This window comes from Cibotium barometz, chromosome 31 (genome assembly GCF_041138505.1).
Source record: "Cibotium barometz isolate CiBa-2024 chromosome 31, ASM4113850v1, whole genome shotgun sequence".
NCBI classification, from domain to species: domain Eukaryota; kingdom Viridiplantae; phylum Streptophyta; class Polypodiopsida; order Cyatheales; family Cibotiaceae; genus Cibotium; species Cibotium barometz.
Genome location: NC_141076.1, coordinates 10,711,666 through 10,855,844, shown reverse-complemented (window position 1 = coordinate 10,855,844; position 144,179 = coordinate 10,711,666). Strand labels below are relative to the sequence as shown.

Here is a 144,179-nt window from a genome sequence, read left to right as displayed (position 1 = left end):
CATGGTTTTTGTGGACATGCCCAGCACAAGGCTAATGCTATAGAAATTTGCAAAAGTATTGGAGATAATATAGTCAAGAATGAGATATGGGATGCCAATGTTTAATTATTATGGAATGCAACTTTGCAAGTACTCAACTACGCAATGGTGTTCAGCTGGCAAGTACCTTAAGGTGGAAGAGCATTCACTAGATTTTAAGGAGAGCATGAGCCGGATTTACACGAAGGCAGAAACAATTCCACACCTTTCCTAAATACCTTTCCTGTGTCAATATGCCTGGCCATTTTACACTAGCTAATCAATATGCCCATGCCCCAAATCTATGTTCAAGGGACCCAAGGTCCATGTGACTAGGCCTATACCCATACATGTGCATGTGCATATATAATTGCTTCATTACACATATATAATTGCACTCGACTACTACATGGTGTGCAGCTTGCAAGTACTTAAGGTGGAGCATTCACTAGAGTTGAAGGAGAGCATGTCCCACATTTACAAGGCAAACAATTCCACACCTTTTCTACATGCCTTTCCTTCATGAAGCTTAACATTTTTCTTCATGGAGCATTCACTAGAGTTGAAGGAGAGCATGTCCCACATTTACAAGGCAAACAATTCCACACCTTTTCTACATGCCTTTCCTTCATGAAGCTTAACATTTTTTCTTGGGTAGAAGAATGATAATCATAGTCCTTTCTCAAACTTGAGAGCAAAGACTTTGCATTGGCTCACCTTTGATGTCTCAAGCCTTAGAACATGATATAGCCCACAGCTTTGGGTTCGTGGTTGCATTCATTATTTTGCCACTTAAACTCACATTGCACATCACCATATAATATAACATGCAAGATGATGTTTAATCATCCCATTCTGAGCTGTAAGCATGGCCACCACATGCATTTCTTGAACATCCAAGAAAGTAGAGAATGCCCAAGCCCTTAAACGATAAGGCATTTTGCAAAAGCAGGTGTTGCTATTTATTTTCAGCAAATTAGCAAAGATGTGTAGGAGGCACAACTCAATCACAGTTGCAAGTCATCGACTGCTTCTCCTGCAAACACAATGACACATTATTTACACAAGCCCGCTGAAAAGACAAAAAAGGGGCACTAAAAAGACCAGAGAGAGGGAGAGCTTCTCACCATGTAGGCGCTTGACAAAACGTGTAAACTCTTTGAAATTTTTTTCCTCCATCAATGTAGGATTAAGCCTCAAGTAGGTGAAAGCAGCCAAATGATGGCCATCAGGGTCATGCCTGGGCTTTGAATTCTCTAAAATCTTATTGTAACCATCTCTGTCATAACAAGGCAATGCATTTTCGCTGGCCACATGTATACCAGCATCCCAAGCTGCATTCAGCACCTGAAATTCGAAAGACATCAATCATCGTGTATCGTTATAACGGCAGGGTCCATAATATTTCCGTATACAATAAGCTACAGATCTGTTTACCTGCCAAACCAGACCCTCAGGATCTGCCATTGCTTCAGGGAACGTTTTAGCTTGAACCATTGTCCTTAATTCTACACACGTGAAGTTAAACGTTGTATTATGTTTCTTGAACATGCGTGCAATTGGTGCATATCCATCTCTGTGGGTTGAATTATTGAAACCAGCTGCGAGCTCGGCAGCATGGCTAGCAGTCTTGTACCACCAGTGTATCCCAGATATCTGCAGAAACCAAAAATGGCAATAAGATAAACCTGTGGACTTAATGATTCTGATGAACATCAGACACCAAAGAGGTAAGGTTTCCAGCTGTACCTTAGCTGATATGGATGTGCCCTCAAATGCCAAATTAGCTAACGACAAGACTCTGTCACCATGATCTATAAGCTGTTGGGCATACCATCTGAGGAAAAATCTGCCATAGTAACTGTCCCAATCACCCCCGTCTCTAAAGAAATCCGTCTCTTGAGGCTTTGAATTGTACTGCCCAGCGTTATCGGGACCTCTGCCCCACTCCAAATGCCCTCGGGCCTCAGCAGCTTTCACCAAGTTCTTTTGGAAATATTTGTCATAGCACTGCACCAAGGGTGGATGTGGATAAGATGAAGCAACTTAAAGAATACATGCCTTATGCATGCATGTGGCGTGGGCACAAATAAACATGTCTTCATACATCCATGGTCTGCACGCATATCTATGCACATGTGTAAGTACGCTAAAAGTTTCTCCAAATAGATCAAATTTAGCCACGGGAGAAACTCAGATCTCTATTTTAGCAACATACTACGGGTGCTTTGTTACCTGAAACTCTCCAATACCAGGGTATTTCCACCCATGCCTTTCAGGATAGGAAGGATAGCGAAGCTCTCCACATGCACCAAGGCCAACCTCGATTTCTACAATCGTGCCATCTTCGAAGAAACTGTCGAACTCTTGCCGAAAGCTTCTCATATAATCAAAGTACAGCTGCAGATAACAACATAAGACAGAACACTCAAATCTCATCAAGAGGAGATCACCAAGAGCTAAAACTATATGTAGTACAAAAAGCATGCACAAAATGAAATCATCTTGCTGCCACAAATATTCCCTTCTGTGGTTTTCTTTCTTTCTTTAGAACATGCAGAGTCTGAAACGTCAGACATCAATAATATTTTTGGCCAAAGAATTGAGGCTCTAGTTGCATGTGCAGAATAATGGTGAGTCCCCCCTAGTAATCTCATGAGGATAGCAAATTACAGGCAAAGAATCCTGTACAGAGCATTAACAATCATCTACTCTTTTTGAGGAGAAAGAGAGAGTCTGGTTACTGGAATGATGCCATATGAGAAGGCACACAAGGAGATAACCATTTCACAGTGAAGGTATCACGCTACCAAGGGTTAGCCTTGTAGATGTATCATTAATGACCACTATAGCCAGCCAAAACAACTTTCTTTTTCTTTTTCCCCTCCCCAAAGATCCTTCCATTGGTAAAAAAGAGATCATCTGCCCAGAGCAGATTTTCAGGTGACCATGCCCTCTATAGTTTCACTCTAGTGCACCCTAATGTCACAATTGTGACTAACTCTCTTAATCTCTCCTTAATTACTCCTTAATCCCTTATTAACTGAAAGGACACCTATGAAGGGTCACACCCTTACACATGGGTAACTATCAAAGGACATGTCTATTCATTAAAAAAGACACCCCTAAGTCCAAATGACATAACCGTTGATTCAAGAGCCACACCCCTTCCCAAGGATGTGTCTCTCCACTTGTACCCTTTCGGCCTCTATTTAAGAAAGGCCCCTGTCTCAATGCAAACAACTCAGTCTTTCCAGCAGTATTTGTCTTATGTTTATTAATTAAGTCTTACTCATGTTAATAAAGCTATAAAAGCTTTACAGTGGTATCAGAGCAAACTTTTTTCCGCCCTGTGTTATGCCCAAACCCCCCTAACCCTAACCCTAAAATCAGCCCGCCCAAACCCTAAAATTGGGTGTAGCAAGTGTTGAATGGAAGAGCAAAAGAGAATGCCCCATCAAGCGGCACCCCTTCATGAACCGGCACCCCTCCCAAGCACAGTCGTACCCCTTCGTAGAAGCATTCCCAATTGGCTGCCGGCGGAGCGCATGACGATTCGTTGCTTTTTTATTAAAAAAACCCAACACACTCAACCAAAGGTCAAGACTATAAGGCTTTAATGCCACATGTACAAACACATTAAAAAAAAAAACCATAAACTTACCTTACTGGTCCCTACGAAACGGCGCCACCTTGCGTGCAGTTTCGGCCTACACCTGCCGCCTTCCTGCATACGGGTTCCCTCGCGCCAGCGTGCAGCCGTCCTTCTCCTCCACGAATTCAACACCCGTACCTTCTTCATTGTTGGCCTCCTGTGGTCTACGCTTGTGTTTGGATCAGCCACGTGTAGTTGGTGTTTTCCATGGATTGACTCTACTACCCTTGGTGTTTCTTCTCCAGCAACACTCTACTACCCTTGGTGCTTCTTCTCCAGCAACACTATTTATTATGGCAACCTCCTTCAAGTGTGGTTTTTCCATATTTCTTGGCTCAAGAAGTTTGTGGACGGTGATTTTTCAGTTTTAGATATTTTGGATTATGTTCCAGAAATCGAAGATGAACACATACTCTTAATTCTAGAGACAATTCTTGATGTTAGATAGAAAGAAACACGACATAAACTCACTACAGAATTTTTGTTTAAATGGAGAGATCTTGATGATTCCGACTCTACTTGGCAAAGTGATGAAGACTTACAGGTAAATCCAGAACTTCTTCGAGAATTCTTTCAAAGATAACCATCTCTTCTTAGCCGAAGTCTCATTTTAAGTAGGAGGGAACGTCACGATTGTGACTAACTCTCTTAATCTCTCCTTAATTACTTCTTAATCCCTTATTAACTGAAAGGACACCTGTGAAGGGTCACACCCTTACACATGGGTCACTATCAAAGGACATGTCTATTCATTAAAAGACACACCCCTAAGTCCAAAGGACATAACCGTTGATTCAAGAGCCACACCCCTTCCCAGGGATGTCTCTCTTCACTTGTACCCTTTCGACCTCTATTTAAGAAAGACCCCTGTCTCAATGCAAACAACTCAGTCTTTTCTGCAGTATTTGTCTTATGTTCATTAATTAAGTCTTAATCATGTTAATAAAGCTATAAAAGCTTTACACCTAATGTGCCATGCTACTACTATGCTCTACTATGCTGCTCATCCCACCATAAATCTGTGGGGTCAATTGGGCGACGGGTTCGTGGAATCACTAGAACCTTGGTGGAAGCAATGGTAGTGATCCAGAAAGGTGAAAGTCTAAGCACATTGACATGCAATGGTGCCCCAAGCAAGGTAAAAAATAAGATGCATCCATGTATATATAAGTGTAGGTGGGTTGGCGATTATTCCTCCTATACAAATCTAAGATTATAGAAAATGGGATGAAAGTTTTTAAAAATGCCCTAAAATGTCAAAAATTGGACGAATATTTTCTAAAACCCTTCAAAACATCCAAAATTTGGGCAAATGTTTTAAGATACCAGAAAATGTTTTTTGCGGAAAAATCCAAAAAATAGCCAATTGACGAAGATTAGCCCCTATTTTTTCCTTGGTCCCAAATGACAAAATGAATTGCCACTTCCTTAGCCCATTGTAAATGGACAAATAATCCGTCACCAAACCTCCAGCACCCTTCAAGCAATCCCAGAGGTAAGTGTCTTGAAAACCTGCATCTACTACAAGTTGGGGTCGACCGGCTATCATAAGCAAGTTCCCACCACAAAACTCCTTTGGTCAACCAGTATCTCTCATATGTACGTTATGCATGATGGAGTTGATGGTTTGATACTCTGAGTTGAATCTCCAAGGGGTATGGATTAGTTTCCTTTGTGGAAGGGCTTCCTACATAAACCATTGTACTAAGTTTCTCACACTTATTTGAAGGTGAAGACTAGCGCTAAAGAGCACAACCAATCATATACTCACATGATCATAGCCTGTTGGCAAAAGAACCCCAAGAATCAGCATAAACCAGCTGGTTGCAACTTGGCCAAAAACCTCAAAAAAGATTACATGTCTAGTAATATGGCACAGAGACATACAATGCTTTTTTTCCGAAGAAATGAAATGTGATTTCAACTTCACGAGAGTCTACTCACACAGTGTCAAACCATATCAACTCCATCATGTTAGCATAGACTTCGTGCTATAAGATCCCCACTCACATCATCAGCACCCAAGAGTCAAGAAGGAAGTCAAACCCCTAGTCACTATGGAGCAGGACACAAGTGGAGGGAATCAATGGCCTTGCTGATTTGAATTTGGCAACTACCCAATGGGTGGTAGGAAGAGGATGTAGTTACTACTTTTTGCCAACTATTGAGTGGAACATATCAACTGCAACATGCATTACACAAGAAGGCCAGAATCTTGCAGTTATCACCTACAAAACTAGAAAAGATAGGCTTGCAAATGAGGCACCCGAAAACCCTTAAGGGTTGCAGATGGCAGAAGAGCTCACACCAGGTTTTGTCAGTTTATTCTTGATCAACTTCACGGTCCATTGATAAATTCTACATAACAAAACTACAACACTGTTGCAAAAAAGAAAAAGAGCTGTTTACTTCAAGTCCGGTGCGCCCTCTGAATACGCGTTCCTTATCCACACCCCAAGATAGGCACTCGGGATTTCGTGTACCCTCTTGGTCAGTGAAGAAAATATCTGGATTTTTTTCGCCGATGTCAAGAATCCACTTAGGCAATGGGATGTTCACATCATCTCCAACATTCCCACCACATTGATGGAATGACATCACCACCTGAAAGAGAGAGTATAGAAAGAGTTGTAAAAATATTGCCATACCTTAAATCCTCTCTTTACAGTACATCTGACAGCAGACAATCCCACCATCATGAGGGGACTCCACATCAGTGCTGACTACATCTCTCACATATGCATGCATTAAACAATATATTGAACACAACATGTTAAAAATATATAGATGGCCTATCGAGACCTTAGTCTTGAGAAGGGCTACCTGTAGTTTGAGATTTGCCTCTTTTACCATGGAGAACAGCTGCTTATAGCCAGACCAATTATAGATCTGTGGTTTCTTTGACTCAACAAGACCCCACCAGCAGTCCACCATAACTCCATCCACTTTAGCTGACTTTAGAGTTTTCAAATCTTGCAGTAGATTCTTAGGATCACCCACCTTATTCTGCTCGAGTATAACACCTAACTGCACTTCTTTTGTTATTTAGCAGTTGCTAGGACATTGACCACACCAAAAAAAAAAAAAAAAAACAGTTTAATTTGGCAAAGATGAAAAAGAGTGACCCACCGGTAGCATAACATATATCGGAATATAAGTCGTCCCTGCAAAGTCTCGTTCCGGCTCCTTTGGAGGTTCAGGTTCCTTTAGAGGTAAAGGCTCGGATAAATCCGTTTCCACTTCCTCTCCTATTTCCTGAAAGGAAGAAGCATTGTATCTGTTCATATGCTCGAAGAAACTAAGGCTGCATACCCACTCAGGGATGGGTGGGGTGATGGATAGAAAATCCATCGCTCACGGGCAGCCTGGATGGGCCCCCGCAGAGGGCAGGCATTGTTATCTATGCAGACTCACCTACAAGAAGTAAGGGTGTTGTATAATGACAGCACAGATGGAGGATATAGAGACAGTACTTGAATGCCGATTCATACCTTTTCTTCCACTGTGGTATCCGTGACGGTGCCAGTATTTGCAAAAGACAAGGCCTTCACTTCTCGCACTTCTTGCAGAGCCATAATGTTTGAGCCCGGCATAGCTCTAAGATCACCAATGCGTAATGAGCTATGGCTTCCCATGAATGTGGTGGTAGCTTTGCAGATGCTCAGAAAAGGAGCGGTGGACACTGGTGTAGCAGAATTTTTTGTGAACCCTGAGAGTTCTCCTGCTCCTATACATGTGAGCATCGAAGACACAGAAGCCATTTGGGAGCGGGGTTAATGAAACTGCAGAAAAAAGATGGGTTGTTAGCTCATCATCCCAAGCAATTGATTATTGTTAATCCAAGCTTTATTCAAGGGAAGATCTTCTCGTGACATGTCTTCCAATAAACACAAGTTCAAATCTCAATAGCTTCCAGATAACACAGCTTGATTAGCAGATGGGGCTATGGCAAAAGCTAAAATCATATATGGAAACCGAAGAAACGGCAACGATGGACAGGTTGCATCTCTCTGTCTGTCTGTCTGTCTGTCTGTCGCTCTCTCTCTCTCTCTCTCTCTCTCTCACACACACACACACACACTCTCACACACACACACACAGCCCAAAACTTTTTACCTTTTTGTCCAAAATGGCGCACGCCGAAGAGAGGTGCTGGCGATGAAGACAGTGATCGATAAAGATCGTGAAGCTCCCATAGAGAACTCTGAGCAGGTACTGAGCTGTTTATTACTGGTGGCAGTGCTAGGGTTAGCAGGTGAGCTCGTAGCGAGACGTGGCATCGAAGCACGGGCATCCTGAGGAGGAGATGAAGGAGAAGACCACGCAATGCCATGTGGCACTGTTGACAGCCAGTGCCATATGTATCACGTCACATGCACCTTTTTTTATTACCATGCTGGTTACACAATCCAAGGCAATTTCGACCGTTCGATTAGACGAGGTTATATGCCTACGGGATGCTGACTCATGCCCATCATCTTCTTTTTCAGTTCCAAAGTAACCATTCCTTTTTTTTTTATCAATAATTATATATACATATATATATATAGATAGATACACACACACACACACATATATATACACACACACACACACACACACATATATATATATACACACACACACACACACATATATATATATACACACACATATATGTATATATATATACATATATATATATAAACCAACATAAAACCTTTACATTAAAGTATCTTACATCTGTTTATACAAAACATTTCATATCCTATTCAAGAAGATCATCTCTCATCCTCAAAAACAAAGGAAGATTCCTCTCATGAGATCTGATATCCAAGCTGAATGCAAGCTTCCATTAGGCTTTCAGTTGTGTACCCTTTGGGTGATTGCTACTCCAAAACCTCATCCTTCTTGGACCACACTTTAACCAGTGGTCTAGTGCCAATTGGATTCGCATTGAATGCCACAAAGTATGGTGAGCCTGCTTTACTTTCTTATACCACCTTTTAGTTCTTGGCCCATATTTTACTAGTCTTTTCCTTGTCTTTAGCTTAGTTAACACTTGAATGCACAGACAGTTAAAACAATTACGCTCAATCTAGTATGCCTGAATGTTCCCCCTTTCATTAATGAGATCAAGATATGGCTGCATGAAGGGTCTGTATCATTTGTACCGTCACATCCTTGTTCAACTTATTCACCAAATGTATAGACCAACACATCTAAACACATTTATACATCAATCCTCTTGTATCTAGCCCTATATCAACAGCCTTTTGAAAAACAATGCAATTCCTAGTGTTCAATATTTCCCAAAGACAACAAAATCTGATTATGTTGAAGATAAGGTTAGCATATTCCTCATTAGAAGTCCATTTCCCTAACAACCACTGCTCCCATAATCCATGCATCCCAGTGCAGTTATAAACCCATTTGTAGATTTTGGACCAAGTACCTCTAATTGTTGGGCAATCCCAAAAGGCATGTTTCCCATCCTCAATAGCAGTTTTACATCTAGGACAACACCCATTAGTGAAGTTCTTCTGCATAAGTTTGACTCCTAAAAGGGAAGGGCTCCCATACAAAGTAACCATTCCTAATCAATCTCCCTTCTTAGACTTTTGTGAGAATCTCCTTTTTTGTGTGTTACCCCCATTATTTTTGGATTTTTCTAAGCTCGAGTAGGCGTTCAAGTGTGTAAAGCCTTGCTAACTTGGCTCTTGTCGCCTCGTGACTTTAAAATGCATGCGCACACATTGGGACCCTCACGATGGGCTTCTGCCTAGTCTGTAACCATACTTACTATGCTTGGAAATCTACCATGATGATTGCACTCACGGTTCATAAGGTTAGGGGGATCCCAACATGAACTAGTTCCATAGAAGGCATAACATATTATGCTCTATAAATGAATGATGATGACATGGATCATTGTGGTGCAACTATTGTCAAAATGCCTCTATGTTGCCTTCCATAAACATGTAAAACGTTGCCACTGCCATATGACATCAATAAATAGGAAATAGTGTAGTGTGATGGTGTCAATCTTCTTAGCAAGTGGAGTTGGTTTGGTTCTAAAACCGTCATTTCCTCTCAATGTTGCCTGGTCTTCCAAGATCTGGCGGGCCTTCCAAGCCAAAAGCATTTCCCCTATCTGACAACAGCCCAATAGAAATCACCATGCCAACACAAGTTTTTGCTTGAAAGCTTGTGGCATTGTCCATGTAGCACTGCATGGCCTTTTTTTGTCTCCATCCTATTGTGCCATGTGTATTGGTGACATGGATGCGAGCAATGTGGTTGTGAAATATAAGTGATGTGGAAATGAACATTTGGAGTGAATGCTGAATAAATTTTTTAATGAAAAGAGCATGTTTTCAACCTTCCATTGACTACACAATTTAATTGTGTGTCAAAAGTATTGACCAACAAATCAATTGGTTCTTCATCTCTTTCCTTCCGCATTTTTTTAGAGATGTCTTGTAGCTTGCTATCCTTCACATGGCTTGAGCATGTAGTCCCAACAACATTGCCCAGTGTTTCTATCCTCAAGGGAAATGCTTCCATGTGCATAATACTTTCCCATGCTACCACATTGCAAAGCTCATTAGGAAGTGCTCAAAAGTTGTACTTGAAGACTCACAATCCCACTCTTTAATCCCTACACCTACTTAAGTTGGTTTCTCAATCTACACGATACTAGTCTCAATGGCACTACTAGCTCCCCATAACAATCTCCCTTACATTCATTGTAAGGAATTCAAGCAAGCAGGTTACCGCTTAGTTCAACGAGAGGGTCTCTCAATGGCACTACTAGCTCCCCATAACAACGTTCCTTCCATTTATTTGCAAGGAATTCAAGCAAGTAGGTTACCTCTCAGCTCAACGAGAAGCTCTATATGTTTTCAAAACTCCATAATCTTGAATTCCACATCCTCTATCACATTGACCTTTAAAGAGAGCTTGAGGAGTCATAGCACTTACAAATCAATGAGAGCATAGTACAATAAAGTGCAACAAGATTAATAACAAGGGAAAGAGAAAAATATGAGTTCTTAAAGGAAGCTTAAGTATGTAAAAATCCATTAGAAAGATAAATTGACTTATATAAAAAGTAAGACGATATGTAAAGGGCCCTTCACACATGGCCTTAACCTATAATTCTCTTGTACCACCTTAATATAGAAAGTAAGAATAAAGGGCCCTTCACACATGGCCTTAACCTATAATTCTCTTGTACCACCTTAATATATCATTTAATTCTTTTATTAACTAACACTATTTAGCAAAAAATATTAGCCGTGCACATCAACGAGAGTATATTAGCTGTGCACATCAACGAGAGTATATTGTTGTGCCATCTTGGGCTCTATTTCATGATTATATAAAAAATTGATTACCAAGTAATGAAAACATTCTCAAGGAGACCTTGAAGTTGTTGTCCCATAAATCATAACCACTCCACTATCCTTGGGGGTGCCTTTTATTCAAAACCTACAGTATTTATCAAGCAAAAGCTATTAGATGCATAAATAAAGAGATTTATGGTGTAATCTATACAATAAGGAAGTGAAAACACTATCTTTTTGGGGAAACCTTTATCTCTATATTTAGTAGGATGTTATACCTTCATAATATGAAGGCATGTTGGTCAAAGTTGATGTAGGACTTTAAATTTGAAATATGGCACACAAAGGAAGCTACCAATGTGGTGGTGGTTGATGATGGTATACAATGATGGTTGATGCGTGGAGTCACATTGGCTTTGTGAACATGATGCGTTTCATAGAGATGCAAGCTAAGCTGTATCATTCTCTACAAGGCCATGATTGGTATATCAACCAAGTTTGGAAAAAACTTCATCAATGCGATGGTTTATGCCTTGAGTCACATTGGCTTTGTGAACATGATGTCTCTACAAATGTATATCAACCAATTTCGAAAAAAAAGCCAATGTTAATGATTGGTATATCAACCAAGTTTGGAATAAAGTCCATGATTGGTATATCAACCGGTTTGGAAAAAAGTCCGCGTTAATGATTGGTATATTAACTGAGTTTGGGAAAAAGTCCATGTTAAGGTAACCCTTAATAAATATAGGGATACACATTTTACCAAGGAAAAAATGGTCAATATGCCATTAAAAACGGTTATTGTTCTAGAGAGATAAGATCTACATGTTGAGTGTTCAGAACTTGAGGAAGAAAGGTTCTTTTGGCTATCATGCTAGTCCTTGTGCGACACATCTTGGAATCCAATGGACATTAGAGTTTGTCAAAAGAAACTTTTGTTTGGTATAAGATGTCTAAGATGTGAACTTGCAAATGTTTGGAACATGAGGAAGAAAGGTTTGTTTCAATGTCATACTAGTTCTTGTGCTCCACATCTTAGACATCATTTGATTTAGTTAAAATATTTTTTTGCTAGCCTAAGATGTGGATTAGACTCTGTAGTTGTTAGCAAAGCTAGGTCAACAAGGTGAACACATGAGACAAAGTGTACTATTGCATATATTGGAAATTCTTAAGAAGACCCTAGCACCAAGAGGTCCTTGATTCACACTTAGCTTCTACTTTTCCATAATGATTCAAGAAACAATTTTACCTAGATCTTTTTATGAAACTAAATAAAAAATTATAACTCCATTTCTAGCTATTATCAAATAGTTATCTTGTTAGTACTAGTAGTGAGTGAAGAGTGGCTAATTTGGTAAGGTGACCCTACCTCTGATTTATCTATCTTATTTAAAATAAAATTTGAAAAGTTATTTCAAGGCCAATCTTGAACCAAGATGGTGGTATTGATTTATCTAGCTTATTTCAGAGTGGTCTTGAAATAATTTATTTAAAATAAATTATTTCAAGACCACTCTGAACCAAGATGGTGGTATTGATTGACCATGGTGTTGTGCAATAAGATCTCCTAGAAGGGATAGAGACCTTGATGTAGGTATTTAGTAGACCTTTGAGCATGTGTGTTATGGCTTATTCCCAGTTTCACTAGAACTCCACCATTCTAGCAATCGGTGAAATAAGCAATAACTATCGTGGGACACTCAACTTGGGATTCTTACCCTCTCTAAGCACTACCAAGAAGATGCTTCACCTCCCTACAAGGACTCACCTCTCTCACCCTCCCACTCACTCTCGCACAATGAATAAGAGGCATATTCACCAAGATTCATGCACTCTTCTTTCAACTCTCTCTCTCTCTCTCTCTCTCTCTCTCTCTCTCTCTCTCTCTCTCTCTCTCTCTCCACACAAGATAAGAGCAAGTAGATAAGCGAGACTCAATTGGCACAAAGGGGGATTGTCCTTTTTTTCATTTTTATCAAAAAATTGCTTATATACAACTAGCCCATATTCATACTTGGGCACCCAAACTTAAACCTAATCTATCAAGCTTGGTCATTTGTAGAGCGAGCTTTTCTCATCATATATATAACTTTTAGCATTTACATAATGCTTATTTGGCTACTCTTGTGTGTAATGAGAAGTGCCTTTGTTAAGCCCAAAATGGGGTTAACATCATTCCCAACCTCACAAGAACTCTACCATTCTCGTAGTCTATGAAATAAGCAACAATTGTCGTGGGGCACTTACCTTACTTCTAGGTCGGGATTCTTATAAGGCCTTCAAGCACTAACAATGGTTGCTAGCTCCAAGCTCCTATGTTCTCCTCCGTGTTGTCACCACCAAGAAGATGCTTCAACTCCCTGCAAGGACTCACCTCTCTCACTCTCACTTACTCCCTGCAAGGAATCACCTCTCTCACTCTCACTTACTCTCTCACTCTCACTTACTCTCTCATAATGAAAAAGAGGCACATGTACCAAGATTCATGCACTCTACTCTCAACCCACTTACTCTCACACAATGAATACGAGGCACATGTACCAAGGTTCATGCACTCTCGACTCTCTCTCTCTCTCTCTCTCCCCTTAAGATAATACAAGTAGATAAGCAAGAATTAATTGGCACAAAGTGGGATTATTATTTTTCATTATAAAAAAATTGCTTATATACAAATAGCCCTTATTCACACTTAGGTACCCAAACTTAAACCTAATATACAACTAGTCCTTATTCACACTTAGGTACCCAAACTTAAACCTAATATACAACTAGTCCTTATTCACACTTAGGCACCCAAACTTAAACATAACCTATTAAGCTTAGTCATTTGCCAGCTTTCCTTAAGTTTTAGAGTGCCATTTTCATAACACTTATTTAGCTACTCTTGTATGTAATGAGAAGTGGCTTTGTTAAGCCCAAAATGGAGTTAACATCCCCCCTACCCGATGCATGCTCCCTTCGACCTTAACATGTTCTATTCTTGGAACACGTTAAGGCCAAAGTTCCCTATCGCCATGCTTGAATCTGTTATGATTTCTTTGTGGTTATAGCTTGCATTGAGTGATGAAATAGGGAAGAGGTGTCCAAAAAGATGTGCCTATCATGTCCATTTCCTCAAAGGTTACATGCATGTAACTTGGCAAACATTAGAAGAGCCAACGATAATAATATAAAATGGCATGTTCCTAAGGACCCCTATTTATATCAAAGCATATCACCTCTTTATTCTCTATCGCTTCTTATTTCTACTCCCCAATAAGATGACAACGAGTTTCATAAAGCGATAAGTAGCGACTATTGTTGTATTAGGTATCCTCCTCCATGCTGGAGTCAAAAATAAGAGCCCTTTCTCTCTATGCTATCAAACCTTACTGGCTCAAAGATGGGAAAGTTAAAACATGTGTGGGAATCCTTCCTTTGTTCTACTGCAAATGTAGCTTGGGTGAACCACCTCTTGATTAGCATGCAAAGTGGGTCCAATATGTAGATGTTGCCATACTCGGGGATGGTGAGGAACTCCTTTCACCATTCTGGCTAGATCCCAAAATCCTCAATCCTTGACTTTGCTTCATCTATCTCTATCTTGGAATATCCACCTCTTGTCTTGACAAGATGCTCCCTCTTTCATCTTCGATCTCTATATGTGATCATGTATGTGACGAGGTAGACTGTCTTGACAAGATGCTCTCTCTTCCATCTTTGATCTCTATATGTGATCATGTATGTGACGAGGTAGATTCCCAACATATATGTTGGATGAGGGAGAAGATGCTATGCACACTCACATAGACACACACGCACACTAACAGACAAGCTTAGAGAGCGAGAGAGACAAAGCTTGATGCTAGAAAGTACTCGATGATAATGATAAGAAATGAGTGGAATATAAGAGTACTAATATAAGCCCTAGCCCTAGGACTGATGTGGCTAACATACGAGTGTGTTCACATGAGAAAAAACCTCTCCAAGCATAGGGTAAAAAGTGACCGTATGTAGGGATGTTCACACCAGGGACTTCCAAGCTAACAAACCCCCTTGAAGTGAATGGTGTGAACGTGTACAGGGTGTAGCAGACTACCTTGGAAAGAGTTTTAGTAATACATTGGCCTGTGTAGGCACTGTGTAGGCACATAGGTCAAGGCAATCTCTCCTGCATGAAGCCTTTCCTGCCATAACGATAATGCACTTGAATGTGTTGTGTGTGCATTTGACTGCATATGCGCTCTGATTGTCAGTGAAAAAGTGGCGGTAGAAGATAGCTATTCAATACCAAGATCTGTCTCGATAGACAGTAGAGCCATACACATTCCACAATAGTTGTGAATGTTGTTGCGCTGTATTGATCTTCACAACTTGAAGTGGCTACTATCATAAATAGTTACCACACTGTTGGACACTTTAGTGTCAGAACATGCCCAATAGAGCTGTCAGTGGGTGGGGATGGCAAGCATAAAGAAAATGCATTTCTACCTCACTGTGTGCCAATGCCAAAGCTGGGGCAATGCTGAAGTGTCCTCAACGCATGGTGAGTTTCAAGATAGGTACTACATATGTAATAAGGTATCCAACAGTTCGCTGATAAGGGGTAGCATCAAAAGCTTCATTGGAGGTAGTAGGATGTCTCTCTTAATTGCTATGAATTGGATACTTTAAATAGTGTAAAAGCATAATGTATGAACATCAAATGCATGATGTGATGTCAGAGCAAATCGTCAAGGCCAATTTCTACTAAATCTGTTGTGATGCATGATGTGATGTCAGAGCAAATCGTCAAGGCCAATTTCTATTAAATCTGTTGAATGTCATCAGGAGTAGAAGGATGAATGCATGACTGTAACGGTCCTTTGAGTCTTTCACCCAAGACCATTCTTGTTAATTTGTTCAGCCATGCTTGTTAATCCGTTAAGCCATGCTTGTTGAGCCTCTATGCTTATTGAGCCTCTATGAGTAGGATTGGTCCAATATTTGCCCAAGACCATGCTTGTTGAGCCTCTAAGACTTTTGGGCTATGCTCACTGGCATCTGAACTATGCTTACTAGCCTCTGAGTTTGAACTGATGAGTCTGAAGTGGGGGAACATGCCTTGTTTTTTTTGCTAGTGTTGGATTATAGGGAGTATTGAAGGCCATTCAAAAGCATCTCCACCTTCACTTTGAAGGGAGGTTTGTTGGGTTTTGGAGTCTCATGTGTTTGAACAACCCCAAAAAGGAGGCTGTGTGCTAAGTATGCTTTGTGCATGTGAACCCACTCTTATGAGGATAGTATAAGTGTGCCACATGGCATTTTGTGTGTGTGTGTGTGTGTGTGTGTATGATTTCTTTGGGTCATAAGGTAAGGCTCATAAGAGTGTGTGTGAACCCACTCTTATGAGTTGATAGGATAAGTGTACCACATGGCATTTGGTGTGTGTGTGTGATTTCTTTGGGTCATAAGATAAGGCTTCAAGCCTACAAAAGCATATACTTTGTGAGCTTCTACTTATCAATCAATCTAATTTCATTGAGTCATGCAATCTGTCTCTCTCCTTAGACCATGTTTAAACATTGCCTTCATAGCATCGATATGGCTATTAATCTCCTTTAAAGGTGATTGATATACATGCTTTCATACTTGTAGATCATGTTCTACTGCCCTTCTCATTCTGACTTTCTCAAAGCAATTCTTCTTTAGCTTTATGGATCTCCTCTTCACATTCTACTAACCATTATCTTTGCAGTGTCTGGTTACTTGTCCTTGTATGTAACTAGTTAACATGTGAAATTCCAATGCCAGTTTGCTATATCTTCATCATCTTACATCTTACCTTTATATGAATCTACATCCTTGTACCAGTCCCCCAAATAGTGCTCTAAGGCAGACATATAGCTTAGCAAAGCTCGGTTCTACTTGATGTGGAGATAATATTTACAGACTTTTGAAGCTCTCTAAGGTATGCATTTGCAAGGTGAGATCCTTTAGCTCGAAACTTCTTTGCATCTTAGCCCGTCTTGTTTCCTCTTTGTCCTCGGTTCTGTCATGTTTCTTGGAGGGGCCAGTTTCTTTTGCTACTATTGGGGCTAAGTTTGTGACCTTTTTTGATAAAGTGAGTAGGTATTATTATTGTGGTGTCTATTTACTGGTGGGCTTATCTCTTGTGGTCCTTCCTCTTTAGCTTCCTTCTCATCTTCCTCTACTACTTGTACCTCCTTAAATGTTTCTTATGGTGGGGATTCACGTACTTGCACCTCTCTTTGGGCTTTGTTGTCTCCCTTCCTGTACCTTCTCTGGCACATCTACTACCTTGGACACATGTTTGGCATGAAACAAGAGTGATTCATGTTCTAGCACTATTTGTGATGGCTTGACAAATGGTGTGGCCTCTAGGGCTAAGTGAAGGTAACAAATTCAATTTATGTACCATGCTTTAGAAGCCTCTAGTCCAAGGACCATGATTGGGGGGGAGAGGTAAGTCTATCTATTCTTCCTCTATATCTTCTTGGCTAGACCTGATCTCTCAAGGACTTGGCATATAGGGGTCTGCTTCATCCTAGTTTCTTTCTGTGAGTCCATACCTACCAAGATCTCTTTTGTGGGGTCTTCTCTTCATCCTAGTTCCTTTGTCCTTCTCTAAGTCCATACCTACCAAGATCTCTTTTATGGGGTCTTCTTCATCCTAGTTCCTTTGTCCTTCTCTGAGTCCATACCTACCAAGATCTCTTTTGTGGTGCAATAAGTATATCTGTTTATAGGACCTTTTCTCCAAGTACAAGCTTTTAACAAATTTTACAATTGCTTTAAATAAGTTAACACACCAACCTCAGAAGAAGAATTGAACGAAAAACCCAAACAGAAAAACACTTATCAACACAAGACAAAAACATTGGGTCCAATCTGCCCCCCCATATGTGAGACTCGTAGTCTCACATGTGAGTATTTTGATGATTTATTAAGGTATGAAGTAATTTGATACAATCAATACATCTTCTCATCATAAGAGAAGATGGAAAGAAAAGAGAGCTTCATCCAAGGAACATGTAATTCTTACAAAACCATGTTTAATATCTCTTTTTCACACACACACACACACACACTCATGAAATAATTAAACTATATAATGAAAACAATAAGAGAAACTGATATTCCTTGTAGACATTTGCCTGTCTTAACCTGTCTTGGCTCCTTGTATGTAGGTACATGCCTACAACTTGTACTGCTGTAACTCTCTAGTTTTTTGCCACAATATAGTTGAGTTGGTACTTAAAATTACGGGAGTACGCCTGGTCTACAACTAAGCGTGGGCTGTTTTGTTAATTCGGCCCGTATGCAAAGGTTGACCTACTTTTTAAGGGTCTCTATCATAAAGATGCTATTTTTATCACAAATTTATTTTCTTTATATTTTTCTAATTGTTTAGAGATATTCATATACTCTAATCTCTAACTCTAATTTTATCAAGAAACTTCACTCACATCCTAGTTTGAGAAAGGAATTATCCTCAGTTGCATAGCTTGCAAACCTGGTCTTGAAATTTGGCAAAAGAAAAGTCAAACAAACTAGCATGGTTGTGCACATGGTACATTGGAAAATGACAAGATCATACATTACCAATAAAATGTGGTTAGTAAGTCCTACCGAAACCATCAACAAGGTTTGTATGTTGTTAAATATTTTTTTTTAAAAATAACAGTGGTAAGAAACATACTTATCATATCAAAATCCCGATATTGTTGTTGAAATATCAATCATCTCGATCCATTGTCTTACATTCATGTTATATTCATCTTGGCTAATAAGAAACATATGCTCACATTATCTCCAACTATACCAGTTGTCCACCATCACATAATTAGCAGCTCACAACTACTAACACTTGACAGTAATCATGAGTACTAACCCATACTCAAGTCTAGTTTTCTCTAAGCCATGGGTGTCCCCAATGACCCTAGATGGTGATCAAACACACCAAATCAGTGTCTCTTTCCCAAGAAAACAACTATCATCCAGTGTTAAAAGAGTAGATAAAAGGAGGGGAATTTATAAATTGTAACCACTTCAATATGTCGTTATAGTACAAATATTAATAGGTTAGTCCATAACCCACACATTTGATTTTCTTTCCCCAAGCATGTGAAAAGATCTTATACTTGGCCTGTAGCTCTGATACCAATGTTACAAGATCTTTTCTCCAAGTACAAGCTTTCAACAAATTTTACAATTGCCTTAAATAAGTTAACTACAAGTTAACACATCAACCTTATAAGAAGAATTGAACGAAAAACTTAAACGGAAAAATATTTATCAACACAAGACAAAAGCATTGGGTCCAATCTGCCCCCTCCATATGTGAGACTTGCGGTCTCACATATGAGTATTTTGATGATTTATTAAGGTATGAAGTAATTTGATACAATCAATACATCTTCTTATCATCAGCAGAGGTATGAAGTAATTTGATACAATCAATACATCTTCTTATCATCAGCAGAGGAAAGGTGGAAAGAAAAGAGAGCTTCATCCAAGGAACCTGTAATTCTTACAAAACCATGTTTAATATCTCTCTCTCTCTCACACACACTCATGAAATAATTAAACCATAGAAGGAAAACAATAAGAGAAACTGATATTCCCTATAGACGTTTCCCTATCTCAGCCTGCCCTAGCTCCCTGTATGTAGGTATAGGCCTGCAACGTGAAGCTGCTACTGTAACTCTCTAGTTTTTTTGCCAAAATATAGTTGAGTTGGTACTTAAAATTATGGGAGTAGGCCTGGTATACAACTTAGTGGGCCCTTTCGCTAAATTTGGTCGTATGCAAAAGCTGGCCTACTTTTTGGGGGTCTATATCATAAAGATGCTATTTTTACCACAAATTTATTTTCTTTTTATTTTTTCTAATTGTTTAGAGATATTCATATACTCTCATCTCTAACTCTAAATTTATCATGAAAGTTCACTCACATAACAATATCTACCTCGAGGATCTTTGAATTCTCCAAAACTTATCTTTTGTGGGGTGTTCGCTCTATTATGACTTCCTCTTACACTGACTTCCTTTTTGTGGTGTTCGCTCTATTATGACTTCCTCTTACATTGACTTCCTTTTTGTGGTGTTCACTCTGCTATGACTTCGTCTTACACTGAGCGTGGTGTAACTGTGATGTGGCTTAGTACCTTGGTGAGAAGGTATATGTTGACCACCTTGGTGAGAAGGTATATGTTGACCACCTTGGTGAGAAGGTATATGTTGACCACCTTGTTTTGATGTTGGTGTAGGTATGTATAAAGTTCCTTATGTAGGTAATATGCCCAATCATCTTTTAAGTTCATATGAATCGTCTGGAGTTTGTGGAGGTCAATTTGGGTATGTACCCATCCCCTAGCTTGATTTCCATGATCATAGATACTACCCGTCTAGTAAGTTCATATGCTTTTTCCTTAACATTTATACACTCTACCCCATTGTTATTGAAGACTTTCTTCTTTATCATGGTGTCAAATGGTGGCAGATCCTTCTTTTCTACTCAGTGTACTTAGTGGGGGTGTGGGTAGCTGTGGTTAGTTGCATGGCCTCGTGGATGTTGTCTTCACATATCATCACCCTCTTGGTGATTCCATCTGGCATAGTTACCTCCCTAGTTTTCGTCCTCTTGTCATATGACGATGAATTTAGCACACAGAGTGGGGTGCTAATGATTTTGGGTAGCTACTATCTGTATTGGTCCAAGCTAATAGCTTGAAGCTTCTCTTTTACCTTCCACTCTAGGAAGAGCAAGCATTCTAGATATTGGTATTGGAAAGAGATCTTCCCCTTTATCTCGTAGGCATCTCCCTATTGATGATGGTCTTGGCCACATCCCATAAGTATGGCCCGAGGTGGGTTAGCTTCTAGACCCAAGATACCTGGTACCCTGCCTAAAGTCTTATGGATTTGAGGATGCATAATCAAAATCCTCGTACTCCTTTTTGTAGGGTGTGAGCCATCTGTAACATTAGAAGTTTATGTCAGCCTCCACTATAGTTGGTAGGAAATCCTCCTTACTTGGATTCCATGTTTTTCTTTTTCTATTCTTTTTCTCCTTTTTATGAAAATTAGTAAGTTATGTGATCTGTAGATGTTAGTGCAGCTTTTTGGACTCTCTAAGCTGCTCTGGATTGGGTTTTGTTCACGCATGAAAAACCAGTCTGGTTTTTCATGACCATGAATATCTAGAGATATTCATGTCGATAAAATGGTAGTCCTTAATAGTAGAAGTTTGTTAGAATTATTTAGAGATACATGCTATAACTTGAGACTAAGTGTACTTGAACCATTTGGGAAAACTTTTGGTGGTGGGAAAAACGAGTCTAGTTTTTTATATGCATGCCTAAAAAATATGAGTGTCAGTCCTTAAAAATGTGCTTTTAGGTTGAACCATTTAGCTTAGAAAACATGGTATTTGAAGAAAACATGTTAATTATGCAAAAAATTTGTGGCATGAAAAACCAGCCTGGTTTTTCATGACCGTGAATATCGAGAGATAATCACACCAAAAAATTGATTCAAAATTGAAAGATTTGATGTATATTAACTGCAATGGTCATGCCTATGGAAGGATGAGGTTAAGAATAAATGCAATGTTGGGCGCCAAACTAGTTTTTCACGTGTGAATTATGTGGAGAAATTATTGACTAAGAGAAGTTAGTTTTATGGTGAGAGATGAAATTAGTAAGGTTGTTAAAGAAGTGTTAGTTCTGAAATGGGTCAGTTAGCATAAAAAAATAGGCAAGGGTTTTTCACGAGCGTTAATAACTTTGACATTCATGCCAAAAATTTACAGATGAAATCATCATATTTATCCTCTAGGGAGTGCTAAAACGACGACCCATTCAGGACCTTTGCTCTCTCATCTGAGATGGTTGATATGGTGTGAAAAATAAGAATGGCTTTTCACGTCCAAGACTTTTTGTACTAAGATGGTTTTGGTTAAGGAGGGCTGCACAAAGTAGCCCTTAGGTATGTCTAAAATGAGAAAACTAAGCCTTTTTTTAACTATGAGAGGTGTGTACGAGGTGTGAGTCTATTGGGGTTTTCCTTTTATTTGTTAGAAGAGCATGCCACGATGGCCTACCCTTTTGGATCATGTAAAAGTAGAGTTCTCTTGTAAGAGAGGAGAAATTGTAAAGTAGATAACATAGATTTTGTTAAAGGTGGGGAGCTCAAAGAGGCAAAGATATTAAACCATATCCATAGTTTTTAAAGAGAAGGTCGATTTGGCGAAGATTAGTAGAATCGCTACTGATAGAGAAGTAACAAAGATCAAGGAAGTAATTTTAAAAAATATGGTCTTAGAAAAAAAAAGGGGAACATGCAGTTTTATATACAAGCAATGAGTGACAAGCATGGGCGATTGGCTCATAAATAAGGGTGGGTGATACATGTCATTAGTGGGCTTGTTTTCTTCGTGCGTGAAAAAAATGTTTTCATGACGACCATGAAAATCTAGGTTTTTCATATGGTTTTGACAAAGTGAGATTTTCGCACCCAAATAATATGAGCCACCAAATTGAGAAGATAGAGAAGGGCTTGATGATCCACATAAAAATCAAAAGGGTTAGCAAAGAGATAGTGGTAGAACTTCTTTACTCCATTGTAAGGACTTTTATTTCATTGTACTTTTGTTCTACTTCATTCAATAGCCAGCTTGTGAACTCAATGGGAAAATCCAAGTCCCTTTCTCCTAGTAATTATGTTATGATGGTGAGGTTGGATGAGTCTGGGATGCATCAATGTGGTTATGATGGTGAGGTTGGAGTCTTGGATGCATCAATGTGGTTATTATCCCTTTGCTTAAATCAAGAGTTTTGAATATTGCTAAACTAATTAGCAATTGCTTTAGCTTTTTGAAAGATTCTACATATTGAGCGTTCATTGAAACTCCACCAATAACTTTTAAATGGGCCAAACTATCTTTGCACATTGGAGAATCTTTTGTAGGAGATGTCATCAATGGCGGATCTTGGATAAGTGAATCGTTGTATTAACTAGATAAATCCATGCAAACAGTCACCTTGAACACTCATGTATGCAATGTATAATTACTATTACGGGAGGAAGAAACCTTGCAGGAGCTGGAACTTCCAACATATCTTACTGAAAAGATCCCTAGGATTTTGGTTGGATTGAAAATTGCAAATAAAATCACCACAGCTCAAGCACAACTTTATCCAACTACACGAGCACACAATCTCATGACCCTCGAGCTATGGGATTTATTAGGTCAACCAACACTCACGGCACATCCTGAAAGGATTACCTTTGCACAAGACTTGAACATGCCATGTGGTATCATTTTATTTTAATTTTGACCTAATGTAGAGCTTCCCCAGATCCTCTGAAATCATCTCCCCACCTCGGATCATCATTCTAAGATCAGCTTCTGAATTCCAATGTCAATTTGAAATAGTATGCATGATTTCCTTTATCTTTAGACAAATTTTTTGGGGCATACAAAACTTGAGAAACTCATGGTTGTGAGGATCTACTGATTTTTCACATCTAAATATCTTTTTAAGTTTCCACCTTTTGATGTGATTTTCTGTGTCCTAGGATGCTACTGACTTGTTGGGTATGTATTTCTTACTCAAGGTCCATATAATTTCCCAATAATCAAACTCATCTCATTGTAATGCTCCTCAAATGAGAGCCAAGTAATGCTCCTCAAACTCATTGTAATGCTCCTCAAATGAGAGCCAAGTACATGCCCATATTTATAGCCATGGGGTAGGCTTAGGACTAATCTTGATTAGTTACCATGCTTTGGCAAACCTCCAGTTAGTTTTTCAATTTGTCTCCTCATTTAATGCTCCACCATGCAAAGTCAAATGTGTAAGAGCCTTCAATGCTATGACATCCTCAACTTCCTTGTCCACTCTATGACACCTCTATGACACCTTATGATAAAGTTAACCACCTTGCACTTTTAGAGATTACCTGGTAACCCTCAAATGATATTTTAATACTCCACGATTTGATAAAGGCAGATGTTAGGTGCAAAAATTCATCACTGCGCCAGATGGACCACATCGCAGGACATGGATACCGCCCACACCAGCGGTACACTGATTGATCGTGCGATTGAGCTTGGGTGGTCCAGACGCCCACGACTACGGAGGAGGGCATCCCAGCATAGACAGAGGTTGCAGTGGCAGATTCGGATTATTCTTGCGAGACATGCGGGACACCAAGTCAGGGTGCTGACCACAGAGGATATTGAGGAGATCCGCCAGCGTCCGATGCGGCACATATTATGCGATGGAGGCACCTCCATAGTGTACCCCCCGTCCCACATGATATTGTATCCCCTCACTATACTCCACTCACCTCCATAGCGTAGCCCCTCCCTCACTATATTCACACCCTATAAGGGTTTCTGTTTGCCTTCCAGTTCCAGTTTCAGTTTCTAGGTGCCAGTAGTATCATCTTTATTTTTTTTTATTTTCTGGTTTTTTATCCAGAACATTGTTGTAGATGATATAGATTATATAACAAGAAAAGCCTAAAAAGAATGAGTTGGTATGTCCTTAACAAGTTAATTGGTTGGTACAATATTAGGTATACCTATCTCTAGACTCACGCATGTTGACTCACATCTCTAAACCCACGCCTCTCGTGTCCAGACTCCTGGCTCCACGGTTCACATCTTTAGGCTCATGTCTTTAGACTCATGGCTCACGTCGTGTGTTGACTCATGTCTTTTTTTGAGGGGATCGTGGGCTCGTCTCCCAACTCGAGAGCTTATTTAGCGTGGTTTTTGGAGTTTTTAAAAGTTTTTTGGACTTGATGGGAGGTGAATAGGGGTCCTAATCCTAGTTAATGATAGTTATGCAAGTGAGTGTTTTTTGGTTGGTTTTACATGCTAGTAAGCTATCAATTTCAATGATGTATTAAAAATTATGAAATTCATAAACAAAAATTAACTATCCCACTTTAATCCATGCCTAATAGAGCTTAATGCTTATGTATTTGGAGTGGATTCCACTTTTAATCACAATCGCTAAACTATTCCTTAGCTTAATACAATAAGATCAAAGCCTTATGTACTTCAAAATCATGTATATCACCAAGAAACTAGGGTTTTCCTTTTGAAATAGAATGTTCTAATGTTGCTTTAAAAAATAAATAAAAAACAACAAACTAAACACATCTAAGGCTATAAAACCAATGGGGTGAAGGGAGAGCTATCTTTGCCTAGATGGAGGCAAATAGAGACAGTGGTCCTTCATGATGGTTGTCTCTCACAAAAGGTAGGGGAAGAAGAGAAATGCAAGCAGAAAATCTACAAACAATCATATCGAGCAAGCATCTATCAAGCATGCAAGATTCAATAGAGCACAAACAAGCAAGAGCAGAGAAGGAGAGGAGCTCACAAGTATTCCATTGCAAGGGAATGGTTGTGTATTACTTACTCTAAGAAATGACCTATATACAAGTGACTAGTTTTCACACTAGGTTGGCCAAACTTAAAAAATGGTCATGCTACTATTACTAGTCTTAAGCAAGTATGTACACAGAGTCCTTAGACTAACCCTATTTGACATTAAGCACAAGGAAAGGCCAGTTTATATATTTCATTAGTACTTTCTTACAAAAGATAAGTGGTTGTTTGAGTGGGTAAGATGGCACCTTATGGTAGGTCATGTAGGTGTAATACGTAGTGGTTAACACATTTGAATTACAAATTAATAGCATTTACCCATTTGTGTGCTTCGACAAGGAGCTTTAATGGCAATCTAAGTAGATTCTTAGATGGAGAATGTTAGAATGCACCTAGCAAGGATACACAATGCCATGAAGACAACTGATAATCTCAATATGATAGAGGAGGCTATCAAATTTTTATCCATATACTAGGGTTGGTCGTATATCGTAGGTCAGCCTATGACTAGTGACTAGGATCTATATGGGCCAAAACTGACCATATCACCCAATTAGACTAAACAATAGACCATGGCTCTTGGCACAACTTCCAAGCCCATCCAAGGTTGTCGTTGCTCGTTTGGAGTTGACAACCCAGGCACTAGCCAAGAAGATATACGTCTACCCTTGAGTGCAGTCCATCAGCCTACACGGTTATGCATCCTATTTGGCATGGTGCCAATTTTACATCAGCTGTATGTTACCATCTGCCCACCTAGACACCCAACCCTAGTGTCGGTTGGGTGTCTGGGCATGCAAAAACACAAAGTGGCTGCTCCTCACTCATAAAGGGGCACTTATAAAATAGAGCAACCTATTACGCACACAATAACAATGAGACGAGAGTGGAGCATTGATTTCAAAGAGTGACATGGTGGTCTTGTCCAACTGAAAATTTGACAGAGGCTGTCCTATACTGCCCACCTGTTCTAAAAGCTTGGGCAGCAATGACGAGAGTGGAGCATTGATTTCAAAGAGTGACATGGTGGTCTTGTCCAACTGAAAATTTGACAGAGGCTGTCCTATACTGCCCACCTGTTCTAAAAGCTTGGGCAGCAATCCCGGGTCTAGAGAGTAACACGATGATAACCAAATATTGACTCAAGCACAGCAACTTCATCGGGTAGTAGTTGTTTTTTGTGATGAGCCTTTTTACTGTGTCTTTTTTAGCATACCAGCCTCCTCACATGGAACAACTAAGCTGAGCACACTTATAGTGTCTTCGTTTTTTCCTTTGATAACATGCACTAGGTCGTGTTGCAAAATAATGATGTTGACTTCCCCCATCTCGACTACACAAAATTAGCTAGTAGCTTGCTATTGACTTCGCTAGCAAAGAGACCCTCTATTTGCTCTACTATATAGAGCAAGTGTGGCTCCTTTGTGATTCTTGCCATTTTGACGACAAGATCTACGTTCATGTGCCCTTGTACTAGTTGGCCAATGTCATCAGTATCTTCGGCACACAACTACAACATTCAACAACATTTTGATAGACCTGATGTCATCTATATGGCGATCCGAGCTAGTACAACGTATCAATGGTCCCAAATACTATAGAAAGGACATACCCTTAGGACTGTAGGGTGTATTACATGTTGGGTTGCAACAAAAACAAAAATTATAATTATCTCAAAGCTTGAGAAGTTACCCTCCAACCTTCAAAAGGTAATTCAAGGTAGGGTGGTTGAACACATGGCTAAACATGGTTACAAAATATGAAACAAGGTTATAAATTCATTAATCTGCGGAAACTTGCCACCAACATTCAATGAAGAATACTATTAATACAAAAAAAGACAAATGATTTTTAGCCCATCAACAAAGCACATACATGATTAAATGTGACATTAAGAAAATATAAAAAAAAACAAAATCATCCAATCATAACTTTCATGGCAGACATATTTGACAAAACCACATTTGATTGTTCCAATCCCTCCACTCAACACAATGTTTTGCATAAGGACCAGAACGATGTCATGCAGACCAACACAAGTGATGGAGAGAGCCTCCATTTGACTGTCCCGATCCCTTCACAGAACACAATGTTTTGCATAAGGCAGGATGTCATGTTGACCAACACAGGGGTTGGAGAGAGCCTCCATTAAAAAAAAGGCACGTTTCCGAGACTGATGACTTGGCCCTAACCAAAACGATGTTATGCTGATCAACCAAGTGACGGAGAAGGGCCTCCATGAAAGCAAAGACACGTTTCCATTCACAACTGGACCTATTTCTTACTCTGCCTATTATATGGCCAAGTTGAAAAAAGGTGGGCCACCACCCTTTTAGCTCAATGCTGGTGTGGCCAAGTTTCCAATCCAACTTGGAGGCTGACGTGGTGTTAGTTTTCATAAAACTCCCAAGGTTTTGCATTTGCTGCAGCTCGTGATATGGGCTTGCTTCTGCAGTCGGACGCGCTCAGGGTACCCCTATTGGACCTCTCACTCCCCTGCGTCGCTTGATTACCTCCATAACCTTCTAGATGTTGCTTTGTCTTCAATTTTCACAGGGCCTCCCTCTCCACGAACGCTTGGCCTGCAGCTATTCGGATGCAAAGCCCCTGCAGAGAAATCTTTGGCTGTGCTGGTCAACCAAGGCAGCACGCAAATGCACACTCTTGCGCCGGGTAAAATGCACCTTGGATGATGCCGTGGACCCTCCAATCCAGCACCCTCAGTACTACACATATGATGACCCCATCTCAGGGGAGCCAGGCCCAGCCTTCTCCTCCAGCAGGACAAACCTTCCAGACAAGCCCTTCTGGTCAGAGGATGTGCCCCGCATCATGAGAAGGTCCCGAGCCAACGTCCCCAAGCAGTCCACATCTAAGCCCAAAGGAAAGCCCGGTAGCCGCCGCCGAAAGCCTGCCGGTTCTCCTGCCGAACCTGCCGTCAAAGCATCTCAGCAGAGTAACTCCCCCCGTCTGTTTTATTGATCATTTTTTCTTCAATGTATCATTTTCTAAAACCAACCTATGTCTTTTACTTCCCTCATGACCACTTGATTCCAGAGTTTTTTGGTCCTGCATAGGTGCACTAACAATAAGGGTCTGCCAATCGGTACCCCAGAGTCCTACAAGGATCTCACAAGAAACTCTGCCTGTAAAATAAAATCAATTCAGTAGTTCATCAGACTTATAGGAGGAGCTTGCAAGCTCACCTCCAGCCATAGCTCCCCTCAGGAGCACCAACAACTAGCGTAGCTCCTCTATCAAACCCAGGCAACCCTTACCTCCGTAGCCCCCTCCCTCCTAGTGTAAAGCTTTCATGAATCAGCAAAGCACCAAAATTGCTCAGTGTGTTTCATCATATAAAGTTGCCCAACAACACATCAAAGAATTGTCAGGAGAGTATATATACATGGCGTGTATAGTATGCCCTGGTATGTGCACTATGTTGTGGAAGTGTTAGTGATGATTAAGGTGTGTGTTTAAACTAAATTGGAAGAAAGTAGTCGAAGAGAAGGATGGACGAGAGAGGAAATGGCTGATAGGGTCCTAATCACCCACTTAAGGGCCCCCACCCACAAGCGGCGTATTTGCTCATATTGCTGAATTATGCAGAGTACAAGATGTTATCACTGTTTTGCTGATTTGCTAGAATGTTTGGATCTTGTGTTGTTCTGGGCTGATGGCTAGGGAGTTTGAACATTGAGCTATTGATCTTGATGAAAATGCTCGTCCTTTGCAGATCTGGTGCAGCTTTGGCTTGTGCTTGATCTCTTGCTTGAAGGCTTGCTCGAAGGCTGATGATGTCTGCCTTCAAGAAATTTAGATGGGGTAAATAATCTCCAAGCGTCCAGGGAGGAGGAGCTTGAGGTTGACCGATGGTTTGCCAAGTGTGCCAACGATGCCAACTTTGCAAACTATGGCTAGTTGTGCCAACCACCAACTAGGGCAACTGTGCCAGCTGCCAATTGTTTTCACACTTGAGCACTTGGTCTTTGGAATGTTCTGGCATTGGGTACTCCAACAAACATTTGTTTTGGCTGTCCCCAGACACAAACTTGCTGTGTTTGTGAAAGAACGTGAAACCGCAGAACCACGCACAGTGTGGAGGCGCAGCACGCAGACGGAGGCCAACAGCTAGCCGGGTCCTCCCCACCCGAAGATCCCATGAAACCACCATAAAGGTGGGGGATGAGGGGAGACCAATTGCTATTTAGCCCTATATAGAGGAGTTGATTAGACCCCAACCCACTATGTGGGATAATACACTGCCACATGGCAGCGTGAGGAGCAGAAGGGCAAGAATTCATCCCCCCCCCCCCCCCCCCCCCCCCCCCCCCGCGGCACCCGGCGGGATGTGAAGCCCAATGCCAAGTAGGAGCCAATGAGGCTCTGATACCATGAAAGAACGCGGAACCGCAGAGTACCATGCACATCACGCGAACGGAGGCCAACAATTGGCCGGGTCCCCCCCCCACCCGAAGGAGTTTTTGTGAATAATAGAGGCTCCCCGCGAGAAATAGCCCACTCGTGTGCTTTTTAGGTCTAGAAGGGGGCGCCTACTTGAAGTTGGCCCAAAAGTTGTCTAGATCCCGTCTTTTGGCCACCATGTGTATTAAATAAGTCCAGCCCAGTGTGTACAACTTATAAGTTGTCCGATCACTTAGAAGTGTGTGTGAACTTGCACCCATAATTATTAGTATGTGAAACCATAAAGCTGTAAATTGACTTTTGGGGATACTTATCACTTGCAAAACACATGTTGACCACCTGTCAGTCCCAAACAGGTGTGCACATACACGTGCACATGGTACCTAGGCATCCCCGGCCCCATGGACAACGTAGGCAGAAATCTCAAGCATTGTCCAGGCAAACAATACAAGTCATCCAAAGATAAAATCAAGGTCATGCATACACATGAGTGCAGCTAAACCGGAAGAAACTCCCATCTGCTCAGTTGTATCCGATAAAATGTCCAGGGCTCATGATCCTTCTGGAACCTTCCCAGAACATAAATACAGAAGATCTCCAGGATAGCTAGTCCGAGGGAATTACATCATGTCAGGCTCCATGAGTCATGCATGTACATCATGTCAGGCCCCACAAGCCACACATGTACTATCATGTCAGGCTACACCAGCCATACATGTACTGTCATGTGAGGCTCCATATGCCACACACACACCATGTCAGGCTACACGAGCCATACATGTATGTCATGTGAGGCTCCACATGCCACACATGAAGAATAGAAAAATAGAAGTTGGAAGGAATTTTGTGACATTCCTCCCCGGCTTTTAAGCAGTTGACCGCAACCGAAAAGCTTCCAAGTAGGCCTTCATTAGCTCCGGATAATCCGCAAAAAAATCCTCGTCCATCCATTTGGCATCCATAGCCGAGTAGTTTTTAAAATTCACAAGACACCTGCACACTAGCTTGCCACCTGCATGCTTGTGCTCTTTATGAAAAACTATCTGCGTAGGTTGCAATACCTCCTTAAGTTTATCCACTTCTGGTGGATCTTCCAAAACTGGCTCCATAGAAGGTGGTCCCACATATGGCCTCAACAAACTGACATGAAAGGCATTATGTATTTTCCAGTCATCGGGCAATACCAATCTATAAGGCACTTCATTTATCTTCTGCAAGATCTGGGATGGCCCATAATACCTCTTTGAAAGCTTAGGAAACCGGCCTTCTTTGCTTGGTCGCTTCTGAAGACGTGCTTTCTCAAACTTAAGTAATACCCAATCACAACAACCTCTCGCGTGTGTTTGTTAGCTGCCTTTTTCTACTTAGCTTGAGATCTTTCTATGGCTGTCCGAACCTGTGTAAACGCAGTATCCAAATCGCGGACATACTCATCTGTTGCAAAGATTTCGTCTTTTGTTCGTAAGATAGGTGGAAGCACCGCCTTATTAGTTGAAGAATGCACTGTGTTATTGTATGCAAACTCAAACAATGGCAAATACTTTTCCCAATCTGACTTCTGCTCAAATACATAACACTTGAGCAAATCAAGCACAGTTAAATTTTGCAATTTCACTCTAACCATCCGTTTGAGGATGATAAGTTGATGAAAAACTCAGCTTTGTGTCCATATTATCAAACAATGCCCACCAAAATAAATTGGTTGTCCGAGGATCTCTATCCCCCACAATAGACTTCGGCATGCCATGATGTTTGAAAATTTGAGCCAAGAACAACTTTGCCATGTGCTCTGGCTTGATTGTTTTCCTCACAGGAATAAAGTGTGCCTGTTTGCTAAAGCAAATCCATAATGAAATCCATAGCAATGCTGTCCCATGGTTCCTGTGGGATGGGTAAGGGCTGAAGCAAACTAGGTGTCTTGTGTCCGTCAAACTTGACTTTCTGACACACTAGGTACTCTTGCATATAAGCTTCAATATCCCTGCAGAGAGGTGGCCAGAAGAAATATCTTTCCAAAGGTTGTGTAGTAGCTAGAATACCACGATGACCAGCATACGGCGGAGCATGACACTCTTCCATAACCTTTTGGCGCAATTCACGCACTACACAAATACGGTTCTGCATCATCAGAAACCCATCTCTAATCGAATAAGATGGGACAGCAGTACCATCATTCAAATCAGCCCAAATAAGGTGAAAATCTGTGTCCAAAGCATACATATCTCGCATGCCTGACAAGTCCTGATGATAGGCGGTAGTTACGGCATGCACTTGAGGCCGCGTGACAAAGTATCTGTTTCGAAATTCTTCTTGCCCGGAGTATGCAAAATCTGAAAATGGAACATGGACAAGAAATTTGTCCACCTTATATGCTTGTCTGAGAGTTTACGCTGTTTAAGAAAGTGCCGTGAACTTTGATGATCCTGTTCAACCATAAATTCAGCCCCCAAAAGATAATGCTTCCATGTTTGAAGGGCATAAATAACGGCTAACAACTCTTTCTCATAGACTTGCAAATACAATTCTGCATGTTGCAAGCGGCGGCTTTCGAAAGCCACCGCATGTCCCTCTTGATTCAAAACAGCCTCCAAACAATCTCCACATGCATCACACTTAATCACAAAAGGTCTATGCAAATCTGGAATAATAAGAACAGACCCTGAAATGATGGCATCCTTTAACTTTTGAAAAGCTATCTTTTCGGTATCCGACCAATGGAATGCCACTTTCTTCTTTGTTAGATCATGTAATGGAGAAGCCAAGAAGGCAAAGTGTCGAATAAATCGACGATAATAAGAGCATAAACCAATAAAGCTCCTAACTTGATGTACATTCTGCAGTTCTGGCCAATCCTTGATAGCTTGAATCTTTGCGGGATCCATGCGTACTCCATCTTTGGACACAATATGCCCCAAATAGTGAATCTCTGACAAGAAGAATTCACTCTTCTTTCCATTGATGAAAAGCTTATGTTTCCTTAGCTCTTCAAAAACAATGGCGAGATGCTCTTTACGCTCAGCCTCACTATTTGAAAAGATAATAATATCATCAAAAAAAGTTCCTGTGAACTTCCGGTGAGGTCTAAAATTTTTGTCTATCATTCTATTGAAAGTGGTGGGAGCATTTGTAAGTCCAAATGGCACCACCAAATACTCATGATGTTATGAAAGCCGTTTTGTGCACATCTTGAGGTACCACTCTAATCTGATGGTAACCACTTTTAAGATCAATGCGACTGAAACTAGCAACTCCCTCAAGTTTATCAAGAATATCATCGATTCGAGGAATCGAAAACGTGTTTTTGATTGTAATCTTGTTAAGGGTCGTGTAATTAACACACATTTTGTATGTCCCATCGTTTTTCTACACCAGTAAAACTGGAGAACAGTAAGGCAAAGAACTTGGCCTTATCAACCCTTTCTCAAGCAAATCATTCACTTGAGTCATGATTTCCTCCTGTTGGGCAGTCCTCACCCTATAAGGAGGTCGATTAGGAGGAGAGCTACCAGGGATTGTCAATACAATGATCCACTGGCCTCTCTGGGGGTAACTGTCCTACTCTGGGGGTAACTGTCCTAGTAGGGAATCAGCAAAACAATCAGCGTATTCACTTAAGAAAGTAATCTTATCTTGATCTACGGGATTTACAGCATCATGCTCAACATCATCACGTACAAAGACCAAGTAAGAAGAAGCTGATTTCTTTATTGCCTTGGAAATAGATATGTGGCTTACAACGGGTATGGTACTCCCAATAGTACCCGCATCAATACAAACTTCTCTACCCCTATGAGTAAACATAACTTTCTTTTCCTTGTGCAAAATCTTGGGATCCAAGTGATAATGCCAAGGCATCCCATGTATCACATCACATCCCGTAAGTGGTGCCACGAGAAAGTCTTAATGATCCAAATATCCCTATATTTGTATGCGAAGCTTCCCAAGGATGGGAGTGACCTTGACTTCCTTGCCCTCAAAGGCAGCATCTGCATGAAAGTCCATTCCCAATTCTTCGGGCTTTAACCCAAGAGCAGCAGAGCCATCTGTATGGATATAAAGTCATCTGTTGAGGCATTATCAAAAAGGAATAAAGCTGTTTGGTCCTTTAGTTTGCCCCAAGCTTTGCATAAAATTCTGCTCTTTGGTTCATGTGCAGTGCTACCTTGAACATCAGGCATAACATTCACACTCGGTTTTGCATCCTGCACATCATTCTTTTTGAGATTCTGGGGGCATTGAAATTTCATGTGATCCTTGCTTCCACATGTGAAGGACTTCCCCTCTCTAATGCAATCAAACATATGCTGTCTGGACAGATTAGGATCATCCTTTTTACCCTCGGGCTTCTTTTCCGAGCCCCCTTTTGCATCCTTGGACTCATTAGGCATAAACTTCCCATTCCTTTTGTACATCCTTCTCGAAGTGAGGAGGAAGGAACTGATCATAAAATTGCTCTTTGAAAGCACTCCATGTACGGGCAGCTGTCCTATCGAAAAGCTTTGCCATCCACCAATCACTTGCAGTCTCCAGTCTCTTTAAGCTGCATACCCACATGCTTGAGCATAGATTTCTCGGTAAATTCATCTGTACAAAAGGCTATTTCAAATTGTCTTATGAAAGCAAGTGTCTTGGTGGTATCGAGTTTTCCATCATAACTCTCGAATTTGATGTCCTTGTTCCTTGACGTGAACTCTTTGGCCTTCTTGTTGTGACGAGCATTCCGACGCTCTAAAACATCATCCTCCTCGTCATGTCTACGATGGCGACAGTGCCCAGATCTAGGGCTGATTTCCTGTGTAACACCTTCCACTCTGGATGGAACTCTAGGAGCAAGAACATACCTAGAAGGTGGAGACACCACCGACAATGCATGAAGATCTTCTGCATCTCTCAAATGGGCTGAAAACCCCTCATCATCCCCTCGAGCTGCATGTCGATGTACATCATCTCCTTGGGCTGCATGCCCCCTCATATCTGTTGCATGGGCTGCAAGCCCCCTCAAAACACTTGCTCGGGTTGCATGCCCACTTACATCACTTGCTCGGGCTGCTCCATCTTACATCACTGGTGCGGGCTGCATGCCCCCTCACATCACTGGTGCGGGCTGCATGCCCTCTCACATCATCATCGGAATTTCCTTCACGGGCTAGCTTGCGAGGCTATCGTGTGAAGACCCACTTGCTCTCATCATCGGAAACAACATCGTCACGGCTTTTCAAATAAGCAACAACCAACTCTCGAGGTTTGTTAAATTCCCATCTGTTGGACAATTACATCAAAAGTGACCACATTAGCCTTGACATAAGACTTTGATTCAATGACCCTCTGTACATCAGGATCTCTCTGCAAAGCACGGAGCTCTTCAAGCTCATTCATCAAGGCATCGATATCTTGCTGATCCTCAACCTTGGTAGACAACGGTGGATTGTTATCTGCCAAAGCCCCAACATGATCTCTGTCTCTATCCTCTTCCTGCATGCGGCGAGCATGAGTGATAGAGTCCTCCACAGAATGATCTGACTGGCTGGTCATACTGTATCTTCCAGATTTTCAAAAAGAAAAGAATTTTCTGTGCCCTGGAATCGCTTACTACCAGCTCCCCAAGTATGATACTGAATAGACTGCAACGGTGCAATAGTGCCCCTACACAGACAGGAGGGCCACGAAGTCTTTCCACACACTCACTGCCGCTTAAACCAAAAGTAACCTCTTTCGAGGCGCGACGATAAGACGAGGGCTACCTTAGAATCCTAACCTTCTCTCATGGATAATGACTCCTTACAGCCATATCTAGCATCATATTAGGTACAAACTGTGTAGAAAACCTGGCTCTGATACCAATGTAAAGGGAAGGGCAACTGTACACGGAAATCTAATCAATCATGAAAACTGAAAATACACATAAGTATGCCAGACAAAGGAAGATGACAAATCTGCACAGTACACCACACTAGAAGATGGGCTGACCCCCCAACCCCCCCCCCCCCCCCCCCGCCCCCGTGCCCCCCCTCTATGGTTAGATTACCGAAAAGGAGTCTGCTTCCAGATACAACTTCACGGGTGCCTAGGGATTCTCCACTGGCTAGCACTTGTCTCTTCCAGAACAATATGAAAGCAGAACAAATACATATGCAGAATTTTGTTGACAATCCTCAGCACAAGAAGACACTTCCGGCATCAAGCACATGCAGGACAACTATGGACAGCCCATAGCACTCCCGCATCAGCCCGGAACAACCGTGTCTTCACCTTCCTCCTGTATGGCTCACAGGACAAGTCAACCATGTTGGAATTAGGGTTGCAGGAATGCACACACAACTTCAAGAAGATGAGGAAGCTTGAGCACAACACAGTAGTGTATTATGAGTGCCAAAAATGAAAGATAACAAGCCCTAGAAGATAATGGGCGTATATACAATGCACGGGGGAAAAAACCTCCTAGTGAGGGAAAAAGTGCCCCGGCGGTCCTAAGTGTGTTCACACACATCACTACTATAATATGGTAACAAATCCCCCCTGGAGTGATGCGGTGAACAAGAGCTAGCACTCATGTATAGGGAAGTGTCTAGCTATGTGGACGAATCCACAAAAGGGAGTAAGCCCAAAGCTTTGCGAAAAGCTTCGAACTTCTCACGAGGCAGAGCCTTTGTGAAAAGGTCTGCAAGGTTATCCTGTGTTGGCACATAAGCCAAACTGATCTCTCCTGCAGAGAGTCTCTCCCTGACATAATGGTAGTGCACCTCAATGTGCTTCGTACGAGCATGGAACACTGGGTTCCGCGCAACTGCCAATGCGCTCTGACTGTCAGTGAAGATGGTGGTGGCAGATGGCTGCCCAACACCCAAATCAGCCATAAGGCGTCTGAGCCACACACACTCAACCGTAGCTGTGAAAGCTGCCCTGTACTCAGCTTCACAACTAGAAGTGGCCACAGTAGGCTGCTTCTTGCTCAACCATGATATGCATGAGCTTCCAAGCATGAAGCAAAAACCACTCGTGGACACGCGTGTGTCATAACAACCAGCCCAGTCAGAATCTGAAAAAGCATGTAAATCTGGCGGCAATGATCCCTCCTTGGGATAAAACAACCCAAGATGCCGAGTACCACTCAAATAGCGAAAGATACGCTTCACTGCCTGCCAATGCTTAATGCCTGGGCTATGCATAAATCTGCTCACCTGTGAGACTGCAAACTGAATGTCTGGCCTCGTAATGCATACATAAATGAGGCAACCAACAGCTGTCTGATAGAGTGTGACATCAAAGTGATCTCCAGCATCATGAAGACTCAACTTCAAACCTGTCTCCATTGGAGTAGCAATAGGCTTGCAGTCTTCAAGGCCAAATCTCCGCAACAATGTTTCAATATACTTTGTCTGACACAAAGCAATACCTCCATCACACTGCTTAAATTGTATCCCCAAATAATGATGCAAATGCCCCAAATCTGACATCTCAAAAGAGGCATTCAAATCAGCCTTAAAATCAGCAATATGACTCTCATTTGGTCCTGTGAGCAGCATGTCATCGACATAGAGAGCAATGATTAGATGTACACCATCCACACGTTTAGCATACAAAGTGCTTTCTGTTGGACTATTCTGAAACCCATGTGCAGTCAAATATGCATGTATTTTTTCATACCAAGCTCGTGGAGCTTGCTTTAAACCATATAAAGCCTTTTTTAACTTGCACACTTTGTTTTCTTGCCCTCTTTGAACAAAACCACGAGGCTGCGATACATACACCTCCTCATGCAAATCTCCATTTAAGAACGCAGTCTTTATGTCCAGCTGATGTACATTCCAACCATTATGAGCTGCTAATGCACAGATGCTACGAACAGTGGTCATACGACATGTGGGAGCAAAAGTCTCATCAAAATCAATGCCCTTCTCTTGAGCATAACCTTTTGCAACAAGCCTAGCCTTATGGCGATCCACTGTGCCATCAGGCTTACGCTTCAATTTGTATACCCACTTAGTGCCAATGGCCTTCTTGCCAGGGGGCAAGTCACATAAGGACCATGTCCCATTCTTCATAATAGCATCGTATTCTGCTTGCATAGCAGCCATCCAATTTTCTGAACTTTGTGCCTCATCAAATGAAACAGGCTCACTTTCATCGCACAGACTAGAAACAGCCAATGCATAACAATCTGACGCATAAGAGGCACCATGAGAGCCAGAACGAGTGCGACTAGACAAAGGGGCATCCAACTTGCTGTCACGCAAAGTCTGCACCAGCCATCTAGGCATATTCCTAGAGCCCTCAATCTCTTGTCTCTCATCCTCAAGTGCATCATGCACATCTGCATCAGATATAGGCTGATCTGTGCCATCATTTAAAACCTGCATAGGCTGAAAAACTGCCTCATGAGGTATTGCACTTGACTGTGCACCACTGAAAAGAGGCAACAATGTATCATAGACATCACGTGAGCTGATATCTGTCTCCTTAGTACATGAAACCAAGGGCTGAACTGCATCTTCCACAAATACAACATCACGGCTAACCAAAATGCGCTTTGTCTGTGGATGATACAAACGATAGCCTTTGCTCTCAGCACTATATCCAACAAAAATACATTTGACAGCTTTGTCATCCAATTTTCTGCGATGTTGCACAGGCACTAATGCATATGCCAGGCAACCAAAAACACGTAAATGGCCAACAGATGGCTTGCGGCCATGCCAAGCCTCATATGGAGTGACAACCTGTAATGCTTTGGTGGGACACCTGTTTAGTACATAAGTGGCACACATGACAGCCTCAAGCCAAAAACCATGTGGTAGACTTTGACTCTTAACCATACATCTTGCCATTTCCATGAGAGACCTGTTTTTTCTCTCAGCCACACCATTTTGCTGTGGTGTATACGGCACTGTACATTGGTGTTTTATCCCACGCTCAGCCAGAAATGCATTAAATTCTGAAGACATATACTCCCCCCCTCGATCTGAACGGAGGGTGCCCATCTTACTTTCTGACACATTTTCAGCCATAACCAAAAACTGTTTGAAGCACAAAAACACTTCGGACTTTGCCTTCAAAGGATATACCCATGCATGCCTGGTAAAATCATCAATGAAAGTCACGAAGTAAAGGTAGTTTCCAAATGATGGAGTTTGCATGGGACCACAAACATCACTGTGAACAAGCTGCAATCTGCGTTCAGCTCTCACTGATCCATCTTTGGGAAAGGAAGCACGCTGCATTTTACCCAATATGCAGCCCTCACAAACATGCTTGACAGGTGCCTCAAGCTTAGGCAAAGAAGACACCATTTCAGATTTCTGCAGGCGCAGCAAACTTGCAAAATTCAGATGACCAAAACGTGCATGCCACAGTTTTGCATTTGAAATAGCCTGCGTATCCATAATAGCACATGCTGAATCCTCTACACATTTGCCATCCATATTGAGCTTATACAGCCCTCGACATAGTGAACCAGATGCTACAATGATGTCACCACAAGAGAGATCATGAACAGTACATCTGTCATCCACAAATTTTACAACCAAACCTTTTTTGGCAAATGCGGAGACTGACAGCAGATTCTTTTTGATCCCTGGCACATACAATGCATCAAAAAGTGTAAAGGTGTTGCCATTTGCAACATTCAGCACAATCTGTCCAACTCCTTTAACGGGATAAGAGGAGTTATTGGCACAAGTGACAGTATTCCCTGTGGGAGCAGACTCAAGGAAAGTGAATAAACTGCGCTGCGAGGTGATATGCTTAGTGGCACCACTGTCAAAGTACCATACATCTGAATCTACTGCAGACATACATGTGTCATGCAAAGATGGGTCATAACTGCACTGCGCATTGAATGCCCATTCTGTATCTAGCACAACATTAGCAGATTCATTGTTAGAAGGAGAGGCATCTGCAACAGCCATACCAGCCTCTTTCTTCTTAGCCTCTTTCGCAGCCAGCTTAGGACACGCTTTGATGACATGATCATTTCCCTTACAGTACTTGCAAAATGTCTTCTGTTTGTCACCCTTCTTCTCATCTTTGTCTTCCTTCTTTGGTTGCGCAGCATTTGCAGATTTCTGCTTACTAGAAGAAAAGCCAGCTTTACCTTTCCCGCTTCTCTGACTAGCAACGAAAGCTTGATCTGCGACACGCATAATATTCCTGTTTTGCCTTGACTGGTCTTCTTGCAGCAAAACAGAAACTAACTCTTCAAATGATAAGGCATTGGGATTGCCTTTCATCATCAAGCGAAGAGTGGAAGCAAAACCCTGATAAGAATCTGGTAGACCATTCAAAACAGTCTGCACAAGTGAACTGTCTGACAGGATTTCATCTGCAGAAATGAGCTGCTCTTTGAAATCCTTGATCTTTGTCAAAAAGCTATCCATAGAATCACCTTCGTTCATATGCTCATTCTCCAACTGTTTTCGGAGATAAGCAACACGAGCCTCATTTCTTGCCTGATACAATGTGGCAAGTACATCCCAAGCATCCTTAGAAGTCCTGCAGGAGCGAATATGTGGGATAATGGTACGTTTGACAGACAGCGCAATCAAGGCATGAGCCTGCGCATCTCTACCATCCCAACGAATCTGCTCTGCTGAAAGTGGTGGTTCTCGAACAGCTGCTACAGCACTTGTGCCTGCACCATCATCAACAGTACCTGTTTCTGATGTGTTTGCAGCATTCCCAGCCACAATAGGACGTGCATCAATACCCTGCACAATGTTCCATAACCCCTTTGCTACCAATACATGTCGCATCATATATGCCCACAATGGATAGTTGGTGCCATCCAACTTATCCTCAGCAGCCAACATGCGGAATACATCATTGTTGTCAGCCATGGCCAATGACTGTACTACTAGATGTAAATGCTGTCTGTAAGAGGTAAACCTGTATAAAATCGACCTGTGCTATGTAGCACAGCCCAAAACAGACGAATGGGCACCTGTCCTGCAGATTTTAATCTTGACAGAGAATCTGCACAGTTGGACGATTTTGCCTGCGCAGTACTTGGAATGCAAAAACGGAGGGCGAAATGACCTCAGATCAAAATTCTGAAATGACCAAGCCCTACGGGCTTTCCCACGGCATATACTAACCTGCAGACGCTCGTGAAACCTCGTCGCAATCGGAGGAGATGAAGCGGCAGGTGCCGGTGATGCTGCCCGGGAGGAGGAAGCCTGCTCTGATACCAATTGTTGGAATTAGGGTTGCAGGAATGCACACACAACTTCAAGAAGATGAGGAAGCTTGAGCACAACACAGTAGTGTATTATGAGTGCCAAAAATGAAAGATAACAAGCCCTAGAAGATAATGGGCGTATATACAATGCACGGGGGAAAAAACCTCCTAGTGAGGGAAAAAGTGCCCCGGCGGTCCTAAGTGTGTTCACACACATCACTACTATAATATGGTAACAAACCAGCCATGAAAGGCTGTTTACAACAGTTGATTAGCCCTCAGCAGCCACAGAAGGTTGCGACCACCAGCAATACACAAGCATGCAAGTCTCTGTTCGATGGAAAACCTGTCCAGCCCCTTCGACCAGCTCTTCTCCCTTGTTTTATGACCTGACCAGCCCCTTTTCAGGGCTGTAAACTAGTCGACCAGCAGTAGGAAACATCCAGAAGGAGTTCTCCCATACACTTGTTAGGTTTTTGTCGTGGTAGATGGCTGTGAACAGCTTGTAGAAGTAGTTGACCAGCCCTCATGCACCAGGAAAAGCAGGCACGTCTCACAAATCTGGAGTTTTCATCAATAATAGAGGCTCCCTGCCGGAAATAGCCCACTCGTGTGCTTTTTAGGTCTAGAAGGGGGCGCCTACTTGAAGTTGGCCCAAAAGTTGTCCAGATCCCGTCTTTTGGCTGCCACGTGTATTAAATAAGTCCAGCCCAGTGTGTACAACTTATAAGTTGTCCGGTCACTTATAAGTGTGTGTGCACCCATAATTATTAGTATGTGAAACCATAAAGCTATAAATTGGGTTTTTGGGGATAATTACCACTTGCAAAACACATGTAGGCCACCTGTCAGTCCTAAATAGGTGTGCACATATACGTCCACACGGTGCCCAGGCGTCCTCGGCCCCATGGACAACGCAGGCATAAATCTCAAGCATTGTCTAGGCAAACAATACAAGTCATCCAAAGATAAAATCAAGGTCATGCATACACGAGTGCAGCTAAACTGGAAGAAACTCCCATATGCTCAGTTGTATCCGATAAAATGTCTAGGGCTCATGATCCTTCCGGAACCTTCCCAGAACATAAATATAGAAGATCTCCAAGATAGCTAGTCCTAGGGAATTACATATGTCAGGCTCCTTGAGCCATACATGTACACCATGTCAAGCCCCACAAGCCACACATGTACTATCATGTCAGGCTACACCAGCCATACATGTACTGTCATGTGAGGCTCCATATGCCACACAGACACACCATGGTAGGCTACACCAGCCATACATGTATATCATGTCAGGCTCCACATGCCACACATGAATAGTAGAAAAATAGAAGCTGAAAGGAATTTTGTGACACTTGCAACTTTTGCGAGACAATGAGCTCTACATTAACGAGGAAAAGAGCACATTTGGCCTCTTAGAGGTCCATTATCTGGGGTACGTGATCAATGAGTGTAGTATTCACTTGGACGCTGACAAGGTACAAGCTATATTGGATTGGGATGTTCCCAAGACTGCCTAGGAAAGCAGATAGGCATCAGTTTAAATGTGAAAAGGAAACCCATATATGGTGGCCAGCCCAAGTGTGAAAGGGGACAAAAAGGGAAATATTATTGTTCATAAGGTTTTTAAACCTTTGATGCTTAAAAAAATAATATTATTTTATTTTGAAAAGCATGCGTTTTTAAAACCTTGGCTTTTGGCGTTTTTGAGAAAAAAAACGCATCGTATCTATATATAAGGAAGGTGGCGGAGATTCGTAACGGGCCGTATGGGAGGTCGGCGTGTGGGAGTCACCTGTGGGAATCAACTCCGCTACGCATGAGTTATAACCGGCGGGTGGCGTTGATGCACGTATGGCTACAGGGGGCGGGTGCTGCTGCTACGCAAGAGCCAGGCAACTGCTGCTGCCGTCGCCACCAGGAGTTACTGCCACCGCCAGAATCTGTTGCTGCCGCCAGGAGTACTGCTGACCGCCAGGGGTGTTGCTGCCGCTAGCAACTGCTGCTGCCGTTGCTGGTGCTACTGTTACTACCGCCGCTGGTGTTGCTGTTACTACCGCCACTGCCGGGTACTGTTGCCACCTCCGTCGAGTGCTGCTGCTGCCGCCGAGTGCTGCTGCAGGCGAGTACTACTACTGACGGGTGTTGCTGCACTTGCACGCATGGGTTGCTGCCGAGTACTGTTGCTGGGCGCTGTCAGGTGGGCTGTGAACAGCTCTAGGCACCAGATGGATTGTTGCCAGCACATGGATATCAGGAGTGCTACATGCAGGGGCTCCCAGCATCCAGCGACCAGATAGGTGGGCAGCCAGGCTAGCTATCAGTTAGGTGGACAGCCAGTTGGGCAGTCATATGGACGCCAAGTGTGGGAAAGCGGTGCAGAGGATGGGCACACAATAATGAATTTGATCAGGTACTGATGGTCGTGGAGCAGGTTACATGCATGTGTGGAAGCAGTCAGGCAGGCGAACTTTGGTATCGTGGATTGCAGGCCTTGTTTACGAGATTGGGATACAGAGGATCAAGCTGCATATGCATAGGATGATGTTCTTGGAAGAGATGTGTTGTTGCTCATCGACTTGGACTTATGTGTATTCAGGGATTGCTTGACACGTCCTCTCTCTCTCTCTCTCTAGGTCTTGGCAACCGTGATCTGATGGTTTATCTGTCATGGAAACAGGACATTGGTCTTTCGTGAAGAAATAGGACTTTGGTATCGAGGATACAGGACTATGGTTTATGGATACAGGTCTATGGTTTATTAGATACAGGTCTTTGGTTTCGTGTGGAAAGCATGTCTCTGGATTCATGTGAACAGGTTATAGTTTTCTCGAGGTTACATGCAGGTTGTGACTATAGGAAGGACATATAGTTTGGTAGAGCCCTATTGCTGTTTGGGGAAGGGTTGTGAGAATCCATGATAGAGATGGAGAAAACCTTTTCAAGCAGGGAGGTGTCGTATAGGTGTGCCTTCTCTATGGAATGCTTTGCTGTAATAGCGAGAGTTCTTATTGGGAAAAGTCCTGGGTGAAAAGCAAAAAGGGATCCTATTGGTAAAGGATTCGTCAAGTTGTACTTTGTACTCATATTTGATCAAGTAAAGAAATACCGCAAGGGACGCCACTGCGTTTTGGGGCCAATCGGTGTCCTTGTATTATTTGCAGGAGCACTCTAGCTCCCCCTGTTTGTTTTCTTTTTCCAGGTTCCCATGGGTGATGAAGTGTTTTGTGTGCGAGTGTTTGTTTCACCGCCCGTCAAGTTCTTGAAGGCCGGTTTCATCCTTGGATGGTTAGATTGCATTCCGGCACGACCACCGACTTCAGCATCATGTCTACAGAAGAGAGTACTCATTAGCCGGAAGATGTCTTTCCCGAAGGAGACCATAATCTTCCGCCTACAGCAGACACCATAGCTCTTCTTAGAGCTCAGAACCAGCTGCTGATGGAGCGTCTCCAAAAATGGAGGCAGCAGTAGCACGTCCTCCGCCTCCAGCAGCACCTGACTACATCTCCCTCTTCTTTCAGATGGAACAACAAAGGAGACTTTTGCTGCATATCACATTGGTATTAGATTCAGATTGTCCACACACGCCGTATCCTAGCGTGGAGATATCCTTGGATGGTTAGATTGCGTTAAGGCACGACCACCGACTTCAGCATCGTGTCTACAGAAGAGAGTACTCATCAGCCGGGTCTGCTACCACCAATGCGGTTCAGATCTTACCTTCTATGCATTCCATGCCATCCGTGGTACTTGATGCTAAGCACGAGGGTGAGGCAACAACCACACAGAAAAGCCTGGTCCGCGCTTATGGCTCTGCCAAGGGCCGACAATTCATAATCCTTTTTGACATGGGCAGTTCTGAGGACGCCATCTCTCCCCAGTTGGCTACCAACATGAGCTGTACCTTAGTGCCCTATCATTTGGAGGTAGACGGGTTTACACCTGGTCTCCGCATCCACATTTCCCAGAAGGCACAACAATTTGCCTTTGAAGTTTAAAAGGCCTCATTTCATCGAGATTTCATTGTCGCTCCTCTTTTGGGATGTGACATGATCTTAGGAATCTAGTGGTTTCGTCAGTATGAACCTATTCCCAATTGGGGGCAGGACACCTTTATCATCTCTAAAGGTTTTCCTGAGCCTGTCATGATTCGGGGGGGATAGAAGCATTCTTGGCATCCCTACGATTTCTCATCTCCAGGCCAATCAAGCTATCCGCAAGGGAGCAACAAAAGGAGCATTGATTTATGCTCCGACAACTTCTATCTCATCGATAACCGCTGTCTCATCTTCTTCAGTCCCTCAGTTAAGAGATCTCCTTTCTCATTCAAACACTTTTAAGGATGATCTCCCACCCAGTATCCCACAGTTAGTAGAACTCCTAGCAAGTTTCCCTCTTGTCTTTCCAAGACTTTCATGGGCAAGCTAGAACAGCAGTCAGTTTGCAAACATTTGAAACCTATTCCTTATGGACGCATTTTCACAGTCATCACAGACCACCAAGCACTTAAGTGGCTCCCGACAATGCCAAGTGCCTAGTGGAGTGCTCAGCACACTAGACAAGATCAGCTCTTCCACCAGGTTGGAGGAATGATCAAGTACATCCCTGGTTAGCATAATCCAGTAGTAGCAGATGTTTTTAGTAGAAAGACCAGCATCCAGACCAGTTAGGAGTCTGCCATTCTCAACATCTCTGGAAAAGACTTAAAAAGCATAGAAGATCAGTACGTCAATTCCGCAGAGTTTGGTACTCAACCTAGTTTGGCTCTCAATTTTGAGCCTGGCCATTGTTCAGTTCACAGATAGGCAAGTAAGTTTAGACGAGATATCCACTTCCAAGAAGGGGATTGGGTCTATGAGTGCATCATGAAACAAGTGGGCAAACATTGTCCCAAGCTTTCATTCCGTAGTTTTGGCCCTTTTCCAATAGTTAAGAAGTTAAGTGATATCTCCATGAAGTTAAAGGTTCCTACCAGTTGGACAATGCATGATGTTTTTCATGTTTCTTGGCTAAAACCATATGTTGGTCCAGAAGTGTTTGATGTTTCAGATGAACAGCAGCCAGACATGGTAGACGAAGCATAAATTATTGAGCCCGAGCAGATCCTTCTTCATCGATGGAAGCATGGTTCCGGTCGACAGATACGTCAGTTCTATACGAAATTCCGAGATCGAGGGACCCACGAAGCCGTATGGCTCGACGAGGAGTTCTTCGAGGAGTACTCCCAGTTGCTGGCGGACTACTTGGAAGCCATGAACCTGCCGCCAAGCTAAGCAGGAGGGAATGTCACATGCACTCTGCACTCAGTGCATGATGACAAACTGGCTCGTCATCAGTAGTGCAACATTTGTACATTATTAGAACCCAGTAGGATGATATTTGTCGTACGCCATGACCCCATTGTACATCCTCAGTCCAGGATAAGTCAGGCACGAGCTACGTAGGTCATTCCTCAGCCTTAGCGGGTTAGTCAGTCAGTCAAGTCCCTTAACCCACTTGGAAAGAATCATTCATGCATGTAGAGTCAGTAGAAGCCTTAGGGTTTGCATCAGACAGCACTCTGCATCCTGCATAATATACATTCATATGCTTGTGCATCATTTAGAACATCCTAGAAGCTTTAGGGAATTTACTAGGATTTATCTGGTAATTTTTCCATATTTTATGGTATTTATTTAGCATTTATTGTCATTTATAAACATAAACTTTATTACATAAATGACCAGCCAACTTGACCAACCCCTAGTTAGTATAAATAGGCTTGCATAGGGCTTAGACATTCATTCAGTCTTCAGTGAGCTAGGCACCTTCATCCTCAGCCTTAGGAGCATCCCTGTCTTCAGCCCTAGACTAATCCAACCCTATTGGAGCTTCTGCGTTTGCTTCTCCAGCTAGGAGGTCTTGCGTTTTGCTTCCAATCAGCATCTACAGTCCAACGCAACAGTCCAAGCTCTTCAGTCCCTTGCAGACCTAGGCGCAGCATACAGTCCATAGGCGCCTGCATTCAGCACTCTTTCAGGCCCCAGATCAGCATCAACACCTGGGTTTCTGCACATAACAGAGCCGGCTGCAGTTCAGTCCAGTCCAGCGTGCGTTTTCAATCTTGCATCAGTTCTACAAGAGTTTACCTTGCGTTTCAGTCCTACAGCAGTAACCCGTCTTCTGTGCATCATCCATACATGCAACAATCATATGGTGACGGTAACATATCATTCATAAGCATTTACAGCATAGTTACATAGCTTAGAACAGTCCACCGCGGTCCTTTCTCAGCCTCAGGTGCGCAGCCCTTCCTCATGCCCTTGGGAAGAGTGCATAGGCTCGAGATCAGTTCATTGAGGTGTTTCTACAGCCGTGTACAGTTCAGCCAGGCTTCCGATCCTCGGAGATCTTGCGTTTGGCTTATCTATAGTCCATAGTCATTCTCAAAAGAGTAATAAAGCAAATACTATCTCGTTATTGGGATAGGGGGCCCTTCAGTGGGTAATTTGGTGTACAATTCTCATATATCTCTCTGCACTCTAGACCCGCCTGCTACCACCAATGTGGCTCAGATCTTACCTTCTATGCATCCCATGCCATCTGTGGTACTTGATGCTAAGCAGGAGGGTGAGGCAACAACCACCCATCCGAGCTTATGGCTCTGCCAAGGGCTGACAGTTCATAATCCTTTTTGACATGGGCAGTTCTGAGGACGCCATCTCTCCCCAGTTGGCTACCAACATGAGCTGTACCTTAGTGCCCTATCATTTGGAGGTAGACGGGTTTACACCTGGTCTCCGCACCCACATATCTCAAAGGGCACAACGGTTTTCTTTTTAAGTTCAAAAGGCCTCATTCCAGCGAGATTTCATTGTCTCTCCTCTTTTGGGATGTGACATGATCTTAGGAATCCAGTGGTTTCGTCAGTATGAGCCTATTCCCAATTAGGGGCAGGACACCTTTATTATCTCTAAAGGTTTTCTTGAGCCTGTCATGATTCGGGGGGTTAGGAGCATTCTTGGCATCCCTATGATTTCTCATCTCCAGGCCAATCAAGCTATCCACAAGGGAGCAGAAGGAGCATTGATTTATGCTCAAACGGCTTCTATCTCATCGATAACCGCTGTCTCATCATCTTCAGTCTCTCAGTTGGCAGATCTCTTTTCTCATTCATACATTTTTAAGGATGATCTCCCACCTAGTATCCCACAGTTAGTAGAACCTCCTAGCAAGTTTCCCTCTTGTCTTTCCAAGACTTTCAAGGGCAAGCTAGAACAGCAGGCAGTTCGCAAACATTTGAAACCTATTCCTTATGGACGCATTTTCACAATCATCACAGACTACCAAGCACTTAAGTGGCTTCCGACGATGCCAAGTGCCTAGTGGAGTGCTCAGCACACTAGACAAGATCAGCTCTTCCACCAGGTTGGAGGAATGATCAAGTACATCCTTGGTCAGCATAATCCAGTAGCAGATGTTCTTAGTAGAAAGACCAGCATCCAGACCAGTTAGGAGTCTGCCATTCTCAACATCTCTGGAAAAGACTTAAAAACCATAGAAGATCAGTACGTCAATTCCGTAGAGTTTGGTACTCAACCCAGTTTGGCCCTCAATTTTAAGCCTGGCCATTATTCAGTTCACAGACAGGCAAGTAAGTTTAGACGAGATATCCACTTCCAAGAAGGGGATTGGGTCTATGAGTGCATCATGAAACAACGATTGAAACAAGTGGGCAAACATTGTCCCAAGCTTTCATTCTGTAGTTAAGAAGTTAAGTGATGTCTCTATGAAGTTAAAGGTTCCTACCAGTTGGACAATGCATGATGTTTTCCATGTTTCTTGGCTAAAACCATATGTTGGTCCAGAAGTGTTTGATGTTTCAGATGAACAGCAGCCAGACGTGGTAGACGAAGCAGAAGTTATTGAGCCAGAGCAGATCCTTCTTCATCGTTGGAAGCATGGTTCCGGTCGACGGATATGTCAGTTCTATATGAAATTCCGAGATCGAGGTACCCACGAAGCCGTATGGCTAGACGAGGAGTTCTTCCAGGAGTACCCCCAGTTGTTGGCGGACTACTTGGAAGCCATGAATCTGCCGCCAAGCTAAGTAGGAGGGAATGTCACGTGCACTCTGCGCTCAGTGCTGCATGGTGACAAACTGGCTCATCACCAGCAGTGCAACATTTGTACATTATTAGAACCCAGTAGGATGATATTTTTCGTACACCGCGACCCCATTGTACATCCTCAGTCCAGGATAAGTTAGGCACGAGCTATGTAGGTCATTTCTCAGCCTTAGCGGGTCAGTCAGTCAGTCAAGTCCCGTAACCCACTTGGAGAGAATCATTCATGCATGTAGAGTTAGTAGAAGCCTTAGGGTTTGCATCAGAAAGCACTCTGCATCCTGCATAATATGCATTCATATGCCTGTGCATCGTTTAGAACATCCCAGAAACCTTAGGGAATTTACTAGGATTTATCTGGTAATTTTTTCATATTTTATGGTATTTATTTAGCATTTAATGTCATTTATAAATATAAACTTTATTAAATAAATGACCAGCCAACTTGACGAACCCCTAGTTAGTATAAATAGGCTTGCATAGGGCTTAGACATTCATTCAGTCTTCAGTGTGTCAGAATATGCAGCGGAAATGATAACCAAACTTGGGTAGACAAGAGCAAGTAGACTGCAGAAAATAATCAGCACAAGAAACATAGAGAGATAGGTGTGTAAACTCTTCTCTATACACAAGATCCCGGAAATACTGAATGAGAAAGTGGTGGGGGCTGAGGGGCAATATATACAACTCCAAGAGGGCAGTCGGCCAGCTACAGAGAGTGCCCATGACTGGAGAAAAGACCCACGACTGCATAAATGTAGTCGGCCAGCAACCTGATGCCCACGCCTGATCAAAACAAGTTGGCCAGCAGCCCTGAAGCCCACGACTGATGTAGATCCAGTCGGCCAGCAATAGGGTGCTCCTGGCATCACCTGGCAGCCCTCCCACCACTAGGAAAAAATGGGAAAAATAGGGAAAAAATACGGGGAGTGTGGAAAAATGATATACGGGCGGGCACACCCACAACAGAGGCCTTGGTGTATACAAATAGACAGGAGATGACTTCTAACACCCCCTCTCAGCTCCTGGCTGTGAAACCAACCCCAGGGAGCTAGAGTGCCGCGTGAGCGTAGCCTGAGGTAGAGACTTTGTGAAGAGGTCCGCCGCATTGTCCTCCGTCGAACAATAAAGTAGCAAGATGTCACCCGCCAAGATCTTCTCACGTACAAAGTGATACTGTATCTCTATATGCTTGGTCCGGGCATGGAAAACCGGGTTCCGAGCAATAGCTATACAACTCTGGTTAGGCGTAGCTTCTCCTCCTGGCTTTGATATATGAGCACACACGTTTTGTACCTGGACCAGCCCGATACTCTGCCTCTGTCGAAGAAAGGGCAATAGTTGGCTGCTTCTTGCTGCTCCAAGAAACTGCTCCTGAGCCGAGGGTAAAAGTGTATCCTGAAGTAGATCTCCTCGTGTCTGGATCTCCTCCCCAATCTGAGTCACTCCAACCTTGGAGCTTGACTCCATTCCCTACTGTGTAAAAGAGTCCCAGATCCTTCGTACTCTGCAGATACCGCAAGATCCGCAATCCTGCGTCCCAATGAGTCTTCAATGGCGTCTGCATAAAAGAGCTCAACAGCCCCACGGAGAAGCTCAAGTCCAATCTGGTGTTTAGCAACCAGATCAATGAACCAACCAACTTCCGGTACTGCGAGGCATCAACTGGCTCACAAGGATCTGTAACGGTTAACTTTGTGTTCGGGTCCATCTCGGCGAAGTAATAGGCTTGCAGTTCTCCATCCCAAAGGCCTCAAGCAACTCATGAACATACCGCTGCTGAGAGACGAAAAACCCCCTCTGGGTGTGCCAGATCTCCAATCCCAAGAAGAAGTGGAGTAAGCCTAAATCTGTCATCTCAAACTCCTTTGACAAGGCAGCCTTCGTCACTCCAATGTGCTCCACATGACCGCCGGTGAGAATGAGATCATCCACATAAAAGATGATGAGTGTGACCATGCCGCGTTCCCGAAAGAGATACAGGTTCGGATCTGCAACCGATCTCTGAAATCCAATCCGAATAAAGAAGGAATCAATCTTTTGATTCCAAGCCCTGGGAGCCTGCTTAAGACCATACAAGGCCTTACGTAACCTGTAAACCATCCCTTCCGATCCTGGAACAATAAAGCCGGGAGGTTGCTCAACGTACACCTCCTCGTGCAGGTCACCATTAAGGAACGCAGATTTTACATCCATCTGATACACGGGCCACCTCTGAGAAGAAGCAAGGGCAAGAACGGTCCGAATCGTGGTCATCCGCGCTGTCGGTACAAAGGTATCCTCGTAGTCGATGCCTGGCCGCTGAGCATAACCTTTAGCCACGAGCCTGGCTTTGTGTTTGTCCACCGACCCATCAGCCGCGTACTTGGTCTTAAAGACCCATTTGACACCAATGACTGACCGCTTCGACGGCCTCGGTACCAACTCCCAAGTGTTGTTCTTCTCGATGGCATCAAATTCCACCTGCATGCAAATTCCACCTGCATGGCTTCCCTCCAAGTATCCTGTGAAAGGGCTTCCTTTATGGAAGTGGGCTCTTTATCCCGCATGATACGTGACATCAGAGCATAGTTCACCTGAAGAAGCTCTGCCGTGTTGCTTTTATCTCGGACTCGATGTGATCTTCGAGGGCCGTCCTTTGTGGTCCACTCGGAGGGTAGCTCCGTGACACCTGACTCCCGAAGGGTGTCTAACAACCACCTAGGTACTTGAATAGATCGTGGAGCCTCCTGTGGTCGCGGGGGCTCTACTCCAGTTGCGGGCTCAACCTCCTGTGATGACTAAGGTGGATCAACTGGAGTGGTAGACTGGGAATCATCATCAGACTCCTCTAGATCTCCAAGAAGTGGCGGCTCCTCGACAGTGGATGCTGGAACATGCTCGTCAAAGACCACATCCCGGCTGACAACAATCTCGTTCCTCTCTGGATCATACTGAATGGGAGAGTTAATTAGGGTTAGGTTTCATGTGGGAGACATACACACAGAGAGAAGAAGGGAGAGAGAGAGAGAGTTGTGGGGATAAGTCAACTCATGGGAATGAGTGTGTGATTCCCCTATCACACATGTATATTGCACTAGTACCCATAGTGCACTTAGTACATTAAAAGTACTAAGTGTACTATGTACTATAACTTATGGGCTTGTACACACTATAAGGGTGGGCATAATGCCTTTACCCCAACAACCTCCCTCTTAAAGGCAAAGTGCCCTTAAATGAAGGAAAGAAAAATCAGCATGTACATGATAATATACAAGGCTGAAACTGGCCTCATCCAATGCCCATCAAGTGTCTGCAATGAGCAAACCGCTCCGGAGGCAAACTCTTTGTCAACAGATCAGCCGGGTTGTCATCCGTATGAATCTTAACAAGCTGAATTTGCTTGTTCTCTATCACCTCTCTGATGAAGTGATACTTCACATCCACATGCTTCGTCTTTGCATGAAAGACAGGGTTCTTTGCCAACTGGATGGCACTCTGACTGTCACAATGCAACAATGGAATATCCCCTATATAACCCAAATCAACCACTAACCGAGATAGCCATAATGCCTCCTTGCAAGCCTCTGTGGCTGCAATATACTCGGCCTCTGTAGTAGATAAGGCTGTGCACTTCTGCATCCTGGATATCCATGACACAGCACCTCCTGTGAATGTAAACACATAACCGGTAGTAGACTTCCGGTTATCTGGATGACCGGCATAATCCGAATCCGTGTAACCATGCACTAATGCATCCTGTTTGCCAAAACAAATGCACATATCCTGTGTGCCCTTCAGGTATCTCATGACACCTTTCACTGCTTCCCAATGCTTCTTGCCAGGGTTGGCCATGTATCTAGAAACCACTCCCACTGCAAATGCAATGTCCGGCCTAGTAGCAACCATGGCATACATGAGACTGCCACAAGCTGAAGCATACGGAATCTTGGCCATATCAGCCCTGCCACTATCTGACTGTGGGCTGTCCATAGCACTGAGTTTCACATATGGAGGCAAAGGAGTACTAGTCTTCTTCCCCCCGTCCATATTGAACCTCTGCAAAACTTTGCCAATGTATTCCTTCTGAGACAAATACAACACATGCTGATTTCTGTCCCGAAGTATCCGCATACCCAAAATGTGATTTGCATCACCCAACTCCTTCATATCAAAGGTTTGATGCAGCCTCTTCTTCAAGGTATCCATCTCCTTATGAGATTTCCCGGCAATCAACATATCATCAACATACAAGATGAGGATCAATAGATTGCCATCCAAAGCTTTCTTGGTGTATAAGCAGTGATCTATGTCACTTCTCCTGAATTTCTGAGATTTCATGAATGTATCAAATTTATGATACCATTCCCTTGGTGCCTGTTTGAGCCCATAAAGACTCTTTTTCAGCTTGCATACAAGCTTCTCCTTTCCATTCACTGCATAACCCTCTGGCTGTTGCATATATATCTCCTCATGGAGGTCACCGTGAAGAAAAGCAGTCTTCACATCCATCTGAATCAAATCCAGATCATCATGTGCAACCAAAGCTAATACAGCTCTAAGTGTGGTCATTTTGACCACTGGAGAGAAGATCTCCTCAAAGTCCACACCATATTCCTGCTTGAAGCCCTTAGCCACTAACCTGGCTTTGTATCTTGGCTTTGCATCTGGTGCAACTTTGAGCCTGTAAACCCACTTGCAAGGCAAAACCTTCTTGCCTGCAGGCAGATGCACCAACTTCCATGTTCCATTTTTGTGTAGAGAATCCATCTCTGACTTCATGGCACGCTCCCAAAGAGCCTTGTCTGCCCTCTGTAAAGCCTCCTTATAACATGAGGGCGCCCCACAGTCAGTAAGCATCAAGTAGTCAACCCCTGGAACAAACCTGTCAGGGGCTCTGGAGGGTCTTGTGGACCTCTGTACCCAATGACCATCATTTGCAGGTTGCTGTCCAGCCTGCATATCACCTATTGGTGGCTCCTGTTCCATGCCATAAGGCTGAAAAATCATGCCCGGTATCTCCTCTAACTGTGGTATATCCATAGGGATATCTTCTGCCATCTCTGGCTGTGTTCCACCAAGCCTCGTGTTAGGTGACCTGTTTATAAGGTGAACGGTTGTCATAACAGCTTCAGCCCAAAAACCATGAGGTAATGCAGCATGTGACAACATAGAACGGACCTTCTCCTGTATGGTCCTATTCATCCTCTCTGCTGTCCCGTTTTGTGGAGGATCATAAGGAGTAGAGAGCTCCCTCTTGATGCCTTTAGCATCACAAAAGTCCTGAAACTGTTTGGACATATACTCTCCACCATTGTCGGAACGCAAAGCCTTCAGTGTTTTGCCAGTTTGATTCTCAACAAGAGCAACAAACTTCTCAAACACTGAGAATGTATCACTCTTTAGACGAAGAGGATAAACCCACACCTTGCGTGTGGCATCTTCAATAAAAGACACAAAGTATTTTGCCCCTCCCAAAGAAAGCTGAGGCATCTCACATACATCTGTATGCACAAGCTCTAACTGAGCATCTTTCTGTCCAAGAGCTTTCTTGTGGGGGCATTGTAGTTGCCTGCTATATATACAATGCTCACAAAACTGAAAACTTGAAAACTTTAGAGAAGGCAAGTAACCCAAACGAGACAATTGCTCCATTCCTTTGACACTCATGTGTCCCAACCGGCTATGCCACATAGAGATTTCCGGCAGCTCGGTTGCATTTACATTAGCATGGTGACAAACACCAGCATGCATGAAGTAAAGAGTGTCCACCTTAGAGCCTCTGGCAACAACCAGTGAGCACTTACTAATCTTCCACTTTCCACGACCAAATGTGGTAACATAATCAGCATCATCAAGCTGTCCAGTAGAAAGCAGGTTCTTCTTGATCTCAGGCACATGCCTGACATCATGGAGCATAAGCTGTGAGCCATCTGAAAACACAAGCCTCACATCACCTCTGCCAAGAATCTTGCATGCATGGTTGTCACCCAAATAAACTACTCCTTCATTGCCAGCAGTATACCTGACAAACAAGTCTCTGCAACCTGTGACATGAAAGGAGGCACCTGAATCAATGATCCATGAGTGCATACCATGACCATCTCCTGTAAGAAGTGAATGGGGATCAAGTGAAGACGTGAATAGGACCTTATCCTCACTGTCACCTGCATGTGACACATTGATTTCTTCAATCTTGACTCCACTTTTGCCCTTTGGCTTTATCTTTGTCTTTGTCTTTGCCTTTTCCCTTTTCTTTTTGATCATTTTTCCATTTGTAGCATTGCTTTTTGATGTGGCCCTTCTTGCCACAATAATGGCACTCCAAGTCCTTTTTGGAGCGAGACTTGCTCCTTCTCCGTTCTTGGCTTTTACCCCTTTGTTGGGATCTCCCACGTGCATTCATTGCATTGGACTTTCCAACAGAGTTGTTCTTCCTGTTCATCTCCTCTTGAAGGAGAGCACCCTCAACATCTGCATATGACAGCATAGCATTTGAATTGCTAGTGGCTGTCCTGAATGTGTCCCAACTCTCTGGCAAAGTGCATAAGAGAAAAGTGGCTTTGAACTCATCGTCCATTGCCAACTTTTGATTTATAACTTGGCTGACAATACCATTAAACTCATTTAGATGGGCTGCCATAGACGCCCCTTCCTTCATTTGAAGACCTATGAGTTTCTTCAACCAATACACTTTGCTTGAGGCACTTTGCTGGGCATACAAGTCCTGCAATCTCTGCCACATTCCCCAAGCTGTCTTCTCTTCACGAATGCTGAAAAGTAAAGAGTCTGACACAGACAACATGATAGTAGATCTTGCTAGCTCATCCATATCTTCCCACTCTTCAGCAGTAAGAGAAGCGGGCATTACACCCCTTTCTTTGATAGGCTTGTGCTGCTTTTTCTGGAGCAACACATTATAGCACTGGGTTTGCCAAATATCATAGTTATGTGAGCCTTCAAGCTTCTTGATGTGAAGCAATGAAGAGCTCTCACCTGTTAGCAATATGCAACCTGTCAATGCCTGACTCCCTGCAAAATGTGCAAACACTGCACCAAAAGCACACAAAGTGCTCACAGTTGTTTTCCCAAAGTTTATCTCCCACTGCGGAAGCACAAATGCAACTCCACTCCCACTGAATGTGATAAAATGACCAAAATCTGGTTGCTGCAGATTTAGGACAGCACCTTAAATGTGCTGTGTTGCCCTTCCAAAGTACTATACAGCAGTACTAAGTGCTCACCAATGATGTACCAAACCTGTACCGGCAAGTTCAGCAGCTGAAAATGAACCTTTTCCTCACTCAAATCAATGTGCAGCCATGCCAAAACTTGTACAATGCTGTACCAAATCTGTACCAGCAGGTACAATAGCAATAAATGCTCTCCTGGCTGTCCAAAAGAGTGAAAATCAGACTTTTACAGTCCCGAACAGTGCATACAACAGTCCCGAACAGAAATTGGGCAAAAGCCCCTTGACTGCAAGCTGATTTCTGAGGATTCAAGGCATAAAAGTCTTGCCTGTTGCTTTGCCAAGCTCAACAAGCATAAAATCTTGAAAAGCCCCTTGATTTAAGATCAATTGCTGATCATACATGGTACATTGACGCACATGAAGGCATCCAGAGTCTTCACGGTGCTTCCCCCTGGCCACATATACATCCAGTACATGAAAGCCCCTTGATTTACAGGCACATTGAGTGCTTGACAGGCATCAACACATTGCCCAAAGCATCAAATGCGATTGCCTGCATGCAAATCAATCCAATCGGCACAAAAGCCCCTTGATTTGCACTGCAATTTGCTGCAATTTTACCCGAATGTGCGATTTCTCACATCATACAGCATGTATGAGTGCCCAATTGCACAAATACATCAAAAGCCCCAAATTTCTACATCCAATTTCTTGCAAATTGATCCTGATTGTGACCTATGTCACCCAATTTTGCCAATTTTGCTCAAAATTGAGCAATTCGGCACCTGTACCTGCTCAATTGCAAATCAAAAAAAAAAAAATTGAAGCAGAATACCTTGTAATTTCTGATTTTTTGTTGCAGAAAAAGGGGTGATGAATTTGGTGCTGCTGCAGAAATTTGATGCTGAGGGCTATCAACGGTTTCGGTAGGATTGGCCGGAACTTCATTCGCTGCTGGCACGGGAGGAAGAACAGGACTCCCCTTCGGACGTCGTCGTCATCAACGACACTGGAGAACCTGACGGCGCTGCGGCAGGAGTACGGGCTGGCCAAGAGTGTGATGCTGGTCATCCAGGCGTACAAGACGCTGCGCGACAGGGGTCCTTTCCCAGCTGACAAGGTCGTGGGCACCCTCACCAGACAATTTGTCTTCGTCCTCTTCGACACCAGCAATCGCAACGTCTTCATCGCACTCTACGCCTCCTGCTTCACCCGTCCGCGATTCCAGCTGCCCAGCCACGGGCTGCTCCCGCTTCACCTCCTCGAGCTGCTCTCCTGCACCTTCCGCGCCATCGCTCCCAGCTGCCCAGTCCTCACGGGCTGCTCTCTTTGGCTGACTGAAGGTGAGCTCCCTCGCTCACGCCTCTCTGTACTTGCCGTTTTGCTTCATCACCATCGGCTGTCGCCCGTCAACGCCTTGTGTGGGCTGACCCGATTTCGCCCAGCCACTCGTCGTGTCCACACGTCTCCCTTGCACACTGAATTAATTACAGATGCTCTGATAGAAGAAGAAACCCCTACGAGCCAGTGATTCATGAGCGAGTGGGCTAATGGCAAAGCTCCACGAAGAAGCCAGCGATGCAGCACTTGAGAACAAAACCCTAAAACCAGGGCTTTGATACCAGTTGAATGGGAGAGTTAATTAGGGTTAGGTTTCATGTGGGAGACATACACATAGAGAGAAGAAGGGAGAGAGAGAGAGAGAGAGTTGTGGGGATAAGTCAACTCATGGGAATGAGTGTGTGACTCCCCTATCACGCATGTATATTGCACTAGTACACATAGTGCACTTAGTACATTAAAAGTACTAGGTGTACTATGTACTATAACTTATGGACTTGTACACACTATAAGGGTGGGCATAATGCCTTTACCCCAACACATACAACCTGTATCCCTTGGAAAGAGAGTTATACCCCACCAATACCAGCTTGCGGGACTTGGAGTCAAGCTTCCCCCTCTGCTTCTTCGGAATATGTACATACGCGTCACTCCCAAAGACACGGAAGTGCGAGACATCGGGTTTCCTGCCAAAATATGCCTCAAATGGAGTCATATGGGGTACAGAAGTCGTCGGAGAGCGGTTAATGGTATGGACAGCTGTTGCCATAGCCTCACCCCAAAGTGGACGAGGAAGATCACGATGCTCCAGCATGGTCCTCGCCATCTCCACCACAGTCCTGTTCTTACGTTCAACAACTCCATTCTCCGAAGGCGATCCGGTATTGGCCAATTCCCTCTTGATGCCATGATCTGCACAAAACCGGAAAAATACAGTCGAGGAGAATTCACCTCCTTTGTCAGCCGTGAGAGTCTTGACCTGAAATCCAGACTCTTTCTCCACCATCACGTGCCAATCCTTGAACCGAGCAAAAGCCTGGTCCTTCTGGGAAAGAAAGTAGACCCATGTGAATCTGGTACAATCATCAAGCAGCAGCATGAAGTAGAGAGATCCTCCCAAGGATGGTATCTGCTGTGGTCCACACAAGTTAGTGTGAATCAACTCCAATGGTTTCGAAGCCCGCCTGGAAGCCTGCTTCGGAAAGGATTCCTTGTGCTGCTTACCACGTATGCAAGAACTGCAGCGTCCTTGCCTATTACCAACATCTGGCAAGCCAACCACCATCTGGTCCCGGAAGGCACGCTGCAAAGCATCCACATTTAAGTGGCCAAAACGAAAGTGCCACAAATCTCCGACGTGAGAGCCTGTCAATGAGGAGAGTGCAGAGAGCTTGTAGATGCCATTCTCCACACCGCCTTCCCAAACAACTTTGCCTGTCTCATGGTCCCTTAGAGCAACTGAATGCTCCTCAAATTCCACCCGAAAGCCAGTCTTGCATACCTCATGCACTGACAGAAGATGAAAACCCAGAGCAGGGACATAAAGAACACGGGAAGCATGCTTGCCCCCCTTGCCGTCGGGAATAATCTCCATCCGGCCCTCACTATGTATCGGAATAGTGGAGTTATCGCCAATAAAGATACGACCCGACTGCCGTTTCAGATCCAGAAAGAAGTCATGGGATGGAGTCATGTGCCTGGAATCACCACTGTCGAGAATCCATTCCCGAGTATCCTTCGCAGTGAAGCCAACTGCCTCCTCGCTCGAAGATGATGAAGCATCGGAGTCCACCATCTCTAAGTGCACAAATGCCGGAGTCTTCGCAGCTGAGGCTGAGGAATCAGCACTCTTCCCTGTCCGCTTAGGGCACTTCCTCCAGTAGTGGCCTTTCTCGCCACAATCATTACAAGATCTTTCGGCCTTCAGCTTCTCTCGTTCTGGATCAGGCTTCTTCTCAGAAGACTTCTCCGGTGAAGCCTTCCCTTTGCCCTTGTTGGTATTACGGCCTTTCGACCGTTGGCCAGTTAAGGCCTCCGAACCTCCGTCGTGAGGACGGTTCGTGAAACGTTCCTCCTGGTCCAAGACCATTGGCACAAGCTCCTCCCAAGTAATGGTGCTGAGCCTGCCACTCGTGATCAACGAGGAATAGAAAGCAGAATACTGACCAGGCAAGTGGGAAAGTAACGTGATGGCCATATCTTCGGATGATATCTCTTTCCCAGCTTGAAGGACTTCCTGCTGAAGGGCCTGCAGCTTGTTAATGTGTTCCCGCATCGTCGAGGACTTTGCAGGGTTCATAACCCGCATCTGCACTTCCAAGGATATCCGCTTCATGGGTGACACCCTGTTATACAAAGAAGCCAAGTGCTCCCATATGCCTCTCGCCAGCGTCATGTGCTTCACATGGTTGATCACCTGTGGTGTGCAATTGAGGAAAATAAATGACCGGACCCTGGCGTTGACACGATCCCACATGTGTGCCTGTGCCTCTCGGTCCTTCCTCGTCGATAATAACTCCCCTTCCTCAGCTTCCGGCCGTGGCACCCCTATGATAATAAAATCGGCAAGGTCATATGACTCCAGAACCTTCCAGATGCCGTAATTGGACCCGTCCAACTGACGATCCACTGGGAACGTAGGGAGAGTCGGAATCTTCACGTGCTTCTTAGCCATCTCTAGTAAATCTGCCATCTCGGAGAGTAACCTGAAAGGGTGGGTGGGTGGGAAAAATCTGAAAATCTGCAAGTGGCTGTTCAGCACCTTTGCCCGCCTTCCTCTTGCACCTTCTCTTCCCGTTCAGCCCGAAACAGTCCACCAATCAGCAACCTGTTGCTCCCCCCTCTTGCTCAGAAAAACGCCCAAGATCTGCTAGAGCCTAGGGCTCTGATACCATGTCAGAATATGCAGCGGAAATGATAACCAAACTTGGGTAGACGAGCAAGTAGACTGCAGAAAATAATCAGCACAAGAAACACAGAGAGATAGGTGTGTAAACTCTTCTCTATACACAAGATCCCGGAAATACTGAATGAGAAAGTGGTGGGGGCTGAGGGGCAATATATACAACTCCAAGAGGGCAGTCGGCCAGCTACAGAGAGTGCCCACGACCGGAGAAAAGACCCACGACTGCATAAATGCAGTCGGCCAGCAACCTGATGCCCACGCCTGATCAAAACAAGTCGGCCAGCAGCCCTGAAGCCCACGACTGATGTAGATCCAGTCGGCCAGCAATAGGGTGCTCCTGGCATCACCTGGCAGCCCTCCCACCACTAGGAAAAAATGGGAAAAATAGGGAAAAAATACGGGGAGTGTGGAAAAATGATATACGGGCGCAGCCATACAGTACATCCACAGGCCCAAAACAGCAAGCTCTGCGTTTTTTGCATAGATCACAGCTGGCCTGTGTTCAGTTCACTGCAGCCCTACGTTTGCAGTTCTACAGCAGTTTACCTTGCGTATTCAGCCCTACAGCAGTGCCTCCGCCCTCTGTACATCATCCATACATGCTACAGTCATCTGGTGAAGGTAACATATCATTCATAAGCATTTTCAGCATATTTACATAGCTTAGAATAGTCCTTCGCAGTCCTTTCTTAGCCTCAGGTGTGCAGCCCTTCCTCATGCCCTTGGGAAGAGTGCATGGGCTGGAGATCAATTCATTGAGGTGTTTCTACAGCCGTGTACAGTTCAGCCAGGCTTCAGATCCTCCAAGATCTTGCGTTTGGCTTATCTACAGTCCACATTCATTCTCTCTAAAGTAATAAAGCAAATACTATCTCGTTATCGGAATAGGGGGCCCTTCAGTGGGTAATTCGGGACCCAATTTGGTGTACAGTTCTCATCTCTCTTTAAAGTTTGAAGTACTAAAGCGGATTGCTAAACTCACGAAACTCAGGATACAGAAGACGGTGTGAGCATTTGTGTGACAAGATCTGCCAATACAAAGACTTCCATTGCATATTACAATAGTCGTGTTTGGGAACCTTTTGTGCTACAAGGTCCTCTTGCATAGAACACAGTGCAGATATGTATGCTTGAAGACCTTGGTCTTTGCATGCTTCAATCAAGCGCCTAGTGCTTCACTCCATAGGTAGCCCCGAAGATTGCTTCAGTAGTCAGCCTTTACTAGTGCATCCCCCTCTGGAGATCTAGGTGTGCGTAAGGCAATTTGAAGTGACTTCAAAGCTAGCTTCATACCACTTGATGGTTGAGTAGATGTGCAATCTACAACATCCTTGCATTTTGCATTCTCTGTCAGTCAAGTCTTAGTAAGTTCTTTGCATTGTAACAATTCTCCAAAGTAATACAAGCAAATACTCTTGCTTGTATGGGGGGGCCCTTCAGTGAGTAAATTGGGACCCAATATGGTGCTGTCTTTGCTTTCTCTCTCTCTCTCTCTCTCTCTCTCTCTCTCTCTCTCTCTCTCTCTCCCGCCTGTAGCTCTACCACGTGTGTATAAAAGATTGCTTCATGCTCACTTCATAAAGGTATAAAGGTGGTCTTGCTGTGTGTTCAATGATCTAGCCAGTTGTATGTTAAAGGCAAATTAGTGGCTTATTACAGCCGCAAGTTGAATGACATCAAGAAGATTTTTTTTTTTCCGAGAAAAGATCCTTTCATTAGTTATATAAAAACGCCCGTAGGGCTACAAAAGATCTCTCCTGCTCATAAGAGAACCAGAGCAGTGAATACAGCAAGGCAGCCCGGGAGACTCTCCCTAGGTGCTGCAAAATACAAGCATCAGTACAAAGGACTGAGGGGCTAAATCATACAATAGAAGGGGGGAAGAGCCAAACAGGTGGCCTGTAATGCCAACGGGGGGATCCCGTGTGTAAGGTATAGAAGGGGCCGCTGCGCCAGGTGGTGTGAAAGGCCTCGCGCCGCAAAATCGCCTCATCTGAGTCGCCCCGGATGCGGTCATACTGTCCTTGCAGGGTGTGGATCAACTCCTGCCAAATCCCCCGTATAGTCTCTGCTGGTGGCTCCAGTCTCCCCTCAAAGGCCGTGAAACACCGGGCCCTCCAGGTGAACCAGATGGTGAGGCTGCTGAGGAGCTCCCATCGTAAATCCCTCTCCTGTGTCCAGCTGGCGGACGAGAAATCAGGTGACGGAACCAGGCGAGGCTGGCCCCTAATGAATTTGATGGCCTGACTGTCCTGCTCCATCTCATAGCCCATAGCAGGCCCTGACGAAGTCGACCAAGCAGTGGCACCCCACGTAAGCATACCCTCTGGAGAGGGGGGGGGCCAGAATACGCAGCATCCGCAGCCAAATCTGCTGCGCCTGAGGGCAATCCCATAGGCAATGTCTCTGTGTCTCCATAGAGTGGCCGCATCGGACGCAGGCCACCGGAAGACCGCTGTAAACAAGCCAGGTGCCAACTGCTGAGCCCCTGTGGGCGACCAGCCACCACTGGAAAGTCGAGATCCTGCGGGCCTATCGACTAGCCCAGTGCCGAGCCCAAAAATCCTCCCAGGAATTCCTGTGAGAGTCCCTGTAGTAGCCGCCAGTGCCCCGCTGCAGCCGGAGATACCATCCTCCTCGCTGTCAAAATATGCCACCCCAGCCGAACAGTATACTGGAAAAAGGTGATCTCTGTGGCCTCAAGGGATGCATAAGGATCATGCCACTCGTACTCCCCAGGGTCCCACTGTAGCCGGGCCAAGGGGCGCGGGCCAAGGGGCGTGCTGCATATGCCCATATGCGCCAATCCGGGAGCACATCTGTAGGGTCGGGTCAATATGCCACTTCCGAGAAGCAGCGACCACTACCCGTATCCTCTGAAAGGTGCACTCTGCAACCAAAGGCGACTCCACCTCCACTCTTTGAAGTCTGCCCTCATCCTGAATCTCATAGTAGAGGCATCTGCCATCCTCAGTGCAAGCTCTGACAGCAATCAGGATCTCCAACTGTGTAAAGGCTCCCATCCACCGTGGGGCCACTAGCTCGAAAGGCGTGCACCACTCCTCTGTGAGTGCCTCCTGAATATCATCCCTCATAATCAACCCCCTCTAAAGTGACTCAGCCTCTCCACCTGGATCTCCTCTGGGAGACTGCAGAAGGCCGGCCAATCTCCAATACTACGTGCTGGGCCTGCCGCTAAAGGTCTCCAGGCTAGATGAGGCCGAGAACCCAGCATATGACCCTGCTCTAAGCGAACCGCTGGGCTCCAGATGAGCGGCTGTCTGGCCCGCTCCTCAACACAAGAAGGAGGTTGCTGAGAGAGCCCGGTCTCAGCAGCTCCCAAGCTCTCAGGATGCTCAAAGCAAATCTGTCCTCCCATCCTCTACTGAGGCCCGTCCTCCTCATCTCTATGAAGATCCAGCGAATCTCTGGTGCCCAAGTGCCCCCTGCTGGGGGAGCCCGAGCCTGTAGCCGCTGCAAGAGAAGCTCTTTCCACGGCTCTGCGCCTAGAAGCAGCTCCCGCACAATAAGCTTCCCCAATAAGGCTCTACTCTGATCGACTGGATCTATAATACCCAAGCCTCCCTGAGCCAGCGCAAGTGTAATAACTGCCCATGCAACCTTTGCCCGGGCTGGCTGACCGTCCCGCCCAGACCAAAGAAAGTTCCTGATCAGCCTCTGTACCTGGCTGATACAAGAGCTCGAAAAGATCCAGCAAGACGTAATGTACCACATGGTGGCTAACAGCACCTGATTTGCCACCACCACTCTCCCAGCCAAGGATAGTTGAGCTGTACTCCAATACAAAAGCCTCTTCCGAATGCTCAGAAGAAGCGGGGCAATCTGCTGCTCAGGTGACAAATCTAGTCCAATTTGGCATCCCAAATACCGCACTGTTGTGCCAGGAGGAATCCATCTAAAACCGGGGTCCGGGCTCCATGCCGGAGTGGGAGCGTTGCTGATCCAAAAGGCCACTGTCTTGCGCCAATTGATCAATGCCCCCGAAGCTGCACTAAAAACCTGGAGCGACTGCTCTGCCCGAAGAAGATTGGCCTCTTGGCCATGCAAAAATAAGCCCGTGTCGTCAGCAAACTCAGCATCGAGCAGGTCCTCCCCCCGGACTGGGAGCTGGAGTCCTCTCAAACCAACCTCCTCTACCGTCAAATACATGCTCATAGCCTCTGCAAAGAAGAGAAAAAGAAAAGGGGCGAGGGGACACCCCTGATGGACTGATCTGGTCAGCTCAAAACTCGGCCCCCGTCCTCCTGCAATCAACACCTGGCTACGAGCTGTGAAATACAGAGCCGCCACCCCTCTAATCCAGCCTGGCTCAAAGCCCAGGCGAAGCATAGTGCCCTCTAAGAAACCCCAATCAACTCTATCGTATGCCTTCTCAAAATCGAGAAGCATCACGACCAAGTCCTCACCAAGAAATCTAGCTCAGGCCGTCGCCTCCCAGAAAGTAAAGATGTTGTCAAGGATACTGCGCTCCTTGACGAATCCTGTCTGGGTAGCATGAATCAACTCCCCCAAGAAGGGCTGGATCCTCAAACTCAAGGCCTTGGCTAACACCTTGTAGACAGTATTGAGGATCGTAGTAGGTCTCCAATGCCGAATACCATCTGATACTCCCTCCCCCTTGGGGATAAGAAAGATCAAGCCCTCTGAAAAGCTTTGTGGCATCACCCCAGTGTCCAAAACATACTGAAAGCCCCTGCGGAGGCCTGGCCCCAAAAGGTCCCAATAGCGCATAAAAAAGGCCGGCGTCAGTCCGTCCTCCCATGGGCAACTATGTCGCGGCAGGACCCTCAAGGCCTCGGCAAGCTCAATCTCTGAACGAGGCGCACCAAGAACTGTACGCATACGATCTGTGACCCTCCTCTGCACATGGGCCCACACAGTCTGTCTGCAAGCATCCCTGTCCTCAGTGGCTGGCTCCGCTGAAAGCAGGTCTCTATAGAATGCAGTGGCAATGGCTCTGATCTCCCCGGGCTCAGTAGCTACCGATCCATCCGGCCTACCAAGCTGACGGACTCCTGCTCGAGCATGGCGGGGTCCAGTGATCTCAAAAAACTCCCCAGTCACTCTATCACCAAGCTGCGTCCACTGAGAGGCGTGACGACGATAGTAAAACTCATGTCTCTGCTCCTCTGCCTCTCTAACCTCCTGGCGTGCCTGGCTCAGCTGGGACGCCACCCACTCACATGCAGGCTGCTGCTCCTGAAGGCGCTGAAGCGAGCAAGGGTGCGTCTCAGCCAATGCTCCCGCTCGCGAATCTCTCCCAGCCGTGTCAAAGCTGCAACGTGCAAAAAAGAGCTAAGCTTGATGAGTCCCTGGGCACACTGGCCTGCTGCATCCTGGTCAGAGCACTGACTATCATGCCAGATCCTCTCAATGTCCTCAGCGAGACTGGGATCTGTAAGTACCCTCTCTGGGATCCTCAACTGCAAGCTGGGCTCCCGTGTCCTCTCCTCCAATGTCAAGATAACTGGCGCATGATTTGAAAATGAGGTGCCAACGAGAATGCCGACGGAGCCCCCTCGCTCCCCTAACCAGTCGCCCACATAAAAGCGATCAATCCGTGATAGATTAGTCCCTTCCTGTCGGCGATCCGACCGAGAGAAACTAAGATTGTCCTGAGAGCGGGAGAAGGCCCCATGCTGCCATGCATCAGTGATCCTCAGTGACATGCAAAACCGGTCCCAAGCTGCAAGCTCCGTGTCGTGCACTGTAACATGACTGCCTCCCACCCTATCGCCGGTCCTCTAGCATGTTGAAGTCTCCCCCGACACACCAATGTGCGGCCTCTGGCAATGCATTCGTAACTTGGGTCCAGAACTCTGCTCTGGCACTAGCATGGTTGGGCGCATAGACGTTGAGCATGCCCAATAGCTCATCATACATCCTCAGAATGACATACTGTGCTCTACCAGGCACAATGATCCCTTGATCCACAATGGCTTGCCGCCATACATCTGCAATGACCATGCATACTCCTCCTTGTCCACCCAAAGGACCAAATCCTGCAGACCAAAAGGTGTCCCATCTACCAGGCAACACCGAACCATATCTCCGGATCCTGCTCTCACCCAAGTGGTGCTCCTGCATCATCAAAATATCAATGCTGCCACCAACCAGGCATCTCTGAAGCTCCTGCCTCAAGCAACCACGATAGCGTCTAAAATGTGCTCCGCCAAGGCCCTGTACATTCCATGAGATGATCCTCATGGATGACCTACTGAGGTGGATGCTGTCTCAGCCGTACGGCGGGCCTTCGCAAGCGGCTTGGATGGAGAGTAGTCCCCATCCGAGCGGCTGCGAATCTGCCCACCTGGTGTACTGCAAGAATCACGGATGAGGCGCCAGTGTGGCTGTGGCCCATGGCGACTGCCTCCCGCTCTGACAGAGCAACCTCGTGTATACATACATATCCAGGGTTGCGTGCTAAGTCTGCCACTATGCGAACGACCAAATGACGAATCCCTGAGGCATCCACACTCCCGGGATCCAAGAAAAAATGAGCCAACTCCCATAGTCGGCCTATCACATCTGTCACCTCCAGATCGCTCACATGATGAGAAAACTCAACTGCCTGAGTCTTCAAAGTGCTAAGAGCGAGCTCTAGAGTCCACTCCCGGTCGCATGGGCCACATAGAGGGAACGAGAAGGCCACCGCTGAATCAAGTGCCTCCTCCCCGCGGGCCGGAGGTATCACTGCATGAACTCAGATGGGTGTTGGCTCATGGTGACCCTCTGCTCCAAAAAACCGTGTGAAGGCGTAATCAAAAGCCTCCGAGCGCTGTCTAATGCCGAGGCGACTTAGTCGACTGCGGATAGATGATATCTGTGAAGTCCGAATCGGCATGGTAGGTCTCCTCTGTGGTGCTCGAGCGAGGTCGGTGCTCTGCGCCCTTCGGACTGCAGGTGACCGCCAGGGGACTGCCAGGGCCTCCCGGGAAGGTGAGGCGGGCGGGGGGGTGGAGAGGGAGCCGCTGCCGAAACCGGAGCGGGGACAGGAGGAGGCGAAGGTGGGAGCGAGGCGGTGGGAGGAGACGGGGGTGGGGGCGGTGAAGAAGGGGGTGCTGGCATCTCCTGGTCCTCAGTCGTCGCAAGGGTCTCCTCCTGGAGGGGAGCAAAGCTGTTCCTCAGGGGAACCCAGTGATGCTGAGACTGTGGCTACTGCTGCAGCGGTCTCTGGGCGTGCTGCTGTGGCTGTCTCCCTCGACGGCGCCCCTATCCAGGCTGCCACTCCGAGGTCTCTGTGGCGTGAGCAGGTGTCCCGGAGGCAGCCTGCCGAGCCGCATCTGTGGGCAGGCCATCAGGGGCCTGCTGCTGTGGTGAGGGTCGGGGTCTCCTGCGAGGGCAGGCCTTGGCCAGATGACCGACCTGCCTGCAAATGAAGCACTAGTTCGGGAGCCCCGAGAACTCCACTCTCTGATCAATCCATCCCCCCCCTATCCTAGGTAGCTGAATGACCTTAGGAAGGGAGGAGATGTCAGACACCAAAACTCTGACAGAAGGTAGCCCAGCTGCTCTGGCCACCACTGAAGCTGTTGTGGGGCCAGTCTCTAGTACCGAGCCCACCAATGCTCCTAGCCTAGAGAGGAGCGGAAGATACTCTCGGCGGAGTCTAGGGAAGCAAACTGTAACATGGAAAAGGCGCTCTCCCTGCTTAGCCGCTGCTGGGTCAAAGCCATGCTGCCAAGGTCTGAAGAAAGCCCTAGCACCCCTGATGTCAAGGGGACTCATGGCTAGGACCTTGGCCACGCTCTGGGCGGTCTCGAACTCGATCTGATAATGTCCACGGCCCAGTAGCTGTACGTCCAGGATCTTGCCCACATCTGCAAGAAGGCGGGCTTGGAGAAGATCCCGGATCTCCCCTCTGCTGGGGCGAGTGCGGACTATACGGCAGATGGTGGAATGAGCCTGGAGGCGTTCCACCTCTGCGGTGAGGCTCGCTTCCTCTTTTGGCGAAAGAGAAAGCCTGATGGGGGTGTCCTCAGGGGCGGGCGAGGGGGCTGTGGGGGAGTCCCTTTGAGGCGGGGCGGGAGGAGCCTCCATCAGAGTTCGAAGCTATGGCGAAGGCGAGGCGAAAGCGGAGATCCTGCAAGAAACCGAGCTGCACAAAGGAAGGGGGGGGGCACGAAGGCGAGGGGCGGCGGCGGGCAGTGCAGCGAGGGAGGGGGGTGCAGTAGCGAAGGCAGGCGGGGGGGCAAGGGGAGGCGCGAGGGATGAGGGGGGCGCGAGGGGGCGAGCAGGCAGGTAGGCAGGGGGGCGCAGGTGTGCAGGTAGCGCGAGCAGGGAGGGGCGGAGCTTCAGCGACATCAAGAAGAATTATTCGGTATATGACAAAGAGCTTTTAGGGGTAATCACAGATCTTAAGCATTTCCTTTATGGGAATTCACAGCGAAGACTGATCATCGGACACTTAACATGGTTGTAAACCATGCCTAGTGCAATGGAGTGATAGGCAAGCCAGGTGGAGTCAAATCTTCCAACAATTTGGAGGTATGATTGAATACGTCCTCGGCAAAAACAATCTTTTTGCTAATGCTCTTAGTCGTGAATCAGCCATGTAGGAGACCCTTCAATGGGTATATTGCGACCCAATCTAGTGTTATTCTTTGCTCTCTCTCTCTCTCTCTCTCTCTCTCTCTCTCTCTCTCTCTCTTCAGCTCTACTCCTGTGTATAAAGATTAAAGTGGGTTGCTTCATGCTCACTAGAATAAAAGTATAAAGAAGGTCTTGCTATGCGTTACACGATCAAACCAGTTGCATGTTATATCTGTGAAGGTCAAATAAACCATCCACGACACAGAAAAATTTCATGCACCGCCTTATTAAAGCCAAAGCGATGATTTTACATTCATTGGGTTGTGGAAGCATTAATGATGACCAATGTGTGTATTTAAACTTTCTTGGGAGACCTTGCCATCAGATTCGTATTGGCTGAGGCGGGCATTACCATTAGTTGATCATGGCTAGTTTACCTCATCCACATGGTCATATGCTGATATCATATGTATATACAGAAACGATAGTTGTTTTTCATTTTCTTTCAATTACTTTTTCCATGGCAGTATACCCATGGTATCATTGTATCACTCATGGTCTCATAAACCTTGGGGGTCTTTTGGAGACATTAATATTACTTTCTTTCTTTTTGTCTTTCTTCTCTCTCTCTCTCTCTCTCTCTCTCTCTCTCTCTCTCTGGCTTTCCAACCTTTTATTGACTTTTGGGATAGTTTTTTTACTCTCAAGTAAGTCTTTATTTAAGGTAATTGTGTTTCACAAGTATTGATTAGATTCTGGGTTTTTACGAAGGTGTACAAGTTTTTGAGCAAAAGGAGGAAGAAGATGAAGATGAGTACAGGGATGAGTATGTAGTATACAAGGACCCGGACGAAAAAGAGCCTGAAAAGGAGCCTGTGAAGGATTTGATACCTCTGCCCAATGAAAAGCTGTGGTACAATTGGCGCAAGATCCCTCCTGAGAAGGAGCCCTGGCATGATTTCAGCAGACCACCTTCTGATAATTTCGCTGTAAGTCAACACACATGGATATATCAACCTTGTTTTTTGGTGATGGGTATGCCCTTTGCCTTAGCATAGTGGTGTGGATATGATACGTTAACCTTTTCCCAATAGATGCCAATACCAAGGTGTGGATATGATACGTAAACCTTTTCCCACAGATTATATGAGTAGGGCTTATATAGCATGTAGTCTATGCTATTCATGTTGAAAGCTGATTGTTTGAAGCTTTTATGACTAGATTCCTGTGAATAGATTCCCTTTTTGAAGACAAGATTGCTTTTTATTGTTTTATGTTGATTAAAAGCTGCATATTTTTGACAGGTCATGGCAGCTGCAGCTGCAAAGACAGGCCAGATAAAATTATTTGGTGAGAAGCCTACTGTTACGGAAACAACCCTTGCTCGTGTTCGAAAGCATGCACTTAAAAAAGAAAGGCAAGATAACCTGGTTGAGACCTTCTTTCTTCCTCCCAGCAGCATGCAGAGAGGAGTCTTTAATATATGAGTGTTATGGAGTGTCAAACTGCATGTACACGTTTTTGCATGTGAACATGGCTGTAAAGCTTGTTGCCTTTGGATTGCAGGCTTGAGATGGAAAAGAAGAGGCGAGAAGAGATAGGTGGGCTTGCATACTACAGTGAGTGGGTGAAAGCTTGGAAGAAGGATACATCGAAAGAAGCCGTTAGAAAGCATTATGAAGAGACTGGAGAGGATGAGTCAGTTCAACTCATCAAGATGTTTCAACATCAGACGTTTGGAGAGTATCGTACGATGATGGGAACGGATCCTCGCATTGAGAGAGACCCATTAGCTATTCGCATGACTCTCGAGCAAAAGAAAGCAGGTGCTTTTTTCTCATCAAAATCAGTTCTTTGATGATGAATCAAAGAACCACACGAACAGATAATGAGCTTCTTGGTATTAAGTCTTGGAGTCTTCTTATGTAGCTCCCTAGTTGCCTCTTAGGAAGCTTATAGAGTGCCTGTGAGCTGTGTTTTTCAGAGGTTGTAGTTTTAGAGGGAAGATAAAAAAAATTCAGTATGCATCTCTCACCCCAGTCCCTCACACATATTGCATCATCAATGGTCTTATGGGCGATTTCCATCCTCTGATGACATTAATAACCCCCCGTGTGTGTGCGTGCGTGCGTGCATGAGATATATAGATAAAAAGACCAAGTCATGAATGGACAAATAAGGCAAGAACAAGCATTGCTAGACACTCTTGAATGCTGCCAAGCTTGAGATCCAGATGAGGAGGAGGAGACACAAGTGCACCAGATTAGTGCACACATAGAGAGATTGCAGTGTTTCCAGCCTGACAGTCCAGACTCCAAATGGCCATCTGCTGCTAGACACCCTTAGACAACACATGGAACACATCAAAGACTCAAAACTTAGCAGAAGAGGACAACTTCTATGCGACACCACACTCAAACAGACACTCCTTCGGGAAAGAGGACCATTTTCAATTTTATGGTGATCCATGAGTCCCTCATGTCCATCGTTGGACGAGGTCTTGAGAAAGCTCTACAACCCTATCTAGCTTTGAATTTTGTGCCTTCACTGTCTTCTTTGCAATACCTCAAATCATTTCCATTATGCTCCTTGTAGGCTATAGGGAATGCCGTATGCATCTCCCACTGTAGTACTTACACATATTGTATCATCATGGGTCTGAAGGCCCGTTTCTTGAAGGCATTAATAAACCTCTTTCTTTCTGGGAAGAAAATATAACGACGGAAGATCACAAGACAAAAGTACTTGATGCAAGGGAGATGGAGAATAATGCTGAATTACTGTTGCAAACCAAAGTTAAAAACTGATGGCGTCTACACACCTGTGCACTCTGGCAAGGAGCTTTGTTGGCGATCTGGGTAGGCTCTAGACGGAGGATATAATGCACAACAAGGGTGCACTATTACAGTAAAGATAGATCTCGATATCTCCAAGATATTATATGTAAGATATAAATGAAAGGATCCACCACTAGACTCTCTCTAGTCTCCTAGTGGTTGCAATGTAGTCGATTGACCATACCCTCAACTGGGTACATGGGTGCATGAACCATCCCTGCAACTCAAGGACAAGGTGCCCCAAGAAGATTTCCTTCTACCCAAGAGTGCGGCCAATCCTGTTACCCGCACTATGACAATGATGAGGGTGGAGCATTGATTTCTAACACCCCCCCTCAATGTCCTCTTGCCGGTGATACCTCCTTGGTCCAACATTGAGTCGATGAAGATGCCGCTCCATCAGATCTCTCCCAAGAGCCTTTGTGAAGATATCCACACAATCCTCTGTTGTCCGGGGGCAATAGACCAACTTGACCTCTCCATCCAAGATCAACTCTCGCACAAAGCGATAGTGTATCTCAATGTGCTTTGTGCAAGTGTGGAGTACCAGTTTCTTTGCTATTGCCATTCAACTTTGATTGTCACATGGGACTATTTATCTTGCAATTATCAGATATGTTTGTTGCAAGTTGTTGCCAAATAGACAAGTTGTAGTGGCACTCAAATTAAATGAGTTGGAGCTCTCCCCTAGCGCTAACCTCCTCATATTGTGGAGAGAGTGCTCCCCCAGCCCTCCTTGTTTGCCCTTCAGTCTCCTGCCCATCTTCGCTCAACCCACTTGCCCTTCAGCCTCTCTCCCACACATGCTATCATGTGCACAGAGTGTATCTACCGTGTGCAGCATACACACAAGACTAGCTTCGAGGCTTAGGATAGCTTGGAGCTAGGCAGGGTGATTGGCGAGATGGTCTAGGGATAGACTGACGGGCGGGTGCCCAAGTGGGGACGCCCTAATGGGCGGGCACCCGAGTGTGGACGCCTGGTGACTGGCCAAGAGCCTATAAAAGGGTGGCCAAGGTCAGTCAGTTGGTCAGAGTCTCGCAAGTCTTTGTGAAAGCTTTGCGGTTAGGAGCCTGGATCTAGTGCAGACGTGCACTTGCTTCATGCAGCTGAGGCCGGCAGTAGTCTCGAGGCCCGCGAGGGTAGCTCCATGGTGGTATAGGACGTAATGGAGTAGAGATTGGTTGGTGCATCTTGCTAGTTAGCTCAGCTCGTGGCTCGGTGGGGATAGCCAAGTCTTGTGAGTTTTGCCCACGGCTGTCATGGTTGGGTGGTGAGTCAGGCATGCACCCCCTTCACGTTCTATGGCTTTGTTTTGTAGGTTTCGAGTCGTGTTTAGGGATTGCTCTACGAGGAGACCCTTGGGGATTTGACACATGCTTCTCCAGAGGCGCTTCTTGCCCACGACTGTCATGGTTGGGTGGTGAGTCAGGCCTGCACCCCCTTCACGTTCTATGGCTTTGTTTTGCAGGTTTCGAGTCGTGTTTTAGGATTGCTCTACGAGGAGACCCTTGGGGATTTGACACATGCTTCTCCAGAGGCGCTTCTTGCCCACTTGCTCGCTTGTCTGCCTTTTGCCGCCGCCGCCTCCCATCCGTCTGCTCTCATTCGCCCTCCTCCTCCTGCTTCTGTCTTTCTCCTGCCCGCCCTTTACCTTTTCCTTGCACAAACCCCCCTCCCCCCGCCTCCCTCCCCCCCCCCACCCCCCCCACCCCCTGGCCCTATTTCTCCCACCTCCTTATGCCTCTTTTTCATCCGCTTGCCCTTTGTTCTTTGCCCTTTTTCCCACTCCCCCTTTTCGTTTCCTTCGTCTTTTTTGCCTCCTCGCCCTTCCCCCATCCCTTGGCCCCTTGTTCTCGCATGGTATCCCCCCCCCAACCGGGTGCCATTTTCAGGTTCTAGCCCTAGGGCTGCAGTTCTTTCGGCGGGTGTCTTCTTACTCTGGTCTTCAACCTTGCAAGAGGATTCCATGGAAGCTGCTCTATCATCTCCGACGGAGGCCACTGCCCCTTGCCTATTCTCCGAAGCGGACCTCTAGATCTTGGCATGGACAATTTCCTCCCTTCGTGACCTCTTCATTGGTTTGCAAGCTCGTGGGGAGCTGCCCAACATAGGGTCAAATTTGGGGTTTGGTCCAGGCAAACCTCATTGGCGAGCTTGGCAAAATCACCAATATTCATTTTCTTGGGCATGGCTAAAGCTAGGTGGGTTTTGACTCGACCGTTGGCGGCTACTCTAGTGGAGTCCCTTTGCGATATGCACAACTCAGGCGTTTTTCGCTCGATGGCATCACGGCTTCGATCCCACATCCGACCCCCTTGCAAGATTGACTGGCTTCTGTGTCAACTTTATGCTTCTCCTCCTACAGTAGATTGGTCGATCGTTCGCTCCGGGTTACTTACCGCCGTGAGGCAAGGCTTGAAGGGCGTCACTCAACTCCTCACTCGAGAAGGGCGAATTGAAGAAGCTTTGAAGACTGGGAGAGACTGCCTTCCGAGTGTGCTGCCACTCTCTCTCTTGTTGCATCGATTTGGGGTGTGAGTGTTGGAAGGTTGGCGATTTTGAGCTTGTGATCTATGGCTAGAAGGTGCCTTGGATTATCCCATAAGTGGAAGCATGGGAAGTTGAAGAGCCATATATAGGCAGTGCCCGTTGGGGGTGTTCGTGGAGCTCGATGGTGATGCGTCTCCTACGTGCATTAGTCTTCCGTTGCGCATTCTGACATGGTATCATAGCCCGGGTGTGTGTGGTCCTGGGCTGCTCAGGCGTGTGTGGTCGTGGGTGACCCCCTCGCGCCTCGGTGGCTTGCGGAGCTCGAATCGAGGGAGGGTGTTGGAAGGTTGTGGATTTCGAGCTTGTGATCTATGGCTAGAAGGTGCCTTGGATTATCCCATAAGTGGAAGCATGGGAAGTTGAAGAGCCATATATAGGCTAGAGTGGCACCTTGTCATAATCATCTCCTCCGGCCGGTGTTTTGGGAGGCAGCTCACCGCCCGGGAGATTGGAGCCTGGTGCAGGGATGTTGCAGTGCCCATTGGGGGTGTTCGCGGAGCTCGATGGTGATACGTCTCCTACGTGCGTTGTCTTCCGCTGCGCATTCTGACAGTGTGACCTCCATGAGACCTCCTAGAAGAGAATAGGGCAACTCTCCACCCAACCTCCGGATATAGACCCTAGCCAATTAACTATAGCCTTGGCCGTCCACACATGTCCGGCCTCCCCTGAACCGCTTGACTCCCCTAGTCCTACTCTTGTCCTAACATTACTCCCCCCTTTTGGAAGAGTTTTCGTCCTCGAAAACAAAGGTAAGATATCGGGTCTTGAGAGTCCTAACGTTCTCCCAAGTTGAACCTTCTTTTGGTCTATCTTTCCACTTAACTAGCCACTGTTGTCTAATTCTGTGTGAGGACGAGTTCGCTTCTCTTGAAAATCCAAGATGCGCTTTGGCTTGTGTGGTAAAACCGGAGGTTCAATTAAATCTACAAGAACATCTGTATCCACCACATTGGCATCTTCGCCTTATCGTTTTCGCAGTCGACTAACATGAAAAACTGGGTGAACCATGGGATGTTCTGGTAGAGCTAACTTGTAGGCAACTTCACCTACACACTTACGTACTGTGAAAGGTCCACAATACCTAGGCGACAACTTTGGCACTTTTCCCGTCCTCAAAGTTTCCGAACTCGGGGAACCCTTGAGAAATACTTGGTCACCTTTTTCAAATGTGACCACTCTGCGGTCTTCGTCCGCATAATGCTTGTAACGATCTCGGGCCCGTTTAACATTTTCCTTAGTGATCTTCAACATATCGGTATGATCTTGCTGAAAATCTATAACCTTTTGAATTTTTTCAGTAGCTAACTCCAGAGCTAGTGGAGATCGGGGTTGAAAGCCATACATAAGCATGAAAGGACTAAAGCCCGTAGCGACATGCTTCGCACTGTTATAGGTAAATTCTAAAATTGGTAAGTAATCTTTCCAATTCGTTTGCCGTTTACTCACATATGTCCTTAGTGTCACATGCACTCTGCACTGTAGTGCATGGTGACAAACTGGCTCATCATCACCATTGCAACATCTGTACATTATTAGAACCCATTAGGATGATATTTGTCGTACGCCGTGACCCCATTGTATATCCTCAGTCTAGGATAAGTCAGGCACGAGCTACGTAGGTCATTCTCAACCATAGTCAATCAGTCAGTCAGTCTAAGTCCCTTAACGCACTTAAAGAGACGCATTCATGCATATACAATCAGTAGAAACCTTAGGGTTTGCATCAGAAAGCATCCTGCATATTGCACAGCATTCATGCATAGCATCATTGCAGGAACCCTAGATATCATCCATGATTTATCTGGTATTTTTTCCATCATTTTCAGCATTTATACATCATTATTAAGCATTTAATATTTATGGAGCAGTCGGCCAGCATCTAGTGCCAACCGACTGGCTATATAGCTAGTATAAATAGGAGGGATTGATCTACTCTCTCATTCATCTCATAATTCAGCAAAGGATCAACCAAGCGCTTGTCATCCTCAGCTTCAGGAGCATAGGCGATTGTAGTTTCAGCCATCTCTCTTCAGCGTTTGTCTCCTACAGCCCTAGGCGCCTCAAACGCATGAGCATTCAGCCATCTGCAGTAAAACGCAGCAGTGCAGCATTCAGCCTTGAGTCCATCTTGCGTTTTCTGCATCCATACAGTTTTCAGCATTCATCCATTCATTGTTTTGCTCCAGCCACTTGGTGAAGGTAAAACGCAGCATTCTCATTCATTTACAGCATTCATTGTTGGAAATAAGTGCACACTAGGTGTACTATTTCTCTAGTCTAGTTTCAGTCTTTGTGTCTTGAGTCTAGTGCCATGTGGCACCTCTACATTTATCCCATAAGTGAGTCTACTCAATCTTGTACTTCTCACCTATAAATTGTAGGTGTCACATCAATGAAAATATCAATCTTGTGTCTTGTCTACACTCATCTCAAGGTATGTCTATGCTTTGTGTTTTCCTCTAGTCTTGCTCTCATTTCAGTTTCAGTTTATCTTTGTCTCTCCCCCATTTTTACAACATGGTATCAGAGCCTTCCTCTGCTGTGACGTCCATGACTCCAGCTTGTTCGTGCTGCATATTGAGTCTCGACCTCACCAACCGTTGCCACTCTCCTGTGCTGGCCTAGTGCAGTCGACTCAGCTTTGTGTGCGCTCAAAACCGGCCAATGAGCTCTTGTTCTATCTGCGCAGCACTCCTTGGGCACTGTGGCAGTTTTGGCTGAGATCCGCCCTACAAGCTCTTACCTGGGGAGTCCAATATTTCGGCCCTCTTTCTTGTCAATAACTTCTGGCCCAGCTTCAGCGTGCATCTGCTTGGCTTGGCTTTTGGCTTGGCCGGAGCGGATCTCACACTTTGTTGTGGTGGTTTCCTCCCTGGATCCCCTCACCTCTGGATTCAAGGATGTGGGCAGCACCTCTACCAACAGCAGCACTATGGTGCCTCTCCGCCTGACCTACCTCCTCAGCTTTTCTACGGTTTGGGGCACATCACTCTGGGCGACCTTCATCGAAGGCATCATCATGTTCAAATATCTTCCCCGCCTTGCAGTTGAAAATATTCAGCAGCCTTGTTTCAGCTATCCAGTTCAGTTACAGCCTTGATCATTTGCTGGAAGAATCCGGTCCTGTCTTGATGCTTCAGTCCTTGTTTATGGTTGCAACCACTAGCCTCTACCAGTTTGTGGATCTTGTTCCTTGCCACTCGTGTAGACTGGTCCTGTGCATCAACTGAAGATCACTATCACTCAGCATTCACTTTTGAGCTGTACCTTAAGCTACATTGTCAAAGTCTTGTTCTACACTTGTTCTCCTGCTGATCTGTTCCAAGCATAAAGGCTGCTCCTGGCTCTGCAAATTTCAAGGTATGGATGCTCTTCGTTTAACAATCCTCAGCCTGGCCCTAATGCCCACTCACTTTCACGACTCTAGCAAGTTCTTCATGCTTCATGATTACTTTCAGCATTCATGGTTTATCCCTCTGGATAGACTGTCAAAGATATGGTTTTGAAAGAGGGAAGACCTGCTCAAGCTAGAGTAATCAAATCAGGATATCTAGATGTAATTTTCAGTCTTCTACTTTCGAAAAATACTCAAAATATAAAAAATTTAATTTTCAGTTTTCATGGGATTAGACACTGCCCTTGCATTTCAGCAAGTGGTAAGACCTTCCCTTCATCTATCTGTCTCTCATGTACGGGATTAGACACTGCCAAATATGGTAAGATCTTCCCATCTCTCTCATATTTGTCTATGCTTTCATGCTATCTACCACCATTGATCACCAATGATGTAGATCATGGGGTAATGTCGTGTCTATTTGTCTACATGGACTTATCTTTGTCCCTATCCAAGAGGCACCCCTGCATTACCCACTCTAGCAGGAGGATTGCCCTTGAGGAGGGATTATCTATCTAGGTCCATCTCTCTATCTATCTACAATCAGTCAGTCTCTCAGTCTGTGTCTATCCTGTCACATGTCTATCCTGTCACATGTCTTTGACACTCTATCTATCAGTCTATATGCCTCTCTTTTGTGGATTAGCTACCCACATTCTCTTGGCATTTTGTCTATGTCCCCATTTATCTTCTATTTGTCAGTCTCTCTCATGTCTATCTGAAAGTCTCTCTCTCTGTGGGACCACTCTACTGGCTGTTTGTCTCTCTCTCTCTCTGTCTGTCTATGATCCACTCTTGTCCCTACCCTTGTGGACCCATATGAGGATATCACTTGAGGAGGGGTGTCTCAGGATCTTTTGTCTCTCATGTCTTGTCTCTCAGTCTATCAGTCTTTATGTCTGTCTTCTAGTCTTGTCCATCTTGTCTTCTAGCTTGTCTCTCAATCCTTGTCTAGTCTCTCTGTCTTGGTCTTATCTTTTGTCATGTTATAGTCTTGTCCTTTTGTCTTCCTCCTAGTGTCCACTTAAGGAGGGTATTGGAAATAAGTGCACACTAGGTGTACTATTTCTCTAGTCTAGTTTCAGTCTTTGTGTCTTGAGTCTAGTGCCATGTGGCACCTCTACATTTATCCCATAAGTGAGTCTACTCAATCTTGTACTTCTCACCTATAAATTGTAGGTGTCACATCAATGAAAATATCAATCTTGTGTCTTGTCTACACTCATCTCAAGGTATGTCTATGCTTTGTGTTTTCCTCTAGTCTTGCTCTCATTTCAGTTTCAGTTTATCTTTGTCTCTCCCCCATTTTTACAACATTCATATACAGTCTAGAACAGTCCCAAACAGCCCCTTTCTTAGCCCTAGCTTTGCATCCCTCCCTCATACCATTGGGAAGAGTGCATAGGCTCGAGATTGGACGTCTTTGGTGCTTCTACAGCAGTGCACAGTTCAGCCCAACACTTGATCTTCAGAGGTCTTGCGTTTGGCTTCTCATCAGTCACACCATCAATCTCTTTAAAGATAATAAAGCAAATACTATCTTGGTAACGGGATAGGGGCCCCTTCAGTAGGTATTTCGGGACCCCATACAGTGTACTGTTCTCATCTCTCTCTCTCATATCTCTCTAAAGTTTAAAGTATTAAAGTGGATTGCTAAACTCGCGAAACTTAGGATACAGAAGAGGGTGTGAGCATTTGTGTGACAGGATCCTCCAATACGAAGACTTTTGTTGCATGTTAGATTGGTATCAGATTCAGCTTTTCCACACACACTGTATCCTAGCGTGAGGGCATCCTTGGATGGTCAGATTGCGTTCCGGCACGACCCTTGACTTCAACATCATGTCTACACAAGAGAGTACTCATCAGCTGGACGACGTCTCCCCTGAAGGAGTTCTTCCGTCTACCGCACACACCATAGCTTTTCTTAGAGCTCAGAACCAGCTGCTCATGGAGCGTCTCCAACTATTGGAGGCAGCAAGAGCACATCCTCCGCCGCCTCCAGCAGCACCCGACTACATCTCCCTCTTCTTTCAGATGGAACAACAAAGGAGAGAGGATGGGGCCCGAAGGAGAGAAGAAAAAGCAGAAGCAGAAGCTAGAAAGCAACAAGAAAAAGCAGAAAGATGGGGCTATGAGGAAGGCCAACGCAGGATCGACGAAGACTAGTGTCAGGCTGAACTTGCTGCTCGGGAGCACCAACGAGAGTCCGATCGAGAACGTATGTTACTTGAGCACCAAAGGGAAAAGGAGGCCATCCATCTTAGATACCATCACCTCTCTTTAGCATCCCTAGCCTCAGATGCCACCAGCCAGCAGTCCGTAGCATCAACTACCGTCATTCGCAGTCAACCTAATTTCAGTAAGTATGATGATAAGTGTGAACATTTAGCAATAAATCAGTTTATTCATCAATTTATTGCTCATTTTCCATCAGCTAGGCTCACAGATCCTCAGGAGTCCACGTAGCGGCTTCCCATCTCACTGGTGAGGCAGTCACTTGGTGGCAGCATTGGTCTAATCTTTATACAGACCAGACCACAGGTGTCATAGCTATTAGCTAGGATACCTTTGTCCACGACTTGAAGACCAGACTCCTTCCGCCCCAGTACACGACCGGTCTGGCAGATGAGTTCTATGGATTCAGACATAACGGATCCCCAGTGCTTCAGTTTTTCAGAAAGGTTATCACTTTAGCACAACAGCTAGGGCTATCTGCGCAGGCCAAGATGGAGCAATTCATTCGTGGATTGGATCCTAACATTCGGTTCATAGTTTGTAACTTTGAACCCAGTACATATGACCGAGCTCTGACTCTCGCTCAGAATGAAGATGAACGGAGGCAAGCCCAAGCAGTCATCTCAGTCTAGTACCAAATCCCAGCATCAGTAATCCAGTGCATAGCCAGGGAAAGGTAATGCATCTTCTAAAGATGCTAAGAAGGACGAGAGTAATAGCTCCAGTTCAGGGGGTAAGAAAGATAAAGAATCTTAGCCTAAGAAAACCCCCGATGAAAAGGCTAAAGCAGGCATTACTGGAGGTTATCTTCCTCGAGAGGAGCAAAAGAAGTATTAGTTAGAAAATAGATGTTTTTTCTGTCACATCATAGGGCATGGTAAGAAGGATTGCCACAAATGGCAAGCGGAACAAGCTGCCAAAGCTCCTTCTGCCATAGTTGCCACAGCCTCCTCAGCTCCTCCAGCCCCGCCTACTACCACAAATGCGGTTCAACTTTTACCTTCTATGCATCCTATGCCATCAATGGTATTTGATGCTAAGCAGGAGGGTGAGAGCGATGCTGCACAGAAGAGCCTCATCCGAGCTTATGACTCTGCCAAGGGCCAACAGTTTGTAGTCCTTTTCGATATGGGTAGTTCTGAAGATTCCATCTCTCCCCAGTTCGCTAATAAATTGCACCGCACATTAGTCCCATATCATCTAGATGTGGACGGGTTTACACCTGGTCTTCACACCCACATTTCTCAGAAGGCACAACAGTTTGCCTTTGAAGTTCAAAAGGCCTCATTCCAACGAGATTTCATCATCTCGCCTCTATTGGGATGTGACATGATCTTAGGAATTCAGTGGTTCCGTCAGTATGAACCTATTCCCGATTGGGGGCAGGACACTTTTACTATCTGTAAAGGTTTTCTTGAGCTTGTCATGATTCGTGGGGATAGAAGCATTCTGGGCATCCCATTGATTTCGCATCTCCATGCTAGACGAGCTATCCGCAAGGGAGCAGAAGGAGCACTACTTTATGTTCATGCTCAAACAGCCTCTACCTCATTGGTAGCATCCATCTCATCCTCAGTCCCTCAGTTAGCAGACCTCCTGTCCAGACATCAGGACATTAAAGCTCAGGGACGATCTCCCACCCAGTCTCCCACCCTCTCGCCCTGAGGACCATCATGTTGATTTGGTCCCTGGATCAGATCCTCCTAGCAAGTTTACCTATCGTCTTTCCAAGACTCTAGAGGGCGAGTTAGAAAAGTAGTTATCTGAGCTTCTTCGAGCCGGATTTATTCGGCCTTCTTCCTCACCATTTGCTGCACCTATCCTATTTGTCCAAAAGAAGGACAAGTCTGCACGCCTTTGTGTAGATTACAGGGCATTAAACAAACTCACCATCAAGAATAAGTTTCCTATGCCAAGGATAGAGTACATTTTGCAGCGTTTAGACGGTGCTAAGTTTTTCACTAAGATCAACCTCAAGAGTGGTTACCATCAGGTCCGCATTTTTGAAGCTGACATTCCAAAAACAGCTTTTCGGACAGAGCGTGGTCACTACGAGCTCGTAGTCATGCCTTTTGGGCTTACAAATGCACCCGCAACCTTCAATAAGATGATGTCTAGGATTTTCGCAATCCACATTGGGAAGTGTGTTTTCATATTCCTTGATGACATACTAGTCTTCTCAGCCACTGCGGAGTAGCATGAGAAAGATGTGGAGAAAGTCTTGCAACTTTTGCGAGATAATCAGCTCTACATAAATGCCAAAAGTCTGTCTTTGGTGTTAAAGAAGTTCAGTATTTGGGCTATATCATCGGTTTCGATGGGATTAGACTGGATTTATCAAAGGTTCAGGAAATCTTAGATTGGGACATTCCTCAGACCGCCCAAGAAATCCGCTCATTCGTAGGTCTTTGTCAGGCCTATAGTACCCATGTTCATCAGTTTTCCAACCTTGCAGCACCTCTTACCGACTTGCTCAAGGGGGTGAAGACTCGCAAGCAGAAAGTCTTAGTTACAAGCAAGGCACTTGATGCATTCCGTACACTCCAAAAAGGTGCCTCAGAATCCCCTATATTAAAGTTAGTATCTTGGGATTAATCTTTCGAGGTCATCACCGATGCAAGCAATGTAGCCATAGGTGCAGTTCTCCGGCAGGACAATAAACCTGTGGCATATTACAGTAGAAAGTTGGATGTCGCTGAAAAGAATTATTCGGTATATGACAAAGAGCTTTTGGGTGTGATCACAACGCTCAATTGGCCAAAGATGAGGAGTGATATCTATGCACATGTACAAGCTTGTAAGATTTGTCAAAAGTAAAGGTTCCACATACAAAGAAGGCTGGTTTACTTCAACCTTTACCTATCTCCGACGGACCTTTCATCGACAAATGTATGGACTTTGTAGGGCCTCTACCAGCATCAACTGGATCCCGTAACACTTAGTGTTTCACCATTGTGGATCGCTTTAGTAAATTCTGCATGCTCATCCCATGCAAGCATACGGCCACAGCCGAGGCCATAGCCCGTCTGTTTCTCAAGCATTGGTACCCAATTTGTGGTTTGCCTAGCACATTTACATTAGATAGAGATTCCAAGTTTACCTCGCATTTCTGGAGGGCATTATTTGAAAACTTGGGAACTAAGTTGCAGTTGTATAGTGCATTCCATCTGCAGACAGATGGCCAAACAGAAATTTATAACCAGTTGGCCTTTGATGTTCTGAAGTCATACTGTCATGACCAGCAGTCGAAATGGGAACATTATCTTCCATTGGTCCAAGCTATTTTGAAGGACACTCATTCATCCAGTGTCGGACGGAATCCATATGAAGCAGCCTTTGGTCGCCGTTTCTCTCCTCTTTTGACGAGATTGCTGTCTCCATCTGTGATATGCAGCGGAAGTCTTTGTATTGGTTGATCCTGTCACACAATATGCTCACACCGTCTTCTGTATCCTGAGTTTCGTGAGTTTAGCAATCCATTTCATTTACTTCAAACTTTAAAGAGATGAGAGAGAGATATGAACACTGTACACCAGATTGGGTCCCGAATTACCCACTGAAGGGTCCCCTATCCCGATAACGAGATAGTATTTGCTTTATTACTTTAGAGAGAATGACTTTGGACTGTAGATAAGCCAAACGCAAGATCTCGGAGGATCGGAGTATGGCTGATCTGTACACTGCTGTAGAAACACCTTAATGACTTGATCTTGAGCCTATGCACTCCTCCCAAGGGCATGAGGAAGGGCTGCACACCTGAGGCTCAAAGAAGAAGAAGGTGGATTGTTCTACACACTGTTAGAATGCTGAAAACACATATGAATGCTGAGTTACCTTCACCAGATGACTGCTGAATGTGTTGATGATGCAGAGAAGGCTGGACACTGATGCAAACAACTGTTTCAATGCTGGAAACTGTTGTAAACTGTTGCTTCAAGGCTGGCTTCTGCTGTGGACAGAAACGCTGATCTGTGGGAGTGTTGATGGACTGAAACGCAGCAGCCACAGAGGACTGTAGATCTGCTGCTGTACGGCTGGAGCAAAACGCAGGTCTTCTGCTGTATGGCTGCACCAAAACGCAGGTATGCAGGCTGGTTGCTACTGCTTTCTGGCGTGGAACTATGCTGAGGAGTATGCTGAATCTATGGCATGAACTGATGCTGAATTCAGGCTGATTAGAGGCTGAGGACAAACACCTAGGGCTGGACTGAAGCTATGGTTCTCAAGGGCTGGAGAAGAAAGCTTATGGGCACTAGGGCATGGATTAGTCTTATGCTGAGAGCGAGAGAGAGAGGAGAGCTCTTAGCACAATGAAGACTGTATGAGGAAAAGAGGCTCTAGGCAAGCCTATTTATACTAACTGGAGGTTGGTCATTTAATAAAGTTAATATTTATAAATGCCCAATAATGCAAATAATGATAAATAAATACTAATAAATATGGGAAAAATACCAGATAAATCCCAGTAAATTCCCTAAGGCTTTGGGGATGTTCTAAATGATGCACAGGCATATGAATGCATATTATGCAGGATGCAGAGTGCTTTCTGATGCAAACCCTAAGGCTTCTACTGACTCTACATGCATGAATGATTCTCTCCAAGTGGGTTAAGGGACTTGACTGACTGACTGACCCACTAAGGCTGAGGAATGACCTACGTAGCTCGTGCCTGACTTATCCTGGACTGAGGATGTACAATGGGGTCACGGCATACGACAAATATCATCCTACTGGGTTCTACAATTGTACAAATGATGCACTTCTGATGATGAGCCATCTTGTCACCATGCACTTAGTGCAGAGTGCATGTGACATTCCCTCTTGATTAGCTTGGCGGCAGGTTCATGGCTTCCAAGTAGTCCGCCAATAACTGGAGGTACTCCTGGAAGAACTCCTCGTCGAGCCATACGGCTTCGTGGGTGCCTCGATCTCGGAACTTCGTATAGAACTGACGAATCCGTCGACCGGAACCATGCTTCCATCGATGAAGAAGGATCTGCTTAGGCTCAATAACTTCTGCCTCGTCTACCACGTCTGGCTGCTGTTCATCTGAAACATCAAACACTTCTGGACCAACATATGGTTTTAGCCAAGAAGCATGGAAAACATCATGCATTGTCCAACTGGCAGGCAACTTTAACTTCATTGAGACATCACTTATCTTCTTAACTATTGGAAAAGGGCCAAAACTACGGAAAGAAAGCTTGGGACAACATTTGCCCACTTGTTTCAATCTCTGCTTCATGATACGCAAATAGACCCAATCCCCTTCCTTGAAGTGGACATCTCGTCTAGATTTATTTGCCTGTCTGCTATATGCTTCCTGAGCTTTGGTCAAGCGGTCTTTAACTGACTCAATGATCTCGGAAAATGCTTCCGTGGTTTTATTAGCCTCTAAAGATGGAGACACCATTCTCGTCAAAAGAGAAGAAAAACGGCGACCAAAGGCTGCTTCATATGGAGTCTGTCCGACACTGGATGAATGAGTGTCGTTCAAGATAGCTTGAACCAACGGAAGATAGTGCTCCCATTTGGACTGCTGGTCATGACAATATGACTTGAGGACATCAAAGGCCAACTGATTATAAATTTCTGTCTGGCCATCTGTCTGGGGATGGAATGCACTAGACAACTGCAACTTAGTTCCAAAGTTTTCAAATAATGCCCTCCAGAAATGCGAGGTAAACTTGGAATCTCTATCTGATGTTATGGTGCTAGGCAAACCACAAATTGGATACCAATGCTTGAGAAACAGACGGGCTACGTCCTCGGCTGTGGCCGTAGGCTTGCATGGGATGAGCATGCAGAACTTACTAAAGCGATCCACAATGGTAAAACACTGAGTGTTACGGGATCCAGTGGATGCTGGTAGAGGCCCTACAAAGTCCATAGATATGTCGATAAAAGGTCCGTCGGGGATAGGCAAAGATTGAAGTAAACCTGCCTTCTTTGAATGGGGAACCTTGACTTTTTGACAAATCTTACAGGCTTGTACATGTGCATAGACATCACGCCTCATCTTTGGCCAATAAAAGGACCGTTCTAATTTCTCGAGGGTACTGTTGATACCCCTATGTCCTCCAACTAAGGAGTCATGGGCATCATGGAGAAGAGCAGAACGCTTTTCTCGAGTAACACAGAGACGGTTCTTGTAGAACAACCAACCGTTCTGTACTGAATAGTGGCCAGGCTCAGAAGTGAGGGCCAAACTATACTGAGTACCAAACTCAGGGGAGTCGACATATTGGTCTTTCATACTATCCAAGTCCTTCCCCATGATTTCGAGAATGGTAGCTTCTTGAACTGCCTGGATGCTGGACTTTCGACTGAGAGCATCTGCTACTGGGTTATGCTTACCAGGGATGTATTCAATCATACCTCCAAACTGTTGGAAGATATGACTCCACCTGGCCTGTCGATCACTCCACTGGGCACTTGGCATAGTCTGAAGCCACTTAAGTGCTTGGTGGTCTGTTTTCACTGTGAAAGCCTGTCCATAAAGAAAAGGCTTCCAATGTTTGAGCGCTGTGATCACACCCAAAAGCTCTTTGTCATATACCGAATAATTCTTTTCGGCAACATCCAACTTTCTGCTGTAATAAGCCACGGGTCTATTGTCCTGCTGGAGGACTGCACCTATGGCTACATTGCTGGCATCGGTGATGACCTCGAAAGGTTCGTCCCATGATGCTAACTTTAATACAGGTGCTTCTGAGGCAGCTTTCTGGAGTGCACGGAATGCATCAAGTGCCTTACCTGTAACTGAGACTTTCTGCTTGCCAGTCTTCACCCCCTTGAGCAAGTCGGTAAGAGGTGCTGCAAGGTTGGAAAACTGATGCACATGGGTACTATAGGCCTGACAAAGACCTACGAATGAACGGATTTCTTGGGCGGTCTTAGGAATATTCCAATCTAAGATCTCTTGAACCTTTGAGGGGTCCAGTCTAATCCCATCGGAACCGATGATGTAGCCCAAATACTGAACTTCCTTAACACCAAAGATAGACTTTTTGGCATTTATGTAGAGCTGATTATCTCGCAAAAGTTGCAAGACTTTCTCCACATCTTTCTCATGCTGCTCCGCAGTGGCTGAAAAGACTAGTATGTCATCAAGGAATATGAAAACACACTTCCCAATGTGGACTGCGAAAATCCTAGACATCATCTTATTGAACGTTGCGGGTGCATTTGTAAGCCCAAAAGGCATGACTACGAACTCGTAGTGACCACGCTCTGTCCTGAAAGCTGTTTTTGGAATGTCAGCTTCAAAAATGCGGACCTGATGGTAACCACTCTTGAGGTCGATCTTAGTGAAAAACTTAGCACCGTCTAAATGCTCCAAAATGTACTCTATCCTCGGCATAGGAAACTTATTCTTGATAGTGAGTTTGTTTAATGCCCTGTAGTCTACACAAAGGCGTGCAGACTTGTCCTTCTTTTGGACAAATAGGATAGGTGCAGCAAATGGGGAGGAAGAAGGCCGAATGAATCCGGCTCGGAGAAGCTCAGATAACTGCTTTTCCAACTCGCCCTCTAAAGTCTTGGAAAGACGATAGGGAAACCTGCCAGGAGGATCTGATCCAGGGACCAAATCAATGTGATGGTCCTCAAGGCGAGAGGGTGGGAGACTGGGCGGGAGATCGTCCCTAAGCATAATGTCCTGGTGTTTGGACAGGAGGTCTGCTAACTGAGGGACTGAAGATGTAATGGATGCTACTAATGAGGGAGGGTCTGCTTGAGCACGAATATAAAGGAGTGCTCCTTCTGCTCCCTTGCGGATAGCTCGTCGGGCCTGGAGATTCGAAATCAATGGGATGCCAAGAATGCTTCTATCCCCACGAATCATGACAGGCTCAGGAAAACCTTTACAAATAGTAAAAGTGTCCTGCCCCCAATCGGGAATAGGCTCATACTGACGGAACCACTGAATTCCTAAGATCATGTCACACCCTAACAGAGGGGAGACGATGAAATCTCGTTGAAATGAGGCCTTCTGAACTTCAAAGGCAAACTGCTGTGCCTTCTGGGAAATGTGGGTGCGAAGACCAGGTGTAAACCCGTCCACATCCAGATGATATGGGACTAAAGTGCAGTTCAATTTATTAGCCAACTGGGGAGAGATGGCGTCTTCAGAACTGCCCATATCGAAAAGGACTACAAACTGTCGGCCCTGGGCAGAGCCATAAGCTCGGATAAGGCTCTTCTGAGCAGCATCGCTCTCACCCTCCTGCTTAGCATCAAATACCACGGATGGTATAGGATGCATGGAAGGTAAAAGTTGAACTGCATTTGAGGCAGTAGGCGGGGCTGGAGGAGCTGGGGAGGCTGTGGCAACTGTGGCAGAAGGAGCTTTGGCAGCTTGTGCCGCTTGCCATTTGTGGCAATCCTTCTTACCATGCCCTATAATATGACAGAAAAAACATCTATTTTTTGACTGGTACTTCTTTTGCTCCTCTGGAGGAAGATAACCTCCAGTAATGCCTGCTTTAGCCTTTTCATCAGGGGTTTTCTTAGGTTCTTTATCCTTCTTACCCCCTGAACTGGAGCTATTAGTGCTGTCCTTCTTAGCATCTTTAGAAGATGCGTTACCTTTCCTTGACTGTGCAGCTGATTGCTGCTGGGGTTTGGTACTGGACTGAGATGTCTGCTTGGGCTTGCCCCCGTTGAGCTTCATTTCTTCGTTCTGAGCGAGAGTCAGAGCCCGGTCATATGTACTTGGTTCAAAGTTACGAACTGTGAACCGAATGTTGGAGTCCAATCCACGAATGAATTGCTCCATCTTGGCCTGCTCAGATAACCCTAACTGCTGTGCTAAAGTAATAACCTTACCGGAAAACTGAAGCACTGGGGAACCGTTCTGTCTGAGTCCATAGAACTCGTCTTTCAGACCGGTCATGTACTGGGGCGGGAGAAATCTGGTCTTCAGGTCATGGACAAAGATGTCCCAGTCAAAGGCTGTGACACCTGTGGCCTGGTCAGTATGAATACTAGACCAATGCTGCCACCAAGTGACTGCCTCACCAGTGAGATGGGGAGCCGCTAAGTGGACTTTGTCTTGTGGGTCTGTGATCCTAGCTAATGGAAAATGTGCATTAAACTGATGAACAAATTGATTAACTGAAGAATGATCACACTTACCATCATACTTGCTGAAATTCGGTTGACTGCGAATGATGGTGGTTGAAGCTGCTGCGGGATGCTGGCTGGTGACACCTATGACTGGGGAGACTGAGGAGAGCTGCTGATACCTCAAGTGTATGGCCTCCTTTTCCCGTTGGTGTTCGAGTAACATACGTTCTCGATCAAGCTCACGTTGGTGTTCCCGAGCGGCGAGGTCAGCCTGACGCCGGTCTTCTTCGATCCTGCGTTGGGCTTCCTCATAGTCCCGTCTTTCGTCTTTTTCTCTTCGCCTTCGGGCCTCGTCCTCTCTCCTTTGTTGTTCCATCTGAAAGAAGAGGGAGATGTAGTCGGGTGCTGCTGGAGGTGTAGAAGGACGTGCTGCTGCTGCCTCCAAGAGTTGGAGACGCTCCATAAGTAGCTGGTTCTGAGCTCTAAGAAGAGCTATGGTGTCTGCTGTAGGCGGAAGAGCAAGGTCTCCTTCGGGGGAGACGTCTTCCGGCTGATGAGTACTCTCTCCTGTAGACATGATGCTGAAGTCGGTGGTCGTGCCGGAACGCAATCTAACCATCCGAGGATGCCCCCACGCTAGGATACGGTGTGTGTGGACTATCTGAATCTGATACCAATGTGATATGCAGCGGAAGTCTTTGTATTGGTTGATCCTGTCACACAATATGCTCACACCGTCTTCTGTATCCTGAGTTTCGTGAGTTTAGCAATCCATTTCATTTACTTCAAACTTTAAAGAGATGAGAGAGAGATATGAACACTGTACACCAGATTGGGTCCCGAATTACCCACTGAAGGGCCCCCTATCCCGATAACGAGATAGTATTTGCTTTATTACTTTAGAGAGAATGACTTTGGACTGTAGATAAGCCAAACGCAAGATCTCGGAGGATCGGAGTATAGCTGATCTGTACACTGCTGTAGAAATACCTCAATGACTTGATCTTGAGCCTATGCACTCCTCCCAAGGGCATGAGGAAGGGCTGCACACCTGAGGCTCAAAGAAGAAGAAGGTGGACTGTTCTACACACTGTTAGAATGCTGAAAACACATATGAATGCTGAGTTACCTTCACCAGATGACTGCTGAATGTGTTGATGATGCAGAGAAGGCTGGACACTGATGCAAACAACTGTTTCAATGCTGGAAACTGTTGTAAACTGTTGCTTCAAGGCTGGCTTCTGCTGTGGACAGAAACGCTGATCTGTGGGAGTGTTGATGGACTGAAACGCAGCAGCCACAGAGGACTGTAGATCTGCTGCTGTACGGCTGGAGCAAAACGCAGGTCTTCTGCTGTATGGCTGCACCAAAACGCAGGTATGCAGGCTGGTTGCTACTGCTTTCTGGCGTGGAACTATGCTGAGGAGTATGCTGAATCTATGGCATGAACTGATGCTGAATTCAGGCTGATTAGAGGCTGAGGACAAACACCTAGGGCTGGACTGAAGCTATGGTTCTCAAGGGCTGGAGAAGAAAGCTTATGGGCACTAGGGCATGGATTAGTCTTATGCTGAGAGCAAGAGAGAGAGGAGAGCTCTTAGCACAATGAAGACTGAATGAGGAAAAGAGGCTCTAGGCAAGCCTATTTATACTAACTGGAGGTTGGTCATTTAATAAAGTTAATATTTATAAATGCCCAATAATGCAAATAATGATAAATAAATACTAATAAATATGGAAAAAATACCAGATAAATCCCAGTAAATTCCCTAAGGCTTTGGGGATGTTCTAAATGATGCACAGGCATATGAATGCATATTATGCAGGATGCAGAGTGCTTTTCGATGCAAACCCTAAGGCTTCTACTGACTCTACATGCATGAATGATTCTCTCCAAGTGGGTTAAGGGACTTGACTGACTGACTGGATGCAGAGTGCTTTTCGATGCAAACCCTAAGGCTTCTACTGACTCTACATGCATGAATGATTCTCTCCAAGTGGGTTAAGGGACTTGACTGACCCACTAAGGCTGAGGAATGACCTACGTAGCTCGTGCCTGACTTATCCTGGACTGAGGATGTACAATGGAGTCACGGCATACGACAAATATCATCCTACTGGGTTCTACAACTGTACAAATGATGCACTTCTGATGATGAGCCATCTTGTCACCATGCACTTAGTGCAGAGTGCATGTGACACCATCTCTAGAGGCTAATAAAACCATGGAAGCATTTTCTGAAATCATTGAGTCAGTCAAGGACCGCTTGACCAAAGCATAGGAAGCATATAGCAGACAGGGGAATAAGTCTAGACGAGATGTCCACTTCAAGGAAGATGAAACAAAGATTGAAACAAGTGGGTAAACGTTGTCCCAAGCTTTCATTCCATAGTTTTGGTCCTTTTCCAATAGTTAAGAAGTTAAGTAATGTCTCCATGAAGTTAAGGTTGCCCACCAGTTGGACAATGCATGATGTTTTCCACGGTTCTTGGCTAAAACCATATGTTGGTCCTTGATGTTTCATATGAACAGCAGCCAGACGTGGTAGACGAAGCAAAAATCATCGAGTCCGAGCAGATCCTTCTTCATCATTGGAAGCATGGTTTCGGTCGACGGATACGTCAGTTCTATACGAAATTCCGAGATCGAGGTACCCATGAAGCCGTATGGCTAGACGAGGAGTTCCTTCAAGAGTATTCCCAGTTGTTGGCGGACTACTTGGAAGCCATGAACCTGCCGCCAAGCTAAGCAGGAGGGAATGTCACGTGCACTATGCATTGTAGTGCATGGTGACAAGGTCACTCATCATCAGCAGTGCAACATCTGTACATTATTAGAACCCACCAGTAGGATGATATTTGTTGTACGCCGTGACCCCATTGTATATCCTAGTCCAGAATAATTCAGGCACGAGCTACGTAGGTCATTCTCAACCATAGTCAATCAGTCAGTCTAAGTCCCTTAACCCACTTAAACATACGCATTCATGCATATAGAGTCGGTAGAAACCTTAGGGTTTGCATCAGAAAGCATCCTGCATATTGCACAGCATTCATGCATAGCATCTAGACCATTGCAGGAACCCCAGATATCATCCAGGATTTATCTGGTATTTTTCCCACCATTTTCATCATTTATACATCATTATTAAGCATTTAATATTTATGGAGTAGTCGGCCAGCATCTAGTGCCAACGGACTGGCTATATAGCTAGTATAAATAGGAGGGATTGATCCATTCTCTCATTCATCTCATAATTCAACAAAGGATCAACCAAGCGCTTGTCATCCTCAGCTTCAGGAGCATAGGCGATTGTAGTTTCAGCTATCTCTCTTCAGCGTTTGTCTCCTACAGCCCTAGGCGCCTCAAACGCATGAGCATTCAGCCATCTACATCAGTAAAACGCAGCAGTGCAGCATTCAGCCTTGAGTCCATCTTGTGTTTTCTGCATCCATACAGTTTTCAGCATTCATCCATTCATCGTTTTGCTCCAGCCACTTGGTGAAGGTAAAACGCAGCATTCTCATTCATTTACAGCATCCATTCACAGTCTAGAACAGTCCCAAACAGCCCCTCTCTCAGCCCTAGCTTTGCATCCCTCCCTCATACCATTGGGAAGAGTGCATAGGCTCGAGATTGGACGTCTTTGGTGCTTCTACAACAGTGCACAGTTCAGCCCAACACTTGGTCTTCAGAGGTCTTGCGTTTGGCTTCTCATCAGTCACACCATCAGTCTCTTTAAAGATAATAAAGCAAATACTATCTTGGTAATGGGATAGGGGGCCCTTCAGTGGGTAATTCGGGACCCCATACAGTGTACTGTTCTCATCTCTCTCTGATATCTCTCTAAAGTTTGAAGTATTAAAGTGGATTGCTAAACTCGCGAAACTCAGGATACAGAAGACGGTGTGAGCATTTGTGTGACAGGATCCTCCAATACGAAGACTTCCGTTGCATGTTAGACTTAGCATATCCTCGAGTACTTGGTTGACCTTGTCTGTCTGACCATCACTGCCTGCCAGAAGGGATTGTTAAACTTCTGATCTCTATCACTGACTATATTAGTTGGCAGTCCATAGAGTCGATAGATATTCTCAATGAAAAGCTGAGCTAACTTTGGCGTTTTCACCATGGTTTTAGTCAGAATAAACCGAGACATCTTGGTCTAACTTGTCCACTACAACCCAAATGGCATTATGGCCTCTGCTAGTTGTATGTAGACCTACAATAAAATCCATAGAGAGGCTTTCCTGCTTACCATCATGGATCTCTAAGGGTTGTAACAGCCCGGCTATCTTAAGACGCTCAACCTTATTGACCTGGCATTTTTGACAAAGCAAAACATATTCTTGGACGTCCCTGCGAAGTCTAGGTTAATAGAATTGCCTTTTCTCTAAGACATAGGTCTTCCTAATTCCAAGATGACCTGCACCTGAACTATCATCATACTCATAAAGTATTTGGCGCCTAGTGTCTGATTCCGAGGGTACACATACTCTTTCTTTGTGTAATAAGTACCCATTATCGATGAAAAAATGCTTTCAACGATTAAGCTCGTCCCTCGAAAGAGAAGAGCTGGGTGTGGAGCTATCATCTACACTCGCTACTGCAGAGTGGGAGGGATCCTTGCATTGAACAAATTTCCACACCTTTGCATATGAGTGACCATGTTCGCACTTACCTTTGAGTGAATCTAAAAATTCACTTTTCAACTCCGTGAAACTCAATGAGTTTACTTGAGGCATCAGCCACGGCATTGTATCGACCCTTGCGATACCTTAGTTGAAAGTCTAATTCTTGGAGGATTTCTGCCCATCGAGCTTTACGACCTTTCAAATGAGTTTGAGTTGTCAATCATTTGATGCTCTCATCATCAAAGACAATCTCAAACTTAGCATCATGAAGATAATGTCTCCACTTCCTTAGTGCATAAATGATGGCATAAAAGCTCACGCTCACGCTCACGCTTCTGCCGAGCTCTATCCAACTTCTTGCTATCAAAAGCTACCGGTCTTTCTCCTTGAAGGCGTAAAGTGCGTTTTGCCTTAGCAAGTCAAACACTAATCGTAAGTGTTGGAAATGCTCTTCCTCGGTGCGACTAAAGATCAAAATAGCATCAAGATAGGGGCATAAAATGCTATCCATAAGCGTCATAAACGTAGCCGGAGCATTAGTTAGACCAAACGGCATAACTAAAAACTCACAATGCCCAAATCTGGTACTAAAAGCTGTCTTAGGCACATCCTCCATGCGGATGCGAACTTGATGATAATCCGATCTTAAGTCAATCTTACTAAAGTATCGTGCATCTTGTAGTTGATCAAAAAGCTCATCAACTCGCAGTAACGGATACTTATTGTTTATCGTGATTGCATTCAAACCACGATTGTCCACACATAAACGCATAGACCCATTTTTTCTTCAGCAATAAAATTGGTGATGTCCATGGCGAATTTCTAGGCCTAATGAAGTTCCTGGTGAGGTAGTCAGCAAGCTAATGCTCTACCTCACTGGCTTCACTAGCGCTAAGCCGATACGGAGGCTTGGAGACTAGTTTAGCATCCTTGAACACTTCAATGGCACGTTGGACATTGCGCTCAGGGGGCAAACCAGACGGCAAGTCACTTGGAAACACATCATGAAATTCAAGCAAAAGACTTTGCAAAGAAATAGAAACTTGTTCAATGAGCTTAGGAAAAATTTGAGTTTGTTCATTATTATTCATAGCACTAACATGCTGTTCACACATGACAGAAGTGAGAGATCTAATACTCAAACTGGAATTAAAATCACCACCACTAGCATCATCATGAGACAAAACTGAAGGAGACATGTAACACAAAATGAGATTTTCTATTTCATGAGCATGTACAAGGCGGTTCACTTCAGCAGAACAAATGAGTGGAGATGGAGGTACATCGTGCTCACCTTTGCAAACGAACTTGTTTACCATTGACCTCAAAATCAAAAGTATTATCTAGATAACTACGAGAAAGCGATGGTCCTAAATGAAACAACCATTCACGACCCAAAATAACATTAGCTCTAGTAATATGAATAACCTGAAAATCTAAGTGCATTTTATGTCGTGCGTTTCTTCTCAATATTATCATTGAAGATCTGTGCACTCTGTATGGCCTCTTCTAAAGTTTTAGGGTATTGAGTTTTAACCTTAGTCTTATATTCATTATCTAGACCACGTAGAAAACCTCGTACTTTTTGAAAATCATCCAACCCTCAAGCTTGAGAATTATCGCGCGATACTTAGAAATATATTGGGTCAACATAAGACCTTCCATCTTACAGCTGTCCCAAGCATCCCCGTTCGCCGAGGCTTATCCACCACTTGTAGGACTTGCCCTCAAGCGTGAGACTTGCCTCGAGAGCGCGAACAACATCAAGAGAATGCTCACTACATCTTTATTACGCTCCTTCTCTTTCCCGCGGAACACAGGGGGCTTCATGCTCTTGAGCATAGCGGCCACTTTCTGATTTCCGGGCGTTTCGGTGTCTTGAGTTGACCCCCTAGGGGTAGATGTCCCTGGACACTCTGAAACCTGAACTAGCGACCAACTGCTGGAGAGTTGCTTGCATGGTCTGTAAACTTTGAGAAAGAACAAGTAAACTTTGTTCAATACGTTGTGCGCGTGATTCTAATAAAGTGTATACGTGTAAATCCATAAATCCGTGATCACCCTCATCTAGATCAGCCATATTGGTATCCAAAGATGGATGACCGCCATGCTGGTGACCCTCGGGGTTCTCGGAAACTTCAGAGGTTATGGTAACAAATCAAATTCATATGCAAGATGAAGACTAGTACCTGACCAAAACCGGCTCACCGAAATCTGACTTTTGCTGATAGCTCTGAAGTAATGCGGCTCGTCTGCACACGCTCCTTGTTGTTGTCTGGCGCAGCCTCGCTGTTGATGCCGTTGGAGCTCTACTGTGTGTGGTGTGGGGCTTGGCCACTCTTGTCCCCTCGCTGTGTGCGGCTGTAGAGAAATAGGGAGAAAAAACCTTCTCTTTATCGCGGTTGTAGAGAAATCGAGAAAGAAAGCTTCCTCTCTGACACGACGGCCAGCTGTGTGCGGTGTGTAGAAAAAGGGAGAGAGAAAGCCTCCCAAGGCCTGTATGTGCCCGTGTCTGTAGCTGCAGATGTCGTTCTTACTGGCCGTTTCGTGGACTGGGTGGGCAGCAAAAGATAGAGGAGTGAGAAAATTCCTCTCCTCGCGGCCTGTGTGCGACGTCTGCTTTGCTCTTCTTGTGGTTGTTGTCTTATTAGCTTTGTCTGTGGCTCGGTTGCTAATGTTGCTGTGCAGCTGTCACGGCTGCTGTCTATCACCGGCTGTGGCCTGGAGAGGAGACGGAGAGATGTCGTGTTGAGCTCCCTTTTGATGATCGGCTGTGGGTGTTTGACGGGTTGTATGCGGCAGCCTTTACGCTAATTCTTGGCCGTCGTCTGTGGCTGTAGTGGTTGCTATTGTGGTCATTGTGCAATGGCTGAGAACAGCCGTGTGCAATTGTAGTTACTCTCCTCCACGTTGACGATATACGCAGCTTGTTGGAGATAAAGCACATTTGCCAGCTACGCTATGTGCTGGTCGAGTTGCCGCCCGCAGAGAAAGAGAGAGATTACTCTCCTCATGTTGGATTTGTGCGTATCGTGTTGTGTTATTTCTCAGAGAAAGCGGAGGATGATGATGATGGAAGAATCATGCTCTAATACCAGTGTGAGACCTCCATGAGACCTCCAAGAAGAGAATAGGGCAACTCTCCATCCAACCGCCGGATATAGACCCTTGCCGGCTAACTATAGCCCTGGCCGTCCACACATGTCCGGACTCCCCTGAACCCCGACTCCCCCTAGTCCTACCCTTGTCTTGACACTGGGGGTGAGGGGACCGGTGGAGAGTAGTCCTCCGTAGAAGTCTGTGGCAATGGCCCATACTTGTGGGGGATCTGACTCGATGGAATCGTTTGGGCTCCTTGGCCTTGCGGGCTGTCTCTTGGCGGTTGTGAGGACATGTAATCTCGAAATATCGTGCATGATCCTATCTCCTTCCTGGGTCTAAAAAGATGCACGGGCATGATAGGTGAACCCCCCCTTCTCTTTGCAACTGAGTGTATCTCCATGCGGGCTGTTTCCAGTTGTGCCTCTAACCATAGGTTCTCTGGGGTCTACTCTTGTTGTCTCTGGAGAGAGGATAGGCTCCTCTCTTTCTCCTTAAACGCGATGAGTCTATCCAGGGCTGCCCTTTGTTGAGCGAGCTGATCTCTCTTAGCCCAAAGTCGAGATCCGTTGCCGTTGATCCCTACCTGCAGTTGAGGGTGTTCCAAATCTCGGTAACTCTCTGGGATGCTTCTCTTTGGCTACCCCTGTTCACATGCCACACAACCATGTCAGCAGACAGTTTCACACGCACGGTTCACGGGCGGGCGTCCCCTTACCCGGAACTACACAATGGTCAAGCAAGCATGAAAACAGCATGCAATTTCAATTGCAAGCAAGCACATAAAGATGCTATGCAATGCAGCATTGGCATGAGCAATTTCCGTTCATGAAACCATATAAGACCAGGCGTTTCCAGGCAAGTATATGCCAGTGGAAAGCCAATCCTCCAGGCGTTTCCGGGCATGTACACAAAGGCACAAGTCCCAGCGAAAAGCCAAGTCCTCTAGATACTCTGGGCATGATAACGTCAAGTCCCAGCGGAATATCATATCCAACTATACAGCATGACATGTGTCAATCACATGCATAGGCACATTCCATAAGCCATGGACACCAATCCAATATGTACATAGTTTGAAAGCAAGAGTGAACCATTCGGGTGGCCAAATGGTGACAGAAGAAGTGAGTGAAGTGGTCATGAGAGCTCGAGACTGAGCTCAAGTGACTCGTCCATCAATGCCCTTGAGCTCTCGGTGAAGCTGTATGTACATCTCCTCCTGCTCGAGCCTGAGCTCAAGTGACTTGTCTATCAATGCCCTCAAGCTCTCTGTGAAGCTGTTTGTATATCTCCTCTTGCTTATCACGTACTATGTCACTCTCCTCGGCATGTTGTTGTTTGTGACACTCCAGCTCCTCAACATCAATGGTGGGGAGGGGGGGGGGACTCCATCACTCTCCCGATCGCACCACCAATCATCAGGAGAAGAGGAAGGTACTTCTTCCTAAGGCTTGGGAAGCAAACTGTCACTGGGAAGCCCAAAACGTTAGCCAAATGGGTTAGACGCAAAATCGAAGCCGTGCCGCTACCGTGCAAAGAAGGCCTACGCCGTACACGTGCAAGGGGACTTAGTCTCATGACTCGGTCTGACGCTGACGGGCGAGTCGAAGTCCACCTGGTAGTATCCGCGACCCAGAGGGTGCATATCGGTGATCTTTGCAGGTTTGCCAATGAGGCTGGCCTGAAAAAGATCGTTGAGCTGTCCGTGTGCAGGGGGCTACTGACAATTTTGCAGACTAGGGTTAAAGCCCTTCTACCTAGAATCAACAAATAGATCATGTTCAAACCCACAAGGAAGTGCTAGAGTTCAATGACATGAATGATGCCCAGTGCATCTGCAAAGGTAAATTAATGTGGCTACTGTTGACTCGTTTTTTAGGTTGTTTATGATCTCCAAAGTTCTATGTATCAAGGATGACTGTGGATGGTGCTTGGATCATGCTGATGATAAATATGGTTGTTGTGATATGCTTTTTAATAGTTGTTTTCCTGCATTATAGCATCTAAACTGAAGACGCTCTTATGTTCTTTTGCAGTTTGGGGAGGTGATCCAGTTTACCCTACTGTAAATTATTATCAAGACCCAAATCAGAAAATCGATTATCGAGGACCAAATTTTCATGAGCCCACCGTCAGTTTATTTGAATCTCTTCGAAAGGTTTGCACTTCTTTGTTTTTCTCTAAAAATGGAAAATTATATTAGTTCTTAAAAGAAATTACAGAGACCAGAGAGTTTCAACAACATGGTGGTTGGCGGAATCTAGGTTCATAGACCGAGTCACAGGCTTCAATTTCTTGACCTACAACATGTACAAAGTCTTGTGCCAGATCGGCACTCCATTCCACATCATAATTTGACAGGTGATAGTTATTATCTTAGTAGTGGCTTCAGTAGCTCATTAGACAGTTCATTAGTAGTGGCTTCAGTAGCTGCGAGTTGATTGGTCTAGGACTCCACATTGGCAAGTTTCTTCAAAAAATGTGCAGTGGCCGCAAGTAGCTGGGACCATGTCCACAGCTGTGGTGTCACAACAGTGACAATTTATTTGCTGTGGTGTCATGCCCTACCTGCATAACACATGTTTTGTACTTTCCATCCAGCTATGAATGTTCACTGTAATGCTGCTGTGTGTCCACACTACTGCTTGGCATGTTGGGTTGGTGCAAGATGTGACACACCTCTACTGCAGGAGTGCCATGTGGCAGCCGACCACTGGCTGAGGCTGGCGCACAGGTACAGCAGGCGGTCCGCTGGAGCAAGCAGATGAGTGAATGGGTGGCCGGGCAAGGCCTGAACAGTACAGCTGGGCCACACGTGTGAACACGTAACAAATTATTACTGGTCATGGTTAATTATAACAAGCCGACAGTGACTAAGGTGTCTGACCAGCATAAATGGATCATATATATACACTGCCTTCTTACAATTGGAGCCTACGGGGTGTGTTCTTGCTGTGCAGGCTGGTCAAGGGGGATCTTCCGCAGTCGTGGGCTGTGACTTGACGTCTTCATTTCTCAGTCCTCCTTTGTACTCTTGTGTTACTTGTTGTACATAATACAGATCAGTAGTTTAGGACTCTTGTGTGTTGTGTGAGAGATTTTGTTGCACTCTTCTTTCTATCTCTGAAAACCCTAGCACAAGTGTTCTACAGTTGGTATCAGAGCCTACCTGCAATTTTTCTTTTCTCTGGCACCCATGTGCATTGACTGCTTTGATAGGGTAGAGCCTCTAGATTCGAGGAGTGCACAAGGTTGGGTTTGGGAAAAGTCACTATTTGGGTTCTTTTTGGTATTTTTGGTGTAGGGTTGTTCCCTTGCCCCATCCACCCTGTTTCCTTAGCTCTTCAAAAACAATGGCAAGATGCTCTTTATGTTCAGCCTCACTCTTTGAGAAAATGATAATATCATCAAAGAAAGTTCCTGTGAACTTGCGGTGGGGTCTAAAAATTATGTCCATCATTTTATTGAAAGTGGCGGGAGCATTCGTAAGTCCAAATGGCACAACCAAATACTCATATAATCCAAATGATGTTTGAAAAGTTGTTTTGTGCACATCTTGAGGTACCACTCGAATCTAATGGTAACCACTCTTAAGATCAATGCGACTGAAACAAGCAGCTCCCTCAAGTTTTTTTTTTTCCCCCCCCGAGAAAAGATCCTTTCATTAGTTATATAAAAAACGCCCGTAGGGCTACAAAAAATCTCTCCTGCTCATAAGAGAAAAAGAGCAGTGAATACAGCATGGTAGCCCGGGAGACTCTCCCTAGGTGCTGCAAAATACAAGCATCAGCACAAAGGACTGAGAGGCTAAATCATACAATAGGGGGGGGGAAGAGCCAAACAGGTGGCCTGTAGTGCCAACGGGGGGATCCCGTGTGTAAGGTGTAGAAGGGGCCACAGCGCCAAGTGGTGTGAAAAGCATGGCGCCGCAAGATCGCCTTATCCGAGTCTCCCCGGATGCGGTCGTACTGTCCTCGCAGGGTGTGGATCAACTCTTGCCAAATCCCCCGTACAGTCTTTGCTGGTGGCTCCAATCTCCCCTCAAAGGCCGTGAAGCACCGGGCCCTCCAGGTGAACCATATGGTGAGGCTGCTGAGGAGCTCCCATCATAAATCCCTCTCCTGTGTCCAGCTGGCAGACGAGAAATCCGGTGCCGGAACCAGGCGAGGCTGGCCCCTAATAAATCTGATGGCCTGATTGCCCTGCTCCATCTCATAGCCCATCGCAGGCCCTGACGAGGTTGACCAAGCAGCGGCACCCCACGTAAACATACCCTCTGAAGAGAGGGGAGCCAGAATACGCAGCATCCGCAGCCAAATCTGCTGCGCCTGAGGGCAATCCCAAAGGCAATGTCTCTGTGTTTCCATAGGGTGGCCGCATCGGACGCAGGCCGCCGGAAGACCACTGTAAACAAGCCAAATGCCAACTGTTGAGCCCCACCAGCCACTGAAAAGTTGAGATCCTGCGGGCCTGTCGACTAGCCTAGAGCCGAGCCCAAAAATCCTCCAGGAACTCCTGTGAGAGTCCCTGTAGCCGCCAATGCCCCGCTGCCCCGCTGGAGAGACCGTCCTCCTCGCCGTCAAAATATGCCGCCCCAGCCGAACAGTATACTGGAAAAAGGTAATCTCTGTGGCCTCAAGGGATGCATAAGGATCATGCCACTCATACTCCCCGGGGTCCCACTGTAGCCGGGCCAAGGGGCGCGCTGCATATGCCCATATGCGCCAATCCGGGAGCACATCTGCAGGGTCGGGGTCAATATGCCACTTCCGAGAAGCAGCGGCCACTACCCGAATCCTCTGAAAGGTGCACTCTGCAACCAAAGGCGACTCCACTCTTTGGAGTCTGCCCTCATCCTGAATCTCATAGTAGAGGCAGCTGCCATCCTTAGTGCAAGGTCTGACTGCAATCAGGATCTCCAACTGTGTAAAGGCTCCCATCCACCGTGGGGCCACTGGCTCGAGAGGCGTGAACCACTCCTCTGTGAGTGCCTCCTGAATATCATCCCTCATAATCAATCCCCCTCTGAAGTGACTCAGCCTCTCCACCTGGATCTCCTCTAGGAGACTGCAGAAGGCCTGCCAGTCTCCAAAACTACGAGCTGGGCCTGCCGCTAAAGGTCCCCAGGCTAGACGAGGCCGAGAACCCAGCATATTACCCTGCTCCGTGCGAACCGCTGGGCTCCAGATGAGCGGCTATCTGGCCCGCTCCTCAACACAAGGAGGTCGCTGAGAGAGCCCTGGTCTCAGCAGCTCCCAAGCTCTCAGGATACTCAAAGCAAATCTGTCCTCCCATCCTCTACTGAGGCCTGTCCTCCTCATCTCTATGAAGATCCAGCGAATCTCTGGTGCCCAAGTACCCCCTGCTGGGGGCGCCCGAGCCTGCAGCCGCTGCAAGAGGAGCTCTTTCCAAGGCTCAGCGCCTGGAAGCAACCCCCGAACAATAAGCTTCCCCAATAAGGCTCTACTCTGATCGACTGGATCTATAATGCCCAAACCTCCCTGAGCCAGCGGAAGTGTAATAACTGCCCATGCAACCTTTGCCTGAGCTGGCTGACCATCCCGCCCAGACCACAGAAAGTTCCTGATCAGCCTCTGTACCTGGCTGATGCAAGAGCTCGAGAAAATCCAGCAAGACGTAATGTACCACATGGTCGCTAACAGCACCTGATTTGCCACCACCACCCTCCCAGCCAAGGATAGTCGAGCTGTACTCCAATACAAAAGCTTCTTCCGAATGCTCAGAAGAAGCGGGGCAATCTGCTGCTCGGGTGACAAATCTAGGCCAATCTGGCATCCCAAATACCGCACTGCTGTGCCTGGAGGAATCCATCTAAAACTGGGGTCCGGGCTCCATGCCGGCGTGGGAGCACTACTGATCCAAAAGGCCACTGTCTTGCGCCAATTGATCAATGCTCCCGAAGCTGCACTAAAAACCTGGAGCGACTGCTCTGCCCGAAGAAGATTGGCCTCTTGGCCATGCAAAAATAAGCCCGTGTCGTCTGCAAACTCAGCATCAAGCAGGTCCTCCCCCCGGACTGGGAGCTGAAGTCCTCTCAAACCAACCTCCTCTGCCGTCAAATACATGCTCATAGCCTCCGCAAAGAAGAGAAAAAGAAAAGGGGCGAGGGGACACCCCTGACGGACTGATCTGGTCAGCTCAAAACTCGGCCCCCGTCCTCCTGCAATCAGCACCTAGCTGCGAGCTGTGGAATACAGAGCCGCCACCCCTCTGATCCATCCTGGCTCAAAGCCCAGGCGAAGCATAGTGCCCTCTAAGAAACCCCAATCAACTCTATCGTATGCCTTCTCAAAATCGAGAAGCATCACGACCAAGTCCTCGCCAAGAAATCTAGCTCGGGCCGTCGCCTCCCAGAAAGTAAAGATGTTGTCAAGGATACTGCGCTCCTTGACAAATCCTGTCTGAGTAGCATGAATCAACTCCCCCAGGAAGGGCTGGATCCTCAAACTCAAGGCCTTTGCTAAGACCTTGTAGACAGTATTGAGGATCGTAATAGGCCTCCAATGCCGAATATCATCTGATACTCCCTCCCCCTTGGGGATAAGATAGATCAAGCCCTCTGAAAAGCTCTGCGGCATCACCCCAGTGTCCGAGACATGCTGAAAGCCCCTGCGGAGGCCTGGCCCCAAAAGGTCCCAATAGCGCATTAAAAAGGCCGGCGTCAGTCCGTCCTCCCCTGGGCAACTATGTCGCGGCAGGACCCTCAAGGCCTCGGCAAGCTCAATCTCTGACAGAGGCGCACCTAGAACTGTACGCATACGGTCTGTGACCCTTCTCTGCACATGGGCCCACACAGTCTGTTTGCAAACATCTCGATCCTCCGTGGCTGGCTCCGCTGAAAGCAAGTCTCTATAAAATGCAGTGGCAATGGCTATGATCTCCCCGAGCTCAGTAGCTACCGATCCATCCGGTCTACCAAGCTGGCGGACTCCTGCTCGCGCATGACGGGGTCCAATGATCTCAAAAAACTCTCCAGTCACTCTATCGCCAAGCTGCGTCCACTGAGAGGCCTGACGACGATAGTAAAACTCATGTCTCTGCTCCTCTACCTCTCTAACCTCCTGGCGTTCCTGGCTCAGCTAGGACGCCACCCACTCACATGCAGGCTGCTGCTCCTGAAGGCGTTGTAGCGAAGCAAGGTTGCGTCTTAGCCGATGCTCCCGCTCGCGAATCTCTCCCAGCCGTGTCAAAGCTGCAGCGTGAAGAAAAGAGCTAAGATCGGTGAGTCCATGGGCACACTGGCCCGCTGCATCCTGGTCAGAGCACTGACTATCATGCCAGATCCTCTCAATGTCCTCAGCGAGACTGGGATCTGTAAGTACCCTCTCTGGGATCCTCAACTGCAAGCTGGGCTCCCGTGTCCCCTCCTCCAATGTCAATATAACTGGCGCATGATCTGAAAATGAGGTGCCAACGAGAATGCCGACGGAGCCCCCTCGCTCCCCTAACCAGTCGCCCACATAAAAGCGATCAATCCGTGATAGATTAGTCCCTCCCTGCCGGCGATCCGACCAAGAGAAACTAAGACTGTCCTGAGACCGGGAGAAAGCCCCATGCTGCCATGCATCAGTGATCCTCAGTGACATGCAAAACCGGTGCCAAGCTGCAAGCTCCATGCCGTGCACTGTAACATGACTGCCTCCCACCCTATCTGCCGGGTCCTCAAGCATGTTGAAGTCTCCCCCGACACACCAATGTGCGGCCTCTGGCAATGCATCCGTAACCTGGGTCCAAAACTCTGCTCTGGCACTAGCATGATTTGGCGCATAGACGTTGAGCACACCCAATAGCTCATCATGCATCCTCAGAATGACATACTGTGCTCTACCAGGCACAATGATCCCTCGATCCACAATGGCCTGCCGCCATACATCTGCAATGACCATGCATACTCCTCCCTGTCCACCCAAAGGACCAAACCCTGCAAACCAAAAAGTGTCCCATCTACCAGGCATCACCGAACCATATCTTCGGATCCTGCTCTCACCCAAGTGGTGCTCCTGCATCATCAAAATATCAATGCTGCCACCAACCAGGCATCTCTGAAGCTCCTGCCTCAAGCAACCACGATAGCGTATAAAGTGTGCTCCGCCAAGGCCCTGTACATTCCATGAGATGATCCTCATGGATGCCCTGCTGAGGTGGATGCTGTCTCAGCCGTATGGCGGGCCTTCGCAAGCGGCTTGGATGGAGAGTAGTCCCCATCCGAGCGGCTGCGAATCTGCCCACCCGGTGTACTGCAAGAATCCCGGATCAGGCGCCAGTGGCTGTGGCCCATGGCGACTGCCTCCCGCTCTGACAGAGCAACCTCGTGTATACACACATATCCAGGGTCGCGTGCTAAGTCTGCCACTATGCGCACGACCAAATGACGAATCCTTGAGGTATCCACACTCCCGGGATCCAAGAAAAAATGAGCCAACTCCCAAAGTCGGCCTATCACATCTATCACCTCCAAATCGCTCATGTGATGAGAAAACTCAACTGCCTGAGTCTTCAAAGTGCTGAGAGCGAGCTCTAGAGTCCACTCCCGATCGCAAGGGCCACATAGAGGGAACGAGAAGGCCACCGCTGAGTCTAGTGCCTCCTCCCCGCGGGCCGGAGGTATCACTTCCACCTCTGCGGTCAGGCTTGCTTCCTCTTCTGTCCTCAGGGGCGGGCGAGGGGGCTGCGGATGAGTCCCTCTGAGGCGGGGCGGGAGGAGCCTCCATCAGAGTCTGAAGCTGTGGCGAAGGCGGGATCCTGCTGGAACCGAGTTGCACACAGAGAGGCGGAATACGGAGCAAAAAAGCAAAACAAAACCCCCAGGGGGCGGAAGCAAGAAAAAAGGAGGGAGGGGGGGGGAGCAGGCGAAGGAGAAAAACCCTAAAAAGGGGGGGGAGGACGGGGGCTGCGCGCAAGAGGGAGGGGAGGAAAGCTAGCTGGCGGGGGGGGGGGGGGGGGGGGGATGAGGTGCTGCAGAGGGGAGGAGGGCGCGAAGACAAGGGGGAAAGGCGGGAAGGGCGAGCAGAGCAAGGCGGCGGCAGCGAAGGCAGGCGGAAGGGGGGGGGGCAGCTGCGAATGCAAGCGGGGGGGGGGGGCTAAAAGAAAAAGCGGCGGGCAATGCAGGGAAGGCGGGGGGCAAGGAGCGAGGGGAAGGCGAGGGGGCGAGCAGGCAGGGAGGGCGACGGGCGTTGTGCAGCAACGCGAGCAGGGAGAGGGGGTGGGAGCTTCAGCGAGCCAGTATAACACAACATACACTTACGACGCAGTTCCCTCAAGTTTATCAAGAATATCATCGATTCGAGAAATCGGAAACCTATTCTTGATAGTAATCTTGTTAAGGACCCTATAATCAACACACATCTTGTATGTCCCATCCTTTTTCTGCACAAGTAAAACTAGAGAAGAATAAGGTTAAGAACTTGGCCTTATCAACCTCTTCTCAAGTAAATCATTTACTTGAGTCATGCTTTCCTCCTGTTGGGCAGCACTCACCCTATAAGGAGGTCGGTTAGGAGGAGAGCTCCCAGGGATTATGTCAATACAATGATCCTCTGGCTTCTCTGAGGGTAATTGTCCTGGAAGTGAATCGGAAAAACAATCAGCATATTCACTTAAGAAATCAATCTTATCTTGATCTACGGGAGCTACATCATCATGCTCAACATTATCATGTACAAAGACCAAGTAAGAACAAGCTGATTTCTTCATTGCCTTTGAAATAGATATATGGTTTACAACGGGTATGGCACTCCTAATAGTACCCGTATCAATACAAACTTCCCTACCCCTATGAGTAAACATAATTTGTGCAAAATCTTGGGATCCAATCGGTAATGCCAAGGCATCCCAAGTATCACATCACATCCCATAAGTGGTGCCACGAGGAAGTCTTCATGAACCAAATATCCCTGAATATCTATGCGAAGCTTCCCAATGATGGGAGTTATCTTCACTTCCTTGCCCTCATAGGCAACATCTGCATGAAAGTCCATCCCAATTCCTCAGGCTTTAACCCAAGAGCAGCAGCCATCTGTACGGATATGAAGTTATCATCTGTTGAGGCATTATCAAAAAGGAATAAAGCTGTTTGGTCCTTTTACTTGCTCCAAGCTTTGCATAAAATTCTGCTCGTTGGTTCATGTGCAGTGTTACCCTGAACATCGGGTATAACATTCACACTCGGTTTGGCATCCTGCACATTATTCTTTTTGAGATTATGGGGGCATCGAGCTTTCATGTGATCTTTGCTCCCACATGAGAAACACTTCCCCGCTCTCATGCATTCAAAGATATACTGTCTAGACAGCTTAGGATCATCCTTTTTATCCCCCGACTTCTTTTCTGAGCCCCCTTTTGCATCCTTGGACTCATGATAAACTTAGGTGGCTGTCCACCCTTTTTCTGCTCATTTCCAGCTCTGAATGTTCCCTTGTATGAGCTGAATTCTTGTCTTTTTGATGCTCCCTTGCCATGCAACTCCTCAGAAATAGTCGCCAAGTAAATGAGCTCTTGTAAAGTGTTGTGGGGGTACACTGCAACGCTCTTTTGAATGATTCGTTGTAGCCCTGACTCAAACTTTCTTTTCTTCTCTTTTCTTCTCGTCCTCACTAATCGTCATGAAAGGTGTGAGCTTGAGAAGAATCCGCCAAAACTTTGAAACATAAGAAGAAATAGATTCGCCTTCATCCTGTGTTAGCCAATCCCATTCCTTTCGTACATCCTTCTCAAAGTGAGGAGGAAGGAACTGATCATAAAGTTGTTCTTTGAAAGCATTCCATGTACGGGCAGCTGTCCTAAAGCTTTGCCATCCACCAATCACTTGCAGTCTCTTTAAGATGCATACCCACATGCCTGAGCATAGATTTCTCGGTAAATTCCTTAGTGCAAAAGGCTACTTCAAATTGCCTTATGAAAGCAAGTGCGTTGGTAGAATCCGACTTTCCATTATAGCTCTCGAATTTAATGTCCCCTGATTTGAACTCTTTGGCCTTCTTGCCATGATGGGCATCCCGACGCTATAATATATCATCCTCCTCATCATGCCTACGTTGGCGACGATTCCCAAATCTAGGGCTGATTTCCCGCGTAACACCTTCCACTCTGGATGGAACTTTCGGAGCAGGAACATACCTAGAAAGTGGAGATACCACTGACAATGCATGAAGATCTGCATCTCACAAATGGGTTGAAAACCCCTCATCATTCCCACGAGCTATATGTCGATGTACATCATCTCCTCGGGCTGCATGCCCCCTCAAATCTGTTGCATGGCCTACAAGCCCCCTCAAAACACTTGCTCGGACTGCATGCCCACTTACATCACTTGGTTGGGCTGCACGCCCTCTCACATCACTGGTGCGGTTTGCATGCCCTCTCACATCACTGGTGCGGACTGCATGCCCTCTCATAACATCATCGGAATTCCCTTCACGGGATAGTCTGCGAGGCTGCCGTGTGGAGACCCACTTGCCGCCCGTCATCATCGGAAACAACTTCGCTACGGATTTTTAGATAAGCAACAGCCAACTCTCGAGGTTTGTCGATTCCCATTTGTTGGCCAATTGCATCAAAAGTGACCACATCAGCCTTGACATGAGACTTTGATTCTATGACCCTCTGTACATCAGGATCTCTTTGCAAACCACGGAGCTCTTCAAGCTCATTCATCAAGGCATCAATATCCTGCGGATCCTCAGCCCTGGCAGATAATGGTGGATCATTACCTGCCAAAGCCCCAACATGATCCCTGTCTCTATCAGCTTTTTAGAAAGAAAAGAATTTTCCATGTCTCGGAATCGCTCTCTACCAGTTTACCAAGTATGATACCGAATAGACTACAAGGGTGCAACAGTGCCCCTACACAGACACGAGGGCCACGAAGTCTTTCCACAAGCTCACTGCCGCTTAAACCAAAGGTAACCTCTTTTTAGGTGCAACAATAAGACGAGGGCTACCTCAGAATCCCAACCTTCTCTCACGGATAATGACTCCTTACAGCCATATCCAGCATCATGTTAGGCATAACTGTATAGAAAGCCAGGCTCTGATACCAATGTAACACGAAAAGTCTAATCAATCATGAAATCTGAAAATACACATATGCATGCCAGATAAAACAAGATAACAAAGTTGCACAGTACACCACACTAGGGGCCAGAAGATGGGCTGACCCCCCTCCCTCCTCCCCCCCCCCCCCCCCCCCTCCCTTTATGGTTAGATTACCAAAAAGGAGTCTGCTTCCAATACAACTTTGCGGGTGCCCAGGGTTTACCACTGATTGCACCTATTTCTTCCAATACAATATGAAAACAAGAAAAGCATCACAATATCTGAATTTGCTGACAATTTCAGCACAAGTGACAATTCCCGGCATCAAGCACATGCAGGACAACTATGGACAGCCCATAGCACTCCCACATCAGCCCGGGACAACTCAACATCTTCCTCCTGTCTGGCTCATAGAGCAAGTTGACCAGCCCTCAGTAGCCAAGAAGAAAGCAACGAGAAGTTGTGCACAAGCCTGCAAACCTCTAGTCGGAAGGAAAACTGTCTAGAAGCCCATGACCAGCTCTTCCTCCCTGTTTTTAACCTCTGTCCAACCTCTATTCAAGCTGTAAATCAGCCGGCCAACAGTGGAGAACATGCAGAAGGAGTCGGCCAGGCTTCTCCCATGCATCCGGTGAACTTCAGTCACGATGGATAGCTGTAGAAACTTGCCAACCAGCTGAAGACCAGCTGACCAGTCCTCATGCACTCCTAAAAAGCATGCGGCCCCCTCCAATTTGGAGTTTTTGGCAATAACAGAGGCTTCCCCGCTGAAAATAGCCCACACGTGTGCTTTTTTGGTCCAGAAAGGGGCGCCTACATGAAGGGAGTCCATATAATGTCCAGTGCCCGGTCTTTGGCCACCACGTGTATTAAATAAGTCCTGCTCAATGTGTACTCACTTATAAGTTGTCCTGTCACTTATAAGTGAGTGTGAGCCTACACCCATAATTATTAACATGTGAACTCATTTTATCCTGAGGAGCTCTTGCTGGTGGAATCATGAGGATGTTTTTCATTTTTGGGTCTGTAATCTTTGCAGTGTGCACATACATGTCCACAGGGTGCCTAGGCGTCCCCGGCCCCATGGACAACACAGGCAGAAATCTCAGGCATTTGTCCACGTAACAAGACAAGTCATCCAAAGATAAAATAAAAGTCATGCACACACGAGTGCAATTATATTGGAAGAAACACCCATCTGCTCAGTTGTATCCGATAAAATGTCCAGGGCTCATGATCCTTCCGGAACCTTCCCAGAACATAAATACACAAGATCTCCAAGATAGCTAGTCCCAGAGACTTTCATCATGTTAGGCTCCATGGCCATACATGTACACCATGTCAGGCCCCACAAGCCACACATGTACTATCATGTCAAGCTACACCAGCCATACATGTAGTGTCATGTCAAGCTCCATATGCCAAAAAGACACACCATGTCAGGCTACACGAGCCATATATGTATGTCATGTCAGGCTCCACATGCCATCCATGAACAATAGAAAAATAGAAGCTGTACTGTCATGTCAGGCTCCATATGCCACACAGACATACCATGTCAGGCTACACTAGCCATACATGTATGTCATGTCAGGCTCCACAAGCCACACGTGTACAGTAGAAAAATAGAAGCTGTAAGGAATTTTGTGACAAGTCCATGTCCTCTCTATGTCCACTCTGATGATATCCATCCTGATCACGCGGTTTTTCTCTGAGCGGGTGAGATCCAAAAATGGACAATCCAGACTGTACGGAAAGGGTGGTAGTGCCTCTATCCGCAAACCATGTAGGTCAAACCATGATCTCATCTGAGCGTACCAGCAATGAGTATCTCCATCCTATGCCAACTGTATGGATGAGGTCAATGCCAATCGGGAGTACCTCTGCTGAGGGAGCTCCCATAGCCGCTGTAAAATGGTAACTGCCTAGAATAGAGCCTCGGTCAGTACTGGTGCGGCACCCAGCTCAGCCCGAACAATCTCATGTGGTACTAATGATTTCCTCCGAATCATGCGAGCAATCATCATAATCAGTGGTCGCTCCATTTGCCTCCATCCCTCATCCGTCCCTCTCTGAGATCTGTGATGTATGCTGGCCCCCCAAATTGCAATTAAGTGCTAAAAATAAAGGCACCCACTTTATCCACTTAAAACCACAAATAACTGAAAATGTACATGACACTAAGAGCCAAAAGATGGGCCGACCTCTCCCTTAAGGATTTATATTCCAAAAGGAGTCTTCTCCAAGTGTGCGCCCCCGGATTTATTACATTGGTATCAAACACATCTTTTCCTTAGTTTAAAGGAAAAGATGTGTTTGATACCAATGTAATAAATCCGGGGACGCACACATGACTATCAATGCAATTAAGTGCTATGAGATCACGGGTGCTCAAGAATTCTCACCAATACAATGAAAACAAATCAAACAAAATATTGGTACCATGGCGGTTTCCACCTTGTGCCTTGTGCCAAGCACAAGAAATTTCCCTAGAACCCTCGCTTTGGCAAATTTCCTGGGGAACCCCTCCTGAGGCAGTTCCACAAAGCTGTTTTCTTGGGGAATAGTCCGGAACTCTTCCAACTGCCCTACAGATGGTCTTCAACGAGTCATGTGCCCTGCAGGCATTTCTTTACAAACATTTATGCCTTGTCTCTCAGCATGTGTATCACCTCTTCAGAGAAGCTCACATTAAAGTGACAATCGATTCCAACAACCTGTATTGCTCCTTGTTCACCCGGAGCATTTTCTGAACATCAAACCACACTGCTGTCCAGAAAATACTGTGTATGGCCAGCTCCATCATTAACCAAACCTGCAAATGTGTATGGTCAGTCGAACGAGCCCTGAAATCAGCTTTAAGCCCTAAAGTAGACAAATTTATGATGTTTTAAGCTATTTTTAATGTGTTCTTAGCTTGTTTTCACTTCTGCAATCACCGAACGGTGTGTCTGCATTTGCCCGTAGTTGTCACACCGTTGTATGTATGGCATCCCTAGTATACCTGTAAATCAGCTCGTCGAGCTCTGAAAACACTAAAACAGCTTGCTTTTAGCTTTTCCTCAAGTGAAAGTGTGCCGGAATACCTTGTACCACTTCAATATGCCCGTGACTAGCCCTAGATGTAGGTGACCAGCTGAGGAGAACGCTTGGGAGTAGTTGACCAGCCACTTTGCAAGCACCAAGCTCTTGCAAATCAGCCCTCAATCCACCTTTTTATTGTAATTAATCTTGCTTTTGTTTTTTCTGTTGCTTTGCTTGTTTTAAAACAAGTGAACAATACTTGTCCCTAGTCCAAAAGCACTTTAATATTTTTGTGTGGTCACTTTACAATATGTGTGGCTGTCTGCGAACACAATTTTGGATAACTTCCCATTTCCAAAGCTTGTCCAAAAAAGTCCATAAAATCTAAAAAATACTTATAAATGCCAGTAAATCTCATAAATTCGGGAAATGGTGACACTGACAATGACTAAGGTGGCTGACCAGCATAAATGGATCATATGTATATGTGTAGCAAAATCGGCAGAATTATCTGCATTCTCCTAGCAATTGGAGCCTATAGGGTGTGTTCCTACAGTACAAGGGGGATTTTCCACGGTCTTGGGCTGTGACTTGACGTCTTCATTTCTCAGTCCTCCGTTTTACTCGAATTTCAGTTGTACCACTTTCTTCTTGTGCATAATTCAGATCAATAGTTTAGGACTATTGTGTGTGTGATTCCGTTGCACTCTTCTTTCTATATCTGAAAACCCTAGCACATGGGCACAAGTGTTCTGCACAAGTGCTGTCTTATCTGCCTTTAGATGGTAACTACTATATATTTATACAAGATGTGAATCACTGGGGAGATGGTTTCTCATATGAACACAAAATGGTAGTGAGAAGAAGTGCCTTAACATGGGGCTAATGGTGCCATAAGTCATGACAGATTATCATTGTGTGACAATGATGTGTGTGACCTTCGAGATCTTTTCTGCTTTACAATGCTGACTCTCTTGCATGGGTTTCTATGTATGATTAAACCCAATCTATTCAAACTAGCAGGGAAATCTTGTTTGATGCTTTGCTCTAGCTTTTTTGCTGTGGGAGTCATTCATAGGCAACTACTCATGTAATAAGACAGGTTTTGGATTTATAAAGTAATAATGTACGGTGTAACTATGACCCATTAGGGGGTTGGTCAGCTACCGGTGTGACTTAGGTAGCTAGGTAATCCTCCTTAGTTCTGTTATATTTAATGTATTGAGTTACTTTGAAAGCCAATCCCTGATTGATTCTTGGTTTGTGACTAATAGTATATTGAGTTCTTTTTTGACATTTTTAACAAGTTTTACTGTTCCAAAATAGTTGTGGTTGAGCTGAGTAGAAAATATGTGCATGCTGACATGGCGTGTATGTGGCTGGAAAATGCCTAACTTTCTTGACAGGCTGGAAGGCTAATCACACGGGAACAACTAAAGAAGATTCATGAGGAGGAAGCAGCCAGTCAGTATGCCATGGTATGCATTGTTTTGTCCTTGAAGTTCTAGAATCAAAAGCTCAAAGATATCTTCCAATCATTTAGTCAAAGCTTACAATGTGTCTGTTTTGTAAGTTTGGCTGGCATGCCTATGCTTAGAGAATTTGAGTGCAAGTTAGTGTAGGCTACTCCACATATGCAAGCCCAGATAACTGAATTTGTGTATGGAAACTGGCAATATGAGAAAAGAAAAATAATATACAATTTCACTAGAGTTGAGAAATTGTGGGTCAAATAGTAGCAAATGTTGAGGTTCTCATTTTGTTTATTTTTTATGGAGTAAACATTATATTCTAGTGTGTTAGAGTTGGGCCACCTATTCCCTCTTGTACATGTCTGCCCCGCCTTGCCTTCAAAAGCACATCGTTTTCAATTGGAGCAGGCTGCCCCAAACTGCCTGTACATAACACAAACTTGCATTTCATTATCAAAACAGCCTCAGGCAGTTATAAAACAGAACCTAGTAGGGTAAATCTACAAGTGCTCAGCCTCAATCATTACCAGCATAGTCATCAGCCTTTAAAGACTAAATATGTGAAGGATCAGTCTCTTGGGCCCACCTACTGATCAGTGAGCTCTCTCAGTGTCAAAAAAGGTTCTGAGCGTCTTGCTCAGGTGGGTGTACAGAAATCTTGCTGTGTGTGTGTGTGTGTGTGTGTGTGTGTGTGTGCACCTCCGAGATTCTCATGAAATCGGAGGCCTTTCCTTCCAGCAACTAGAAGTGTTTTCCCACTGTTTCTGAATTGAGTAGTAGCTGCCCCACTTTGGGACAGCTATGAATGTATATTTGTTTTCCCTAATGAGACAGTGGTTTCACTATAAAAAAAGTGTGCACGCACACGTGCACGTGCATATCAGCGTACACATGAACAGGCTACCACCTTTCGAGTTAGTCTTGATGCTCCCAACCTTGATCATACTGGATAGAATCTTGATGCAATTATTTGTAAGGGTATCTCTTCTTGTATGGACATCTATGCAGTACATATCTTCCCGTGGTGGTTCGAATTGGCACGAAGCATTGATAAGCAGGGGATATGTCATATGCATTCAATGCTTGTAGAAGCATACTAACAGTTTTGTCACAGATCACCATTATTGCTGAGGCCCAGCTTTGTGAACTAAGTTTTTTAGCTACATCAAATAGGTTACTGTTCCAAGATTTAACTTTGTGCTGTGTGATACACTCCTTGTATATATATCAGAACGATGCTTCAATCATAAGGGCTTTTTGTGCAAGGGGAGCTCTAATGTGGACTTAACTTGTTGTAGGAGAGAGACTTTGAGGATGCGATTGCAGGAGCAGTTGATATCGGGGAAAAGGAGGTATGATGGTTTCAAGTTTAGGTATTTGTAATTTAAAAAAATCAGCTGTTTTACCCATGGTGTTTACTGGTAGAGTGATTTGTTAACAGGAAGACGAGAAGGAAGGGGAAGGAGAAGAGGGAGAGGAACAGGAAGGAGAAGAGAAAGAGGAAGGAGGGGAAGAAGAGGAACAACAACAAAAAGGAGAGGGAGAGAAGGAAGGTGAAGGAGAAGAAGAGGAAGAGCAACAAGAACAGGAAGGGGAAGGTGAAGGAGAAGAGGCCGGTACTGCTGCAAATACAAGCGAACAGGTTTTTGAGGAAAAAACTCATTATTTAATGCATTCTTCTGTATATTTGTCCATCATGCAAAAAAAGCCACTTGATCTAATTCTTTGAGTATATCTGACAGGAAAAGGAGGATGGATAGGCAGAGGACAAAAATGAGGGACTGGTGCCAACCAAACACTATGGGAGAGAGAATAGGCTGCCATAAATGTAGTGTAGCTGTGTGCAAATTGGCTAGCAGAGGCACTTGAATGCACAATCATCTATCACAGTTTGTGCCTGCTTTGAGTGCTACCCTTCTTCTAGAGAGGAGATTTTGAGATGCTTAGTTAATAATGTACGTTCTCTCCCTTAAGTCTTGTATGTGCTACCTAAGCGTGTTCTTTGTAGTAGCGGGATTGATTTGTTGGGCTTTGAGGTGGAAATCCACGAGCAGTAGATATTGGTTTGGTTGTAATGTAGCAGCTAAATGTCATAACTGTATTAAAGCTGAAAATTACAGCGGTCTTAATTGTATTTTTCACAGTTGGTGCTGGGAAAAACCAGCTCAACTTTCACCATGTCTTTGTTTTGAAGGAGAGCCCCTCTCTCTCTCTTTCTCTCTCTCTCTCTCTCTCTCTCTCGTGCACGTGTGTGCACGTTCACGCGCACGCACAGAGGCGTTATTGGCCTGCCTTTGTTGAAGGAAGGGTAAGTGGTAGCTCTTTTTGGCTCAGGAATTGCTTCAAAAGATTAGTGAAAAATAAGAAATCACATTCTCTCTCTCTAAAGATTAGTGAAAAATAAGAAATCACATTCTCTCTCTCTCTATATGTATGTATTTATAGAGAGAAAAAGAAAGAAATCACATTCTCACTCTCTCTCTCTCTCTCTCCCGAGTCACAAGACGGAAGTGTGTTTACACTAATTAAAGACTGAATTCGTCATCAGCATGGTTACCATATACGTAGCCATGAATCAAGAAACATGTCTCTAATATAGCATAGCAAGACATCCACATGAAAACTCTTCACAAGCCTGTAGTGATGACACAACATTAGGGACCAGAAGAAAGGCTCCCCGCCTCTTCCCCTCTCCTCCCTTCTAGGTAAATTTTATTGCCTTAAGGGAGTATTCTTATACAAGTACATTGAATACATTGCCCTCAAGATAAGCATAAGAAGGCTGTTGGCAAGTGTAGGTGCAATATGGATATTAAGCGAGCGAGAGAAAGGCAGATATATATATAAAAGCCTCTCGTATGTATATATATATATAAACATATTTATATTTATATATATTTGTATATATAGAAGTATGATGAGATCTACATAGGCCTCACACACACACACACACACATATATGTGAGACTTATCTGGATCTCACGATACTTGTCTGAGGCTTATCTCTCTCCTCTCATTGCCCTCACCCTCCCTCACCTCGTTGCTTACATGCATCCTTTCATGAGTATGCTCAACCTAGCTTACTATTCACTATGCTATCCTATCCACTATCTATCTGACTATCACAACATTGGTCAACCAACAATCTTGGAATTGATGATGAGTTAAAGGTCACATAGCTTCACCTCCTATGGGGAAGGGCGTGTGATTTGATTGATGCACATGTGAGATGTTAGATATCCTTACATCACCTTACTCATGCATAATAAAAGCATGTGTTCTCACTAAGCATGAGCATAATTAATAGCCGCTTTTTTGAAGCACAAATAGCTGTTACGCTTGGTGTATCATTGATGAAAACAATCCACTTATATCCATTAGTAACCCTACCAGGTGGGAAGCATTTGCTCGCGGGCGGTAAGATAGCCTAGATTAGTCCATGATGTTAGAGTTGAGGATCATGTAGTTGGAAAGTGTTGGCTCCTATCTTGGCTCACATCTTTAATGGGGTTCTTTGTGAGAGCTTTCTTTCATCCTAGAATAACCATAGTCATCCCCATTCATAAATTAAGGGACCTCTTGGATCTAAATAACTATTGATTGTTATTATTGGTCATTCATCGATAAAGCTATATGGAGTAGTTTTGGATGCTAAAGTTATTTCTTGTGCAAAGAGGCGTTGTTTGAGGGTAGGTGGATTGACTCTACCCTAGACATCTTCATTCTTTGAGCAATCATTGAGAAGGCAAGAGCATGGAGGTAGCAAGTCTATGATTGCTTTGTGGAGTCCAAGAAAGTCTATGCGTGTTTTAAGATTGTTGCTTTTTGCTCGTATGTATGAGTTGCATTTCCGCTAGAGATGACATGGGCAGTAATGACAACATTGTTTGAAGCTATGATAAGACATGTACGGATGCCTAGGGGCATCTTTGCTGAGATTCCCAACATTAGTAAGGTTAAGTTGGGTTACTCACTTTTTCCCACTCTTTTTGGGGTATACATTGATGAGATTTTAGATTTCATTGAGAAACTTAAGGCACACAATCATGGTCGAAATAATATAACAAAATATCATTCATGTTTTTTTGGGGACAATGGCATAAGATTCAAAGGTCTAATAGCCTTAGTGGAAATAGGAGACTATGGTCAAAAAAGAAGGAATATTCTAGGTGCTTAGAGCATGTGGGAGATGGATCAAGCTTGCACAGAAATGTAGGCAATGGGTGCTCTCTTCAAGATTTTGTTAGGGTTTTACTTAAGGGTAACCATGCTCTAATCACTTGTACTCCAATCCATATAAGAGGTTCACACCTAATGGAAGATAACAACACTCTTGCTTTCTCATCATCTTGTTGTCATTATGTTTCTCATTACTCTAATCTTATGTGATTCAATCAATCTCATTTTTCTTAGTTTAATGTTGTCTTCATCATGAGCTTCATTATCATGTTTGATCCACCATGAAAGCCAACATGGTATTAGAGCTAAGATCCAACTCATTCTTATCTCTATTATCTCATATCTAATTTCATTAGCACTTATGTTTAATACTATTTCAGTATAATGTCATTTTAAGCTTTTTTCCATCTTCCTCTCTACCTCCACAGCCATTGGAGGGTTGGTCTCTTTTCTCAGTCACATCCAAAGCTCAAGCTACTCATGGAGCCCTATCTACTACTCATGGAGCCCTATTTAGACTTCTAGGCGATAAATTTTTTTTTGGTGGTTTTGCAATGATAATAAAGTGAAGCTTGTTCAAGAAGATTGTGGCACCTTCATTTTGGAATGACGACACAAAAGGTTTTTTGATTGTCCAACTATGGATTTTAATATTTTGTATTTTCTAACGTTTTATTTCATGTGTCGATGTGCACGTTATTGTAAATACCATAAGTATGCTCTATAAATACTTTAGTATGGTTTTTTAGTCTAGTGATGTGGAAATAAAAGTGGACCTTATGCTTACATATCTTGGTAACTCTATGAAAATAAAATGGAAAATGCATGCCAAACTTATGAATAGTGTGTGGAGAGAATGTGGAGGAGTGACGAAGGATACATAATAGAGAATAATCCTTCTAGAAATCTTGTGTACCCTAAGGAGACTTTCAACATGTATACATGAGGGGCCTTTATGTGGGCTCAAAGTAGGGTTATATCTTATCCCACCACGTCAAGGATTGGTGATTTAAAAATTCAAGGAGACACGTGTCTAAAGTAGCCAAGAAGGACAATTAATAGTGATACCCTGTTCGATTTGGGTGTCCATTAGAGATCCTTACTAATGGTGGAGGGAGGTCTTTCAGAAACGACTTGATTGAATATTTAGTACAAAGATTAAAAATAAATCATCTCACCTGATTAAACCAGATAGAAGAAAACTATCACTGACTTAATTTAAAGAAATCAACGCTATTTTCTAACTGAAATCAGGCACAACCATTGATCTAATCATCTGCGAAAATCAACGCTTTTTTTCTAACCGAAATCAGGCACAGCCGTTGATCTACTCATTTGAGAAATTCTTCAGGGTTTTATTTAGCTACTCAAATTCTAAGCGTATTCCTATTATTTTAATTTAATTATTACAACTCCACTGATTTCAGCCTAACCCTATCCGGTCCATGGGTTAGTCACCACCACCACCCAACCACTGGAATCGGTAGAACCAGACAATTACTCACCCACCCATAATTGAATGCCTTTCTTAACTTTTGCTTTCGAATACAGATACGCACACACTTCTCTTTAAAATTTTAACTTATAAAATAATCCATTGATAAACAATAAAAAGTGAAACGTATATTTGTCGAAGATCTTATGGGCTTATAGGACCACTCATCACAAGATCTATCTTGGTTTCACATCTTTTTAGCTAGTTTATGAAGTAAATACTATTTTGCCAATAGAGTTGGAAATAACAAATCTCTGCACATCTTTTGCATGGTTGAGTGTTGAAGAAGAAACTCATGTCCGCCAATGTCTAGTATAACTTGAAACCTTGGATGAGAAGCGGCTTCACGCACTTTAAAATTTAGAGGCAATACAACAATGGCGCACAACGTAAGGCATGACACTCTCACAAAGAAGAAGAAGAAGAAGAAGAAGCCAAAATGCAAGTAAGGAAGCTTGGTCATGAGGTTTGATGGACATGTGAAGAAGTAGTAAGAAGCTTCTTCGACGACGAGAATGTCTCTTCAAAGTAAAGAAAAAATTCAAGAAAGAAAAAAATCAAGAACAATACCTATCTTTTAGAAGATGCAAATGTATGCGAGTTTCTTGTATGTGCCAATGAGTACATGCTAAATATTATACCCTCGGAAACTAGGGCGAGCAGATCACCAAGGGGAATTCGCCGACGAGGATGGGGAGGGGATGTAAGATAAGATTACAGCTTTCACAATGGAATGATAGTGGAATGACAGTGCGATGGCTTTTCTTGTAGTAGCTACCCCAGTAATGGATTTTAATATTTTGTATTTCTTAAAGTTTTATTTCATGTATCGATGTGTTCATTTTTGTAAATACCACAATTATGCTCTATAAATAATTTAGTATGGTTGTTTAGTCTAGTGATGTGGAAATAAAAGTCGGCTTTATGCCTATATATCTTGGTAACTCTATTAAAATAAAATAGTGAACACATGCCAAGCTTGTGGATGGCATGTGGAGGAGTGAGGAAGAATGCATCAAGAGAATCCTTCTAGAAATCCTGTGGACTAAGGTGACTTTCAACATGTATACATGAGGGGTCTTTATGTGGGCTCAAAGTGGTCAAGGTTTGTTTGATTTAAAAATTCAAGGAGACATATGTCAAAAGTAGCCAAGAAGGACAATTGATAGTTACATCCGGTCCTATGTCACGGAGGGATGAAGACTTCTATTTTTTTAATTTGTGACAAAGTGAGAGAGGGTGATTCTCCATCTATAAAAGAATCCCTCCTCTCTCTTTCAAATGAATGAGAAAACCTCCACAATAGAGTATTCTTGTGTACTTTTTCATGATCTCTTATTCAAGAACTCTCTTTATATGTAAGGGATTCTCATTTAGCAATAAGCTTCTCATGTCTTACCAAATCTTGGACCTCTTAAGGATTTAAAGTAAGGGTGATAAGAAATTATTATCTTGGTGGATCTATGACCTCAAGGTAGCCCTTGTCTTATTACCACCCTTCTTTGGAAGAAGTACCAAAGGATCAATGGTTTTAGTAGTAGTAAGCATGTGGAAGACTTTAGGAACTATGGGTAAACCTTCAGTTTTCTAATGAGCAATGTTAACCCTTACCTTCTAGTATGAACCTTCAACAAGATGAAGGACAAGAGGCATTGTTAAAATTGAAGTCTCATGCAAAGAGATAGAAGTGAAATTTTGGCAATTCAACTCCTATGTCAAATTGGTAATCACTCTTTGCTCAAGTATTCTTTCTTAAATTGTTTATGTATCCAAAAAGCTATATTAATTTTATTTCCATTCATGCCATTAAGCTTTCATTTCCAAGTCTCATTAATGGCCATAAATTCTTTCAAAAATGCTAGCTTTTAGGTGTTTTTAGACAGTTTTTTATCCTTGTAGCAAAATGCTCATAACTTTTCACTCAGTTATCCGTTTTATATAGGTGCAAAGCTCTATTCAAGCTCTACACACTTGCATAGTCCAATTTTAGTGTAGCCATATATATCAAGAACAATTGTGATTTGTTTATCTCTATTTTTTTGTAGTTTTTACTACTTTATACTCCCTGTAATTAAGTGCTCATAATATTTTGATCGGTTGTCCGTTTTGAAAAAAAAATTATATGAGCATTAAGCACTCTTCAAGCTCCATGCACATAAATAGTTTAATTTCAATACAACCATGTGTAATAAATTATCATGTTCTATGTTTTCAACAATTTTTAGCCATTATTTCTTTTGATGATAATATTCTCAAAAAATTACAAATCCCATGCATCCTATCGATTTGTGGATCCGTACTACCTTTTTTTAAAACTTTAAAATGTTTTGTCCCAATCACCCTACTCACACGGATGAACCATACCAATACTCCCCACATGTTTCCGTTCATATAATCTTGAGTCAGAATATTTTCTTCCAACAAAGGATCGCCCTCTTATTTGGAGCAGTGAGTTTAGTAGAAATCCTTAAAGTTCTCCCAAGCCTTTCATCTTCCGTTCCATGAACTATAACCTCACATTTGATGGTTTTATCTTTATCTCAACTTAAGGAGAGAAAGAGAGGTGAGGAGGTTGTGAGGTTTATTGCAAGTGTGTTTTGGATTCCAAGGAGTAATCAAAGTGAAATTTTCCAACTTTGCACCATAGGGCTTTACTTAATGAATCGAATGTGTTTGTGACCATATGACTCATGTGCAAGGACATGGACTACTTACCCATTGGAAGAAAGTGTTGTCATTAGTATGGCAATATGGCTCATACATTAGATATATTGTGTTGTGAATGACCAGTATTGGAAGTAAGTGTTGTGTCATTAGTATGGTAACATGGTTCATACATTGAATGTATTGTGTTGTAAGTGACTAGTATGGTGGCTCACCTAGTACTTATTACAAGTATTGAGAGTACGTGGACAAAAGGTAAGGTTTGTCTTAATGGTTCCACTATGTTAATTAAATGAATACCTCACATGAAAAAACTTTAGAAGGTTCTATAACTAAGTCTCCTTCCTTTAAGGATGCACATTAAGCAAAAGGAGATATACAAGAAGACAAGTTGCCAGGATGGATTAATGTTTATCCTTAAGAGTAGACATTATATCAAGGGTTAATAAGAATGTTTATCCTTAAGAGTAGAAATTATATCAAGGGTTAATAAGTATTAATTCAGAGACAATGTCCCCCCTACACCACAAGGTTCCCTAACTTGATGCAAGTACAATTCTTATGGTACAAGTGATGTGATTCACCCAATGCCAGACTTATGCAAGTCATTTCAGAGTTTTAGGCCATTTCAAAGTTTTCAGAAAGCATTGGTATTTGAAGCTTGACAAGGACAAGGACAATAAATGCAACAGTCTACAAGTCATCAATAAAAGGAAGTTCAAGCAGACCTGCAGCTTATGCTTTACAAAATCATCAACAAGGATGGCAACATTTACATCCAAGTTAAGAAGATCGAAATGAAGGAAACAGTCAAGGATACAATGGTCATTGATTCAGCCTATTAACTTGTGCATCATACTCTAGAATCTGCAACGCATTACACTGAGGAGCTGGCATAATAGATTGGCATGAGGAAGCATATTCTAAGATGATCAAAATTTCACACAATTCACTACAGAATTGTGTATCATACTCTAGAATGTGCAAGGCATTAATTACATTGGGGAGGTGGCATAATAGATAGGCATGAGGTAGCATACTCTCAGATGACCAGAATTCACACAATTCACACAATTCACTACAGAATGATGATGGTTGGAAAGCAACCTACTGCACCATAGCAGTTCTACTATCGTTGCCTTATGAAAGCGCTATATCCAACTGTCTCCAGCCAGAGGCGTGCAGCACAGGCTTTTCAAGAGCAAACACTTCATTGATTTCTTGCTGCAGTCAGCGCAACACACATTGCGATGCCGTGGACATCTCCGTTCGAAGATCAGCTGGATGCTGCATTCTCTACCAACAATCGTTAGAATCACCATCAAAATCATCTATCAGACGACAGCAAGCAAGCAGTCAAACAGACGGCAGCAGTAGTAGTCGAATCGTCGTCAGTAAGCAACAAAACACAGACGGCAGCAGCAGTCGGTCGAATCGTCGATGATGGCAACGCGCTACTGTTTGAAAAATTTTACAAAAAGCAAGCAACGTTGACGATTAAGCAGCGGCTCGTCTCGACGCTCTGCTCTCTATGCGCCAGCTTGAGAAGAAGAAAGGGGGAAAAAAAAATTTGTGGATGAAGTGAAGTGGGGGTTGTTTTTTAGGGTTCTTACCCCTTTTCACACACACCGTTCCCCCCTACTTTTTGTCCTAATTCTTTAATTCTTTTGTCCATCATTTTGTCAACCCATTTACACTTTATCCATTCCCAGCCCTTATCTCTTCACACATGTTTGGACCTTAAGGAAATTTTTGCTTTTGGATTTGTTAGATCTCATTCACACGCATTAGTATTTTATTAGCACTTGTTCACATGCCCTTGTGCATTGTGGATATTTTTCACATGGTTTATGCTTGAATGTGGTTGTTCACATGCACTATTTGGGTTTATTCACATGCCTTGAGCTCCCTTGGTGATTTTTCACATGTACGAAGTGTGACACACGTGTTGATACATTATTTGGGCTTTGTTCATATGCGATGTGCCCTTTGTGCATTGTTAGCCTTGATTCATGCCCTTTGGTATTACTAGCGTTTTCTCATACTATTTGTGCTTTTATAGCCTTGATAACTCGTGTTAGCATATTGTGGGCTTGTGTCATACATTTGGGAGATTTTGTGAGTTCATATACATACCACCTCTCTCATATCTCGGCATTCTCATTAAAATTGATTTTTATGCATAGAAAGATGCATAAAGGATTTATTTTTATTTCAAAAGTGTTATTCTCATTAAAGTTGATTTTTATGCATAAATAGATGCATAAAAGGATTTTTATAAAAGTGTTATTCTCATTAAAGTTGATTTTTATGCATAAAAAGATTTTTATAAAAGTGTTATTCCCACTGAAGTTGATTTTTATGCATAAATAGATGCGTAAAGAATCTTTATATCAAAATTAGAATTGTCTTAAATTTTATGTTTAAATTCTATGAATAGATGTAATGAGATGTGATGAGAATCAGATAGGTGCGAATGAATGGATGGATGGATGTAATGTGAATAGAGGTGATAAGATGTGAGGTGAATAGATGTAATGAGATGTGATGAGAATCAGATAGGCGTGAATGAATGGATGGATGGATGTGATGTAAATAGAGGTGATGAGATATGAGGTGAATAGATGTAATGAGATGTGATGAGAATCAGATAGGTGTGAATGAATGGATGGATGGATGTGATGTGAATAGAGGTGTGAATGAATGGATGGATGGATGTGATGTGAATAGAGGTAATGAGATGTGAGGTGAATAGATGTGATGAGATGTGATGTGAATTAGATAGATGTGAATGAATGGATGAGATGTGATGTCATGTGAATCATGATGAAAATGAATGATATGGGATATGAGTGGATGATATGTGATGAAAATTGATGTGACTGTATATGTGAAGAATGGATGCGAATGTGTATGTGAAAGAACGGATGTGCTTATGTATTTGAAGAATGGATGCGAATGTGTATGTGAAAGAATGGATGTGGTTATGTATGTGAAGAATGGATGTGGTTATGTATGTGAAGAATGGATGTGGATGTATATGAAAGAATCGATGTGGATGTGGATGTGTATGTGAAAGAATGTGATGTGATGTAAAGAGATGTGATGTGACATGAATATATGTGGATGTGAAGAGTTAGATATGAATGTATGAATAGATGTGGGTAATCGTACATGTGAACGATTGGATGGATGTGGATGAATGAGATGAGATGTGTATGAATGAGATGAGATGTGTATGAATGTGGATAGATGTGATGTGATGTTATGAATGTTATGGGATGGTGATGAGAATGAATATGATGGATATAAGTGACTGTGATGTGAATCGGGATAGATGTAAATGAATGTGATGTGAGGTGAAATGGATGTGATGTGATGTGATGTGATATGGATCGGGGTAGTTATGAATGGATGAGATATGAATGAATGTGATGTGATGAGATGTGGAAATGGGTAGATGCAAGTGGATGAGATCTGATGAGGATAAATAAGGAAAGATGTGATGAGATAAAAATGATGTGATTGGATGAGAATGGGAATACATATGAAATGGATGTGATTTAAATAATGTGGATTGATGTGGAACAATGTGGAAAGACCAGAGTTCGTTATAGAAACTGTAATTATGATGTGTTTTTAAATAACTATTTTATGTCAAGAATGCTGGGGAAGCATCTTGAATGCTGGGGAAGCATTCAAGAATGAGGTCGTGGGGACCTAATCTGTTAAAGTTGCAACAGCTGACGGAGAGTCAATGGAGGACGTCTCGCATAGCAAGGTCGGCCGAGGTCTCGCTAGGTGACCTGTGAAGGATCCTAGAGGGTACTGACCATACGGTGCTCGGGCTCTGGGTTGCCGAAGATACCCACACATGCGTCGAGGAAGATATTGAAACAAGGAGTAAGAGTTGTTTTCTGAATTCGGGCATGGATCTAGTTGATTGACCTTGTTGGTCCTCAACGGATGAGTCCATGGCTCTTTTATATAGATCTGTTGGTTGATCTTGCTGATCTTCAACGGATATTTCATTTTGATTTTTATAAGTGAAAATATTTTCAGCTATGAGCTAGGAACTATCGAAAGACCCCTGATGAGTGGACAAGTGGTGAGCATTCTAACTGTTGCCAATGATGCCATAGGTACACCAATGAAGGAAAAATTAGAAATTAGGATTCAACCGAATATTTTGGAGGTTTATGATCAGTGATACTTTAGTTTCATTAAAAGATTGTTTTAAAGACAGTTGAATCTGTGAAAAAGGCAATTTCATATTGGGTGTGTAAGTGGTATGACTAGTTCTAAGTTGCATGAATATCTGGCTAGGGGACCTAGGAACTCTTTCCCTAGTACCCGGGACAAAACCTAACCAAATTCTTAATTGGATCCCATCACTACAGTGGTTGGGTGATTGGCTAACCCACGGGACTGGATGGGGTTAGGCTAGACTGATGGATCCCTAAAATGAGACTCAATTCTATTATGGTGCGATAGATGAAAATAGTAAATCCCGGATAAAAAATGTTCTATGGAAAAGAATCAATGGTTGTGCCTATCAATGAGAAAAAAAGCGTTGGTCTCTATGATCCAAGTGCAATCTTTTCCTTGATCTGACTATGGGACTTACGAGTTTGGTCAGATTAGTTCAGTTAATTAAGGCTTTTAACTATGTTAGAGTAAAATTATCCTGGGAGGAATCGCTCGTGCTTTTCGAGGAGCAAGTAAAGTTTTTCCAGGTTCAGTTTTGGAAGAACCGATGGATTAGTCTCTTGTTCGGATATCCGTGGGGGCGAGGCCCCGAGTGAGGGACCCTGCCTCATGCAAGAAGTGCTACTTCCACTGCTAGCACCCCTGAATTCATTGCGCGGCGGGGACATGAATCTTTCAGCTAGTATCAGAGCAAATTTGGCTATTGTGGATCAACCGTGAAGCCAAAAATGTCAAAAATTTATGAAGTAGCAGTAAAAGGTTGTAATGGTGTGATGAAATTCATACAAATTGATATTCAGACTGAAATTCATAAATTAGTAATTGGGTCTTCAGATGGAAGTACCGCAATTGCATGAAATCCCTGACTTGCTTAAGGCCTAGACATGATGATATTTACCTTAAAATTCCAAGAACCGTGACTACCCGTATATATCGAGGGTATAATTGCAGCTCTTTATTGGCAGTATATACGAGTAAATCTAAGACCTTGAAATTATAAGCATAAATGCTATCCAGATGATGAATTTGAATGTGGTTAATATGATTTTTAAATTTTGGTTAAGAACTAATGAGTTGATTTGGATTCTAATTGAAAAATGATGATTCGTGAATTTTGGTTGAAAAGTAATAAGCTGAGCAAAATCACAATGAGGATGAATGGGGTGAGTCCCTGTGATGATGTTCGTAACTAGAATGACGTTAATGACTTCAACAAATCACTATGAGATTAGTGGATTATGCTGACAGATTGCTACTGTTAACACTTGACCCAGTGGATCAAGTTAAGGGATCACAAATTAAAAATCTGTATAATTAAAATTCCTATGGAGGACTGTTCAGATGAAAATTTCGATCTAATGGACCATTATTGTGATAAGGATTTGAATCATATGATTTGAGTGAATTGTTATCTGATCTATATAAGGGATCTTTATCCCAGGATTCTGTTGGGTTCACCAGACTATAAGGAACCCCAGAATCAGTTGGATCTTAAGGGAAAGAGTTGTCCTCCAGTTGTGTGCGAGATGAGGACATCTCGCGTTTTTTAAGTGGGGTAGGATGTAAGATTCCTCCCTCCAGCTTTTGAGGTGTGCATGTATAAGAACCTCCCCTTCTGATCTTATAATTATTCCCCTCTCTGAAATAAAAGAAAGATCATGTTTTACCCTGTTTTGGCTTAGAGAGAGAAAATGTCTAGAGAGAGGTAATTCAAAATTCAGATTTTTTTTAATATGAAAATCCTCCTAGTGTCTAAAATGGTTTCCCCTGAAACAGAAATTCAAAAAGAACCTTCCAATGTGCAATTGGAATTAATTGAAAATAGGTAAAAAGGACCTTAGCCTAAGGGTCAAGATTTTTAAAAAAAATTAGATTATAGTCCAATTAAGATTCCTATGAACCAATAAGATTAATCCAAATGTAAGGAGGAGATAAATTGAAGAATAAAAGAAAAACCCCTAAAAATGAGTAAATACTAACATAAGATGAAGAGCTAACTGAAGGTTTATTAGTTAAAAATTAAGAAATATTTAGAGGGAATGATGCATTTTTGACACCTCAGTGTGGGGATCTCCCCTCATGAAGGAGGCGCCTATTTCACATGTGTGGAGGAGTTTTAAACTCAAAATAAATGAGATATTTTCATCTCTCCTCTCTCCTGTTTCAACTAGATCCAAAAAGTAAGCTAAACTGACCCAAAAATGGTCAAAAATTAACCAAACTGATCTGAAAATTTCTAGAATCAGTTTGCTTGGTTAGAGGCTCACCTTTTTTTATAAATAGAAGTCTCCCCCTTTTGTAAAAGCTTAATGGTATTTATGCATTGTTACTCTACTCGTGCCCCTTCCTGAGCCATTTACATTGAATTTCTTGATAATTCAATTATTTTTGGCCCAATCCTCTCCAAAGTGAATTGGTGGCCACTCTTGCTTCAAACAAGAGTAGAACCCTCAATCCCTCAAGCCAAAGGAAAGCTTATAACTCCATGTAAGCTAAATTTTCTTACTTTTTTAATTTTTAATCTATGGTTTTCTTGATTTTCTTGTTTTACAGTTGCTTGAATTAAATTCAAATGCTATGCCTTTGAGGAAAAGCTTTGAGGAAAAGACCACCCCCTTCTCTTCTTTACAATTCAACCTTTCTTAATTCTAGAAAGATTAGTTAAATGATTAATTAAACTTTTCTTATTGTTTACTCTCTTGAATTTTGAAATTTGAGTAGATTAGAGTCCTATACGTCTAGATTGGGTTAATTTAAGTTGAAATTAGAATGATAAAAATGAGAAATAGTCAGTCATACAAAGGAGGTTATGGCAAAATTTTCTAGAATTTTATGAAAAAGAAAGTTGTTTTTATGTTATTCCAAAAGAGTAATTCCCACCGTTTGTGCATTCTAAAAGAAATATTCTAATTACTCCATGTAGATATTCACCAATGAATATGCATGGATATCACTGATATTAATTATTAAAATTGATTTCTATGCATAGAAAGATGCATAATGGAAATTATTTTATTATAAAAGTGTTATTCTCATTAAATTTGATTTTATGCATGGAAAGATGCATAAAGGATTTATTTTTATTTCAAAAAAGTTATTCTCATTGAAATGGATTTTATGCATAAAAAGATGCATAAAGGATTTATTTTTATTTTAAAAGTGTTATTCTCATTAAAAGTGTTATTCTCATTAAAATTGATTTTATGCATAGAAAGATGCATAAAGTATTTATTTTTCTTTCAAAAGTGTTATTCTCATTAAAATTGATTTTTATGCATAGAAAGATGCATAAAGGATTTATTTTTATTTCAAAAGTGTTATTCTCATTAAAGTTGATTTTTATGCATAAATAGATGCATAAAAGGATTTTTATAAAAGTGTTATTCCCACTGAAGTCGATTTTTATGCATAAATAGATACATAAAGAATCTTTATATCAAAATTAGAATTCTCTTAAATTCTATGTTTAAATTCTATGAATAGATGTAATGAGATGTGATGAGAATCGGATAGGTGTGAATGAATGGATGGATGGATGTGATGAGAATCGGATAGGTGTGAATGAATGGATGGATGGATGTGATGAGATGTGAGGTGAATAGATGTAGTGAGATGTGATGAGAATCAAATAGGCGTGAACGAATGGATGGATGGATGTGAATAGAGGTGATGAGATGTGAGGTGAATAGATGTAATGAGACGTGATGAGAATCAGATAGGCGTGAACGAATGGATGGATGGATGTGAATAGAGGTGATGAGATGTGAGGTGAATAGATGTAATGAGATGTGATGAGAATCAGATAGGCGTGAATGAATGGATAGATGTGATGTGAATAGAGGTGATGAGATGTGAATAGAGGTGATGAGATGTGAGGTGAATAGATGTAATGAGATGTGATGAGAATCAGATAGGTGTGAATGAATGGATGGATGAATGTGATGTGAATAGAGGTGATGAGATGTGAGGTGAATAGATAGGTGATGAGATGTGATGAGAATCAGATAGGTGTGAATGAATGGATGGATGAATGTGATGTGAATAGAGGTGATGAGATGTGATGTGAATAGAGGTGATGAGATGTGAGGTGAATAGATGTGATGAGATGTGATGTGAATGAATGGATGAGATGTGATGTCATGTGAATCAGGATGTAAATGAATGATAGGGATATGAGTGGATGATATGTGATGAAAATGGATGTGAATGTATATATGAAGAATGGATGCGAATGTGTATGTGAAAGAATGGATGTGATTATGTATTTGAAGAATGGATGTGAATGTATATGTGAAGAATGGATGTGAATGTGGTTATGTATATATGAAGAATGGATGTGAATGTATATTTGAAGAATGGATGTGAATGTATATGTGAAGAATGGATGTGAATGTGGTTATGTATATATGAAGAATGGATATGAATGTATCTGTGAAGAATGGATGTGAATGTATATGTGAAGAATGGATGTGAATGTGGTTATGTATATATGAAGAATGGATGCGAATGTGTATGTGAAAGAATGGATGTGGTTATGTATTTGAAGAATGGATGTGAATGTATATGTGAAGAATGGATGCGAATGTGTATGTGAAAGAATGGATGTGGTTATGTATGTGAAGAATGGATGTGGATACATGTGAAAGAATGGATGTGGATATATGTGAAAGAATGGATGTGGATATGTATGTGAACGTGTGGGTATCTTCGTCGGTGACCCAGAGCCCGAGCATTGTATGGTCAGCACCCTCTAGGATCCTTCGCATGCAGGTCACCTAGCGCTTCACTCATAGGCCGCTTCCTTGGTCCCTTATCCATCGTACCGGAAGCTCACCATTTAAATCGAACCAAGGAGGTTGGTCAAGACCTCGCGACCTTGCTACGCGAGACGTCACTCTCCGTCAGCTATTGCAACTTTAACAGATTAGGTCCCCACGACCTCATTCACAAGACGGTCAAAATGCTTCCCCAACATTCTTGACATAAAACAGTTATTTAAAAATAGGTCATAATTACAGTTTCTATAACGAACTCTCATCTTTCCACATTGTTCCACATCAATCCACATTATTTAAATCACATCCATTTCATATGTATTCCCAATCACATCATTTTCATCTCATCACATCTATCCTCATTTATCCTCATCAAATCTCATCCACTCGTATCTACCCATCTCATCACATCTATCCTCATTTATCCTCATTTATCCTCATCAAATCTCATCCACTCGTATCTACCCATCTCCACATCTTATCACATCACATTCATTCACATCTCATCCATTCATAACTACCCCGATCCACATCACATCACATCACATTCATTTCACCTCACATCACATTCATTCACATCTATCCCGATTCATTTCACATCCATCACATTCATTCACCATCCCATCATATACATAACATCACATCACATCTATCCACATCACATCTATCCACATCATATCTCATTCATACACATCTCATCTCATTCATCCATATCCATCCAATCGTTCACATGTATGATTACCCATATCTATTTATACATTCATATCTAACTCTTTACATCCATATATATTCATGTCACATCCATATATATAACTCTTTACATCCATATATATTCATGTCACATCACATCACATCACATCTCTTTACATCACATCACATTCTTTCACATACACATCCACATCCATTCTTTCACATACATCCATATCGTCGGGGAAGATATTGGAACAAGGAGTAAGAGTTGTTTTCTGAATTTGGGCATGGATCTGGTTGATTGACCTTGGATGAGTCTATGGCTCTTTTATATGGATTTGTTGGTTGATCTTGCTGATCTTCAACGAAGATTCCATTTTGATTTTTATAAGTGAAAATATTGCCGGTTACTATGAGGTAAGAACTATCGAAAAGGCCCCTGAGTGGACAGGTGGTGATCATTCTGGTTACCAATGATGCCATAGGTACACCGATGAAGAAAAAATTAGAAATTAGGATTCAACTGGATATTTTGGAGGTTTATGATCAGTGATACTTTAGTTTCATTAAAAGATTGTTTTAAAGACAGCTGAATCTGTGAAAAATGTAATTTTATATTGGGTGTGTAAGTGGTGTGACTAGTTCTAAGTTGCATGAATATCCGGCTAGGGGACTTGGGAACTCTTTTCCTTGGTACCCGAGACCAAACCTAACCAAATTCCTTGGCCAACATGGCTTCTCTTTTTGTCTAGTTTTTCATGCGTGAATTTTTTTATCTTTTTATACAAAATTCCCTTAGAATGAATTCAATTGATGAGTTTAGATTATGTGAACATATCAAAATCCTCATATGATGAAAATAGGTTTTTCACGTCGAATGTTTTTAAGGATAAGAGGATAAGACTTAGAGGATAAGATTTTCTATTTTGTAAAGGATAAGTGGATAGGATTTTGGGGATAAGATTTTCCTACAAATCATGGCATGATCTTGAGACTTTTTGTTGGGACGAATTTCTTTGGTTTTTCATGGCCGTGATGAAAAACTTAGGTATAAAAATATAAAAATTGATTTTGATCTTTACTTTGAAGGTCCAAATCTTATTTTCACTTTCTCATATAGTGTAGTTTGAGTTTATTGGTTATAGCTAAGGTAATGAAATTTTCAGCAAAGCATAAACAACACTATTTTTATGTTTTTTAAAAAAAGAAAAACATACAAATTTTTCACGTTAAAAAAAAGAATGTTGAAAAACTAAAAAATTCAAACAAAAATTGATTGGAATGCTTCCCTCTAGGTTACCCAAGTACCCACACACCAATCTTTCTACCAAAGAATCAAAAAATCAAACATTCACCACACTTCTCTACTCTATCCACTTATGACTTCATAGAAAACCTCAACAAAATTGAAAATAAAGATTGTTAAGCATGCAAGATAGGAGAAGAGCACTCAAAGGAGACAGAAGAAACAAAATTTGTTCACTACAACTATTGTGGGATTCTTACCTCGCTTCCAACTTAGGATCTCCTTAATCTCCAAGTAGCACCAATGGGTTACTAGCTCCAATATCCCAAATCTCCTCCAAGAAGTTATCTTCACGTCCCTACAAGGACTCACCTCTCTCACACATACACTAAGATTCATGCACTCTACTCTCAACTCTCTCTCCCTCTCTCTCTCTCTCTCTCACACACACACACACACACACACACACACACACACACAAGACAAGACAAGAGCACAAGAGAGAAAGGAGATAAGCAAGACTCAATTGGCACAAAGGGGGATTGTATATTTGCATTATGAGAAAATCACTTATATACAATTGGACCTTATTCATGTTAAGAATTTGAGATTGTACTAAGCCTAGTGCTAATCATATATTAACCATATGCTTAAGGAGGATCATAATAATCAAGATAATCCATGATGCTAATTTGCACACTACTGAAAGGTGGACAAGAAAGGCACACTTAACACCTTGTATTTGCAATATGTTATGAACCATACAATGAAAGGCTTCTAATATAGCCTCTCTCCCAATCTCCTTTACACATCATCATGCCATGTGGCAATCCCTTTTCCACATTCTTTTATGTGTCTCACCATTCACACAATATCTTATGTGGCATTCTTATGTTTCCACAACTTTCAAGATAATATCTTGCACCTCTAGGGTGCGTTCACACACTCAACCAAATAGACCGAGATTTATTTTACATCGCGTATTTCAACACCCCTCCTCAATGTAAAATTAGGGGGATGGACACAGAGTGGGCTTTTTTGACAACCAATCTCTCTCATATCTTCTCTCTCTTCTCCCTACTCCTCCTCCCTACTCGTAGCCCAGCCCAACCAATCTCTCTCATATCTTCTCTCTCTTCTCCCTACTCCTAGCCCACCAACCCAACCAATCTCTTTCATATATTCTCTCTCTTCTCCCTACTCCTAGCTCAACCTAGCCCAGCCTAGTCCAACCTAGCCCCTCCATTCTTCTCTCTCTCCCTCTCTCTTATGCCCTCTATCCTCTCTCTTATGCTTTCTTCCTCTCTCTCTATCCCTCTCTCCTCCACTACTCTCTCTCTCTCCCTCTCTCCTCCACTACTCCCTCTCTCCTCCACTACTCTCTCTCTCCCTCTCTCCTGCCACTCCTCTCTCTCCCTCTCTCTTATGTCCTCTCTCTCTCTCTCTCTCTCTCTCTCTCTCTCTCTCTCTCTCTCTTATGCCCTCTCCCTCTCTCTCCCTCTCCTTTCTCTCACTCTCTCTCCCTCTCCCTCCCTCTCTCTCTCCCTCTTTCGTATGTTCTCTCTCTCTCTCTCTCTCTCTCTCTCTCTCTCTCTCTCTCTCTCTCTCTCTCTCTCTGGCTATCATACTCTCTATATCTCTCATTATCTCACCATCTCTCACTCTCTACGATCTAATTTCTGGCTTATCCCCCCTCTCAATCATTCTCTTTATCTCGTTATCATTCTCTTGATATCTCTCCCTCTCATTGTCTCTCACTCTCTAACCATGCATTTTCTGACTTCTCCCCCCCTCTCTTCTCCGTCCACTCTATATATATGTCCCTCTCACTTTCTCTCACTCTCTAACCATGCATTTTCTGACTTCTCCCCCCCTCTCTTCTCCGTCCACTCTATATATATGTCCCTCTCACTTTCTCTCACTCTCTAACCATGCTTTTTTCGAAGTTTGCTTAACCCTCTCTTGTCCCTCCTCTCTCTCTCTTAAACATAGATTTAGTGCATGCAAATACTCAAAATCTTAACTTTAAGGAGAGGAGTACGAATGAAGGAAAAAAGCAAACAATATCATACTTTTTTGAAATAACTTCTTGTACACAAAATTATAATTAAAAAACACACATTTATTAGGAACGGACAAGTCCATACAAACAAGATATCTCCAACCAACATGAGCAAGACTATTTATATCTTCTAGTTACTATGATGTTTTTCTTTTATTCATTTCATGGCAACACTACATGGTCTATTTTCCATAGGGAAACTATGTGTCTTTTTCTTGCACTTTCTTCCCAAGTTCCTCTCCTCAAAGAATGGATTCTTCGTTGTTTCTTATGTAGCCATATGCACGCCAACTCCCTATTGCATTACTCAATTTCAAATTCCATTGATATACATCTCTATCTTCAAAAAACGGATGCCGTCTAAACTTGTCCTACACGTGGCACATAACTGTCACGTCATATTACCGATCGTCGGCAATATGACATGGCAATTATCTGCATCTACACCCTTTGCTTGGATAAGACTATGGCAATGGTGTCTTTGATGTTTGGCATAGTGATGCTTGAGATAAACATGCTGGAAGGATTAGAGGGTGAGAGATAAAGGGTATGGAATTGATGTGTGAGAGAGGGAGAGAGAAACAACTTATTGAGGGACTATGAAATATGGGTAGATATAATGAGTGCCAAGACATATCCTTATATAGTTTTAAGGTGATCTACTTATAGCCTCTCCCCATGTTACTTTCAATAGGGACCTTTCCTTTTTATTGTCACTTTCAATAGGGACCTCACCTTTTTTTATCACTTTCCAAAAGGGAACTCTTTCTTTTTTTCTCACTTTAAGGACCTCTCTTTTTTTTTTTGGTCACTTTCAATAGGGATCTCTCCTTTTTTGTCACTTTCCCAATAGAGACCTCTCCTTTCTTTTGTCACTTTCAATAGGGACCTCTCCGTTTTTTACCCCTTTCAATAGGGACCTCCCCTTTCAATAGGGACCTCTCCTTTCTTTTGTCACAATAGGGACCTCTCCTTTTTTTATTGCATGCAAAAATTAGTGATTAAAGGAACACCTCTCTTTTTTTTATTGCATGCAAAAATTAGTGATTAAAGGAACACCTCTCTTTTTTTGTGCATGCAAAAAATAGAGTTTTCATAGGAACACCTCTCCTTTTTTGGGGTGCTTTCAAACTCGGATGAGGGAGAGAGAGAGAGTACACATGATCCTACCCTTTTTATAAGGTAAACACTTGTTATTTGAAAAAGAAAAAGTGAATTATATTTTTATGGTGGTTAATATAATTATAGTCAATTATCAGTACACTATTCACAAGGCCGTGTCAAAACTATTCAAATAATATTTTTTTAAATCAAAAAATTCAAAGACCACTTCGTAAGTTCTATATAATGTGTGGGCCAAGAAATCTAAAACATTTAAAAACCTTGAAATAAACCTAAATATAACAAAACTATCTGATGGCTTGCATGCCCTCCCATTATGCCACTTTATAACATTTTCAAAAAGAAATAGACCCAACACTTCCTTGGGCACTCCATGCTTACATTGGGAACATTTTTGCACTCAAAATCCTGCCTAGGTCTTCCTTTTTGAGATGTGGCTGGTGTATAAACTTGTTATTATTTGCATTAAGACCAAGTTCACGTAAATAGATAGAATACATGTGCTTGCATTGAGACCAAGTTCACGTAGATAGATAGAATACAAATGCTTACATGCAACAAACAGACATCCCCTACTTGCACTCATCTGAACATCTGGACATGTAGGCACGGTAGCTTTGCAATTGTGACATCATACCTCTCACCTTATATCCTCAAAGAATCAGTCTCTACTACACAAACACCTCATGCTCCATTTTCTTCACGGCCCTTTCTGCAATGATTGTAAGCTGATAAAGTGAGAGCATTGTCTATTCTCTTAGCTGCTATATCTGCCACACTCTTGCCCTGTACCTCGGGGTACCTCGGGGTTGTGCTTCTTGTTGTGTTCTCTTGTTGTAAACTCTTCTTTTGTAGAACAAATCCAGCTCCTTCAAGAGCTTACACCTCGTCGCTCGTAAGGTTTGTGCCTTTATAAATAGGCCAAACACTTGGTAGCCACACAATTGCATTTGTGTGATTGTTAAGCGTATGGACCATGTATGATCCATGCTTGTATTGCAAAACCACATGAACTATCCACATTGTACGGTCCATTCACGCAATCCGTAAAAGCTCGATGTTGGGACCCCTTTTCCTGATGATGATGACTGCCTGATTCGTTTCCTGCATTTCCTTCCTTGGCCACCTAGCCATGCTTGACAAGTCACTTTGATGTTTATTTTCATGTGTCGAATTGCCCACATTGTATCATGAATTTCTACTTCCCACACTCTTTGCATTTCCTCCTCTCCTCTCCTCTCTTTGCACCTCCTCCTTTCGTTACACACCTTTGTTTGGTTGTTGTTCTAGGGGAAAGTCAAGTTTTTTTCCTTTTGTCTTCCGAGGATGATTTTTTGTAACATATTATAGCCTATGATGGGAGCTATTTCCATCCTCATTTATTATGGTTTGTGGACGTCGCTTAAGGTGCACTGTCTTATTTTTTCCCATGACATTGGGAATGTGGAACATAGGAGTTTCTCTAACTGTTTCTCCCACCAACCTACTTTGTTGTTGTTGGGCTTGCTCTGATAATCCACTTTTGTTTCTCCCACCAACCTACTTGTTTGCGGTTGGTCTCGGTAATAATCCACTTCTGTTAGCACTCCTCTCTAATAACTTTGCAATGCTTGAACTAGATCATCCCAAGTGCTTCCCTTTCTAAAATGCACGCATTTTTGCACTCTGAAGAAGTAGTGCATTGGCTATGTCTGTTCATTGTTGCGTTGTAAAGAGAGATGGTCCCCTTGAACCCCTCGCTATAGCAGCATGCTTGGACTCCGCCAAGTTTTTCCATGGAATGTGCTTGGTTGTTGTGTCATCTAGAACCTATGAAATGAGACGAACATGAGAAACAATTTCAAAAAGATACATAGAAACTAGGAGAGTTGCCATGATGGTAGATCTAATTAATGGTGGCAAAGATTTCTTCAGGTTTATATCTTCTCCTTGTTTATTTACTAGTTTTGTATGACTAGAAAGCAACATGTAACATGTACTGTTTATGTAGTTTGCTAGTGCAAGTGAATTGGGATGACAAGCTGAAAGGCTTGACAAAAGACAGGGTGTACTCTATTGTATACTTGACAAGAAAGCAACATGTAACATGTACTGTTTATGTAGTTTGCTAGTGCAAGTGAATTGGGATGACAAGCTGAAAGGCTTGACAAAAGACAGGGTGTACTCTATTGTATACTTGAGACTAGGGCCAACAAATAAGTGTCATATATTGTACCTACTGAAGGATGCAGTACAAGGACATGAGGGTTGTGCATCATGTGCCTCATGGTAAGTGAAATTACCAAAGTAGTTATGACAATCTCGGTATCATGCCAGCCCAGGAGAAGTGGTACTAGCTTTTTCCATTTTGAACAACGTTCGCACAGACATGTAGGATTTCAGGAGGTTCTTGAAAAGAGAGGTGCTATGGAACCAGATTTTAGAACAAAACACCTCCACAATCTGAAATATATAGATGACCTACAAAATGAAGTTACCCAACACATTCTCTATCACCATACTCGAAATGAAAACGAAGTACTTCAAGAGCACATTCAACGAGCTAATTAAGAGAGTGAAGTCTTCCTTTACAATTAACAAGCAGCCCAAATTGAAGCAAGAATCCAAGAGATGCATATTCAAGTGCTTTCTTGTTAACCAAGTGTTGTGGCTTACCCTAACCCCCCTTGAAACACATCTAACAAGAGATTACCTGGTGAACCGCAACTGTCGTGAGGATCTTTCCAATGGTCGAGCTCCTAACCCTTGAGCTCTCCAAGCTCTACAACTCCTTAAGGAGCAATTCCACCGCGTCGAGCGTTGTCACACTGCCACGTTGCTCGCACAAGATCAATGCGATGATCTTCAAGTCGTACAGGTGGTAACTCATCAGCAAAACAATCATACTACGTGTACTCGTCCCTCCTCTCACCTCACATCACTCACACACACTCACTAGCATGCATTAGAGAGAGAGAGATTAGCAAGAGCAAGACTCTATTGCACAATGGGAGAGTTATTTGTATTATGAGAGATATTCACTTATATACATGGCCATAAGTGTTCACACTCACTTAAACTATGGTCGGCCAAGCACTTTAGGCTCATACAAGGCCTAATGCTATTACAATGACTACTCTCATAATATATCCATGAAGTACATCACTTGCAATTCATCCTAACTTCCTACCACATGCTCTTAAAGTGAAAATCACCATAAGTATTAGAGAGAGAGAGATTAGCAAGAGCAAGACTCTATTGCACAATGGGAGAGTTATTTGTATTATGAGAGATATTCACTTATATACATGGCCATAAGTGTTCACACTCACTTAAACTATGGTCGGCCAAGCACTTTAGGCTCATACAAGGCCTAATGCTATTACAATGACTACTCTCATAATATATCCATGAAGTACATCACTTGCAATTCATCCTAACTTCCTACCACATGCTCTTAAAGTGAAAATCACCATAAGTATTCCATAGGACCATTACAAGCGCTCGTCCAAGTTGTAGATTTAGACACCATTGCTTCATATCTTGAATGTTGACCTTTTGGTGTATCTACCTTGACTCCTTGATATAAGATAATGGTAGTAGCTCTTGTTAACCCTAGGAATAAGTTAATATTTGCCCCTTCCTGATGTTGATTGCGTCCTTGTGATCATGTTAAAGACTGTTGTGTAGGGAGAATTGGTAAGCTTTGTTGATGGCTTTAGATGTTGAGTGACATTCAATGGTCTTTGTTCCTTCGGAGGAATATGAAAGGCTAGTTAGTAAATGAAAGGTTAGAAATCAGCAGAAATTCCTAATGGGATGGGTGGGTGGGGGTTTTTGCGAGTGATTGTATTTTTATTTGTGTGAGCTTCTTCTTTTTTGCTCACGTTGTTTTTGGCAATCATAAGCAGAGTTAAATGGGTAGTTGGGAAACTAAGAGATGTTAATAATGGAGGAGAAGAGAAGGAAGGATCCAGAGGAACATAGAAAAATCCATGAGAACGAGATTGTGATTCTCAGTTTCTCATTTAATTCATTGAAGTGACATTCATCATTTTAATAAATTGGCCTTCGATGAAGTTCCTTTTTGCGGCAGGATTCTTGGCAAATGTTGTTGAGTAGGACCTATTCCTACATACTTCTTCCCATGTGCTTTTTAAGCTTTTATGTATATTTAGGTGCTCTTATGAAGCAAATACAAATGAAGTATAAGAATTGATTCATATAGACTCTTATTGAGCTATTCTTGTTGATGTAGCCACTTGTTAGCGAGGCTTGAAATAATTACGTCGACTTGTGAGGCTAATATAAATATCTTTACTCTATGGATTAGAGATCCATGTGTTGTGAATATTTTATCTTCATTTGGAGAGGTTTGTAATTTGAAGGAAAGTTCCAAGCGATGGGTTATACCATTGACCAGGCTTTCGCCTACCATGGCCCCCCCATCCAAAGATGTATTTGGAAGGTTGTCGATAATAAGACTCTGGTGCATATGTCCTCCAGTGCACATGGATATGTACTCATGGAGTAGCTACTACATTAACTTAGCCAAAAGAATAGTAAGCTATAAGCTTAACAAAAATGAAATGGCTATTGAAGATCATTGGGAATTGCTTAGGATATTCTACCATTTTTAGGTAGGCCATATGTGTGACTCACTTATGTGTGTGTGTCCTTTTTTTTTTTTGTCGTGGGGGCTGTTTCACAACGTGAAACAGCAGGTACGGTTCACGGCGTGAACTAGGTGGTTCGTAGATTTTTTTTTTTTTGCGTGAGACCTTAAGATGTGAACCACTTAAGCCGTGAAACCTTAACGTGTGAAACACCCTTTCTTTTAGTCTGGAGGGAAATTTGAATTTCCTTGTTTATGGGAAATATTTTTTGAATTTTAAATTAGAGAGATATGGGCATTTTCCCAAAAAGACAAGTGGGAATCCAAAAAGTCAATACTTTTATAACACACCCTTCATAAATGACCCCCAAAATGGACAATTTGAAAACTCATTGGCATCTTTTCATTCAATGCTCATTAGCCTTAATGAGTTATGTAAAAAAGTGCTTAGGAATGAATCAAAGATTAATCCTATGACTAATCTTTTTTTCTTTAGACTAATCAAGGGCTCTAATTAAGCACTAGTTACTAATTAATTCACACCATTGAGAGCACATCATTGGATAGAGCATGAAATTGCTAATCTATGTGCATCAACTAATGTGTAAATTAATCTATAATTAGAGATTAATTAAACTCTTAATTTTAGTCTCTTCTCTTTATAAACAAAAAAGAGAGAAATCCATCCAATTGATCAAGAATTTGATGTAATCGGGTGTTTTGATGCATCAAAACACCCGATTACATCAAATTCTTGATCAATTGGATGGATCTAGATGCATCAAAACACCCGATTACATCAAATTCTTGATCAATTGGATGGATTTCTCTCTTTTTTGTTTATCAAAACACCCGATTACATCAAATTCTTGATCAATTGGATGGATTTCTCTCTTTTTTGTTTATAAAGAGAAGAGACTAGATGCATCAAAACACCCGATTACATCAAATTCTTGATCAATTGGATGGATTTCTCTCTTTTTTGTTTATAAAGAGAAGAGACTAAAATTAAGAGTTTAATTAATCTCTAGATGCTCTCAAAACACTCAAAAACACTAATTTCGACCTCTCAGATGATCAATTTCGATTCCCAAAAATACATTTTCTAATCTTTTTGCCTCTTGACGACTAGATTAATCACCCTTAATAATGACAAAAACCAATCAATTACGGAAGATTAATCGATTTCAAGAGTTTTTTTATGTTTTTGAGAAATTTTTTAAAGGATTAAGCTACTCCTAATGCTAGCTAACACTTTAATGCATATAATTCAAACAAAAAACATACAAATCAAACGAAAATGTATGATTCTAGTTCTATGTTTAACTCTAAAGAAAAGCTAAAAAAACCTCTAAAATTTGCATTCTATTGCACTATTTGATGCAATGGAAGCAAACAAAGCCTAATACACTCTATGTGGTGGCAGCCCTAGGAACATTAAAAACTACATTAATAACAATAAAAATAACAAATTAAGCTAAAAATTAAACAAAAAACATTCTTTACAAAATAAAAAAGAGAGCTATTTCTCACAAAATCACACCAAATCACCATCAAAACCCTCTTTTTCATGGGAAACCATTAATCAAGATAATGAGCAATGGATAATGCATAGATTAGAGAAAAACGATGGAAAAAGCCAAGGGATGATTCCCCAGGAGGAGTGGTGCCAAAATGTTATGGCTTACCCTAACCCCCCTTGAAACACATCCAAACAAAGAGATTACCCGATGAACCGCAATTGTCTCATGAGAGAATCTTTCCAATGGCCAAGATCATAACCCTTGAGCTCTCCAAGCTCTACAACTCCTTGAGAAGCAATTCCACCACGTCTCCCATGAGCATTATCACACCGCCACGTTGCACTACGTGTACTTGTCCCCTCCTCTCACCTCACATCACTCACACACTCACTAGCATTTACACTCACTAGCATTTACACTCATTAGCGAGATAGATTAGCAAGAGCAAGACTCTATTACACCTATTACACAATGGGAGAGTTCTTTATATTATGAGAGAGATTCACTTATATACATGGCCATGTGTTCACACTCACTTAAACTGTGGCCAGCGGCCCGGCACTTTAGGCTCATATGAGGCCTAATGCTATTACAATGACTACTTGATATTTGTCATAGCTCTATTGCTATTTCCAATTACTTAACTCTTCTTTGCAACCTCATTTGCCACACAGGCGTGGGCTTTTAAAACCTCCTTGAGATTTCCATGAAGACCATCAACATGGCCTTCTTGTTGAGTTCCCATTTTAGCTCCGTATTACAGTTATGTTTGCTACAATTTCTTTTTCTGCAATCTTTACTTTTGCTTCAGCGAACCTCTGTTGTCCCATGAGGTTCAATGTGACCATATATACAGCCTCTTCAAGCTCCCAATTGAGCTCAGATATGCATGCTTTTTCTTTGTGCATGTATTATCTTTGAGGGTGCTTCTCTATAAGGTTTCTCTCAAGAAACCAAAGGTGCTAACCAAAGTGAAAAACCTTCAATGGCCTCCACATGTAACTTTGCCCTTCTTTAATGAGAAAATTACCAAGCACAACGCCTTCTAGTGTGCAGAACTATGGACTGCAATCTCAACCCATAGCTGCTTTTCTCTCAGTTTCTTAATAAGCAAACATTATGGAAAATTATCTTTGATTACATTAACAATAATGAGTTTCCTAGGTCTTAGATTTGTCATAAACATAATCTTCTACTAATTTTTGAGCCTTTTGGTGGGTAGTAAACTATCCACACAAGTGGAAGTCTAATGCTCCCACGTGTGGATTCTACTCCCATTTATGGGGTGGGACACACACACACACACACACACACACACACACATTTTTCTACAGTAGTTGATAACATTAGTTATTACTCTCCACCTCACCTTGGTATTTAAATGAGCCTTAAACTTCCCAATAATTTTCATATTTTACTAGTCTTTTAAATACACTTCTAGTGAAAATATTCTTGTCCATAATGTTTGGAATTAATGCTTTATTGATGTTTAAATTTAAACACTCAAACACCTTAACCTTATACATTTGAATTCTTCTTAGATGGACATATCCTTGGGTATTTCTATTTTTTTTAGAAATATTATGTTCGTTAATTGTACCATCTCATAGTTATTACCCCACACACTATTAGATACTCCCTTACACCCAATTTGTATCCATAATGATGAGGATAGTAATCCTACATGATGAGAATGACGATGAGGACCCATACATATTTGTCATTGGCCCATACCATTATACCTTGTATCTTGTCACGTTCTTGCATTGATAAAGCTACGGCTACTTCGCTTTCAATAGCATAAAGGTGAAAACCCTAAAATACTACATACCATCTACCCTCCTCGTCTACAACTTACTACCACACCATGTGAAGAGGGAATATGAAGAAGAGGAAGAGGAAATAGGAGGGAGAAGAAGAGGGAGGAGGAGAGGGGAGCGAAGAGGAGGGAGCTTGAGTGAAGAAGAGTGAGGGTAAGGGGGCCAATAGGATTAGGGTTAGCAATAAGGTGTTTTTTTCTTTTTATTTATTTATATCTTTTTTTGTAACTTTTTTTTACAAAAAAAAATATTAGAAATCAAAGATTTAGAAAGGTTTAATTCCCCTAATAAATTTGTCCTCATCTACCCTCCTCATCTACAACTTACTATATGTGGTTTGT

General features: G+C 43.8%; 2 protein-coding genes across 2 annotated transcripts; one reads left to right on the top strand and one right to left on the bottom strand.

The window, feature by feature from the left end:
* Positions 1-163: 163 nt before the first annotated feature.
* Positions 164-8,068, bottom strand: LOC147620510 (beta-amylase 2, chloroplastic-like). The gene is made up of 10 exons (XM_086824737.1): positions 7,790-8,068; positions 7,165-7,455; positions 6,803-6,928; positions 6,497-6,700; positions 6,083-6,277; positions 2,254-2,418; positions 1,768-2,028; positions 1,456-1,674; positions 1,146-1,365; positions 164-1,054 (listed from the first exon to the last, which is right to left on the bottom strand). The coding sequence occupies exons 2-10, from the start codon at positions 7,432-7,434 to the stop codon at positions 1,026-1,028; spliced, it is 1,689 nt and encodes a 562-aa protein (XP_086680863.1). The 5' UTR covers positions 7,435-7,455; positions 7,790-8,068; the 3' UTR covers positions 164-1,025.
* A 19,713-nt stretch (positions 8,069-27,781) lies between these two features.
* On the top strand, positions 27,782-115,637 carry PTAC12 (plastid transcriptionally active 12). Its single transcript, XM_086824736.1, has 9 exons — positions 27,782-28,355; positions 69,853-70,070; positions 70,386-70,498; positions 70,648-70,907; positions 98,946-99,067; positions 113,394-113,465; positions 114,758-114,811; positions 114,901-115,101; positions 115,202-115,637. Exons 1-9 carry the CDS (start codon positions 27,929-27,931, stop codon positions 115,217-115,219), a joined length of 1,485 nt encoding a protein of 494 aa, XP_086680862.1. The 5' UTR covers positions 27,782-27,928; the 3' UTR covers positions 115,220-115,637.
* The last annotated feature ends 28,542 nt before the right edge of the window (positions 115,638-144,179 follow it).

What these genes read in the sequence shown, in the direction of transcription:
- LOC147620510 (XM_086824737.1), bottom strand. Translation starts at nt 7,434, where the DNA reads ATGGCTTCTGTGTCTTCGATGCTCACATGTATAGGAGCAGGAGAACTC. An exon ending in GAGGGCGCACCGGACTTGAA is followed by an intron (nt 2,419 to 6,082) that starts GTAAACAGCTCT and finishes TGTTATCTGCAG; the next exon opens with CTGTACTTTGATTATATGAG. An exon ending in CTGAGGGTCTGGTTTGGCAG is followed by an intron (nt 1,366 to 1,455) that starts GTAAACAGATCT and finishes TTCGAATTTCAG; the next exon opens with GTGCTGAATGCAGCTTGGGA.
- PTAC12 (XM_086824736.1), top strand. Translation starts at nt 27,929, where the DNA reads ATGTTGCTTTGTCTTCAATTTTCACAGGGCCTCCCTCTCCACGAACGC. An exon ending in TCTCGAGCAAAAGAAAGCAG is followed by an intron (nt 70,908 to 98,945) that starts GTGCTTTTTTCT and finishes GTTCTTTTGCAG; the next exon opens with TTTGGGGAGGTGATCCAGTT. An exon ending in TATTTGAATCTCTTCGAAAG is followed by an intron (nt 99,068 to 113,393) that starts GTTTGCACTTCT and finishes CTTTCTTGACAG; the next exon opens with GCTGGAAGGCTAATCACACG.